This window comes from Oryctolagus cuniculus, chromosome 16 (genome assembly GCF_964237555.1).
Source record: "Oryctolagus cuniculus chromosome 16, mOryCun1.1, whole genome shotgun sequence".
Taxonomy (NCBI): Eukaryota; Metazoa; Chordata; class Mammalia; order Lagomorpha; family Leporidae; genus Oryctolagus; species Oryctolagus cuniculus.
The window spans coordinates 29708186-29830081 of record NC_091447.1 but is presented as its reverse complement, the minus strand read 5'-3'; the positions used below and the strand labels follow the sequence as shown (position 1 = coordinate 29830081).

General features: G+C 42.8%; 1 protein-coding gene and 1 pseudogene across 8 annotated transcripts; one reads left to right on the top strand and one right to left on the bottom strand.

Annotated features, from left to right (window-relative positions):
* Positions 1–18379: 18379 nt before the first annotated feature.
* On the bottom strand, positions 18380–90375 carry RALA (RAS like proto-oncogene A). Of its 8 annotated transcripts, XM_070059758.1 has the most exons (7): positions 89995–90134; positions 64034–64372; positions 53330–53458; positions 42542–42694; positions 40977–41185; positions 33489–33663; positions 18380–20366 (listed from the first exon to the last, which is right to left on the bottom strand). In XM_070059758.1, the coding sequence occupies exons 4-7, from the start codon at positions 42653–42655 to the stop codon at positions 20244–20246; spliced, it is 621 nt and encodes a 206-aa protein (XP_069915859.1). In that variant the 5' UTR covers positions 42656–42694; positions 53330–53458; positions 64034–64372; positions 89995–90134; the 3' UTR covers positions 18380–20243. The 8 variants fall into 8 exon arrangements, with proteins under 8 accessions (XP_069915859.1, XP_069915857.1, XP_069915860.1 ...); XM_070059756.1 differs by lacking the exon at positions 53330–53458 and having other exon boundaries at positions 89995–90245; XM_070059759.1 differs by lacking the exon at positions 53330–53458 and having other exon boundaries at positions 64145–64372.
* An 18913-nt stretch (positions 90376–109288) lies between these two features.
* Positions 109289–111112, top strand: LOC127492615 (S-adenosylmethionine decarboxylase proenzyme-like; annotated as a pseudogene).
* Positions 111113–121896: the final 10784 nt, after the last annotated feature.

Below are 121896 nucleotides of genomic sequence, written 5' to 3'. Positions count from 1 at the left end.
TATCACTAGTTTCTCCAGAAGCTTCTAGACCCCAGGAAGTCACCAACCTGTTTTCTTAGCGTTATCTCATACAAAGTCATACAATGGCTTTCTGAGAGGACAGTGCTTGGAAAAACCAGATGCAGGTCACAAAAGCTCAGGACCCAGCAGGGTGTAAAAAAGAGGAATTCTGTGAGTAGAAACATGCCCTTTTCTCCAACTGTAGTCTTTTACACCATGAAATGTAATTATGCTTCTCATTTGCTCTCTGACTTCATCAAATTGGCGGGTGAAATTATCCCCATAACTAAAGCACTCCCACATTACAAAAGGGGCCCCTGAAGAAGCAGCTTCTCTTGTGTGTGTTTAAAGATTGTTAAGTGCTTAACAGAGGGAGAAACCAAAGCCAAGTGTTCCAAGTCACTGCTTGTTAAATATTCTTTTTTTTCTCTTTAAAGATTTATGTATTTGAAAATCAGAGTTACAGAAAGATCAGATAAGTTACTCTGAAATTATGTTGCAAAAAAAAGTCTTTTCCTGCGTTTATCTTTAAATGATCATGTCCCCAGTGATGTTTTTACTTTATTGGTGAGGAAGCTGAAATGCCAGACGTCCAGCTCCGTACTAGACCCCGGGAGCACCAGAGTGGGACAAGCTAGGTGATGGGCTCTGATTCACAACTAGAAGGATGCAGATCTGGGACGCGAACTCCAGGCCCACACTGCCTCTCAGCTAGGACAGCTTCACGGTCTGCTCATTGCCCCGGATCCCTTCCAGGCAGAACGGTACTCTCCAGTATGGCTTCTGCTAGTCCATCAGATCAGGGGTCCCCAGGGCTTTGACCATGTGATCACAGTGGTGCCTCTTCCTGGTGTAGCCACGGTGAGCCGACAGTTGTCTGAGAGTCCTCCCAGGCCTGGCATGTGCTATCCCCCACGCCAGACTCAGTCCTCACTTGAAGGCTTAAGGGATCTCTGTCCTCTGAATGTGGCTCCCCTTTCTGGAAAATTCTTGCACATGCTGGATTAGCTACTGAATCTCTCTATAAACAAGGCTGCAGGGTCTAGGTTTGTTTTTGGAGACCATCCGTCTGTTTTACGACTCTCTGTTTCACATCACTAGTACCTACTCAACAATAACCTGAGGAGTGACCCAGTTTAGTGGTTCATGTCTTTCAACTTGAGTAGAAAATTTCTGCAATGACTCTTGAAGTGGGAAAACTTCCAACAGCAGCATGCAATTTTGGATTTCTCCAGAATCTATGTTATCTTTGTATCATCATGAAGTGAAAAGCCCATGGGACACGTTACTACACAACTATGATCATTTCTAACGATTGTCTACAAATAAAAGAATTAAAATGTTTTGAAGACATTGAGTTTCTAAACATTACTCATTTCTTTCTTTTGCAATGTATCAGTTAAAGACCTCACTGGAAGAAGCTCAGCAACTGAATATAAAATACCCAGGAATAAACTTAAAAATAACTGCACAGAATTGATATGATGAAGACTATAAAACTTTGCCAAGAATCATAAGACCTTAATAAATAAATATTGAATGACAATTCTTTTAAAAATGAATCTGTGTGTTTTGCACTATGCAAATCAAAATGCTAACATTTTTTCTGAGATGTTTATCTCTATATCCATATGGAAGAATAACCTGCAAAGACAGCCCAAAAATACAAAAAAGAAAAATAATGCAGAGCAGATTTATTACCCCTAAGCATTAAAAGACAGGCACGAGAATGTTCGTAGTGGGGCTGGCGTTGTGATGTAATGGGTCAAGATGTGATGCCGGAATCCAATATGAGTGCCAGTTGGAGTCCCGGCTGCTCCAGCACCTTGCTAATGCACCTGGGAAAGCAGCGGAGGATGGTCCAAGTGCTTGGGCCCTTGCACCCATGTGGGAGACCCAGAAGAAGCTCTTGGCTCCTGGCTATGGCCCTGACATTTGCGGCCATTTGGGGAGGAACCAGTAGATGGAAGCTATCTCTCCCCCCGCCCCTTTCTATCTCTCTCTGTAACTCTGCCTTTCAAATAAATAAATAAACCTTAAAAAAAGAATATTCATATTAACATTGTCAATAGTAGCCAAAACTTGGATAAAATTCAAATGTTTTTCAACAGTAGAATAGATACATAAATTGTTATATGTTCATACTGCAATAAAGGATGAGCATCCAACAACAGGATGGATCAGACATAATGAGGAGTGGGACAAGTCAGGCATCAAAAGCTACCTACCATATGATCCCTTTATATAAAGTTGAAAAGAAGGCAAAACAGATCAAGGGAGATGGAAACCAGAAGGGAGATTACCTTCAGGGGAAGTCATGGTAAGGAAGGGGCACAGGGAGGCTTCTGGAGTTCTGGTTACAAAGTGAGTGTTCACGCTACAGGAATTCAATATTAGAGATTTTCCAGAAATGCAGCAATGAAAACAAATGAGCTACCATTATACTCACAATGTTCGTAAGGTCATAAGGATAACATGGAGTAAACGAAATCAGACATAAAAGCTAAAAACAGTCTAAATGAATCTGTTATGTTAAATGTCAGAAAAGTGGCTCTATCTGGAAAGGTGAGAGCAGTAGAGACAAGGAGGAGACTTCAGAAGGTTGTGGGGTATTGCTATTTTTCCATGTCTTGGTCTGGGTGATATTTACAATGATGTGTTTCTTTTGTAAAATGTGATTAAATTGCCTAATTTATGTGCTTCTTGTACACATATACTTGAAAATAAGTGTCTATTGTATATATTTGAAGTCTACAATGTGATGTTTTGATATACTTATCCTGATATCTATATATAATATATAGTAAAATTATTACTACAGTTAAGAAAATTAACATATCTACCATTTCATCTCTGTCTGTCTTTTCTTTTTTCCTTTCCTTTGTGATAACAATACCTAAAACTACTCTTTATTGGCAAATTATTGATATACAATATACTTAATTATGTTCCTCAGATTGCACATCAGACCTCTAGCCATATTTATACTATATAACTGCAACTGTGTGCCCTTTGACCTACATCTTCCTATTTCCTCCTATCCAGTGGGCCTCCAGCCACTATCAAGACCATTCTACTGCTTACATATTCATTTATTTTTTAGACTTAAAATTCTGTTTAATATGTGCATTCCTTTGACCTTGCAATTCTTTTTTTTAAACTTTCCCTAAGGAAAACAATAACAAAAACTCCCAAATATGTATAAAGATGTGTATGGAAGTACTATTTATCATTTAGAAAATTGGAAACAGCCTCAATGACTAATGATAGTGAAACTGGATAAAAAATTGATGAGACATACATACACTGCAATACTATCCAGCCAACTGCAGATGACATAGATCTGCAGTTAGTAGCCTAGAGACAGGCTCACGGTGATGGTTGAGATGACAAAAGCAGGTAAATGATGTTTCTGAATATAACACCAAAGTGTTTTCTGTAATAACTTGGGGCGAGGGGTTATGTATAATTACTTTTCATTTTGGTAAATATATATTTTCAGCTTTCCAAAAACTCAAAAATTTAAAAAGAGATTTGGTCATTTTATTCACATTAAACTAGCCTAGCTTTTGATACACAGATAAATTGCCTCCCTGAAAAACTTGGATTCTGTAGACATATCCAGAATGGTATTGAGCCACAGCTACCTAATAGTCATTGTGTCAGCATGTTTGTTCATTACTATAATTAAATACGTGATGCAGGTTACTTTATCAAGAACAGAGGTTTGTTTTGGTTTACAGTTTTGGAGCCTGGAAGCCCAAACAGCATGGTACAGGCTCTAGTGAGGGACCCCCCTTGTTGGTATCACGTCCTGGCAGGAGTGCACGTGTGTATGTCTGTGTGTCTGGTCTCTGTCCCTTTTCTTACAGAGTCACTGGGATTCAGTCCTGGAGCTCCACCCTAATGACCTCATCCAAACCTTACCATTTTCCAAGGCCCCACCTCTAAACCCTGCAATCAGATTAAGTCTCTATCCTCATAATATCATCACCATGTCACTTTGGTGATTACTCTGCTGCATGATTTGGGGAAAATGGGAGGCAATGGGGACAAGGCACATTCAATTCATTGCAGCTGTGCTGTTTTGTATGTGTTGCCTCAATTTAAGAGCTTCCTTTTCCAAACTAATAAAAGTGAAGACAGTTGTGTTTGGAGGATTTAAAATGATTTCACATATGCAAAGCATGTGTTATTGGCTAACACAAACAAAAAAGACCCTATAAATGTCATTGCTTTGCTTTTGACTTGTCCAAGAAACTTAATTTCAGAGTTTGGTTGGATTTCAGGTTCACCAAATAATTGAAAAGGATTCCCAGTTTCCCCGAGGATTAAGACTTAGTTTACATTCACTCTTGTTTGGATATAGTACTTTTAGCCTTGTGTCAGTTGCTTTTGATCAAAATTGTTGGTAAATCTTGGACTTTTTGCTTCAAGAGGGCAGAAGAAATGGGATTGTTGGGCTGGGGCGGAAGAATCCTGTTTAATTGAATATCAGGTTGACTAGCTATACTTGTGCTGCAACTCCAACTTCTGAAAGGTTTAGAAGCAGCCAGTCTATTTGTGAAGTTCCACCCTTGCCCTCTGGGCTCTAGTACTGTAATAGCATAGTTCTTGAGGTCCCTAGAGAACAGCAGGTGGGCTATTTGACTACACAGCATTTCTATATTCAGGATAGTTAACCCACTGACTTCAGACACATAGGCCATGCCATACTCAGAAAAACTCCTGGCCTCAAAATTTCTTCCTTGTAAGTGTCTCTCCCTATCCCACCTGTTGCCCAATAAGCCAGATCAGAAGGACAAGTTGCAAGCATAAGCATAGCATCTGGTTGGTAGAGAGAGTTAAGGTCCCTTCCAAACATCATTCCTTGATCCCTCCATGTTAAGAAGCACCTTCCCCAACATACCAAATCCTAGTATAAATCCCAACATGTTGTTGGTGTTCCAAAGAAGGAAACCATTGACAGGGGAGAGATGTGGAAAATCTTCCTATTGTATCCACCAAAACAGTTATCCTATTTCCTTACCTCTCCAAGCACTGACACTAGCTAAGGCTTACACACCACTAAGCAATGCTTCATATACATTATCTCATTTATCGCCCATACCCACATAAGGCAGGTAGAGTTTTAACCTTAATTAACAGAGGAGGAAATTATGATTTTCAATCAATCAGACATGGTGCAACAAGCCTTGGTACTCTACTTTTTTTTTTTTTTTTTTTTTTTTGACAGGCAGAGTTAGTGAGAGAGAGAGACAGAGAGAAAGGTCTTCCTTTTTCCATTGGTTCACCCCCCAAATGGCCAATACGGCCAGCACATTGTGCCGATCCAAAGCCAGGATCCAAGTGCTTCCCCCCCGGTCTTTCATGTGGGTGCAGGGCCCAAGGACCTGGGCCACCCTCTACTGCACTCCCGGGCCACAACAGAGAGCTGGACTGGAAGAGGAGCAACCAGGACAGAATCCAGCACCCCAACCAGGACTAGAACCCGGGGTACTGGTGCTGCAGGTGGAGGATTAGCCTAGTGAGCCGCAGCGCTGGCCAGTATTCTACTTTGTAATCATCCAGCTCTTTCAGTGGCTTTTGTGGTTTGGCTCAAGGTCAGTCTCCCTTGTCCAGGCTTACAAATAATGATATCAGAGCTGCAAGACCTCCGTCCACCCCAGGAGATGGCCTAGGGCTACCATCCCTGAAATTGCTGGCATCACTGCCAGCCAGATTCCAAACCCAGTGGCATATCACTTAAGTGGAGGCTCACTCAGCTGTCCCACAGAGCCTGCTCTCATTTAGTATAAAACTTCTAAATAAGCTATATTCAATTTTCCTGTTACAGAGAACAGAAATAAGCATGCTGTAGTAAACATAGGATATACACGTGCTAGTCATTACCAGAAAGAACACTCACAGATTGAACATTTATGTCTCTCTTTCTTATTTGAAAGGTAGAATGACAGAGACAGAAAGGAGAGGGAGAGAGAGCTTTCATCCTCTGATTCACTTCCCACAGGTGCACAACAGCCGGAGCTAGGCCATTCTGAAGAATGGGGGAATACACTGCTGAGTTCACACCTGAGGAGAGCTCTCAGCTGGCAGCAGAGGCTTAGGGGCTATCTGCAGAGGTGAGACGCCACCTTAGGCCAGGGCCCAGAGGAATGCCAAGACTGAAGTGCCTGGCAGAGGAGGCCCACTACATTTTGGCATTATTTTTTAAATCTCCGTAATTGAGCCTGGTGTGTTGTTTTTCTTGAAGTCAATTATGCTTCCATAGCCAAAACAGAAACACCCTTAATTATGGCTAAGTTCTGGGGAGATAATGAGGCCAGGAGGAATCTAAGAGATAGGGTATCTCTATATATCCTTATCTCTTTCTACAGCAGCTGGGGATACAGACCTCTCTGGAATTGACCAGAAGCCAGCGGGAGTCTCTGGGCATTACTGATGTGGCAGGTGGAGGGGAAGGAGGGTGGGAAGGAGGAGAAAACCAGAGGCAGACAGACTAGCCCCAAGGAGAATATAGAAGGATTTGCACAGGGACCCAACACAGAACGCACATTTAATAAGGACTGTTTCTTTATTAAAAATTGATCAAGGCATTAACGTGGCCATTTATTAAGTACCACGTATTTGGCATCCTCATTCTAAGGCTGCAAGCACTCCTCTGCAAAGCAGCAAGCAGGCTCTGAAGCTCCCCCAGGCTCGCGCTGCTGAAATGCTCTGGACATGACCTGTTCTGACTCAGCCACCTGCTGACTGTGGAACCCGGGGCGCGACGGGCGTGCCGCTTCAGCTTGACGCCTGACAGTTGAGAGATGCCAGGCTGGGTCCCACAGACCTCTGGGGGCGCGAGGCACTGTCTCCCGCGCTGCAGGAACCTGGATTTTGCTTCTCCCCAAGTCCACATAGGAGAGCGTGCCCAAGGCAGGAAAGAGGAAGAGGCCTTGAAGCAGAAAACAAAACTGGAGTACACCGGCCTTGAAGTCCTAACAGAGGCCAGGCGCCCGCTCCCCGCGCAAGCCGTTTGGGCCGGTGCAGCCGCGCGTCGGGAGACTGGGAGGACGCGGGGCTTCCGGTTTCCCGGCTCTGCGGATGCGGCTGCCCTGGCCCTGGGGATCCCTCCTCCGCCATCAGGACTGGGAAGGCCCACGTGGGCGGCTCGGGCGCCGCCACCTGGCAGTCGGCATGGAAACATCCGCCGCCCGGGTCTCCGGGGACCTGTCCACACCGCGAGCCGAGGAAACGGCCGCAGTGAGCTCGCGGGAGTCCCGTGACGTCACGTTAGCTGGGCGGGTTAAGGAGCCTAGGCCGCGCGCTTAGGGCGGCCCGGGGAGCCTTGGACCTGGGCCTGCACGCTGGGTGAGGAGTAACAGCTGGGGTCGCGGTCGCAGGGCTCCTCCCTTCCTGACGCCCCCCCCCCCCCCCGCCCTGGGCTGCTCCTGCGTCTGGCGCAGTTTCAATGCGGACACCACTGGGAGGGGTGGTCCTTGGGTGGGGCAGGTGGAGAGCAGCGGCCATTGTCAGGGATGGCCCCACGGAGCAGGCTGGCCGCTGCCCTTTGACCCCGCATAGGAAGGCGGAGGGCAGTTCAGGCAGCGAGAGGCTGCAAGGGTGGGGAGGGCTTTTCCTGCCTGCGGGGTGTGGGGAAGGGAAATGGCGCACAGCCAGCCGCAGCTGCTGGGGGAGGCGAAGGGACTGGCCAGGGTCCAGCTGCAGAGAGCCTGCCAGCCAGCCTGGGAGTCCCCACCGCGTCCTGCTGCAGATGGCCCGCAGACAGTGGAAAATGCGGGTGTGGGGCTGCGGCGTTCCAGCCGGATGTCCCTATAAGCAGGCATCTAATTAGTGGTATTAGCAGTTTTGTCTGGAGTTCTTTGGGCCCAGAAGACTGGAGTGCTGTTCCCCCAGTGCTGGTCCAACCTGGCTCAGCCCAGCTTGGGGAGGGTCCCAGGAAGGAAGTCATTTCTTTTCCCTGCTTTCTCAGTTGGGTATTAGGGACCAACTAGGAGCCACACCTTGTTCCAAGGACATGGCATACGGTAATAAGATAGGTTCCTGCCCACAAGGAGATTCGTTTGTGCCCAGATGCATAAGAGCCTGAATTCTTTTTTTAAAAAAAATTTATTTATTTACTTGAAAGGCAGAGTTACAGAGAGAGAGATCTCAAATGGCCACAATGGCTGAGGCTGGGCCAGGCTGCCCACGTAGGTGCCGTGGCCCAAGGTCTTGGGCTATCTTCCTCTGCTTTCCTAGGCACATTAGCAGGGAGCTTGATTGGAAGTGGAGCAGCCGGGACTCAAACTGGCACCCATATGGGATGCTGGCACTGCAGGCGGTGGCTTAACCTGCTGCATCACAGATCCGGCCCTAAGAACCTGAATTCTACACCATCACGCCAGCCTTGGCTCTGAAAGTGATCATTAATGCCAAAGGTGGTGAACAGACGATGCCCAGATATGGTCCTAGATGAGGAGTCCTTTCTTGATGGCACCTTGACCGTGTCCTCAAACCTGCTGCTCCCAGTTTTGGGGGTGTCTTTCAAGGTCCCTCTTGGTTGTCTGTTCCACAACACCCTCCCCCCCATCCATTTGGTTTCTCTTGTTTTAGTCTTGGCTGTTAAGAGGCAACTGGGAGGAACCCAGCTGGGTTTAAGGTAGTTCATCAGCCCTCCTCTGAGCTGTGGTCCCAAGGAATGAGCAAGTGGGGCATGGGACAGGGACAGGTATTGGAATTTGAGGCCTTTGGGGACTGATCATGAAAAAGGTAGGACCTTGAGGGGCCAGGACACACAAGTTTATCACAGTGCGTGGACACAGTTGCAGGAGAGGGGAGGCCCTCGTCACATGAGACCATCCAGAGGTTTAAGGTGGAGGCGCCACCATCCACAAGGGGAGCAGGGCAAGGGAACTCCTGGGGGACAGGGCATTCAGAGAAGGGGCTTCCACATCTAGGTGGTGTTCCTCAGCAACATGGGGGCAGGATCTGCCGAAGGCCATTGCACTTGGGGTCTTAGATAAGGCTCTGTCTTTTCTGTGCTGGTATACTGTGGAGTTTGATAGGCCACAGGGTTTCCTACATTTGCAGGGCATACAAAGCAGACAAGCTCTGAATGACTAAAAATAGGCTTGTTTGGGCTACTTTTAAAATAATTGGATTGTACGGCCTGGTGTTGTGGCATTATGGGTTAAGCTGCCACGTGCAACACTGGCATCCCATGTGGGTGGCAATTCAAGTCCCAGCTGCTCCACTTCCAATCCAGCTCTCTGCTTTGGCCTGAGAAAGCAGTAGAAGATGGCCCAAGTTCTTGGTCCCTTGCTACACATGTGGGAGACCTGGATGAAGCTCCTGGCTCCTGGCTTCCATCTGGCCCACCCCTAGCTGTCAGAACACCCTGTTGGCCCACCCCAAATGGTCACAACAATGGATAGAAGATATTCTCTGTTTCTGTCTCTCTCTGTCTCTGTTTCGTCTCTCTGTCTCTCTCTTCCTTCTTCCCTCCCTCCATCCCTCTCCCTCTCTGTAACTCTACCTTTCAAATAAAATAAATTTAAAAACAAAACCTGTTTTAAGAAATAATTGCATTGTAAAAATTTTGAATTTAATGTTGGCAGGCTTTTGAACTAGCAGGTGTCAGCCTGCAATGAAGAAATAACTTAGAGATCGCTACACAGAGACCATCTTTGTCTCGTTTGTGTGGTATATGCACTGAGTGAGAAAGAAAGGTCTGCTGATGGCCTCACCTCTAGGCATGACCTATGTGGGGAGCAATTCGGACTATACTGTTACTGGAATTAAGACTTATTCTATGCATCTGCTCTCCCACAATATGGCGCTGGGAGAGGAGTAAACAGCTTCTACCCAGCTGCCTCTCACCAACTTAATAAGCTGCAGGAGCTGCTCCTGATTGGAGGAGAGCGGCGTGCTTGGCGTGTGGGCAGCCGAGTTAGGATTGGCGGAGGAGGACTATAAAGGAGGAGAGAGACGGCATGCATCAGGAACATCTAAGGGGAACATCTAAGGGGAACCCCTGTGCAGCCCCCGAGAGAGCAGGCCGGCGGTGTGCCGCTCCCCTGCGGAAGTGGGGAATGTGGCCAGGGGGAACTGCCCTTCCACGGAGGTGGAAGGGACAGTAGCCAACCCGGGAAGAACCAGCAGCAAACCCGGGGAGGGCCGAGCAGACGAAAGAACAGCGCAGGGTCCTGTGTCGTTCCTCCACGAAGAGGGGGAGCGACAGACCTAGGCTCAAGGTCTTCGGTAGTGAAAGGTGCACATCTCATTGCGAGTGCTTTCTACCTTTGTCGGACTCCTAACCTACCACTTAAGGTCCTTCATGAGCTGGACCCTACTGACTCCTAGATACGGTGCTAACTGTTGTAATAACATAGTGAGTACGATAGTTTTCTTAGAATACAGCTTTCTTCATTATTTCACTCAAAAACCTTAATATCTCTCTGTTGTCTGCTTAGGCTGACATAGGCCTACCCAGACCCAGTGATCCTTAGGGCCATGTCTACACAGCTCTTTGCCATTAAAGAGCTTACTGCACAGCTCTGCAAGCCAGTGGAGACTTGGTGAGATGTCCTCAAGCCTGCTTGTCTCAGTACCTGTACCAGGACAACTCTGGTTGTCCCTTATTATCTGCTCTTCCTTCTTCCACTGTAATAGCATTTCACATGCTGCCCACAATACTGACTGCGTCTTCTGGTCTCTTCTGCAGCTAGGTCTGGCCAGATGTTTTAGCTTCCTAGGCACTTCCGTCAAAGTGCCATAAATGGAGTGGCCTAAAACTAGAGAAATTTATTGTCTCACAGCTCTGGAGACCAGAAGTCCAAAACCAAGGTGTTAGCAGGGACATGCCCGCTCTGAAGTCAGGAGGGGAGAATCCTTTCTGCCTCTTTTAAATTCTGGTGTTTACCAGCAATCCTGGACTTGCAGATGCATTAATCCAATGATCTCTTTAGCATCTACTGGCCGTCTTTTCCCTGTGTGTCTCTCAATGTTTATGTTTCTTCTCTCTCTCTCTCTCTTTTTAAAAATTTATTTGAAATAGTTACAGAGAGGGATGGAGGAAGGCAAAGAGAAAGAGAGAGATTCCATCTGCTGGCTCACTCCCTAGATGGCCAGAATGGTCAGGGCTGGCCAGGCTAAAGCCAGGAGCAAGAAGCTTCATCCCACATAGGTGGAGGGGCCCAAATACTTGGGCCATCTTCCACTGCTTTTCCCAGGCCATTACAAGGAGCTGGATTGGAAGTGGAGCAGCAGGCACCCAGATGGGATGTCTTCGTTGCACGTGGTAGCTTAACCTGCTGTGACACAACCCCAGCCCCTCTTCTCTTCTTATAAGGACATCAGCCATATAAAATTAGGGCTCATCCTAATTATCTCAGCTTGATTACATCTGTAAAAACCCTTTATTCAAACAAGTTAGCATTCAAAGATATCAGGAGCTAGAACTTCAACTTTGTTCGAGACCCAGCTGCTCCACTTCCGATCCAGCTCTTTGCTATGGCCTGGGAAAGCAGTAGAAGATGGCCCAAGTCTTTGGGCCTCTGCACCCACGTGGGAGACTTGGAAGAAGCTCCTGGCTCCTGGCTTTGGATCGGCACAGCTCCAGCCGTTGCGGCCAGTTGGGGAGTGAACCATTGAATGGAAGACCTCTCTCTCTCTCTCTGCCTCTCCCCTCTCTGTGTAACTCTGATTTGCAAATCAATCTTTAAAAAATTTTTTTTCTCCCTAGAACCACTTACCAACATGAGAGCTCCGTGTTCTAAAATGCATTTCGGGGTAAGTACCTGCAACACACTGAAGGAGCCATGGCACCTGCAAAGCAACACAAGAAGCTGGTACACGTGCTTCCCTCTGGGAATCAGGGTGTGAGGGAGACTTTTTTGCACTGTATTCCTTCTGGGTTTTTTGCTTCTGTTTTACAATGTGCATTTATTAAAGCAGATGAAATAAATTTGGAGGAGCTTAGATAGAGTACAAGGTGGGATATCCAGTTGTCATCATATTAAACTGAATATCCAGAGTGAGAGCTACTGGTGTTACTAAAGGTCACCTTTTTAAAAAAAAAAAAAAGATTTATTTATTTCACTTGAAAGTCAGAGTTACACAGAGAGAGGAGAGGCAGCTGCAGCGGCTGCAACTGTGCCAATCAGGAGCTTCCCCTGGGTCTCCCATGTGGGTGCAAGGACCCAAGGGCTTGGGCCATCTTCTACTGCTTTCCCAGGCCAATAGCAGGGACCTGGATTGGAAGTGGAGCAGCCAGGTCTGAAACCGGCACCCATATGGGATGCCGGCACTGCAGGCAGCGGCTTTACCCACTAGCCACAGCGCTGGCCTCTGAAGCTCATCTTAAGAAATATCCTTAAGCCGGCGCCGTGGCTCAATAGGCTAATCCTCCACCTTGCGGCGCCGGCACACAGGGTTCTAGTCCCGGTTGGGGCGCCGGATTCTGTCCCAGTTGCCCCTCTTCCAGGCCAGCTCTCTGCTATGGCCAGGGAGTGCAGTGGAGGATGGCCCAAGTAGTTGGGCCCTGTACCCGCATGGGAGACCAGGATAAGCACCTGGCTCCTGGCTTCGGATCAGCGCGGTGCGCCGGCTGCAGCGCGGCAGCCATTGTAGGGTGAACCAATGGCAAAGGAAGACCTTTCTTTCTGTCTCTCTCTCTCACTGTCCACTCTGCCTGTCAAAAAAAAAAAAAAAAAAAAAAAAAAAAAAAAAAAAAAAAAGGGAGAGAGAGAGAGAAAGAAAAAGAAAAAGAAATATCTTTAGGGGCCAGCATTGTGGTGTAGCCAGTTAAGCTACCACTTGGACACCAGCATCCCATATGAGTGCCAATTTGGGTCCCGGCTGTTCCACTTCCCACCCAGCTCCCTGCTGATGTGCCTGGCAGTGCAACAGAAAATGGCCCATGTAGGAGACCCAGATGGAATTCCTTGCTGTTGTGGCCGTTTGAGGAGTGAACCAGCAGATGGAAAATCTCTTTCTCTGTCTCTCCCTTTCTGTCACTGTGCCTTCCAAATAAATAAAATAAATCTTCAAAAAACTCTGGTTATTGCACAATGTGAGATGAATGAGATAATTAAATTATGAAAGAATGGGAGGTAGTTGAAATTTTTTAAGCAGAGGGAGGCCATAATCAGACTTTTACTCTGGCTGCTGCATCCAGGATGGATCGGGGCAGGAAGAGATAGAGGAGCAAGAATGGGTATTGTGTGTAGAAAAGAGAGGCTCGGCCAGTAACCCAGGTGAAGTCATTGAGTTTGGATTGGAATGGAGGTACCAATGATGGAGAAGAAAGTCCGTTAGTCACTGATCTTCAAAAAATTAAGTTTGAGGAATGCGTGACGAATGAAACAGTGACTGAATAAACAATCTCATGGAGCAGAAGGAGCTTGCTCCCAAGTGTAGGAGTTTCTAATAAAAAGTGTTCTGTGCCACTCTGCTGAGAAGTGCAGGCCCTGCCAGCCGTAGGCGAGCCTTCTAAGGTTCCCTTGCTGCTTTGCCTGGTAGGATTCACTTCCGTCCTGGAAATGGTTAAAGACCCTTGGATCAGGACAGTGACCCAGCTGCATCCTTCTCCCAGCAGAGAGCACTTCCGCCTCTGTTAGGCAGACACCCAGTGGGACAGGGCAGTAGCTCGGCTGTGACACTGCCTCCCCTTTCTGCAGCCGCAGTAGCTGCTCATTAATTTTGTGTTTCTATTTTTTTTAATCCTGTATTGATCCAAGCTTTTGAATGTTCCTCTGCTTAGAATAAATACAGCTGTGACTTAGGCTTCACAGTTTATTTAGTTGATTTCGTCGCTTTCACTTCCTGTCCCTTTCTGAGAAAGTCTTCTATTCTAGGTTTTCATGAATCTTATATGCTGGGGCAGGACAAGAGAGAAGAAAGATGTGATGTATGTCTGTAGGCCTCTGTGCCCACTTCACTTCCTTTACTCATGCTATTGGCCCACTCAGGAAGGTTGCCTTTTGTGATGCAAGCTGACCTTCAAGGTGAAGGCAGCCCTGGTTTCCTTGGTGGCTTGAGTCAGTGAATGATTTTCTAATTCCCCAAATGCAGCCTCACTCACATGCGATGCAGTGGGATTTGCTAGTCTTGGTGCTGGTATCTTGGGCTGCTCTAGAAAATGTTTTCCAGGCTGAAATTCTTCAGCGCTTAACTCTGTATTGCTTGCAAATCAGGGGTCAAAATTTTGAATGACTGGATCACTCCAGTCTCTCAGGCAACAAGGTCAAGTGTTCTGAAGGCCTCCTCTAGGTCAGAGCTTTCATATCAGGGGCCAAAGAGAAGAATACTCACCCCCTTGACTGTTGGCCCTTCAAGTTGCCTTTCGCCTAATGCTCCAGACCCCCACTGAAGTGAGACAGGAACCAGCAGCCGTGTCTCGGGGTTTGTCTTAGCCTCCATGCTCATCAGTGTCCACACTCGCTGGCAGGAATTGCTGGTTTGATGAGTGGTACTAAGGTAGGGTAGAAAGAACACGAAGGACTCGGCCACTGTGCAGGATGAAGGCCGAGGCTGCCTCTCCAGCTGTGACTGCTCACAGGCCACCTGGTTTCTCCAGATGTCACTTCTCCATCTCTGATTTGCCATCAGAGGGTCTTCTCAGTGCAGATTCACTGAATACAGAGGTGGGGCAACTTGAATCTCCTTCGACTCGAGTCTTAGTCCCTTCTTGGCGGACGTGTCAACGTAAAATATAAGGGCCTATGAGGTATTTTCATGTTCTGCTTAGAGCCAAACAGTGTCACACAGAAATTACATTTATTGAGGACAGGAGGCCAGGTTGATAACTTTCCTCTGCATTAAAAATATATATACATATATATAAAACAAAAATTACTTATTTTTCATGCACTCTACACAATACCCCTAGAGTAAGGCAATGAATGCTGTGCTTCATAAACAAGAACCTGAGGTCCACCTGAGCTCCTCAAAGCCAATGAAAAGGATGGAGGCTGACCTCAAATTTCAGTTCATCAGGCTCTGAGAAACGACACATTGTATTGTGCTGTCTCCATTCAAGGCAGTCAGCCTCCACCCAGAATTTGGAAAGGTAAATGGAAAAACTGGAACAGAAGGTACTTGAATTGTGGTTCTTAGATTATTTGCACAATCTTTTCTAAGTTCCTTCTTTCTCATCAGCTGGCTTCTGAGGTTGATTTTAGGCCAACTTCTAGGGCTCTAGGAAAACTATTTAAATATCTTTCCACTAAATCTGCAATCCTTTACAAAGATCAGGTCATAAACTAATGAACAGGAGTTGGCAGATATGCAGTTCCCAGGGCTACAACCTGAAATTCCACTGTACGTCCTCCACAGCCCGGCACCTGTCGGCAGAGGTCCAGGAGGTTAGCCTGCACACCTGCTCCTTTCCCTTCAAGTTCAACAAGCCTTGTTCCTTCTTTTTTTGGTGGTTTCACTCTGCTTTTGTAAGTACTATCTATGTGCAAGAGACTTGCAAGCACCCAAATGCTTTTGATAAAAGATAGAGCTTCTGATAAAAGCAATCTTGTCCTTCTGTCACATCAGCCATGCAAGTTCTCATGTGTCTCATTGCCCATCCTAAATGATATTGAGTGCTCCTCCCCAAAAATGGTGTCTGGGTATTGACTGAGAAAACCAATAAGCAAACCTCCCTCCTAGCCCTTGGCTGTTTGCTACAGGGGATTGTCTACAACAGCTGTATGCAGAGCTGCTGAAGCAAAGAACTGGGAAATGACTTTGCAGTTACAATAGGGACTGGAAGCTCTGGGTTGCCAAAGGAATGCTGCCTCTTGACTGACGCTATGGAAAGAGCTCAGTAAGCCCTAGTCCATAGCTGAGCTCTGCCCTGGGTTTATTCTATTTGGTTCTTAAACTCTTAGCAACCACGCTGCAATTAGGAGGCTTCTTTTCTGTTCACACATCTTCACATTTTCGGAAGACAATCCCTGAATGAGTGAGTGGCTGAGCCTTGGGACAATTTTGGCATTTCCCACCTTTCTATAGGTTAATAAGTAATTAACTGTAGTCTGGGATCCACTAGGCCTTTCCTACTGTTGGGAGATTTTGGGAGCATGGACTCTGAAGCCAGATTATATGTTTCCGATCTCAGCTGATATTTATTAGCTTTGTGGTGCTGGGCCAGTTAGTCAACTTCTTTATGCCTCATTTTCTGCATTTACAGAATAGGTGTTAATGATGGAACCAACCTCATTGGGTCAAGCATGAAGTATGAGAATACTTCAAAAAAGCATGTGGAAAATGAAATCGAAAGTTTATTTAGAGCCAGTGCCGCGGCTCACTAGGCTAATCCTCCTCCTGCGGCGCCGGCACACGGGGTTCTAGTCCCGGTCGGCGCGCCGGATTCTGTCCCGGTTGCTCCTCTTCCAGTCCAGCTCTCTGCTGTGGCACGGGAAGGCAGTGGAGGATGGCCCAAGTTGCACCCACATGGGAGACCAGAAGAAGCACCTGGCTCCTGGCTTTGAATTGGCGCAGCACGCTGGCTGTAGCGGCCATTTGGGGGGTGAACCAATGGAAGGAAGACCTTTCTGTCTCTCTCTCTAACTCTGCCTGTCAAAAAAATAAATAAATAAAACTTTATTTGGTACCAAAATTTGCTACCAGATTTCAGCATTTTTTTAATCAAAGAAAGCTTATGATTTAATTGGATTTTCTATGAACTTTTTGAAATCCCCTCATATATAGTAGCTTGGATGTAGGATGTGTTGTATGTTTGCTATTATTATATGGGTTGACGATCCTAAGACACTGCAGGCCTAGTCCAGAGCAAAGAGAACTAGACTTAGTATTTTATTTTTTTCATTTGAAATTCAGAGTTGGGAGGAGGGGAGTAGAGAGAGAGAAAAGATCTCCCATCTGCTGATTCCAGCACTGGGCCAAGATAAAGCCATCTGGGTCTCCCCTGTGGGTGGCAGATGCCCAAACACTTAGGCCATCTTCCGCTGCCTTTCCCAGGCCATTAGCAGGGAGCTGGATCAGAAGTAGAGCAGCCGGGACACATACCGGCACCCATGTGGGATGCCAGCACCACAAATGGCAGCTTGTTACCCACTGCGCCGCAGCGCCAGCCCCTAGTGTCTAATCTTTGAAAAATGTTGCTGCTTCTTCCTAGTGCATGCAGTAAGTAGGTACTTTCTGCAGTTGTGAACATCTGCAGTTGCCCCAGCTTAAGGTTGTCTTTCACTGGTAATTCCCTGGCAGTTCCTAAAAGGCGTGAATGAAGACCTCTTTTGACTGTCAATCTTGACTTTCAAAGTATTTGCTAAAGGACATTTTTAACACTATATGAAATAAAAACAGATAACTCTGAAATCTACAAGAATTATAGTAAATGCTTTTTGATAGTTTACCCTTAATGTGCTAGTTAGGGTTGCCAAGTTTTGTTTTCCATCTTTGTGACAAAATTTTGAACCATGACTTTCTGGTTCTGTCTGAGAATTCAATCTATAACCTTTGGTGCATCGTATTCAACATATCCCATACTGGTATAAGGAATGGGTCCACACAGAGGACTTAAATTATGCCAGCTATAGCTTAAATGTGCTCATTCTTGCACTTCTTAGGTAAGAAATGCAAATGAATCAGTTTTGAAAGGTGCTCAACACTGGGCCAGATCAGACCCTGTAATACACAGGTTGATAGTAGATCATTATTTCCCACAGAACATCAAATGTGCCAGAGAATGGACTAATGCCTGGTGAAATGGCAACAGGGTTCCCAAGTGCGTAACTAAACTGTCCCTGGGCGACATTCTGATTACAAAATGAATATGAAGCTTTCACCTATTAATCCCAGAGTCTAGTCCTGTGCACAGTTGCAGTTTTCAGGACAGCATAGTTATCTTCTGGGGCCAGCACTGTGGCACAGGTTAATCCTCCACCTGCGGTGCCGGCATCCCATATGGGCGCCAGTTCTAGTCCCGGCTGCTCCACTTCCAATCCAGCTCTTTGCTATGGCCTGGAAAGCAGCAGAAGATAGCCCAAATCCTTGGGCCCCTGCACTCATGTGGGTGACCAGGAAGAAGCGCCTGGCTCCTGGTTTTGGTTTGGCCCAGCTCTGGCTGTTGTAGCCATTTGGGGAGTGAACCAACGGAAGGAAGACCTTTCTGTCTCTCCCTCTCACTATCTGTAACTCTACCTCTCAAATAAATAAATAAAATCTTTTCTTAAAAAAAGTTATCTTCTTTGTATTTGTGCACATTGGGAGTGTTCCATTTCTGAGCCTGGATTAAACCCGAGCAGTGATAACACTGTTACTTAGGAAACCTGGTATTACACAAAGAAGTTCCCAAACTGAAAACTCAAAGGATTTAGTTGATTGAGAATCTGAACTTTATGTGTCACACTGCAAACATCAAGTAACAGCACAAAGATTTTAAAAAAGGAAGTTTATTGGTCTTTAAATGGCTCAAATTGCAAATAAACGAATTGGGTAGTGGCATCAGCCTAAGACATGTGATGCATCTTTGTCAGTTGGCTTCATAGCACCTCAGTACCCAGGAGAGGAAAGGTCTCAAAGCAAAGTCACAATGTTAGTGGTTAGGACCCCTGGTTAAATAAGACTGCAATGCGTGAGTACACATAGAGACTGCTGGGCCCGCTGGCCAGTATTACATTGGTAACTTTAATTCTGCACATGGCATAACCTATGAAAAATACGAAATGGAAGATGTACATCTCACACCTTTGAGGGACAAATATTTAACATGACAAGCTGGATATAGTATCTAAAGAGCTGAGTTCCTTAAAAGTCTAGTTTTGTTAGCTTACATATACAACCTGTTACCTGGAATGCCTGAACACATCCTTGACTTGTTCAAATTAGGGCTGACTAAAAAGAAAAAAGAAAAAAAAATCTGTTAAAATCAACTGTCCTAATTCCATCCTGAGGAGGAAAAGAAAAGTGACAGTGGTCTGTGTATTTCTCATCAAAATTATGTATCCAAATAGCATGCCGGAACTCTTCCAGTGGCAACATCACACAATAGTGACACCGCCTGACACACTGTAGTCTCTGTGTGCCACACACGTTTTCCGCACTATGCCTGGGTTTGATTGCTTGATGTTATTTTTAGGAAGATATAGCTACACAGTGCTTAATTAGGAACATAAACAGACTACAGATACTCTCAATAATTTCTATAAAGCCAAACTGTAAACCTCAGGAATACAAGTTTAGAAATAAACAGGTGGCAAGCATGCTTATTCTCCCCAAGTGTTCTAATGCCAAATGCATTAGTGCTGCTGACGTTTGTCCTATGCCCTAATTCCAGGAGATTAAAAAGTAACACTTATATGCTCACCACTCGTAGAAAGTGATTTCTAGGGACCAGCATCTCAGGAAAAAAAAAAGAGGCTTCACTCAAACACAAGGGGTACTGAATCTTCAAAGTCTCAAATTATCTTACAAGTAGATGCTGGCCCTTCATTTCATACTACCTTACAATTTATTAAAGCAGTCAAGAAGCTCTGGAACCTTATTTAAGAACCAGAGTATGGCACACAGTTTTCATCTGGACAGACTCCGAGTGGACAGTTATTTCTCAAGAACCTTCTATACAAAAGCTGTACTCCATACCAGGCATACAGTGTCTCACAGAATGATGAAACTGGGTATTTTTCGGTTTCTAAATTAAGGCATATTCCAAAATGTCCGTGTACAAGTTTACACCACTTTTCTAAGTTAATCACCAGTTAATTAATGCAGACTCACAGATGAATTACTCTCAGTTTAACTATATGCAACAACCATGCCAACAACTTTTTCTTCTATATTTTGCATAACAATGGTTAAAAAAAGTGGTACAGTTTAACTATCATGTTCACAATTGTCATTTTTCAAGGCAGTAGAAGACCAAGACATTTTAAAATCATATAAAATTTAAGCTTTATAATAAACACCAGAGGAAGTAGCCTTTCCTCCCATTCCCCACCCCACATCTCACCTCTTTATTTAACAGTTCCAGAAAGACTGCCCGAGAGACACACACGCTACATTCAGGACCGTGATAAATGTAGGCAGTTATGAAATAAGCTGAACTTTGCTTCTTGGAGAAGCCACATTAATTTCTTTTTAAAGTGAATCTGACTTTCAGTGCAGTTCCAATTCATGCTTTTAGTGATACATAACAATTTCCAAAATGTTAAAGTAATTTCAGTCAATTGGGCCTTCAATGGCAATGCTTATAAATTATATTTATTAGTATGGTCAAGGTAAGAAAGGAGTTTGGGCTTTGATTATAAAATGCAGCATCTTTCTCTGATTCTCTTGGCTAAACTTTTCCTCTTCTTTTTCCCATTCTTTTCTTTGCTGTCTTCCATCTTTCTGGCTCGAATTTCCCTCATTAAATCAAAAAATACCTAGAAAGAAGAAAATAGGGTAAATAAATCACACAGATAATATAAATCTAGTATTTCTCCAAATCAAAGCAGTAAACTCGAGAATAACTAAAGAAGAAATAAGAGCTCTTGCTTGGAGGTTACAGGGAAAGGAAAACACAATACTAAAGTCTACTTCTAGTATCTTGAGAAAATGGAAAATTTTCTAAATGTTCATATAACATACCTGATATTCCTATTCCAATTTTCAAGACTAAAATGAAATAAGTGAGTCAATATGGTAAAAAAGGAAGGGAGCTTACTGCTCTAGTCTAAGGGAAGATAGTACAAAAAAAATAAATAAAGTGGAGAGAGCGCAGTCTCAAGTTAGGGTTAGGGAGAAAATGGCAGAGGAAACTCCACACAAATCAGAGGGATACTGTGGACATGCATGGAGGGTGTGGAGGTGCACTACTCAGGACCCCGGCAGCCGACAGCCTCAGCACCAGCTCTGGAGTGAGATGAGAGCAGACTGCAGTACTCAAGCCACTGGCAATAAAGCTGCGGGAAGAGCCTGGCAGGAGTCCAGCTTGGAGTCCTGTAGGGGACAGTGTACCTGCCAACCTAGAGGGAAAAAAAGGGGGGACATGATTCTCTCTCCCCAGCCATCCGGCACCAGCATCCTGTAACCAGCTGAGAGAGGGCAGGTGCCATTTTGGACATAAGCAACAGCTGTGCCAGCTCATATCCGAGCCCAGCAACTGCTGGGAGAATTGACACGGGGCTGGGAGCTTGCGACTGTAGGAGACTGTGTATCAGGACTGTGAAAACACTGTGGCTGGATGGGTGGGCTCAGGGTGTGGCTGGGACCTCGGACAGTGGTGGCTCCACACACTCAGGGTTCCCTGATTCCCTGGAGAGTGTCATTCCTGTGGGATCCATGTATACAATGAGGACTGCACAGATCCTTTGTGTGGTTCTTGTGGCAGCACAGATGAACACTGTACCCACTTGGGCTAGTGTTCATGCACTGGTCTCCTTTGAGGAGGGGAGGTGAGTGTGAGACTATGCCAACAGAGCAGAACAAACCTCCCTTCTGATAAAAAAAAAAAAAAAATTACCATGCCCAACCTGGGTGTCACCTTGGCCACTCCCTTCACCCTGGAGCACTGAACAGAGCTCCCTGGCCACACCTACCATAGCCCTCTGGGTATTCACTGAAAAAACAGACACTGTACTAAGCCACAGAGGCATGCTCCGAAGATAAAAGCCATCACAGGGAAAAAAACTAAAAACAAAACAAAACAAAACAAAACAACTCTACAAATGCCTAATAATAAACACAGCAATTCAAGAAACAAGGAAGACAACATGATGCCCCCAGAAGAACATCAACTTCAATAGCAGAATGTGTAGATGAAGAGCCTGATGGAATGCCAGAAATGGAATTAAAAAACTGATAATGGGATTATTTAGAAGTAATTAGAAGCAAATTCATGAACTAAAGATATCTGTACATAAATGAAAATTTTTCCAATGAAAATTGGGATTTTAAAGAGAAATCAAAATGAAATCCTGGAAGTGAAGAATTCAACAGAACAAATAAAAAGTGTGGTGGAAAGCCTTAACAGATTCTGTGAGGCAAAAGAAAGAATATCCAAGTTAGAAGACAAATCAATCACTTGGGGCCAGTTTGAGACCTGGCTGCTCCACTTCTGATCCAGATCTCTGCTATGGCCTGGGAAAGCAGTGGAAGATGGCCCATGTCCTTGGGCCCTGCACCCATGAGGGAGACCTGGAAGAAGCTCCTGGCTCCTGGCTTTGGACTGGCCCAGTTCTGGCCGTTGCAGCCATCTGGGGAGTGAACCAGTGGATGGAAGACTTTCTCTCTCTCTCTGCCTCTCTGTAACTTTGCCTTTCAAATAAATAAATCTTCCAAAAAAAAAAAAAAAAAAAAAAAAAAAAAAGAAGAAGAAGAAGAAGAAGAAGAAGAAATAAGAAAACTAAAAAACAGTGTTGAAGATTTATGGGGATAGTATCAAATGACCCAACATAGGAGTTTCAGGAGTTCCAGAAAGTGTGCAAAGAGAGAATGGATTAGAAAGCCTTTTTGGCAAAAATAATTACTGAAAACTTCCCTAATTTGTATAAAGAAAGGGACGTACAAGTACAAGAAGCACACAGAACTCCTAATAGACATGACTAGAAAAGACCTTCACTACAACACATTGTAATCAAACTCTCCACAGTAAAACATAAAGAAAAGATTCTAAAATATGTACAAGAGAAACACAGTGTCGAAGAAAGTTTATGGCACCGAGAAAATGGAAAAGCACCAAATAAATGAGCTATCAATGCATTTCAAGGACCTAGAAAAAAGAACAAACCAAACCCAAAGCTAGTAGGAAAAAAGAAATAATTAAAACTAGAGAAGAAATCAACAAAATTTAAATCAATGTAACAATACAAAAGATCAGCAAAATGAATAGTTTTTTGAAAAACCAAGTAAAACTGATACACCACTGACCCAAATAACTAAAAAGAAAGAAGACACAAATCAATAAAATCAGAGATGAAACAGGAAATGTAACAAACACTATAGACATAAAAAGAATTATCAGAAATTACTACAAAGAGCTGTATGCCAACAAACTGGGAAACCTAGAAGATATGGATAGATTCCTGGACATATACAACCTACTTAAACTGAGCCATGAAGACACAGAAAATCTAAACAGACCAATAACCAAGATGGAAACTGAATCAGTAATAAAGACCATCCCAGCAAAGAAAAGCCCAGGACTGGATGGCTTCACTGCTAAATTCTACCAACATTTAAAGAACTAACTCCAATTCTTCTCCAGCTATTCAAAATAACTGAAAGCGAGGGAATCCTCCCAAGCTCCTTCTATGAAGTCAGCATCACCTTAATTCCTAAACCTGAAAAAGATATAATAGAGAAAAAGAACTACAGACCAATTTCCCTAATTAACATAGATGCAAAAATCAACAAAATACTAGCCAAATGAATCCAACAACACATCAGAAAGATCACCCACTGGGACCAAGTGGGATTTATCCCTGGTATGCAGGGATGGCTCAGCATTTGCAAATCAATCAATGTGATACATCACATTAACAAACTGAAGAACAAAAACCATATGATTATCTCATGCACAGAAGCATTTGATAAAATTCAACATCCTTTCATGATGAAAACTTTAAGCAAACTGGGTACAGAAGGAATATTCTTCAACACAATCAAGGCAATTTACGACAAACCTATGGCCAGCTTTTTATTGAATGGGGAAATGCTATAAGCATTCCCACTGGGATCCGCAACTAGAGAAGGATATCCGCTCTAACCACTACTATTCAATACAGTCCTGGAAGTTTTAGCCAGAGCCATTAGGCAAGAAAAAGAAATCAAAAAGATACAAATTGGGAAGGAGGAAGTCAAACTATCCCTATTTGCAGATGACATGATTTTATAAAGAAACTTCACTAAGAAACTAGTGGAATTCATAGAAGAGTTTGCTAAAGTGGTAACACACAAAAAATCAACACCCTTTGCATACACATACAATGCCACAGCTGGGAATGAACCTCTAAGATCAATCCCATTCACAAAAGCTACAAAAAAAAAAAAAAAATCAAATACCTTGGAATACATTTACCCGAGGATGTCAAAGATCTCCACAATGAGAATTACAAAACATTAAAGAAAGAAATAGAAGAAGACACACAAAGAAGAAAAAATCTTCCATGTTCATGGATTGGAAGAATCAATATCAAAATGTCCACACTACCAAAAGCAATTTACAGATTCATTGCAATACCAATCAAAATACCAAGGACATTCTTCTTAGAAATAGAAAAAACAATGCTGAAATTTATATGGAAACAAAGGAGACCCCAAATAGCTAAAGCAATCTTATACAACAAAACCAAAGCCAGAGGCATCACAATACTAGATTTCAAGACATACTACATGGTAATTATAATCAAAACAGCCTGGTATTGGTATAAAAGCAGATGCATAGACCAATGGAACAGAGTAGAAACACCAGAAATCAATCCATGCATCTACAACCAACTTATATTTGACCAAGGAGCAAAAACCAATCCTTGGAGCAAGGACATTCTCTTCAACAAACGGTGCTGGGATTTCCACTTTGCAGAAATATGAAGCAAGACCTCTACCTTACACCTTACACAAAAATACTCTCAAAATGGATTAAAGACCTATGACCTTTTACCTTCAAATTACTAGAGAACATTGGGGAAACCCTGCAAGACATTGGCATAGGCAAAGAGTTCTTGGAAAAGATCCCAGAGGCACATGGAATCAAAGCCAAAATTAACAAATAGGATTACATCAAATTGAGAAGCTTCTGCACTACAAAAGAAAAACTCAGAAAAGTGAAGAGGCAACCAACAGAATGGGAGAAATTATTTGCAAGCTATGCAACAGATGAAGGATTAATAACCAGAATATATAAAGAAATCAAGAAACTCAACAAAACAAACAATGAAGTTAAGAAATGGGCAAAGGACTTAAACAGGCATTTTTCAAAAGAAGAAATCCAAATGGCCAGTAGACACATGAAAAAATGCTCAGGATCACTAGCCACCAGGCAAATGCAAATCAAAACCACAATGAAGTTTTATCTCACCCCAGTAAGAATGGCTTTCATACAGAAATCAAAAAATTCTGGATGTGGGGAAAAGGGTACCCTAATCCACTGTTGGTGGGAATTTGAACTGGTACAGCCACTGTAGAAGGCAGCATGAAGATACCTCAGAAATCTAAATATAAACCTACCATATGTACCAGCCATCCCACTCCTGGAAACTGACCCAAACAAAATGAAATCAGCATATGAAAGGGTTATATGTACCCCCATGTTTATTGCAGCTCAATTCACAATACTAAGATATGCAATCAACCCAAATGCCTTGCAACTGAAGACTGGATAAAGAAATTATGGGATATGTACAGCATAGAATACTACACAGCAGTAAAAACATAAAGAAAGAAATCCTGTTGTTTCCAACAATATGGATAAAACTGGAAAACATCATACTTAGTGAAATAAGCCAGTCCCAAAAGGACAAATACCATATGTTCTCCCTGATCTGTGATAATTAACAGAGTATCTGAAAGGTAATCTATAGAATTGAAATTAACACTTCAAGATACAATGACATTGAACATCTCTTGTCTCAACAGTTGAGGAAGATTTTTTTTTTCCATACAATTTGTTGAAGTCTTTACTCTGTATAGAGTTAATAATATGACTTTATACAAAGTCAATTGAAAATAGATCTTAGTAAAAAATAAGAATGGGAATAGGAGATGGAAGAGGAAGAGGGGTGGGAGTGTGGGTGGGGAGGATATGGTGGGAAGAACTGCAATATTCTTAAAGTTGTATTTGTAAAAAGCATGAAGTCTGTATTCCTTCAATAAAAGGTTTCTAGGGAGAAAAAAATGAAAGAAGTGCTACCAAGTAATGATATCTTTAGTGATAAAACCCACTGATTATTACACTGAAGGATGCTATAATCAATAAATGGATTTTATTAATAGTAATTTGATTAATATAATTCATACTTAATAACAATTATATTCAATAACTTTTCTAAAAATGGAGCTGAGGAAGGAAAGCAGGTACTTTATCATATTGATATAAGATATGAGAAAAGAACTTTGTTAGATCAGATTTGAGAATGTATCAATTTTTGTTTGATGTCTGGGTATTAGCAAATAATAAGAAATATTACCATAGTAACTAAGAAATCATTAGTATAAAAATTCAAAAGTTAAATTTCAGGAGGGCCTGGAAGGATACAGACTCATAGTATACATAGACATTATGAATATGTGAGTAGGATAAATAAATGAATCTTAGGGTCCACACTTTTTTTTTTAAAAGGCATTTTATTTATCTGAAAGAGTTACAGAGAAAGGTAGAGATATGTACAGAAAGAGGTCTTCCATCTGCTGGTCCACTCCCCAAATGGCTCCAGTGGTTGGAGATGAGCCAATCCAAAGCCAGGAGCCAGGAGCTTCTTCTGGGTTTCCCATGTGGGTGCAGAGGCCCAAACTCTTGAACCATCCTCTGCTGCTTTCCCAGGAGTATAAGGAGGGAGTAGGATTGGAAGTGAAGCAGCCAGGACTTGAACTGGCACCCATATGGGATGCCAGTGTTGCAGGCCAGGGCTTTAACTCACTGCACCACAGCACCAGCCTCCCACATTTCTACATTCTGGCTTTCACTACAGTATAAATATAATGCAGTAAGACTAAAAGTGAGATGAGCAAGAAATATAAATAATAAATGTATGTGAATAAATGAATGTATATAAAGAACAATTTGCCTTTCTTAAGATGCCTATAATTCATGAATGGCAACTTTATCTGAAAAAGGCAAGGTGAGCACAGTATACCTGGAAAGTTACCTGTATGTGTGTGTGTGTGTGTGTGTGTGTGTGGTGGGGGACAGGGATATCTGTTAGCCTGCATTTACAAAAAAGAAAAAACGGGGAACAGGGTTGTGACATAGTGGGTTAAGCCATCACCTACAAGGCTGGCATCCCACATCAGAGTGCTGGTTTGAGTACAGGCTGTTCCATTTCCGATCCAGTTCCTTGCTAATGCCCCTGGGAAAGCAGCTGATGATGGCCCAAGTGCTTGAGCCCCCACTGCCCATGTGGGAGATCCAGATGGAGTTTCAGGTTCCTGGCTTCATCCTGATCCAGCTCCTGTCATTTGGAGTGAACTAGCAGGTAGATACCCCCCACTTCTCTCTCTCTCACATCACTTGTCTCTCTGTGTCATTCTGCCTTTCAAACAAACAAAATACATCTTTAAAAGAAAAAGAAACATTGAAATTATAAACCAAACAATAATAACCCCTTTTATTTTCAATTTTAGGAGGAAAGGTAAAGGGTAGAGGGAACAGTGGGACGTCTCTGAACAGACCTTGTCACATAATTTCTACTTTGGAAACAAATATTTTACACATTCAAATGAAATAAAGTAACCAATAAAAATTGAAAATTGAATTAAAGCAAGTAAGACTAACTATATGCCAAGTTGGTGACAAGCTAATGCAGAGGAAAGAATTATTCCAAGGGTTTTTATAACATAGCATATGGAACGGTTACCTCAGAATAGATGCTAAAGATAAAAATAAAAACAAAATTCCAACAAATAAAAAAACAAAAAATCCAAATCTTAAACTTTACTTTATAGCTTATTTGTCAGTGACAGCGATAATGCTCTTTTGGGATTATTTTATATATATTGCAGGATAATGCAAATAAATTGTTTTGTCAACATAGAGGAACCAAGATTTTCAGTGTAAAAGATACACGGAACCAGGGTTCCTCAGGTGAATGGCTGATCCCTGGTCTGGAACAAGAATGTAAAATTTAAATCAGAGACCAGAAAGCCATCAGAGACTACTGGGCTCAAACACACAAAATGGCATGGATGGTTAAAGACAGGAAACACAGCATTAAATAGACACAAAAGAAAGCAACAGATTGAAACACAATGGCATCAAATCCATGCCTGCTGTACCCCTACTTCCACAGATGGATTTTGGGAGGGTTCTGTTCAAGCTTACAGGAGACTAGCTGGTGCAGGACCTCTCTGTGCTAACTTGATGTAATTATTAGAGCACTCCCAAGCAGTGCTTTCTCATGCAGGTAGAGCACTACGAGAAGGATATTATCAGCAGGCTTAATTTCTAATTTTAGGTGAGCCTCTGCAATAAACTTCCAAAATTCTATTAGAAAACAACAAGGTCATTTTAACTAGCAACACAGTGGGAAACTTTGCAAGTCTCCATCAACTCATTTAATGAATTAGAGCTAAAGGAAGTCCTGTTTCAGCTGCCAAGTGGAAGGAAATGAGTAACTAAGGCCAGGAATAAAGAACTGGTTTTGATGAACTCACACAAATGATAATCCCCAAAGCACAGGTTTCTTCCAACATCTTTTAACTCTTCCAAATCACATCTCTCCTCCCTCCCTTTCTGTTTTCTCAATTTAGGGCAATCCAGTATGTTCAAAATTTGGCTTTTCTAATTTTAGGTAAGAGACCTCAGGAAATCCCTCCTCTTCTCACATGAATTAAAATTTAACAAGATAACATGGGGCCAGTGCTGTGGCATGGTAGGAAAAGTGCCTACCCACTGTGCCAGGATCCCATATGGGTGCTGTTTCGAGTCCCAGCTGCTCCACTTCTGGTCCAGCTCCCTGCTAACCGGCCTGGGAAAGCAGTGGAAAGATGGCCCAAGTCCTTGGGCCCCTGCACCCACATGAGAGACTGGATAAAGCTCCTGGTCCAGCCCTGGCCACTGTGGCCATTTGGGGAATGAACCAATGGATACAAGATCCTCCTTCTGTTGCGCGCCCCGCCCCCTTCTCTGTGTAACTCTGCCTTTCAAATAAATAAATAAATCTAAAAAAAAAAAAAAAAAAAAAAGGTGAGAAACAAACCTACAGCCTTATAAGTCTGAGCCTAGAATACTTACAGTTAAAAAAACCCTATATTTTAAAGTAAGTTATCAGAAATGACTAACACCTCTTTAAAAAAGAACAGCCATTATCTCAAATCTAAATTCTTGCCATTACTTAGATTCCTTCATTATGAGTACTTAGCAACTTCTAGTTCATCATATCATATAACCTAACAGGTTTTCAAATGGATTATGATCTACTATAAAAACCAACGTAAGAAGGTAAGATATTATCAGCGGCACTTGGCGTAGTGGGTAAAGCCACCACTTACACTACCGGCATCCCATATGGGATGGTTTGGGTCCTGGCTGCTCTACTTCCGATCCAGCTCTCTGCTACGGCCAGGGAAAGCAGCAGAAAATGGCCCAAGTCCTTGGATCCCTGCACCCATGTGGGAAGCTCCTGGCTTTGGATCAGTGCAGCTCTGGCCATTGTGGGCAACTGGGGAGTGAACCAGTGGATGGAAGACCTTTCTCTCTCTCTCTCTCTGTAACTCTTTCAAATAAATAAATAAATCTTTAAAATAAAAATAAAAAAAAGCAGCAGCTCCTGGCTTCAGACTGGCTCAGTGTCAGCCATTGTGGCCATTTTGGGGGTGAGCCAGATGGAAGACCTCTCTCTCCCCCTATCTGCCTCTGCCTTTGCCTCTAACTCTGCCTTTCAAATAAATAAATATTTTTTTAGAAAAAATATATTACAAGAAATAAAAATAAAGTTATTGGGGGCTGGAGCTGTAGCACAGCAGGTAAAGTTGCCACCTATGACAACAGCATCCCATGTTTGAGTCCCGGCGGCTCCACTTCAAATAGCCTGGGGAAAGCAGCAGAAGATGGCCCAAGCGCTTGGGCCCCTGCCACCACATGGGAGAACTGGATGAAGCTCCTGGCTTTTGCTTGCTCAGCCCTGGCCATTATGGCCATGTGGGTAGTGAATACTGAATTATTTCCTTAGCAAAACAACCCCCACCCCCACTCCCAAATACAACCTGATTCTGGAAATTCTAGAGTCGTTGCAAGGTACTCTAGCCACTGAAGTGCTTTATGGTTTGGCAACTCTGCAGGTTATAGCAATACATGAAACAGTAGTTTTCAGTATGAATTTATAAGTAGCCTTGTTTAATGCAATTAATTCAGTTTTGGGGATATGACCACAAATTGAAGACCCTGTCTTCTAAAACTGGCTACAACAATACTTCCTAGGTGCTTTTCCAGCATCTCTTCAAGCTTTAGCAGGAGGCAGAGTCTATTCCCTCCCTCCTGAATCCATGTGGGACTTTGCGACTGCCTCAGTCAATACCAGGAGGCCAGTCAGAAGAGGAGGGATGGGGGGCCAGCACTGTGGCACAGCAGGCTTAGCCTCTGCCTGTGGCACCAGCATCCCAGATGGGTACCAGTTCATGTCCCGACAGCTTCTCTTTCAATCCAGGTCTCTTCTTGTGGCCTAGGAGAGTGGTGGAGGATGGTCCAAGTGCTTGGGCCCCTGCACCCACGTGGGAGATTTGGAGGGGGTTCCTGGATCCTGGCTTTGGATCGGCTCAGCTCCAGCCATTGTGGCCATCTAGGGAGTGAACCAGCGGATGGAAGACCTTTCTCTGTCTCTCCCTCTCTCTATCTGTAACTCTACCTCCCAAATAAATAAATCTTTCAAAATAAGAAAAAGGAGGATGGTTTCACCAGTTCTTAGTCTCTTGTCACACTTGCCTTTGGAATGCTGCCACTACACTATGAGCAAGCCTAAACTAGCACACGTGGAAAAGCCACATGGAGGAGCCTACATGGAGAGGAACTAAGGCATCCCTGGACAACAGCCAGCATCAACCGGCTGAGCCAGACATGTGTGAACAAGCCTGCAGAACCTAAGTTTAGATACTTCCAAGTGCTCAGGCGTGAAGCCTTTCAGCTGAGGCATCGGACAGTGTGGAGCAGAGACAAGCCCTCTCTCTCCACTGTGTCCTGGCCAAATTCTTGGCGAGGACAAGAATCTGCAAGCAGAATAAATGTCTATTTTTCCCAGAAAGTTGTTCGGATGTATTTTGTTGCAGCCATGGTAACAAAAACAGCCCATACTTTTCCTTCTCTTCTGAAAAAAAAAAAAAAAAAATCAATGCATGCACATGACGAGAAGTTCCAATACAGAAATCCAAAAGACTATTTAAGATCTGCACATTTGCTTTCATCTGCATTTCTTTCTCATGGTTGGGTAGTATTCATTATATGGATGCACCATAGCTTAAACCAGTTCATTACTGAACACTTGCATATTTCTAGTCTTTTGTTTCTACAAATACTGCTTCCATGAGGACCACCAAATTATGCATTTATCTGTATGATTTTTTTCTGTGTAATACATTTTAACAACCTGAACTGTCATGTCCTAATTTTGACAGATCACCAAATTGTCCTCCCACCAGCATATTAGAAGCTCCTGTTTTTCTGTACTTTTGTCAATGGTATATTAACAGCCTCTGCTTTTATCCAATGTGCCAGGTTCAAAAAAAAAGTATGCCATTTCATTTAAAAATTCTATTTCCCTTTTTATGAGACTGAACCTTTTTTCCAATTTAAAAGCCATTTACATCTCCCTCTGTGACGTGCCTGCTCCTATCTGGCAACTGGGTTGCTGGTCTTCTTCCTACTGGCCTGTAAGAGCTCTGGAAATGCACACCAGCATATTCCCCAGGGCCTCTGACACCAGCAGATGACCGGCTTTACTCCTTGGACTGTTAATCTTTGACTCTCTTCTCCATTCATTCCACAATCTGCTCAAGACATCAATTAAGAGGAAACTATAGGCCGGTGCCGTGGCTCACTAGGCTAATCCTCCACCTTGCGGCACCGGCACACCAGGTCCTAGTCCCAGTCGGGGCTCAGGATTCTGTCCTGGTTGCCCCTCTTCCAGGCCAGCTCTCTGCTGTGGCCAGGGAGTGCAGTGGAGGATGGCCCAAGTCCTTGGGCCCTGCACCCCATGGGAGACCAGGAGAAGCACCTGGCTCCTGCCTTCAGATCAGCGCGATGTGCCGGCTGCAGCGTGCCAGTTGCAGCGGCCATTGGAGGGTGAACCAACGGCAAAGGAAGACCTTTCTCTCTGTCTCTCTCTCTCACTGTCCACTCTGCCTGTCAAAAAAAAAAAAAAAAAAAAAGAGGAAACTATATACATGCATTGATAATGTTCAATGTTGCCTTTTAAAACCCCTAACATACTGAATTTTAAAATATATTTTCATTAAAAACTATTTGATCTAACCTTGGAGAAAACTAGTACAGTATACTGAATAGAAATCTTTCAGTACTCATTTTGAGAGCTTGTTTGGAGGTTCCAGTAGGGGAGCGCAGCTATTCGTATACCCTTGACCCAAGACCGGTCCTTTAGTGGGGAAGGTCGTCTTCTTTGACTGAGTGCACAGCTTCAGGAGGGACGCACACGGAGCGGTGAGGGAGGAAGGGGACACCCGCCTAGCCAGCCAGATCAGCCGAATCGACCCTGGTGATCAGCAGGGTGACAGATGTCGCAGTCAGATCGCCCTCACATCCTCAGTACTCACTTTGTACAGACACCTTGGACCAAGAGGAATCTGACCATGTGATTAAAAAATTAATCAGTTATGACACAATGCCTACCTTAGGACCAACAGCAAAAGAACAGGGGAAAAAAAAAAAAAACTTTTGAAAACCAGACACTCCTGGATCAGGGATCTATAGGGACAAGATCAATCCACTAAAACTATGGCCAGCTAGGGCAGTGTGGTCTACTGCTCTACTGTCTGCATCATCTGTGATCTGGCTAGGAATGTAATCTCCGGTCTCATTCCAGACCAAATGAATCAACTCTCAGGGTAAGACTTAAGGACGCGTTCATCAACCTTTACAGGCAGTCTTTTGCACATCGGTGTCTGAGAGGCGGAACTCTAGAGCCACAGTCTGTGGGGTCTGGAGAGGCCCCCGCTGGAGGCCATGATGCCCTTGCGCTGCCTCAGCCGGTGGCCTCTCTCTACTGGAGGCCACTTTGGGCAGCAGCATGACCTGCTCTTGGGAGCTGCCTCAGTGCCCAGTGAGGATGCTCTACAGTGGGAAGGACCACTGAGCAAAGTGGGAAGGCAGGCAGGCAGAGGATTTCCCTTTCCAACCAGAGATATACAAAGACTGAGGGTGCAGAGTGCCGTGGTAATAACAGATTTCAAAATCCTATTGTCTGGGGGCTTCTTTACCTTGGGCGGCACCTTCACTTTTGACAACTTAAACAGGGCTGGGCAGGCATCAGTCAGAGATGAGGACATTCAGTGCTGGCTTCTCAAGGCTTTAGACAATTTTTCCTAAATTACCCAGCCCCATTAGAATGAGAAAAAAAGGCAGAGATTCAGCTCAGGAATGCTGTCAGTGTTTAAAAAAAAAAAAAAAGAAAATTTAGCCGCAGTGTCTCATGTTCTGATGGCTCTTGGGAAACTACAGACAGGGTGAAGTAAGAAATTCCTCACATGCTGTACTTGAGCTTTCTGGGATGATAAAAAGTAACATGTATTAAATGTATTAAATCTCTGCTTGGAAGTCTCAGGGATTCTCCAGACAAAATGGGGCCAAGGTACAGCAAAGCAACCTATTTATAACATGATGTAGTGGTGAAGGGAGTCACATTTACCTTGTCAACATTAGCCCGCGTTTTAGCAGATGTTTCCACGTAGTTAACATTCCACTGGTCCGCTCGGTTCTTTGCCTCTTCTACGGAAACCTGCCTTTTATCTTCTAAATCTGATTTGTTACCAACCAGCAGAAATGGAACATTCTCATCTTCTTTTACTCTTAGGATCTGCTCCCTGGATAAGAAAATAACAAATATTAACATTACCCCTAAATGTTAAAATAACAGTATCTGCAATCAGCATTTATTTATAATTCCATGTTCTTATACAGTAACAACAAGCTCATTATACAGTAGAAAATAATCAGTGCTTATCCCATATTCCAACAACAATCTTTCCTTTTTTAAAGATTCATTTGATTTATTTGAAAGGCAGAGAGAGGGAGAGGAGAGAGAGAGGGATCTTTTCTCTGCTGGTTTACTCCCTAAATGGCCACAATGGCCAGGGCTGTGCCAGGCTGAATCCAGGAGCCTGGAGCTTTTTCTGGGTCTCCTACGTGGGTGCTAGAGGGCCAAATACTTGGGCTGTCATTCTCTACTTTCCCTGGGGCTCTGATAGGGGAACCTGGCATCAGAGGCCATGACTTAATCTGCTGTGCCAAGTGCTGCCCCACCTACCAACAATCATCTGAACTACATATTCAGTTCACTAGTAAAGGAAAAACACACCAAACAGGAGGACATCAACTTGGCAATACAAGCCCAAATTCAAAATGTAAAGTCCTTTTTTTAAACTAAATTTTTATTTTAGGAAGACTTTAGTTATAGAGAAAAGCTGTGAAGACAGTACAGTTTCCATATATCCTATCTCTGGTTTCTCTTACTGTTACCACCTTAAGTTAGTGTGGGACACATATCACAATTAATGAACCAACATGGACATATTAAGGGAAATAAAATCCAAACTTCAGCCAGACATTTGTGCTTATTCCCCAGCATCCTTTTTCTGTCCAGGATCCCACCCAGGACCCCGCATGACATTCTCTTTCTTTTGGATGACTGTGACAGTTTTGAGGAGTGCCAGTCAGGTAATCTGTAGAATGCCTATCAAGTTATACTTATCTGATGTTTTTCTCATCATTAAACTGGGGATCTGAGCTTAGGGCAGATCAGAGGTGGAATGCCAAAAAGCCTCTCACATACAAGAAACCATTGCAAGGCATCTCTAAAGCACAAATTTTCTTTACTGGGAGATAAGTTGTGCACTGTGAAAGGCACCGATTTTAAAGTAGCATGACTCGGCTCTTCCTTGTCATGTGACTCTGAGCAAAGTACTTCTTTGCCTCAGTTTCCTCAGCTATAAAATGTGGCTAACAATAGCCCTTTGGTTAGACAGCTGCCATGAGGATTAAATGCAAAGTACTTGTAACTGTGCATGGCATATTGAGAATATTCAATAAATGTCAGCTGTGCTTGCAATTATCTACTGGAGCAAGATGTTTTCTTACAAAAATCAACAGAGAAAAGGAAATATGGAAGACAAGACTTACTCTCTTGTTACCTTCTCACTCTCGTTATCTGACAGAGGCCTCTCTTGAAATACTGAGATGTTGAAACTATGGAAAACTAAGTATTTTAGGCTAAGAAAATAAGAAAACTACAGGGATTATTACATTTGACTTTTGCAAGAATTTCATAGCGATGTTTGAGGGACTGAGTAACATCTTCATTACAGCTTATTTTCAGGTTATTTTGTGTTTCTAAACACAAATAATCAGTGAATACCACTGATTATTTTCTGAATACCACTACCCCTCCTCCACTATCAGTAACATTTTACCGACTGTTCACCATGTGCCAAGCAATACTAAGTGCTTTATATACATTAACTCATTTACTCCTCACCCAAAACCTATGAAGTTAGTATTACTACTACTAATTACGACTACTACTACTACTACTACTACTACTACTACTACGTATTACTATTCTTCTTTCACAGATGAGGAAACTGCTCAGAGTCACAAGCCAGAAACTGAATCTCAGAAATCTAATTTTTTTTTTTAGAAATCTAATTTGAGAGTACACATTCAACTTCTGCACTGGACACCAAAGGAGCGCCCCATAACCAGATACCTAAAGGAACAAATTCTGGCTGAGGGGGTTTATTTCAACAGTTGTGCATCAGGAGAGCTGCCTAACTCTGATATGGAACTAACACCAAGGTGCCTGGCTTTATGGTGAGTCTCCTGATGTTCTACAACACTTGTCCTTCACGGCAAAGTAACAAACTGGTTGAGGGGAATGTCTTTATTGTATGTGAGAGGGATTTAAACAGTAAAGTATTGATCGTATAAAGTCAGTTTTATCTTTCTGAAAAAATGTTTTAAATCAGTTATTTCAATTGAGGGGTAGAATTGATACTAACAAAATAATGTGTGGCATTAAATACCTTGGCATAGAATAATCAGGATTTTTTTAAACACCCTAAATAAAAATGATTAGTAATTTTTTTAAAAAAGTTACCTATTTGTGAAATAGATAACATAACATAATACATTTATTTCCTTAAAGATTTATTTATTTGAAAGGCAGAATTACAGAGAAGAGCCATGTTTCATTTGCTGGTTCACTCCTGAAATGCCCACAATGGCCAGGACTGAGCCAGGCTGAAGCCAGGAACCAGGAGGTTTTCGGGGTCTCCCATGTGGGAGGCAGGGGCCCAAGCACTTAGGCCATCTTCTGCTGTTTTCCCAAGCACATTAGCAGGAGCAGAAGTGGAGCAACCAGGACTCAAACCAGAGCCCATATGGGATGCTGGCATTGCAGGGTCAGCTTAGCCCACTAAGCCACAATGCTGGCTCTGACATATCCATTTTAAAAAGACGGGCTGTGGGGACCAGCTTTGTAGTAGAGCAGGTTAAGCTGCTGCCATCTCCTATGGATGGTGATTTGTGTCCTGGCTGCTCTACTTCTGATCCAGAAGATGCCACTTGTGTCCTGCCTGGGAAAGCAGAAGATGGCTCAAGTGCTTGGGTACCTGCCACCCACATGGCAGATCCAGATGGAGTTCCTGGCTCCTGACTTTGGCTTGGCCCAGCCCTGGCCATTGTGGCCATTTGGGGAGTGAACCGGTGGATGGAAGGTTTCTCTTGCCTTCTTTCTCTCTCTCTCTCTCTCTTTTTTTTTTTTTTTTTTGACAGGCAGAGTGGACAGTGAGAGAGAGAAAGGTCTTCCTTTTCCGTTGGTTCACCTCCCAATGGCCGCTGCGGCCGGTGTGCTGCACTGATCCGAAGCCAGGAGCCAGGTGCTTCTCCTGGTTCTTTCCTTCTTTCTCTAACTCTGCTTTTCAAATAAATAAATAAATCTTTAAAAAAAAATAGGATGTGGTGTTCATGTGGTTTCATAAAACAATCACCATTAGTTTAACAATATGACAACCAGTGCAATATCACTATTAAATGCAAGAACTCAGTGGTAGATCTCCTGGATTTTAACTCTGCCATTCCTAACTGCACAGTCTGGGGTAAATCAATCCTCCTGTGTTTTAGGATTTATAAATGTAGGTATACTTTTTAAAAAAACATCCAACTTCAAAAAATCAAAAATTGTAAGCATTTTGAGTGCAATATCAAGAAAAACTGCTTCCAGTTATTAACTATAAGATGCCATACCAGTAAGTTAGAGCCCTGATTTTGAGAGATGGTAAAATGTAAAATACAAGAGTGGGCATTTGGTGCTGTGGTTAAGATGCCACTAGGATATCTGGACCTCATATTGGAGTGCCTGGGTTTGCATCCCAAGTTCATGTCCCAGCTTCACCTGATTCCAGTTTCATATCAACACACTGAGAGCCAGCAGGTGATGACTCAAGTAGCTGGGTCCCTGCCACCCACACAGAAGACCTGGACTGAGTTTCCAGCTCTTAGATTCAGAAAGGCCAAGCCCTAGCTGTTGTGGGTATTGGAGGGTGAACTAGTAAATGGGATATCACTCTCTCTCTGCCTTTTAAATAAAAATTGTTTTAAAGTGTAAAATCTGTACATCTTAGAGTCTATGAAACACAGTAATGTCTACCTCATGTGGTTACTTGATACATGAATTTGTGTTAAATTCTTCAAATAGTGTTTGGCACATGGTTAAGTGCTGTATGAGACTAGGTAATAATATTACTATTACTTCAGTCTCCTGGTTTTTAATTTAATAGCAAATATTCTAACAGAATGAATGCCTGAAAGGAAGTTCTCTGGGCCTGAGTTCTGAATTCTTCTAACATGAATGGACTATGAACCACACAGAAAGTTCTCTCTATCCTTGGCTGGTTTGTAGTTAACCATCCTTTTAGAAAGTAAAAGAGTTAAAAAGCATGAAATCTAGGTATTACACACTAAACTGATCAAAACACAATGTTATATTGTTTTCTACCACTCAATGATTTCTTGCAAAAAGGCTGTCAACACTTAACCACTGTTGCTATTTAATTTATGATATATTTGTGATCATGGTGTCTCCCCTGCCAGGTAACTATAATTTATGATGTATTTGTAGAGAGGATTTTGGCCAATCATAATCTTTTTTTCTAGTAACAACAAATTTGCTGTGGCTTTTTTTTTTTTTTTTTTTTTTTTTAGATCTGTTTATTTGAAAGAGCTACAGAGCAGAGGGAGAGACAGAGAACTTCCATTTGGTGGTTCATTCCCCAGGTGGTCACAACAGACAGGGCTGGGCCCTACCAAAGCCAGAGCCAGGAATTTCTGGGTCTCCCATGTGGGTGGCAGGGGCTCAAGCACTTGGGCCATCTTCTGCTGCCATTTTCCCAGGTCATTAGCAGGGAGGTGGATCGGAAGTAGAGCAGCTAGGGCTCAAAGTGGCACCCATATGGAATGCTGGTGTGGTAGGTGGCAGGCAGCTCTACCTGCTATGCTGCAACGCTGGGCCCTGTTATGACTTTCTTAACAAGTTTCCTTCACAACCAACAGCCTGAACTAAGATGTTAAGGACAACTGACTTACCACCCAACCTCACTAACTACCAGGAAGGACAGACTGACTCAAATGTTTGTGACTCTAGCACTTCTGGTTACATACTATTTATTAATTAATTTCTTAATAAGTACCTACTAAGCTACCGAGTCAGGCATTGTAGGAAAAGCAACATTGAAATTACAGTGTGACTGATGCTATCAGAAACATGGCCTTGGAAAACCTGGACTTACCAAGTCAAGAGGTGAGAAGAGCTTTAGACTTAATAGGTTGGTTTTATTAGCTACTTTCCTGGATATAGAGAAAGATAATTCCATGTCTATTATCTGCATACACATTTTGCTTTATGTTATATTCCCTTTAAATACACTGAGAGGCTATTATACAATTTTAGAATAGGAAAGTCCCTTTATAATCTTCATTTTTGACATAAGGAAAGTAAGAGTTTTCAAATTGAATTAGATGTTTACTAAACGTTATTTGCAATTAAATGTTAAATGCTAGCAACTGTGCCAAATATGAGTACTAACAATTCTAAAATGAGTTATAAATGAAATTTTTCACCTTATCAGGAAAAACACCTGAAGATCAAGCTTGAGTGTTAAGTGTGATACTGAAACTGCTGTTAAGTACATCACTTATACAGATGAGGAAGCAATGGATTCTGTCCTGGTGACAGAGAGACCCAGGAAGGCTAAAGGCTGGGGGGTGGGGGAGGCTGGCGTTAATGTTATCCTTGTGGGTATCCATGTGGAGTGTCTACTGTAACCATTCAGACCTTCTCAAAAATCCTGATGAGTCACTAGGGCTATTTTTATTTATGGGAAGGGCAACTCATTGGAGGTACACCAGAATAGTAATGAATCATCCTTACTTTCTCTAACAGCAATAGCCTAAGTCTCTCTTTTGGTGTAAAAATACCTCATTCCCTTGAGATATCACTTTGGCTTTGGTAACTATGGTGACAAAATTTATTCCATTACCTAGGACTGGCCTGCTAAGCAGTCACGTATTTGTTGAATGAATAATAAGGTAATGGCATTTATGTAACTTCCAATACATCTCCCAGGATTCCAAGTTACTAGGAACTGCCACCCTTTGCACTTTATCACATATGGAAGTCCTTCCTTATAGAAACCAGCAGCCTTAATTCATGAATCAATCTATATTTTAAAGTTTCTCATTGACAAAAGAAATTTTTTTTAATTTTCTTAAAAAATTTATTATTTATTTGAAAGTCAGAGTTACAGAGAGCGGGAGAGACACAGAGAGAGAAATCTTTCATTCACTGGTTTACTCCCCAGATGGCCACAATGGCTGAGGTTGGGCCAGGCTAAAGCCAGGAGCCAGGAACTTGATCTGGGTCTCCCATGTGGGTGCAAAGGACCGAGCACTATGGCTATCTTCCACTGCTTTTCCCAGGCACATCAGCAGGGAGCTGGATAGAAAGTGGAGCAGCTGGGACTTGAACTGGTACCCATATGGGCTGCTGGAGTTGCAGGTGGCAGCCTTACCTGTTATGCCACAGCACCGGCTCCATGACATGCCTTTTTGCAAAGAATGTTTGTTCTCTTAGAATCTTTGGAGCTCTTAAGGACTTTCAAGAGTACAAAAAAGGAATGTTCTATATAAGCCCTAGTTTTTTGCTCAACCACTTGAAATGCCTTCTTTCCTCATCTGGGAAACCCTTTTCCTCAGGCTCATCTGTTCATAAAGATCTCCTAGCTCCTTTCCGTTCCTGGATCCTCTGTCATGATCATTGCCCGTGTTTTTTGACTTTGTCACTAACTTGCTCTTGAACACATGCCTTACATATTTGACAAGGTTGTGGCAATTTTGAAAACTGAGACTATATGCCATGCTTCTTTTGTGCCCTCAATAACCAAAGCAGACACTCAACACGGAAATAAAAGTCTGTAAGTAAAGATCATGTTCAGCTGACTATGCATGTAGTATCTGCAAGATCACTCAAGAACTTTATTTGCACTACATTTCTCTTAGATATAGAGCAAACTTCCTTCCCCAAAACCATAACCCCCTCCAAATTGGATGCCAGATTATGATTTAGTAAACAATAAACAAGATATCCTGTGTAACACAACCTAGTGTACCAGTCTACAACATTTTAAAAATGCAGTGCTGTCAGGCAGTGTGCCTGCTGAGCATCACAGGGGTGTTGAAAACTATGACTAACACAGAAAGATTAAAATCAGGGTCAGCTCCATTATGTGATCCAAGTATTAACTATGAAGGCAATAGTAGTATTTTGCTCTAAAAAGAAATATTTCACTAACAAGTAAAAGGGCTTTGGGTGGGTCCTTGAGGCTGTCACAGACTCAGGCTCTAACACAGCCGGCCCTGGAATGGCTGTAAGATTATGCAAACTACCCTAAACATCTGTGTGTATATACATGGTGGTGAGAGACATACGCTGCATCAGTGAAGTAGTAAACACAATTAAGAGACTGAGTAAAAGACCAACCAGCGAGAAACCCTAGGTGTCCACTTGTTCTGGGGAAGAAACTTGTGCAGTATGTCACAGCAGCAACCTAATTCTTAAACACACCTGAAGTCGGCTGTGGCTGCAAAGGATTCCATTTCCGTAATAGAGAAGACACAGAGGAAACCCTCCCCGCTCCGGAAGTAGTTGTCTCGGATGGCAGCATAGTCCTCCTGCCCCGCTGTATCTAAGATGTCGATCTGTACTTCCTCCCCATCCAGCACTACTTTCTTGCGATAGCTGTCTGCTTTGGTGGGCTCATAGTCCTCCACAAACTACAAAAGAGGAAAAACACATCCATTTTCAACTCCTTTTTACTTCCTCAAACTCCTTATTTTGAAATAATTGGATTTATAAGCTGACCAAATAGCACAAAGAGGTCCCATTTACACTTTACCCAGTTTCCCCAGTGGTTAATGTGACATTACTGGGAAGGCGGGTATGGTGGGAAGAATTACTATGTTCCTAAAGTTGTATTTACGAAATGCATGCAAATAAATAAATAAATAAATCTTAAAAAAAGATATAATTTAAAAAGCGCACATAGAAATGAAAATTAAAAATTAATAAAAAACATTGCTTTTCATTTTAGGCAATTTTAATGGCTTCTTCATCTACAAAGACAGGGGCTAAGTTAAATTCCCTCACTGACCAAACCTTTTGTCAGTCACCAACAAGCAGGACAACTGAATGACTTAAAGGATTTTGAGTATGTGTGAAAGAAATGCTGATGTGCAGGCAATAAAAAGATATGTAGTGGGGAAAATCTGCAGGATTATTTTTGTCAGAAGACAGGTTTGGCATTGGAGATCATTTTTAGGCCAAGATAGGCAATCTCTCTGAGGTTCTGCTTTCTCATCTGTAAAGTGGTAAGACCATGCAGGAGTGTTATGAGGAATAAAGGAGTGCTCTATAACCACAAAGTCTGGCCTTCTACTGGGAGGAGGAAGAATTAAGGATAAATGTGTACATTATATTACCAATACCTAAATCATTAAGCCTTGTTAACAGTCCTCTAGGGAAAAATACATTGCTATATACAGGATATAGTATATATATCCTATATGTATATGTGTGTGTGTGTATGTATATAAATATATATACATTCACACACAATATATACAAATACAGGCTGAGACTTTAACAAGTCTGATCAAAGACTTGCACACAAACCTGTAATCTACAAATTAAAAGTTTTAGCAACACAACTATTACTTATTTAATGGTGAATACAGAGCCACGCCAAATACACAATAACTGAAATTTTCATTTAGATCATTAAAGAATGCTTTATATATGTTAATCTCAAGTTTCAATTAGATACTATATGCACCTATTCTAGAAATTCAAGGTGAGAATATTCAAACAAAAAAAATTTTAAAAGCTCAAGTTAGATCACTCAAAAACTAGACACTGTTTTCAGTTTTGTTTTAAAAGCATAGGTTTTCAAGGGTCTTGAGTTCTTGATTTGTTAAATAAAGTTATATACAGATGTTGGCTCTGAATTTAAAAATGGAAAACATTAGTAGTTTTCAAGGACTCAAGGAATCCATCCAAAATAGTACCAAAATTAAGCTAGAAAAATACTGATAAGTCCAAATTTTGATATCCATTAGGAGACAAGCACTTACCTCATCATACATGAACTGCAGAGTCAGAGCAGACTTGCCCACGCCACCACTCCCCACCATGATGACTTTGTGTAAGGCCAAAGAATTCTGACCCTTGGGCTTATTTGCAGCCATCTTGTGTTGCAGAGTTTCCACCAAAGGACTAAGAAGAATCTAAGGAGGATGAAAGAAGAAATTACACTTAGAACATTCTTCTAGAAAAGACAAATGATGTCCTTAGGGTTCAAGATATCAGGTTTCATTCTGCAGTGATTTTAAGCAGATGGCAAATGAAGTATGCTCACTTTGGGAAAGAACCACTTATCAGAAAATACCATAGCAATAAAACAAGCATAGGACTCAAGAGCAATTCTCTTGTAACAGTTGGTTTTCAGTAATGAGCTGTGACGAAAAAGGAAAATTTCTCAGGGCAACCACAGGCTGACTACAATGGGGTATCAGCTGCACTGGAATATATTCACACAGATTATGAAAACAGGCTGATGGGTCACAATACTCCAAGAGCTGCCCCTGCCAAATTCAGTTAGAACAGCTGATTAAAACAAGACTGCTATGCTGTGGTTAAAGATTTCATTAAAAGGCTTACTTACCATTTACTGTCTTCTAATAAAAGAAGAAATCTTATCCCAGCAACTTGGTAATAGAATTATAAACAGGATTCAACACTGTTTACCCCAACTACCTTCTTACTGGAAATCAGTGTTTCTTGAGGTGGATGGTCACTCTAACCCAAATACTGAGTCTACTGTACCCTTTCCTCAGAATACGCCTTTGTTTAATACACTTACGTGTTCAGCATGGAAAAGATCAGGGTTGTACAGGGCTTGTAGTAATGACTGGCAGTTGCTTCTGGCTAAGGTGCTAGGCCTTGGGAAAAAAAAATCTGTGGGGTCACAGCAACCGCTGATTGTGTGTGGGGTGTGAGCAGAAACTGTCATTAGAAGACCAGGTGGGGCCGGCGCCGCAGCTCACCAGGCTAATCCTCCGCCTTGCGGCACAGGCACACCGGGTTCTAGTCCCGGTCGGGGCGCCGGATTCTGTCCCGGTTGCCCCTCTTCCAGGCCAGCTCTCTGCTATGGCCAGGGAGTGCAGTGGAGGGTGGCCCAAGTCTTTGGGCCCCTACACCCGCATGGGAGACCAGGAGAAGCACCTGGCTCCTGGCTTCAGATCAGCGCGATGCGCCGGCTGTAGCGTGCCGGCCGCGGTGGCCATTGGAGGGTGAACCAACGGCAAAGGAAGACCTTTCTCTCTGTCTCTGTCTACTCTGCCTGTCAAAAAAAAAAAAAAAAAAAAAAAAGACCAGGTGGGTTGCCCCTTTCCTCCTGGGTATCTTTGGCCTGTTTTGGTCTCACAGTTCACACCTCCTCACCTGTCTTGGAAGCACCTCTCTCCGCTTGGCTGCATGGGGCCCAAACTGGTCTCTCTGTGGTCTTTAATCATTCTGCTATGCCTCTTGGCCTTTGTTATATAGTTCCCTGTGCTGGGCATATTCTTATTCTATCTGGCTAATTCCCCTTAATTTGGGGGATAACAACATAAATGAGGTTCTCCCCTGCCCTGTGCTTTCAGCATCTGATACCTTCCCTAAATAACCCTTAAAACAATTTAAAATCGCCTCAGCATGTACTTGTTTAATATGGATCTTCTCTAGAATCCCAAGAGCAACCTGGGTGCAGAGGCCATGTACACACGGTTATCTTATCCTCAACATGACTATCACTGCTAGGCATAATCAGCCGTTTAGTGTACGTGTGCTTAGTGAATGAATAAACAAATATTTGCAGCCTGACTAAACCTTGGAAGTGTGTCAGAAAAAATTAATGTGAAGTAGCTATTCTTGCTACAGTCAATCTCAAGTAGGGGAAAGCAGTTTGCTATGGGTCTTGGAGGTAGGTACTACTTCAGACTCCACATGTGTATTTGCCCAATACAGAAAAGCAGTAAGCAAAAAATCCTGCCGATCCCACTATCCATTTAATATATCACTATAAGTCCTTTGAGACTGTTTTCACTCTCCATTTAGCTCCTCTTTTGAGTACCAAGCACATGATCAGTAGATTCTGACTGCCTACCACTGCCCAAACACCGAAAATTATCATAGTCTATGGATAACAAATTAAAAGTCTAAAGGATGCCAAGTCTAAGCCACTCTGTGGAGTGCGTTGTTGCTGGTGATCCTAAATAAATCATGAAATAACATTTCTCACTATTAGGGTCTTTGTTTACTGGTATTACTTCACAGCTACGTAACTACTATTTAATTTTTAACAAAAAGAACCACATAAGCTCCAGTTGTTACCATAGCAATTAATATTCTAAAAGGTGTACATGTGTCTTAAGGCAAAATATTTAACAGTTACAACAACCTGGTTAAAACACTTTTCCTTTCAGAACAAATTAAAATACAGTCTATGACTCAGAAACAGAAAAGCAGACATTCCCAAAGACATTTTTCTAAGGTACAGAAACTTCCTAACCACCATGCGCTGCACATTCCACACTTAAAAGGCTACCTGGGAAATCAAGTTCCCACCCAGGAAATACTGCTCAGTGCCATTTAACAAATTTGCCACTGTAAACTCAACTCCCAAGCCCTGATCTGGTTACTTTTAATGTTAAATATGCCAAAGTCCCTGCTTCCTTGGGACGAAAAGACAAACAGATATAAAAATAAGAAAAAAAAATCCAGTAGTACCAAGTGCAATAAAAAAAAATAAGGGAGAAATGGGATTAAGAGGGGGAGCAGGACCACTTTCACCAGATGGTCAAGGATGACACCTCTGAAGTAGTATCATGTCAAAAAATTCTATTTATTTGAAAGGCAGATATCTAGACATAGACAGACATCTCCCACCCTCTGGTTCTCTCTCCAAATGCCTGTAACAGCTGAAGCTGAGCCAGGCTGAAGACAAAAGCCCAGAATTCAATCAGGACCTCCCACATGAGTTGTAGCGATCCAATTACTTGGGTCATCACTGCTGCCTCCCAGGGTGGGCATTAGCAGAAAACTGGAATTGCGAATGGAGTCAAGACTCAATCCCAGACATCCTGACATGGGATTTGGGCAACCCAAGCAGCACGTTAACCACTACACCAAATGCTCACTCCGAAGAGTCAACATCTGAGCTGAGACCTGAATGTTAGGAAGGAACTAGACGCCTCTGAGGGCACGACATTTGACATAGGGAAGAGGTGCAAAGACCCTAAAAGGGGTGAGGGCTGGCAAGTTCTAGGGACCAGAAGGCCAGAGTGGAAGATGGCCCATAAGCAACAGGAAGTGGCACTAAGAGGCAGGTAGAGGACAAACCACAAAAAGCCTTGGAGGCCACAGCAAGGTGTCTGGATTTTATTGCACTTGAGAAGCATCCTGAGAGTTTTTAAGTCGTGACATAATTTTGATGTATTTTTTAAAAGAAATTTTCCTGGCTAGTATGGCAAATGGATTTTTTTTTTTTAATTTGACAGAGTTAGACAATGAGAGAGAGAGACAGAGAGAAAGGTCTTCCCTCTGCTGGTTTACCCCCGAAATGGCCACCACCGCTGCGCTGATCAGAAGCCAGAAGCCAGAAGCCAGAAGCCAGGAGCCAGGAGCCAGGAGCCAGGAGCCTCCCCCCCACCCCCAGTCTCCCACACGGGTGCAGGGGCCCAAGCACTTGGGCCATCCTCCACCGCATTCCCGGACCACAGCAGAGAGCTGGACTGGAAAAGGAGCAACTGGGACTAGAACCCGGTGCCCACCATGGGATGCCGGCGCCGCAGGCGGAGGATTAGCCAACTGAGCCATGGCACTGGCCCTGCAAATGGACTTTAAATGCAAGAGTTCAAAGTATAGGAGGCCCTCCCAGTAGCCCATGCAAGAGAGGAGGGGCTCAGGGCCCAGCAGGAGCAGCAGGGACAGCAGTTTCACAACTGAACTGGCATGATTTCCACTGCTGACTGTACTGAGGACAATGGAAACATACATTCACTGACCACTCCCTAAGTGCTAGGCATTGTTTTGAGCACATTACATACACTAACTACGTTGTCACCACTTCTATTATATTAACAATAGTACAAGGCATGTACTTTTTAAACTTCAGTTAGGAATCTGGGTCATAGAAGCTGACTTGTCAAGTCCTGGTTTTGAATCAGCCCAGTGGTCCACTTGGGGAGTAAACCAGAAGATGGAAGCTCTTTCTCTCTGTAAACTTTGCCTTTCAACTAATAAATAAATCTTAAAACAAACAAAAAATGTACTTGGTGATGGGGCAGCAGCAAGTTTTCAGCCTCACTGTTTTTCTCTGCTTCATTCAGAAACCAAGTGTGTATATCATGCTCCAAATGTTATTTATGAGCTCCCTGATTCTTTCTTTTTTTGTTTCCTTCCTCTTTCCTTCTATAGAAACACTGAGAGCCTACCTTATTATGTAAGACACTGTTCTAAGTTCTGGGGGTATGTAGTTGAACCCCAAAGTCCTAACATGTTTTGTTAACAGGTACACACAATGTATTCGTTTTCATCAAAATGTAGTGGCTTGTAATCAAAGAAATTGATTCTCTCACAATCTGGGATGCCAGAAGTCTAAATAGAGTCTTAAGTTAGGGACAAAGTGGAAGTGTTAGCAGCAGGGCTGGCTCCCTTGGAGGCTCCAGCATGCTTTGGTTCCTGGCTGCATCATTACACTCCTTAGGGCCATGATGTCGTCTCTTCTACCGAAGTCAAACTTCCCCCACTTCCCTGTGACATGAACACTGTGACATATTTAGGGCCCACCCAGATAACAAAATCTCTCCATAGGAAAATCCTTAATTTAAACAAACCTGCAAATCCTTTTTTCCTACAGTCTCTAGAAGGGAAAGAGCCATGAGCAGATTCTCTCCTACAGCCTCCAGGGGAGCCAGCCCTGCTAACACTTCTACTTTGTCCCTAACTTAAGACTGTTTAGACTTCCGGCATCCCAGATTGTAAGAGAATAAATTTCTTTGATGATAAGCCACTAAATTTTGATAAAAACATTCAGAGATTCTGGTGATTAGGACATGGAAATGTTGTGAGCGATTTTGCAGCCTATCATATCCAAGCTAAACTCTAACCTCTCTATTTTAAACTTTAGGAACTTTTCTAACAAATCACCAGTCTAGTCTTCCAACAGTTTCTAAGGAATATCCTATCAACTTAAGAGACCACAGAGGCTGGCATGCTGGCACGGTGCGTTAAGATACCGCCTGTGATGCCGGCATCCACATGGGTGCCTGTTCAAGTCCCAGCTGTTCCACTTCCATTCCAACTCCCTGTTAATGCACCTGGGAAAACAGTGGAGGATGGCTTGAATGCTTGGACCCCTGCCACCCACAGAGGGAACCTGGATGGAGCTCTAAGTTCCTGGCTTTGGTCTGGCCCAGCCCCCACTGCTACGGCCATTTGGGGAATGAACTAGAAGATGGAACGTCTGTCTCACTCTCTAACTCTGACTTTCAAGTAAATGAATAAATCTTAAAAAAAAAAAAATACCAAATACTCCCTTGTCTAGCAAAACAAAAACCACAATATTTTATTTCTAGAGTTCATAATTATCATTTTTAGACTTCCATAAAAAACAAACTCGTTATTAGGCCTTAGCTCATTATGTAGGCTAATAGAATACTGCCTGGTCAAAGATGTAAGAGAATCCTTATTAATAAAGATATTAAATAAAGCAGTTGCTTTTCCTCCAACATGAATAGTACATTAAAAGCTTATGGTTGGGGCTGGTGCTGTGGCACAATGGGTAAAGCTGCCACCTGCAGTGCAGGCATCCCATATGGGCACCAGTTCGAGTCCAGGCTGCTCCTCTTCTGATCCAGCTCTCTGCTATGGCCTGGGAAAGCAGTAGAAGATGGCCCAAGTCCTTGGGTCCCTGCACCCACGTGGGAGATCTGGAAGAAGCTCCTGGCTCCTGGCTTTGGATCAGCGCAGCTCCAGCCATTGCTGGCCAATTGAGGAGTGAATCAGTGGATGGAAGATCTCTCTCTCTCTCTCTGCCTCTTCTCTCTCTGTGTAACTCTTTCAAATAAATAAATAAATCTTAAAAAAAAATTAACTGAAAATGTATCTCTGTAAAAAATAAGAATGGGAAAGGAAAAGGAAGGAAGAAGAAAGGGGGGAGTATGGGTGGGAAGGAGGCAGGGTGGGAAGAAGCATCATGTTCCCAAATCTGTATATATTAAATGCATGAAGTTGTATTCCTTAAACAAAATATCTAAGGTTCTAGAATGATATTTGATAAAATTTAGTCTAATGCTCACAAAAGCCCTTTAATAAAATAGAAATTGATTGGTATTCACTTATTACAGCAAGAAATTGGCTATCTTAAAATTAAAGCCACAAAAACATTACATTTAATGACTTAAATCATGTCCATGAAGTCAGGAATTAGCTAAGAATGTCTATTATCATACTCTTATGCAACATTGTTCTGAAAGTGCTATCTTATGATATTAGAAAGAGAAATAAGGAGGTCTTCATTGTGGTGCAGTGAGTTAAGTTGCTTCTTGTGCCAGCAGTCTCATATGAGAGTGCTGGTTTGAGTACTGGCTGCTCCACTTCCAATCCAGTTATCTGCAAATGTGCCTGAGAAAGTAATGGAAGATGGTCCAAGTAAATACCTGGGCCCTTGCAACTCACATGGGAGACCTGAATGGAGTTCCAGGCTCCTTGATTCTGCCTGGACCAGCCCTGGCTGTTGTGGCCATTTGGGGAGTGAACAAGTGGATGTAGGATCTCTCCATCTCTGTCTCTTTTTCTGTTTCTCCCTCTCTTTATCATTCTGCCTTTCAAATTAATAATAAATACATTTTTAACAAAAAAAGGGAAGAGAAGTAAGGATGCAAGTGATCATTAATCAATAATATGATTTTATACCTACAAAAGCCAAAGGAATCAACTGAAAAACTGCTACAAAAGATTTCAAAATGTAAATGGTTCTTTAATCAATATAAAATTAAATCTTTAAGTAACCAATTAGAATATATAATGAAAGAAAAGCACCATTTTGTAATACAAAATCCACAAAGAATATCCAATAATAAAATTAACACAATCTGTATAGTGTATATATAGGTATATAATAATTATACTTAGATAACATAAAGGGTAACATGAATAATGAAGACAGATTGTATTCTTGGGAAGAGAAGGATCTTTGTTGATGAAGGCACAAAACTCTGATAATAAGAAATGCAATTAATTTTGACACATGAAAATTAAACATTTCTTCATGATACACAGAGAATACCATTAACTCAAAAAACAAAGGACCTGGGTGGGTCTTCAGCCTAGTGGTTAAGACACCTGCATCATCCTACACCAGAAGTATCTGGGTTCAATACTCAGTTCAGGATTCAAATTCCAGCTTCTTGCGAAGGCAGACCCGGCAGGGCAGTGATAGCTCAAGTAGCTGGGTCCTTGTACTTCATACACACAGTGTCTGGACTGAGTTCTCAGCTCCTGCTTTGGCCTTGACCCAGCCCCAGAAGATGCACGCATTTGGAGAGTGAAGTTTTCTGGAAATGTATTTCCAAAATTTACATGCAACCAAGATTGTTGCCATGTTTCTATGAGTTGGGTTTGTTGGGTTAGGATTATCCAGCTGGCTTTTCAGATATACTCCTTTAATTAATATCATGTCCTATCATAACTTCTGCCCTCTATCCTACTGACTCATTCTTAAGTCTCTTCGGGACTCTTTGGGAAAGAACAGACTTCGTTTGCAGCCCTCCCTATGGGTATGCTGGGCTGGGGCCTCTTCTACCCTGCTTCATCCATTAGCACCATCTGTTTTCTATCTTCTAGAACCTGGAAAGTCTCTGCTTTGCTGATGGTCACTCCATCTGTTCCCATTCTCTGTGCTATTACAGATTCACACATTTCTGTCTGTAAATTCCTCTCCTTGTCATTTCACAGGGAGTTGGACACAAGAGGAGACAGACACGTGAATTTAAGCCTAAAGTTTTTTTACTATAAACCTGTTAACATCCTGAATTGACTAGAATTGGAACACCCAAATATTTCAAATTTAGAAACCATGAAAAATCTCAAAGATATGTAATTAAAACTGCCCTGGGTTTTAAAGAATATTATTATTCCATCCTAACTTCAAGAATAAACCAGTTTCGTCACATGGATGGCCAAAGAATCATAAATAAAGACAACAATAATAGCTTAATATTAAGAATGTTATAAAGGGGCTGGCGGTGTGGCACAGCAGGTTAAGTTGCCATCTGCAGCAACGACATCCCATATGGGCATAGGATTGGGTTCCGGCTGCTCCACTTCCCATTGAGCCCTCTGCTAATGTTCCTGGGAAAGTAGCAGAGGATGGTCCAAGTGCTTGGGTCCCTGTACCCACATCAGAGACCTGGTTGAAGCTGCTGGTACCTGGCTTCGGTCTGGCTCAGTCCTGGCCACTGTGGCCATCTGGGCAGTGAATCAGTGAATGGAAGGTCTCTCTCTCTTTCTCTCTCTCTCCCAGTAATTTTGACTTTCAAATAAATAAATCTTAAAAAAAGAGAGAGAGAATGCTATAAAAATTCAATGCCATGAATAGGCTCAATGAGAAAATTCACAGAATCAATGCAAGAGAAAAGACATTAAATAAAATTCAATATTCCTTTGTGAGAAAAATTCTTGAGTTAAACATCAGAGTACACCCTTGTAAGTGTACTTGTATCCATGTGTGTATGCATTTCTAATGAAATGCTTCACACATTTGAAAGTCATTTTTATACAGAAGCCACACTAAACTTCTGTGTTTTAAAAAGTTAATGAGGCACTAAAGCAGGGCCAGAAGCCAGGTGATTAACTCAAACCAGGTCTCCCATATGGGTGGCAGGGACCCAACTACTTGAGCCAAGTTGAGTATCAGCAGGAGGCTACAATCAGAAGCAGAGTTGTGTGTCAAACCCAGGCACTCCAATGTGGGATCCAGATGTCCCAAGTGGTATCTGAACACTACACCAACTGCTCATTTTTAAAGAATGCAAATTATAACATGACAGTAAGAGGTAGAAAAAAACTCAGAACTCTCTTTTCTGTTGTTTTTTCTATATTTGCTAATGAAGTAAGAAAAAATTTTGCTCATAATTTTGGTCTTATTTGGAGCCTGCTTACTCAGAAAACACTGGTTAATAAGCATATGACATGCAAATTACATCTCAGAGGTTAACTCCCTCTGTTTTCTCTTGACTGCATTAAAATTATGAATGACGTAAGTAAGCTGCAAGGTGAGTCATTAAGGTAAGTTAATAATGAACTGTGGCCTCCTTTTTCATGAAAAGGCAAAAGTATATTTGGATAGTGCAAAATCCTGTTTAAGTTTTATGAAAGAATGAAGTTACAAAGTATGAAAACAAAAAAGACTCAGAAATCATGAAAACATCTATATAAAAACATATAGGTCTATATAAGAACGGCTACATCAGGAAAATAACCTGAAGGGAAGATGGTCTCACAGGTGCTTTTAGCCAGAAGTATGAAATAAGAATCATCTGGGCAGGGTTTTTTTTTTTTTTTTCCAAAACATATTTACCCCAAGACCTATCCAGAAAAATCCCGATTCACTGAAGTGTGTGCCACCTAGATAATTCTAATTCACATCTCTGGTTAAGGATCAGCACTGCAAATATCCATAATGTTAAACCATATGAAACTAATGAGATTTTTTTCACCTAAAGAAATAACAATTTTTCATGGTTTATCTAATAGAAAGTAACCAAGAATAAAAACAACTAATATTTTACTGAGCATACTACTTTGTAACAGGTACTTAATTAAGTTGTCAAAAGTTCTAACAATACCAGGAAAGAAGAGGTAGGCAAAAATATATCTAAATTTTGTATGGGGAGGTGAGGGTGATGGAGACTGCTGAAAAAGAAGAGCACCCGTCACAGATGCCACAGTGCAAATCACTGGATTTGGGAGGAAGTCACTGGGGTTAAAAATGGATTGAGGTGGTGACAGAAGACAGCACAGAACATTAAGACAAGCTCTGCATTTAGCAATTGTCTATGTGGTTTAGGAAGAAATAACCCTCTTCAGTCTTTTCTAACAAATTAAACATTAACAATAAAAGAAGAGGTTTCAAAAAGTTTGTGGAAAACACACATTATTCTTTGATTCCACTTTTTCAAACTTTTTGAAGGCTCGGTGTATGGAACTAGAATGCATGCCATATTACTCTTAAATCAGAGAGAGACCAGGAGGGAAGGAGTACCCTTCTCTGTAATGGGTGTGTACTGAATACAATCCTGGCTCATCAAGAATGGTCTGGTAGGACATAGGATGGGCAGCAGGCACACATATAAGGAAACCTCTCATCTTTTAAAATTTTACCACTAAAAGCCAATCATATATTTAAAATTCAAATTAATGGTCAAAAGCAATGCTGTAGCATTTAATTGTGATTTAAGGCTTGCAGGCTTCAACAAAACAGAGGACAGTTTGAGAGTCACAGGTAACATTTGGAAGACCAAGCCCCACAGAAAGCGGGAGTTTCCTGGAGATATCCTCCAATACAGCACCCTTCAGTGTGATCTATTTTTCCTGATTCTATCATACCACATGATTTTAACAAACTGCTTTCATTTTTACCTACAAATTTCATCATAAGATTTTTTAAAGTATGCATAAAATGAGACTGAAGACTCACAGAAGGAAGCCTTAAAATAATCCAATTCCTCCATTTTTCATGAAGGAAAAAGGGCTTGAGAAGAAATTAGTCCTTGCAAGAAACTCCAGAGAGTTCGAGCAGAGTAAAAACTGGGACTTACCCAAGATAGGATCCAGGAGGTCTTGTGTGTCTTATGCCATGGCAGGCAGACAGATGTGGAAACGCTGTAAACTTGGAAAAGACTTCTGAAGCAATCTGTTACCTTTGGTCGTTCACTCTAAACCAAAAGCTAGGGACGAGCAGAGTGTTTGTTTTACTTAGTAAGGAGGACCCATGTATGGGCTTCCACATTCACCAATCTGTCATACTAGAGCACTGAGTTTACCCAACTGAGCCTGAGTTTAACTAACTTCCTGCAGGACTGACCCCCTGGTGACCCTGTAGTTTCATGTTATGCCAGGTGTTCAAAAACATGGCTCTGGTTGCATGGTGACAGGTGCTGCATGAAAGACAGAGATCTGTTACAATAGACTCTTTAACAACAAAGCACTCTGGTTGCTATATAATTGGCTGCAGCTTGTAAGTCACCTTTTATTTTTTACTTTCTGGGTTCTTGCTGTTGTCATTAATCAGTAGTGGCCTTATAACTAATCTCAAATCAGTGAGCCTTGAACCAAAGAAAAATAAAAGATCAAAAAGCTCTTACATGTTATTTTATAAGACTGCAAACTGAGAAATAGCAAGCATGAATAAATGAGGCCTGTATGTAGACTGAATTCGTAGGCCTAAATATAGCTGTCATTCTCATAAATCTAAGAAACACTCTGCAGTAAGAACATGCACTAATTCTGAAATTTGAACTGCTGGTTATATTTCAGTTGACAGAATGGAACTATAATGTACAAAGCAAAGCATAGGAATGCATTTAAGATAGCAAACTAGGAGTTCTGACCTGCCACTCTACAGAACTAAGTACTAAAATATTATTGTCATGGATAACAAGCTCCTTATATTAACAGTGGCTGCCTTTTTATGTAAACTCAACCTGTCACTATAACAAGTGAAATTAGTTTGACAGAGGTTGCTTAAAATTCTTCAAGGACTCCATACAGTTCGTAAGTTAAAATCTAAATCCCTTGATACTGTCTTCCCATACGATCTGCCCCTGCTCATTTCCTTTTTCACTCCTTACCCCTTAAGCCTTACCTTAATCCTGGTACAATGTGAAATTTCTACTAATGAAATATTGTGGGCAATTTGAGGAACTTTAGGTTAAATGCTAACAAGCAAAGTGGATTTATAGATAACTAAACAATGATACCAAGGAAAGTTAACAGGTTTGGTAGGGAATGGCATGACATGACTTGAATAAACAAAGAAAAGGTGTACTTGAAGAGAGTTTACGATGATCACAATCTTTTCCAAATACTATGTTGAGATATGGATACACCATTTTTAATAGCAATAATAAACTGGAGTTTTAGTACAAAGACCAAGGAATCAGGGGAAAAACCATGTTTATCAAAAAGGTTATCAAAATATTATTATTCTATATAAATTTTATTGTAACTGCATTATTGAGGTAAAACATAAAATAAACTTCATATTTCAGTTTGTCCCACTGTAATTCCTCACTTCCCTTGTCCCCTTCGCCTCCATACACTGATTTGCTTTCTGTAACCATATATTAGTTAGCAATTTCTAGAGTTTCATATAAATGGCACTAAGCAATATGTACTATTTCATCAAGCTTCTTTTGCCCAGCATATTGTTGTGATTCATCCCTATGGCTTGTATTAACATTCTATATATTTTTTATTGCTGAGTAGTATTTGATGGTATGGATACAGTAATTCATTTCTCTACCTACTGATGGACATTTGGGCTGTTTACAGTTTGCAGTATCTGTTGACAAAGGTGCATAAGACAATGCAGTAAGAGAATCTTTTCAGCAATGCTGGAACAGATACTCATACATGAAAAAATGAACTTAGATCCATTTCTTCTTATACCACAATTAACTCAAAATGGACCATTCCTAAGTATAAAATCTAAAATCACAAAACTTCTTGATGAAAGCATGTGACCTTGGATTAGGCAATGATTTTTAAAAAAGATTTATTTACTTATTTGAAAAGCAGAGTTACAGAGAGGCAGAGGCAGAGAGACAGAGAAGTTTTTCCAACCACTGGTTCACACCACAAATAGCTGCAACAGCCGGACATGAACCAACCTGAAGCCAGGAATCAGGAGCCTTCTCTGGGTTTCCCACATGGGTGCAGCGACCCAAGGACTTAGACCATCTTCCACTGCTTTTCCAGGCCATAGCACAGAGCCAGATCAGAAGTGGAGCAGCGGGGACACGAACCGGTGCCCACATGGGATGCTGGCACCACTGTGCCAGCCCCTAGGCAATGATTTTCTTTTTTTTAAAGATTTTATTTATTTGAGAGAGAGTTACTGACAGTCAGAAGGAGAGACAGAGAAAAAGGTCTTCCATCCGCTGGTTCACTCCCCAAACAGCAGCAATAGCTGGAGCTGGGCCGATCTGAAGCCAGGAGCCAGGTGCTTCTTCCAGTCTCCCACACGGGTGCAGGGGCCCAAGGATTTGAGCCATCTTCTATTGCCATCCCAAGCCATAGCAGAGAGCTGGGTTGGAAGAGGAGCAGCAGGGACTAGAACCAGCGGATGGAAGACCTCTTTCTGCCTCTCAAGTAAAATAAATAAATCTTAAAAAAAGAATTCTTGATTGCAGGGAAGGATACGGCAGGGCAGTCAGCAAAGCAGATGAGTGAGACATGAGACTGCTCCCACATCCGCTAATGCTATGCTGTGTGGCCTAGAATGTTCCATGCACTGAGGACAAGCTACACACGGGTCTCAGAAGTTAAATCAGCTTTTATGAAACTAATATTCAATAAAGTCTATGAAAAACATGAAATAGAAAATTGTCAGAGGGAGGTCTGCTGAGTTGAGCTGATATTTCATGCAATTTTTAAAATAAATTAATACAACTTTATCAATTTTGACTACAAAGGAATTCAATCTGCTGATAACATAGCCATTTATGAAAGTCATTCACGGCCGGCACCGTGGCTCAATAGGCTAATCCTCCGCCTTGCGGCGCCGGCACACCAGGTTCTAGTCCCGGTCGGGGAGCCAGTTTCTGTCCCGGTTGCCCCTCTTCCAGGCCAGCTCTCTGCTGTGGCCCGGGAGTGCAGTGGAGGATGGCCCAAGTGCTTGGGCCCTGCACTCGCATGGGAGACCAGGAGAAGCACCTGGCTCCTGGCTTCGGATCAGCGCGGTATGCCGGCCGCAGCAACCATTAGAGGGTGAACCAATGGTAAAGGAAGCCCTTTCTCTCTGTCTCTCTCTCTCTGTCTACTCTGCCTGTAAAAAAAAAAAAAAAAAAAAAAAAAAAAAAAAAAAAAAAGGCATTCACTACACAACAAGCTATAAAGCTCTACAAAAACTTTTTTGCTTCTTACCTTACACAGACATCATGAGGTTTCAGAGTTAGAGGAACATCAGAATTGCAATAAGTTTATATCCAGCAAAACAGGCTTATGGAACAGATTTTTGCAGTAACTGAACTAATTTTTCAAAAACATTTATTTATTTTGAAAGGCAGAGTTACAGAGAGGCAAAGGCAGAGAAAGGGAGGTCTTCCATCCACTGGTTCACTCCCTGAATGGCTGCAATGGTTGGAGGTGTGCAGATCCAAAGCCAGGAGCCAGGAGCTACTTCTGGGTCTCCCACGTGGGTGCAGGGGCCCAAGGACTTGGGCCATCCTCCACTGCTTTCCCAGGCCATAGCAGAGGGCTGGATTGGAAGTGGAGCAGGCAGGACTCAAACCAGCGCCAACATGGGATGCTGGCACGGCAGGCAGAGGCTTTACCCACTACACCACAGTGCCAGTCCCTGAACTATTTTTGCAAATTAACTGAGAATATGAATATTCCAGCACTCTTTGAAAGTCCAATAAAAACCAACAGACTCTCAACTCAGAAGAAGCTCTACTGTGGTCCTATTTCAAAAGGAATACAAATGTTTCAAAACTTATCCAGTTAATTGCCTTTGCTGAACTTAATATGAGAATTTAATAATAATTTAATATGAGAATTTAATAACAGGATTATGGATAGCCATACAGTGGAATCATAAGTCATTAAAATGATTGAGTAATGAATGACAATGAAAAATATCTTCAGTATTTATGTATGAACTTTATTTTTAACAGCTATGACTAAGCACAGAAAAATTAAGATAACAAAGTAAAATTTCAGTAAGTAATCTGAATAAGAGAAAATTTAAAAATGTATTATTTCTCAGGGCTTTTTGTTTATCTGTATTTGAATTTTCTACCATGAATGTAACTTTTGGTAATCAGGAAAAAAAAAAGCTAAGTAAAAAAGAAAAAAATATTTTAAAGTGTGGTTGGGCTCTAATATAATCAAACTCACAGATAGCTACTCTGGGCAGTTATGGAAACACTGCTCACATAGTCAAGTTGGAAGTACATAGCGCAATACAGTTTTTGCACACACTCTAGATAGTGTAGTAGTCAGCCTCAAGTCAGCTCCCAGTGATCCTCACCTATGGTTTTCACAGCCTTATGTAGGCTTTGCCTATGCTGTGCAGGGTTTCTCCATGTGACTAGTATGAGACAGCAGAAGTGAAGGCATGTCACTTGCAGGATAAGGTTAAAAAATACTGAGGCCTTTGTCCTGGTCATTCTCTGTCATTACAGGCAAAACCTTGCTGTGAACGCTCTTATGGAGAGACCCATGTGGCAAGGAACTGGAGCCTCGTGCCAACAGCCATGTGAGTGAGCTAGCAGCAGACTCTCCAGCCCCGTCTCGTGTGACTGCTGCCCGGGCTGACAACCTGACTGCAGCCTCATGAGAGACTCTGGATAAGAACTTACAGCTAAGAGGCTTCCAGTTTCCCAACTTTCAGAAACAGTGGGATCATTCATGTCAATTGTTTAAAGCAACTGAGATCGGCATAATTTACAACACAGCAACTGATAACCATACAGTTAGTTTACAATTTTGGAGGCCAAGGCCTTTTCCAAACACCCACCTGAGGAAAAAGCACCTAAGCTGCAAGTCATACTGCTCTACATTCATAGTTCTGATCTAGTTTGACCACGACCAGAAAAAGGCCTTGGCCTCCAAAATTGTAAACTAACTGTATGGTTATCAATTGCTGTCTTGTAAATTATGCCGATCTCAGTTGCTTTAAAGTTTGAACACTTTCTTTAAAATGTTTGGTTCCCTACATTGGTCTTCTACTTCCCACACCCACTCGTTTCATCCTGTCTTCCCTTTAGTAGCAGTAAGTGTAGGGTCAACAAACTGTTTCTAGTTATTTTAGGTGTTTCTGCAGCATCTACTCAATTCTGCTACTGTAGGTTGAAAACAATCTCAGACAACTAAATCAATGAGTAGGGCTGTGTTCCAATAAAACTTTATTTTAAAAACAGGCAGCAGATTGGGTCTGGCTCAATAGTTAGTTTACAAACTTGTGTCATAAAAGGGAATTCACTTAAGTGCCCTTGTTAAGTCCATTCATGCAAGAGATTCCGTTCCCTCTAGCTAACCCAATAGACACTGCTCCCTAAATTCTCTCCTTTTTCAAGCATCAATTTGTCCCTCTCTATGGGATCCAAACATGTTTTTTCATCAATTCTAAAAACTAAAAAACTCTTGGGGCCAGCAAGGGGCATAGCGAGTAAAAGCCACAGCTTGCAGTGCCAACATCCCATATGGGCACCAGTTCGATACCTGGCTGCTCCACTTCTGATACAGCTCTCTGCTACAGCCTGGCAAAGGAGTGGATGATGGCCCAAGTCCTTGGGCCCCTGCACCAGCATGGGAGACCCGGAAAAACCTCCTGGCTCTTGGTTTCGGATCAGCCCAGCTCTGGTGGTTATGGCCATGTAGGATGTGAAGCAGCAGATTGAAGACTTCTCTTTTTCTGCCTCTGCCTTCAATTAAATAAATCAATCTTAAAACACACACACACACACACACACACACGCAAAACTCTCAACTTTACTTCCACTTCTCAAGCTCTCCCATTTTGCTCCTCTTATGTCCTCCCGATCCTAGGCCTAAGGTCACCAATGACCTCTCCATTGCTAAAGTCAATGGCCAATTTTCAACCTTCGTGGCACATCACTTATCAGTAGCAGCTGACCCAGATGATCACTCCCTCTTTCTTTTAAAACACTTTTTTATTTTTTATTTTTATTTTTTTGACAGGCAGAGTGGACAGTGAAAGAGAGAAAGACAGAGAGAAAGGTCTTCCTTTGCCGTTGGTTCACCCTCCAATGGCCGCCACGGCTGGCGCGCTGCGGCCAGCACACCACGCTGATCCGATGGCAAGAGCCAGGTACTTATCATGGTCTTCCATGAGGTGCAGGGCCCAAGGACTTGGGCCATCCTCCACTGCACTCCTTGGCCACAGCAGAGAGCTGGCCTGGAAGAGGGGCAACCGGGACAGAATCCGGTGGCCCAAGCGGGACTAGAACCTGGTGTGCCGGCGCCGCAAGGCGGAGGATTAGCCTAGTGAGCCGCAGCGCCGGCCTAAAACACTTTCATTTCCAGGATACCACAATCATCTGGTTCTTCACAAATTTCTATGGGTGCTCCTTTTCTATATACCTCACTCTGAATGTTGGTAGATCTCACAGGTTAGCTTACACCTCTTTTCTTTCCACACTCAGTCCCTTCATGACCTCAGTGTCTAAGGCCATTTGTGTTGGTATAACAAAATACCTGACTAGGCATACTACATAAAACAAAATTTCTCACAGTTCTGGGAATTAGAAGCCCAAGATCAAGGTGCCACAGGTTTGGGGGTGAATGTCATGGCCTCACATGACAGAAGAGCAAAGGAGTCTAGCTAGTTCCCTCCAGCCCTTTAATAGTTGTTCTGACCTCATCATGTAATGACCTCATAAGCACCCCCATCTCTTGTTAGTGTTGCACAGGGGACCAATTTTCAACACCAATTTTGGAGGAGACACAAACATTCAAATCACAGCACTTACATATCATCCATATGGGAATGACACTCAAATTTATACCTCCAGATTTCATTTCTCTATGAACACCAGACTCTTACTCAACTGCTTACTTAACATCTAGAACTAGTATCTAATAGGAATCTTTTTTTTTTGGACAGGCAGAGTGGACAGTGAAAGAGAGAGAGAAAGGTCTTCCTCTGCTGTTGGTTCACCCCCCAGTGCCCACTCCGGCGGCGTGCTGCGTCGATCCGAAGCCAGGAGCCAGGTGCTTCTCCTGGTCTCCCATGCGGGTGCAGGGCCCAAGGACTTGGCCCATCCTCACTGCACTCCCAGGCCATAGCAGAGAGCTGGCCTGGAAGAGGGGCAACCGGGACAGAATCCGGCGCCCTGACTGGGACTAGAACCCGGTGTGCTGGTGCCGCAAGGCGGAGGATTAGCTTATTGAGCCACGGCGCCGGCTCTAATAGGAATCTTTAAGTAAACTGTCTAAACTTCAAACTGTCTAAAACTCAACTTTTAATTTCATCTACCCAACCTGCTTCTCTTTGCTTCTCCTCTATCAGTAAATGGCAAACCCATCCTTTAAGATGTTGCTTAAGCCAAAGCCCATAGTCAAAACCTACATCTGATCTGCTGGCAAATTTGTTGGTTCTATCCTCAAAATACATCTACCCCGGAGAAACTTTCCATATTATTTAGAATAAAAGTCTCGGGGCCAGTGCTGTGGCATAGCAGGTAAAGCCACTGCCTGCATCCCATATGGCTACTAGTTCAAGTCCTGGCTGCTCCACTCTCAATTCAGCTCTCTGCTACAGCCTGGGAAGCAGTAGAAGACAGCTAAAGTCCTTGGGCCCTTGCACCCACATGGCAGACCTGGAAGAAGCTCCTGGCTCCTGAGTGACACAGCTCTGGCCATTGTAGCCATTTGGGGAGTGAACCAGTGGATGGAAGACCTCTATCTGTCTGTCTCTCTCTCTCTGCCTCTGCCTCTCTGTGACTCTGCCTTTCAAATAAATACATAAATCTTTAAAAAAAAAAAAAGCCTCATAATGGTCCATAAGGTCCTAAATTTTATTATTCCTTCTACTAGCATATACATAGATAACTCACTCCATCATGTCTTTTAGGTCTCCCCTCTAAAGAACATAAGATCCATGAGGGCAAGGATTTTGTCTGGTTTGTTTACTGCTCTATCTCCATTAATCTGTATAAAGCCTGACACATAGAAGGCCTTTAAAAAAATATTTGTTGAATGAAGAGCTGACTGTGAAAAAAGACAAAAGTTTCTTTCTTGGTTGATGGGAAAGTTATTAGCAAAACAAAGTGTATGTATCACTCTGGCCTCAGAATCAGCCTTAAAGGCACTCGGATCTGGCTGAAAAGCCCATGAGAGTATTTCAGGCATGGAAAGCCAAGACACTCTGGCAAAAAGATCTCTGTGAGTGAGATCCCAGTGGAAAGAACAGGTCTTCAAAGAGGGAGGTGCCTTTCTCTGAAGGGAGGAGAGAACCTCCACTTTGACTATGACCGTGTCTAAACAAGATAAGAGTCAGAGAACTCAAGGGGCTTCCATAGACTTGGAAACTCATGACTGGTGCATAGGGAGATTACTGATGCCATAAACAGGAGTGTCAATTTGTAAAGTCAACAACAGGAGTCACTGTGCACTTACTCCTCATGTAGGATCTCTGTCCTTAATGTGCTGTACACTGAGGCTTAATGCTATAATGAGTACTCAAACAGTATATTTCACTTTGTGTTTCTATGGGGGTGCAAACGATTGAAATCTTTACTTAATGTACACTAAACTGATCTTCTGTAAAAAAAAAAAAAAAAGAAAAAAGAAATTATCAATTCCCAACTTGACTCTCACTGGGATTAAACATGACAATAGGTCTGATCTGATTTCATCATCATTTAAAAAAAATCATCTATTATTTTTCACTTTATGTTTCTGTGTGGGAGCAAACTGTTGAAATCCTTACTTAAGGTATACTAAGCTGATCTTCTGTATATTAAGATAATCGAAAATGAATCTTGATGTGAATGGAAGGGGAGAGGGAGTGGGAAAGGGGAGGGTTGTGGGTGGGAGGGACGGTATGGGGGGGGAAGCCATTGTAACCCATGAGTCGTACTTTGGAAATTTATATTCATTAAATAAAAGATAAAAAAAATCATCTTATAAAAAAAAAAGTGTATGTATCAACTCATTTCTCACTTTCACAGTATTTTTAAGCATAAGCAAAGCCCCTGGTTACATACTTTATCAGAAAGGAGACTTGAATATGAGTCAATAGATTTAGGTTCTACTACTTACTATCCTCTAAAGATTTTAGTTTTCTGCCATGTATTAACCTGTAAAGACCATGGTTTTCAAATCTGTAAAAATAAAAGGACTGAGCCCAGGATCAGATCCCTTTAATATATACAAAATTCCAAATTCTGCATAGGACTCCAGAGTTTTGATAATGACAGCCTCTATTTATAAAGCTGTGTTGATAGGGAAGTGTAAGTCTGACTTCCTGGAAAAAATGTCTGCTGTATAGAAGTGCCACACTAGCTGGTAAGTGGGTGAAACAGAAGTGAAACAAATACCTATTTAAGGATTTAAAATATTCAGGGATTTCGGTTAGATACTTAAAAAAATTATCTTTTAGACTTCAACAATAACATCAGAAAGCAGACAGGAATTTTCATTCTTTCTCTGTATTTTTGTAAGAGACCATGCATTTTGTAAGAGACCCCAATTTATGTAACTGATTGACTTAGTCCATTTCGGCCGCTATAACAAAACAACACAGACTGGGTAATTTATAAACAACACACATTTATTTCTCACAGCTCTGGAGGTTGGGAAGTCTAAGATCAAGGCAGCAGATTTAGTGTCTGGTTAGGGTTTGCTTCTTCACCCCAACCTCACATGGTGGAAACAGCAGAGATCTCCCTCGGGTCTGTTTTCCAAGAGTACTAATTCCATTCACGAGGGCTCTGCCCTCATGACCTAATCCCTGACAATGGTTCCATCTAATACGACCACCACCTTGGGGGACATAATTCTGACATGAAATTTAGTGGGCCACAGACATTCAACCTACTGTATACACATCTTAGGGTACACAGATAATAAATGAGCTGGAATTCAAATACAGAGCTATGAAACTGCAAACCTACATTATTCCCAACATACCATAACATCGCACGCATTAGTGACAGGACACACAATATACCTAGAACAGCTACAGATACCCAAGGAACCCTTTGGTCAGAGAAAACCAGTGGAATCATAGGTCACTGCAAGAATAGTCCCAGAATTAACTTGGTAAGTCCTTATGAGGGCAGAAGCTGTGTAGATTTCCTACTGAAAACAATCTGCTCATAAGCTAATCCTTATACTCAGTAGTCATATTTCTTTGAAAAGGAAAGGAAGCTAAGATTTGTGGTTAAATACCTACTGTGTTCTAATACTTTATCATATTTATTAAAATGACATGTAAGGCACCTCAGAAGATGAGAAAAAACAAGACTCAGAAGACTGCACAAGGAGTTATGCATCTTGCCCAAAAATTCAGTATTACCAGTCAGCTGACTGGAGATGGGAATAGATCCCATCTGTTCCAACTGCTACTGCTCATATCTGCTTGGATATTCAGACAACTCAAACTCAAAATGGTTAAAACCACCTGCTCTTTATCCTATATTCCCCATTTCAGTGAACAGTGCCACCATTCACTCAGGCTCAGACGCTCACCCCAGAAAATTCAGAGCTACCTGTGATGATCCCTCTCTAACTTTTCATGTACAAGTAACCCAAAATCCTATATAGCTTACCTCCTTAGTATTTCAAATCCAGCTGCTTATCTCAAGCCCCCTGACTCAGTTCAAGATACCATCACATTATGTGGGTTATTCAAAAAGTCATATTATCCCAGGAGTGCCTACTTCCAAGATGTCTCACTCATGCTGCTGTTGGCAGGACATCTCAGTTCCTTATCGGCTGGGCCTCTCCACTGGGCTGCTAGAATGTCCTCATAAGTTGACAGCTGGCTTCCTCCAGACTGAGTGATCTCAGCAAAGCAGAAGCTGCAACGTCTTTTATAAACTAGGCTTGGAAGTCACACAATGTCACTTTCTCAATATCCTTACGGTTCCATAAATCAGCTTTATTCACTGTAAAAGGAACAATACAAGGGTAGGAAGACTAAGTGGTGAAGATGTTTGACAAGCATTTCAGAGAATGGCTACCACAAAGAACAGAACACTTTAAAACATCAATGTTAAATGTTAAAGACGACCCAAATAATGCTTTAGATCATATTTATACATTGGACACTCATTATCATAAACTGTCAATCATTACCAAATTAATCTACAGATTTAATGCAATTCCACTAAGAATCTTAGCAGAGCTTTTTTTTTTGTGAAAATTGATAAGGTAATCTTAATTTTAAACACAAAAACCAAGAACTTCCAAGACAATCTTGAAGAACAGCATCAAGGTATGCAGGGGTTGACAAAATAATCCTCTCCATTGTCCATGGCTGCTTTCTAGGTAGAGCAGCTGAATCTGACAGTTATTATGACAGACTATATGGTCTGCAAAGTCTAAATCATGTACTGCTTGGCCTTTAAAGAAAATGTTTGCTGCCCCTGCTCTGCTATCAGGATTCATTAAAAAGCTACAATAATTAAGACAGTGTGCTATCAATGTATGTATAGTCCAGGAGTTGGCAAGCTTTTCCTGCTGTAAATGTAAATCTATAACATGTATCCCTTTTTAAAGGTAATCTTACCTGAACACCAACTTGAAAGTTGATTTCTAACCTGCTTAAAATCTAAAGTCTTGTCGGGTATTGAACAAAATTATTAAAAATATGAAACATGGGCTAGTGTTGTGCCACAGTGGATTAAGTCACCACCTGCAATGCTGGTATCCCATAGGAATGCCAGTTTGAGTCCTGGCTGCTCCATGTCTGATCTAGTTCCCTGCTAATCCACCTGGGAAGATGGTTCAAGTGGTCGGGTCCCTGCCACCCATGTGGGAGACCCAGATGAAGTTCCAGGCTCCTGGCTTCAGCCTGGCCCAACCCCAGCCATTGCGGCCATTTGAGGTGTGAACCAGCAGATGAAAGATGCATTTCTTTCTCTCTCTCTCCCCAGCGATGCCCTTCAAATAAATGAATGTTTAAAACATAACAAAAAAAAAAAAAAAAAGAAAAAGAAAAAGCCCCATTTTGATGAATTTTTAAGAAGTGTCATCAGGGAAAATGAAAGCTAAATTTCATTAAAAATCTGTCATTAATTGTTCAATGAAATTGAAAACCAAGGATTATTATCAAGGAAACTCAGCCAACAAAATAATTCTTCCATTTTGATTTACATATCTTTATGTGGCACCTATTGCAATTATGACAGCCATTAAAAGAAATATAAAGGGAATCTAAAACCAGGCCTTTGGGTCATACCACAAAGCTTTAACCACCATTAGAATGAAAAGTCTGTGGAAACAGAGGTTTTTCTGTATTTTATGCTGTTTTGTATTTCTCATACATGGAAGAAACCCCAGATAATTATCTGTTGTATGAATGTACCAAACTTTCAAAGGTCATAATAAAATACATTCAACTACATGTTCTCTCAATATTTTAGTGCCAACAGTGATTTCATAATTTTTTTCCCAAAGAAACCTTTTATTTACAGAATACAAACTTTATGCATTTCTTAAGTACAACTTTAGGAATATAGTGATTTTCTTACCGTACCCGCCCTCCCACCCGCCCTCCCACCCCTCCTCCTTCTCCTTCTCCCATTCCCAGTCCCATCCTCCACTAAGATCCATTTTCAATTAACTTTATACACAAAAGACCAACTCTATGCTAAGTAAAGAGTTCAACAATATGAATGAACAAAGCAAAACAAAATTATTCTTCAATAGTGGGGACAAGGGCCGTTCCAAGTCATTGCATCTTGAAGTTAATTTTATTTTTTTTATAAACTTAACTAAGTTTAAAGAAGCATCCAAGAATGATACATCTTTTGCCAGCACTTAAGACATAATTATAATACAACTCTTTGAAGACAGAGGTCCTGCATGAGAAGTTAGTGCACAGTGACACTGTTATTAATTTAACAATCAGCACTCTTATGTATGACATCAGTGATCACCTGAGGCTCTTGACATGAGCTGCTTAGGCTATGGAAGCCTTTTGAATCCACAAGCTCCATCAGTATTTAGACAAGGCCATAAACAAAGCAGATGTTGTCTCCTCCCTTCAGAGAAAAGTACTTCCTTCTTTCCACTGGGGCCTCAACCACGGAGGTCCTTCATGTAGGACATTTTTTGCCATAGTGCCTTGCCTTTTCATTTTCCTGAAATGCTCTCGTGGGCTTTTCAGTCAGACCAGAATGCCTTAAGGGCTGATTCTGAGGTTGGAGTACTACTTAAAGTGATTGTCATTCTGTAAGTCTGCTGTGTAGACTGTTTCCCATGTTGGAGCATTCACTCTTTTTTAATTCTATCTATTATTATTGCCAGACACTTAATCCTATCCATATGATCACTTTAACAATTCAGATGGTATTTTTACCACCCAGCTAAGGGGGTTGGGGTATTTCATAATATTAAAAATAAAATTTAAATTGGGGCTGGCACTGTGGCCCCAATTTTTATTTATTTATTTATTTTTATTTTTGACAGGCAGAGTGGACAGTGAGAGAGAGAGACAGAGAGAAAGGTCTTCTTTTGCCGTTGGTTCACCCTTCAATGGCTGCCGCGGCTGGCGTGCTGCGGCCGGCGCACCATGCTGATCCAATGGCAGGAGCCAGGTACTTCTCCTGGTCTCCCATGGGGTGCAGGGCCCAAGCACTTGGGCCATCCTCCACTGCACTCCCTGGCCACAGCAGAGAGCTGGCCTGGAAGAGGGGCAACCGGGACAGAATCCGGTGCCCGACCGGGACTAGAACCTGGTGTGCTAGCGCTGCAAGGCAGAAGATTAGCCTAGTGAGCCGCGGCGTTGGCCCGTGGCCCCAATTTTTTAAGATTTATTTATTTGAAAAGCAGTTACAGAGGCAAAGGCAGACAGAGAGAGAGAGAGAAAGTTTTCCATCCATAGGTTCACGCCCCAACTGGTTGCAACGGCCAGAGCTGGGACAATCTGAAGCCAGAAGCCAGGAGTTTGTCTGGGTCACCCATGCACGTACAGCGGCCCAAGGACTTGGGCCATCTTCCACTGCTTTCCCAGGCCATAGCAGAAAGCTGGATCAGAAGTGGAGCAACCAGGACCTGAACCACCAACATGGCCAATATTTTATGGTTTATATTGGACATGATACAACTGCACAATATATAGGTATGACATAAAAGTAAATACACATGGGAGGTTCTAGAGTTACATACTATCAGCATCCATTGTTAAAAATAAGTCAGTCTACAGAGCACAGGTACTCAAAGTGAATTAGTTCATGACTAGGAGAGAACAAGTTTGAGAGTACACAATTAAAAGTTTTTTAAAAAAATTATTTAGAGGCTGGCATTTTGGCTTGGCAGGTTAAGCAGCTGCCTATGTTGTATCTCATATGGGCACTGGTTTGAGTCCCAGATGCTCCACTTCCAGTCTAGCTCATTGCTAATGCACTCGGGATGCAGTAGAGGATGGCCCAGGTACTTGAGTTCCTGCGCCCATGTGGGAGACCCGGAACAAGCTCCTGGCTCAGGATCAGTCCAGCTCTGGCTATTGGGGCCATTTCAGGAGTGAATTAGCAGATGGAAGACCCCTCCTTCTCTCTCTCTCCTTGCAAGGCAGAGCTACACACACAGAGAGAGAGGAAGTGAGTGAAAGAGAGAGAAAGAAGAGAGATCTTCCATCTACTGGTTCACTCCTCCCCAAATGGCTGCAACATGCTGAGGCTAGGCTAGGCAGAAGCCTGGAGCCAGGAACTCCATCCAGTGTCCTACATGATTGCAGGAGCACATGTACTCGAGCCACTATCCACTACTTTCCCAGGCACATTAGCAGGGCGCTGGATTGGAAGTGGAACAGCTGGGACTCGAACCAGCACCTGTATGGTGTGCTAGCACTGTAGGCGAAGGCTTAACTCACTATGCCGCAATGCCAACCCCCACACTTGAAAACTTTTACAGAAGAACCCAACAGAATAATTTTATGTCTGCTTAATTAAAAGGTGGACTTGTTTTCTTTTTAACATTTCATTTTTCTAGTAATTCATTGTTGTATTTTACAAAACTGTCAGTCTGCCACATACTGCAAATTAAAAAAAAAAAAAAATCCCTCACCAGAGATAATTTCAGAAACTCTGTCTTAAAACTCAAAGTCTAAAAAAAAAAAAAAAAAACTCAAAGTCTGTCTAAAGGCAAACCTGGTCATAATGCTTCTTAAATTTTTTTCAGTAGTTCCTCGACAGCCCAAGACAAACTGTTTTATAATCCGCCTACCAACTCTCTCCTATCTGGTTCTTTGTTCCCTTCCCCCTCCACCACCACTTAAGAATACACACTCACTCTAAACTGACACATGAATTTACTCCCTAGTCCTGAACACTCAACGTCCAACTCAACCTACCACATCTCTATCAAACTCCTACAAAGTGTTTGCCCATCTTATGTATCTAGAACAGTGGTTGGCACACAGTAGGTGTTTATTCATTCAACAAACATTTTACTATACAAGACCTGTGCTCATGTTGTGACATCATACTGTTGCTGTCAAAAGGTTCTACTTTCTACTCCAAAGTTTACACTCAAATCACAACAGACACCTACCAGTTTCAAAAATTAAAGACAGGGCCAACACTGTGACACAGTAGGCCAAGCCTCTGCCTGTAGTGCTGGAATCTCACATGGGCATCGGTTTGAGTCCTGGCTGCTCCTCTTCCGATCCAGCTCTCTGCTATGGCCTGGGAAAGCAGTAGAAGATGGCCCAAGTGCTTGGGACCTGGCCCTGTGTGGGAGACCTGGAAGAAGCTACTGGCTCCTGGCTTCGGATCTTCCCAGCTCTGGGCAAATAGAAGACCTTTCTCTCTGGCTCTGCCTTTCTCTGTCTGTATAACTGTACCTCTCAAATAAATGAATAAAATCTTTAAAAATTTAAAGAAAAAACAAACCATAACTTCTACTAAGTTGGTACACACCTCCCACTCCGTGACTCACAGAGAACAGGTTTATTGACTACTATAATAAAAAAGCTACAATAAGGAAATCACCTGTCATTTACCCTTGGCCCTCTCATTTCAATCTAAGTAATATATTTTCTACTGACACTAAATTCAAAGAAAGAGTTCCAAATTTACATGTTACAATTGTGATCCCACTATTTTAAACTAAAGGGTACTTTACACTTTTTGTTTTTAAACACACAACACACACACACACACACACACACACACATAGAGACAGAGAGAGACATTTTTTATTTGGTGGTTGATTCATTCCTCCCCAAATGGCTGCAATGGCTGGGACTGGGTCAGGCTAAAGCCAGAGCTTGAAACTTCACCCAGGTCTCCTACCTTCTTCTACTTTCTGAGGCACATTAGCAGGGAGCTGGAGTTTAACCTGCTGCGCCACAACGCCAGTCCCACTTGACACTTTAAAGATCTAGGGGGGCCAGCACTGTGGCATTGCAGGTAAAGCTACTGCCCGCAATACCAGCATCCCATATGGGCACCGGTTCATATCCCGGCTGCTCCACTTCCGATCCAGCTCTCTGCTATGACCTGGGAGAGCAGTAGAAGATGGTCCAAGCAGAAGATGGTCCTTGGGGCCCTGCACCTGTGTGGGAGAACTGGAGGGGGCTCCTGGCGCCTGGCTTTGGATCAGCGCAGCTCCAGCTGTTGCGGCCAACTGGGCAGTGAACCAGCAGATGGAAGACACCTCTCTGCCTCTCCTTCTCTCTCTGTGTAACTCTTTCAAATAAATAAATAAATCTTAAAAAAAAATCTAGGAAAATCATCAAAAAGTCTGGTTGCATCACACCTCTTACTCCACCAATGTAAAGAAACAGCAAAAGTTAAGCAGATTTTGAGTTATCTACATTTTGAGCAAATCTGTCATGTTTTGCCATGTATTCTTTACTGTACAACAAAACTATTTAACATGGAGTTATTAAAATTTTACTGAAAGCATAGATATGCTTACTAATTTACAGTCTCAGTGGGAGTGATGTTCTGACAAGAATTAATTCTAGGTTTTGGGGTCAGCGCTATGGCGTAGCAGGTTAAAGCCCCGGCCTGCAGTGCTGGCATCCCATATGGGCAATGATTCAAGTCCCGGCTGCTCCTATTCCAATCCAGCTCTCTGCTATGGCCTGGGAAAGCAGTAGAAGATGACCCAAGTCCTTGGGCCCTGCACCTGCATGGGAGACCAGGAAGAAGCACCTGGCTCCTGGCTTCGGATCAGCGCAGTGCGCTGGCTGTAGCAGCCATTTGGGGGGTGAACCAATGGAAGGAAGACCTTTCTCTCTGTCTCTCTCTCTCTCACTGTCTAACTCTGCCTGTCAAATAAATAAATAAACCACCATAAATACTCTAAACTACTTCAGCTACCTTTTTTATTGAATTGTCAATATTTGTATTAAAGATTTAAAGATGTAATAGAATTAGATACAGTTTAACAATAAAAGACAGTACTCTATTTGACTAATTATGGCAAAACAGCACTCAGATGAATAGCTGGGGTTTGGAGGAAAATGAGATGAATAAAGAAACAAAGTATTTCTGGACCAATCCAATCTTATTATTTTACTTCCTAATCAAAAAGAAAGCAATCAGATACCATATATGGTATCACATACTTTTTTTTTTTTGACAGGCAGAGTTAGACAGTGAGAAAGAGAGACAGAGAGAAAGGTCTTCCTTCTGTTGGTTCACCTCCCAAATGGCCACCATGGCTGGAGCGCTGCGCTGATCCAAAGCCAGGAGCCAGGTGCCTCCTCCTGGTCTCCCATGCAGGTGCAGGGCCCAAGAACTTGGGCCATCCTCTACTGCCTTCCTGGGCCACAGCAGAGAGCTGGACTGGAAGAGGAGCAACCGGGACAGAACCGGAGCCACAACTGGGACTAGAACCCGGGGTGCCGGCGCCGCAGGCGGAGGATTAGCCAAGTGAGCCGTGGCGCCAGCCAATATCACATACATTTTTACATGAAAACTAAACTATGTTTCACTTAGGCTATTAACAGTATTCTCTAAATACTTTATAACAACTGATAGCAGGGGAAGTGGACCAGAATGTGCTATGACACTAGGGGAAGTCAGGCTGTGATAATCCTTAACATATCCAACATGAGAAAATTTTGGTAAATCAACCAAGATTTGAAAAATCTATAAATCCTAACTATATAGATTACCTCCCAAAATAATCATCAAGGAGTTAATACCTACTATTTACTAAGTACCTTATACCTTTTTTGAAATGAATTCTATTTATTTGAAAGATAGAGTTAATGAGAGGGAGGGAGGGAGGGGGAAAGAGGGGGGGAGAGAAAGAGAGAGAGATCTTCCATCTACTGGCTCACTCCCCAAATGTCTGCAATGACCAGGGCTGCCAGGGCTGGGCCAGGTGGAAGCCAGGAGCTTCATATAGGTCTCCCGCATGGGTAGCAAGGGCCTAGGTACTCAGGCCATCTTCTGCTTCCTTCCTAGGTGCACTAGAAGGGAGCTGGATTGGAAGAGGAGCAGTTGGGATTTGAATCAGCACTCATATGGGATGCTGGCATTGCAACACTAGCCCCCTACTCCTAACTCTCAACACATGTCAAAAATATAAATTCATGGAAATTTCCTGACAATAATCAATCAGAAACAATTCAGCTACCAGAAGTAGTCTTTAGGTAGGACATCATTTTAATATTTGAGTTGTATTCAACAAAACTTTAGAGTTCAGAATTTTACCTGTCTCACAAATTCATCAACTGAACTGAATAACTGTTTTAAAAATTTCCTGAATGACACATAATCACTATGATCAACCATAATTCTATTATGCTATTATAAATTCAGGACAGGCTTTGTTTCTTAACTGACTTTTTAATCTTTACTTTCTAATTTTTAGTGGTACAGTCTTAAGTTTCTTCATCCTCTACCTTATAGGGTTGTGCTTAGATGATTAAATGGAAATACTGAACCTGAAATTATTTAGTTCAGGACCTGGCCACAGAAGGAAAATACAGATTATAGTAACTTTCACTACCTTCATATACCTATACATATTTCAAATGGAAAACTTAGGTTTCCGGGGCTCAGTGTTGTGGCGTAGTGGGTTAAGTCACCACCTGCGACACCAGCATCCCATATGGGCACAGTTCTTGTCATGGCTGCTCCACTTCTGATTCAACTCCCTGCTAATGCACTGGGAAACCAGTGGAAGATGGTCCAAGTGCTTGGCCCCTGCACCCACATGGGAAACCCAGATGAAGCTTCTGGTTTTAGCCTGGCCCAGCCCTGGTCATTGAGGCCATTTGGGCAATGAGCCAGCAGATGGAACATCTTTCTGTCTCTCCCTCCAACGTGGGCTTCCAAGTGAATAAAATAAATCTTATAAAAAACAAACAAACAAACAAACAAAAAACAAAAAAACTTGGGATCCAAATAAGTAAATATGTTACTGCTTTATTTTAAAGACTTATTTACTTGAAAGGCAGAGAGAAAGAAAAAAAAGAGAGAAATGGAGAGAGAGAGAAACAGAGGGAGGGAGGGGGGCGAAGAGAGAAAAAGAGAGAGAGAGAGAATTTTCTTTCTTTTTTTTATTTGATAGAGTTAGACAGTGAGAGACAAGAGACAGAGAGAAAGATCTTCCTTCCATTGAGTCACTCCCCAAATGGTCGCCACAGCCGGCACTGTGCTGATCTGAAGGCAGGAACCAGGTGCCTCCCCCTGGTCTCCCATGCGGGTGCAGGGGCCCAAGCACTTAGGCCATCCTCCACTGCCCTCTTGGGCCATAGCAGAGAGCTGGAATGGAAGAGGAGCAATGGAGACCAGAACCTGGTGCCCATATGGAATGGTGGCACTGCAGGTGGAGGATTAACCAAGTGAGCCACAGCGGCGGCCCAAGAGAAAATTTTCTATCAGCTGGTTCATTCCCTAAATGCCCACAATAGCCAGTGTTGGGCTAGGCTGAAGCCTAAAGCCAGAAGCCAGGAACCCCATCTGTGTCTCCTAAGTGGCAGGACCCCTGTTGTCCCAGGCACACAAGCAGGGAGCTGAACTGGCATCCAGGACTTGAGCTGACACTCTGATATGGGATACCAGTGTTGCAAATTGCAGCTTAACCAGCTGCACCACAATGCCAGCCCCAACTGTAGTATTTTAGAAGTCTGTCATCAGGGTAGTTAAAAATTAACTGAGGAAATTAAAGATGTGTTAATGGAAGCAATGAAGGATGCGTGTGATCTAAACAGGCAGAACACTGGGAAAGCAATAAGAGTTTTATGACCACCAGCTTGAAATTTTTGAAAAAGGCATATGTAAAATAACTACTCTTAATTCTGTCATAAGATGTACTGTTTAACAAGTACTTAAAAATGTTTGTATATAACTGCTGTTGCAGATCAGAAAACGAGGAACAAAGAGAAGTCATGAAATCACAGACTTCAGTTCAAAACAAGGGCAGATCTTTAAATGTAAACATTCCCATGGGGCTGGAGCTGTGGCTCACTTGGTTAATCCTCCGCCTGAGGCGCCGGCATCCCATATGGGCGCCAGTTCTAGTCCCAGTTGCTCCTCTTCCAGTCCAGCTCTCTGCTGTGGCCTAGGAAAGCAGTAGAAGATGGCCCAAGTCCTTGGGCCCCTGCACCTGCATGGGATACCAGGAAGAAGCTCCTGGCTCCTGGCACCAGATGGGTGCAGCTCCAGTCATTGCGGCCTTTTGGGGAGTGAACCAGCAGACAGAAGACCTTTCTCTCTGTCTCTCCGTCTCACTGTCTGTAGATCTACCTCTCAAATAAATAAATAAAATCTTTAAAAAAATGTAAACATTCCCAAATGAAGCAGATTCTACAGTACCACCCTGAGAGTTTAAGAATGGCTATTGGCTGGATAGTTTGGAGGGGATCTTTGAAAAAGTTGTGAAAAATAGAACATACCACCCCAAAATATATCTCTTTGACATAAAAATTCTTTGGGGGAGAGACGGCAATTTAGAAGCGGCAAACTGATCAGAAGCTCTCTCTATCCTCCCTCTTTTCTGCCTAAAAACAGGATTAACTCTTTTGTTGGAGACAACTCTAGACTCCACCAAAGGAATCTGTGAACAAATCTAACACTCTCACTTTCCCCTGATGTATTATCTTCCCACAGTTTCCTGCCTTTCGAAGCCTTTCCTGTCATTTCTTCACAAATTCATTTCTTCAGAGCTCTGAGTTACTGTTTTGAGTTCCTTTTCATTGATGTTGCTCCTGCATGATGTGTGATACAAGTGTTAATAAATTTATTTTTCTCATGCTAATCTGTCTTTTGTTAGAGCAGTCCGTCCTAAGAACTAAGATGGGTAGGGATGATCTCTAGTTTCTCCTACAGATGCAGTACATACTATGACCTTCTAAGGTCTGCTAACTCTGACAGATGATACATTCTATACAGAGAATCCAAAACCAAAAGTTTTCATTTTAAAATGTAATTTTTACACTGAAAATAAACCCTGAAGGGTATTGCACAGAAAAACTGCAAGATTCACACAGTAACCAGTTAAGTGTTCAACTATAGAAACAAATACCACTTACATCTATTGATTAAGAGTTTAGATAAGAAGCACTTCAAGTGAAAAATTATTTCCCTTTCTGAGCAGGAAAAACACACCTGAATCAACAGCACCATCACCATCCCCCATCAAAACCCAGTGTCAGGAAAAGGAACCAGGAACTATCCTGACTTAAAAAGAGCCATTTCAAAGATGAAACATATAACATATGGACACTCACAGAGCTTCAGAATCCAAATAAACACATTTGAAGGGGAAGCAAACTCCTAATAGAAAATTGATGTCAGCAATCTGTAGCAATGTAGGAACTCAAGACAGCTGGATATAACACTTAGCTAAAGAAAGCTACATAACACAATAACCATGAGAAGCCGGGAAGGAGTGGTGTCCAGCCACAGGTATCTTTTACTGTTAATGTAGACCTCCTCATCTCTTTGAGAATGTCTTAGCTTAAACCAAATATCACAGGCATTTGCTTTGAAAAGAAAATGAGAAGAGTTTGTTTAGATAAGAAAAGCCCCTAATAAATCCTGACCTAGAGTTAATCATATAAATATGATTTAAAAGAAACACTCCAGATATGCATGTTCTATTCATTACTTTTGGCTTAATCTCTTAGAAGAAGGCACATAGTACAACACTCCAATAGCACCCCAAAGAGGTAGACGGATGAGCTGTCTGCCCTGCATTCCCTTCTCTGGAAGGAGCCACCCTCTCCTGACTCCATCTTAACAGGACTAAACCATGATACTCCACTTCCCTCAAAAGCAACCTAAGAGATCCAGGCTGGCCAAGGTACCCCATTCCTTAGGTTTTACTAAGAGGCCTAGTAAAGAAGACTGGCTCTTTCCGCTGAGCTGGGAGAACTCCATCTGGAGATGAAGGCCATCTTCTCGACCACATGAACAGTCTGTCAGGAAAATGAGGGAGGAAGCAGAGGAGAGATGAAGGGGACAGCCCCATTTTTAATCAATTACTCTCCTTCCACACTACATAGATGTGAGGGAGAATTAAGAACAGAAGGATGCCTGGGGTTGAGTTCCAGCTCCACTACTGAGTCCAGTGTCCTACTAATGCACACCTTGGGAGGGGGCAGATGATGGTTCAAGTACATGGGAGACTGGGATTGAGTTGTGAGTTCCTAGCTTTGAGTTAGCTCAGTCCTGGCTGTAGTGGGTATTTGAGGTTTGAATTAGCAGATGAAAGATCTGTCTCTCTCAAATAAAAGTAACTTTTTAAATAAACAAATAGGAGGAAAAGATTTGACTAGACATTTCAACAAAGAAGACATGTGAATGTATGTCTAATAAGCACATGAAGAGATGCTGAACATCATTAGTCATTACAGAAATGCAAATTAAAACCACAATGAGATGTCATTTCTCACCCACTATCATGTTATAATATAAAACAAGAACCAAACTATAACAACTACCAGTAGAGATGGCAGAACAATGGGAGTCCTCAATACTGCCAGTGAATAGAAAATAATAATAATTTCTTAAAGGTGAAACAAATGTACCAAACAACCTAGCAATTACATTCCTAGGTATATATTCATGAGAAATGAAAATATATGTTCACTGGGGTCAGCATTATGGCACAGCAGGTTAAGCTGCCACCTGCAATATCTGCATCACATATGGATGCCATTTTGAGTCTAGCTGCTTCACCTCTGATCTAGCTCCCACTAATGCGCCTGGGAAAGCAGCAGTGGATGGCCCAAGTGCTTGGGCCCCTGCACCCATGTGGGAGACCTGGCTGAAACTGCTGGCTTCTGGCTTAGGCCTGGCCCAAACCTGGCTGTTGAGGACATTTGGGGAGTGAGCCACAGTATGGAAGATCTCTCTCTCTCCCTCTCTATTTAATTCTGCCTTTCACATAAATAAATCTTTAAAAAAAAATATGTGTTCACAAAGTGACTCATACACAAAAGTTCATAGCAGGATTATCACAATAACCCAAAAGTGGAAATAATCCAAACTGTCCATCAATTGATGAACAGGTAAGGAAACTGTGACATATTCATAGAATGGAATACTATTCAGCAATAAAAAGGAATGGTGGTAAAAAGGCATGCAGGCATTCCCTGTATATGCTGAACTTTTCTGTAGATTTTGAAGTAAGAAGTTGGGAGAAAACAGCCTCATTTTATACTATATCCAAATGTAAAAGGAATCACCACTGTAGAAACAGGCATGCAGCTGATGCATAAATATCATCTCTTTGGTCTATGCTCTCTTAACCTACAGAAACCAAGAGGGAATGAATGGGAACTAAAAGTATTAAATAATTATGCAGAGAATGCACAAGCTTTATGAAAATGCTGAACTTACAAAATACTTTTGAAGTATCATTTAAGTCAAAGCAACACAGTTATTTATTGGTGCTGAAATCTTTAAATGATAGGTGTATCCAAGAAAACACTGGTAAACTGAGGTCAATGAATGTTCCCGCTGGGATAAACTCTCATCCCACCTATGTATCTTGGCTGACACAGAGATCAAGTGAGAACATGTATACACAAGTGATAAATTTCCACTAAAAAAATTTGGTCACACTTTATGTCTTCCATAGCAACAGGGACATAAACACAGCATTAAACCTAGCATCAATCACTTAAAGACACTGTCAGTGTTCATTATGAATAATCCCACTTCATTATTCTAATTTACACATTTTGTCTTAATACTTGCTATGCCATTATTTGTAACAATATGCTTTTAACATTTAAAGTTTTAACATCTTGCATTGCACTACTGTAAAACAGAAAAACTTTTTAATAAATCAAAAGGAAAGCTAATCTGGAAGTTCAAACAAAAATTCTCATTTATAGTTTTTATAATGAAGGAAAGCATTCTTGGACCTCAAACTAAGATATCTAGAAAGAAAATGACATGCTAAAAGTGCAGATTGTTTCACAGATTTTGTAAGAGAACTGAGACAAAGTACTCCAGTAGATGAAAGAAAGAAATTATAGCCACTAGAATGGCTATAATAAAAAATATGAACAAGTGTTGAAGATGTGGAGAAACTGGGAACTCTCACAGACTGCTAGTGGGAATGTAAAATGGTGCAACCACTTTAGAAAACAGTTTGGCAAAGCCTCAAAATACAAACATAGGAGTTAACATATGACCCAGCAATTCCACTCTTAGGTAAACACATAAGAGAAATGAAAATACGTGTCCATGCAAAAACATACGTATTGACGATGTTCACAGCAGTATCATACAATATAAGCCCCAAAATGCAAACACCCAAATGTCCATCAGTGATGGATAAACAAAAGTGACATATTCATACAATAGGGTATTAATCAACTATAAAAAATGAAGACTCGATGCATGCTAGAACATGGGTGAACTTTGCAATGTTATGTTATATAAAAGCAGCCACAAACAAAAGACCATATATTATATGACTCTACTTATAACATGTAAAAATGCCTGAATAAGTAAATAAGTTGAGACAGCAAGTAAATTAGTAGCTGCCAGGAGCTGACAGGTGGAGTGAGAGCTAATGAGCCAGGGCTTTTTTGGGGGGAATAATGAAAATGTTCTGGAATTAGGTAGCAGTGACTGTGGCACAACTTTGTGACTAAACTAACAACCACTAAAGAGGCAGGCTTTTGGCATAGAATTTTATACCTGTGGGCATCTGAAGAGTGAACCAGTAGATGAGAGATCTTTATCTGTTTCTGCCTCTCTGCCTTTCAAATAAATAAAAATTATTTAAAAAGAAAAATGACATTATCATAGAATTTTAAAAGGGTGAAACTTATATATGTTAATAAAGGAGATTCAGCTTCTCACTCAAAAAAAATAAAAAAGCAAAGGTCATAAAAAGACTATTCACAGAATAAGAAATCCAAATAAACAGTGAATATATAAAGAGCAACAGTTGTAGCTACATATAAACTTTAACAAAACAAAACAAGATAGAATGGGTTTTATGAACTCAGCCAAAGCACAAAAAAGAAAGAGATAAGGAGAGAAAGTGATCAGGTTTTATTTTCAGACACCAATAAAGCTACTGAAAATCACAAAGAGCAAATAAGAATAAATGAAGTAACAAGCATAGAAAATTATCTTATTTATAGTGTGTAGACATAAGAAATAGAAATTGGAGACTAATAGGGTAGTGGCAAAGTTACCAATTACCTAGACATTAAGTGACTAGGGCCAGTGTCCCAGAAACCTAAGACCTCAAGGGATGGGAATTTTCTGTCACAGACTAAACATCTTCCGCAGAGAGGTAAAGGGAGACATTATTTTCCTCACATTGGAAAGGAGGGAGTCAGCGGCGGCCATTGGAGAGGGAACCAACGGCAAAGGAAGACCTTTCTGCCTATCTCTCTCTCTCTCACTGTCCACTCTGCCTGTCAAAAACAACAACAACAACAACAAAAAAAAGAAAAAAAGAAAAAGAAAGAAAGAAAAGAGGGAACAGAAAAGGTCACCTGCCTGCCCACGCCGTGCCATCAGGGTAGCAGCCATGTATGGGGATGAGACCTGAGGATCTTCAAGGCAGGCAGGGAGTCCCCCAAACAAAACTATCCGCCTCTTGCTGCCAAGCCTGAATTCCTGCCAGTAAGGCAAGGTCCAAAGAGAAAAAGGCTGCATGGGTCACAGTGGGGACAGACAGCTGGTCACTGACAAAAAGTAGTCACAAAGTAATGAGAGCTCCTTAACTTATGGACAAGACTTTTTTTTCTTTACATGCAGAGTGCACAGTGAGAGAGAGAGAGAGAGAAAGGTCTTCCTTTGCCGTTGGTTCACCTTCCAATGGCCACCACGGCCGGCGCACTGCGCTGATCCGATGGCAGGAGCCAGGTGCTTCTCCTGGTCTCCCATGCGGGTGCAGGGCCCAAGCACTTGGGCCATCCTCCACTGCACTCCCGGGCCACAGCAGAGAGCTGGCCTGGAAGAGGGGCAACTGGGACAGAATCCGGTGCCCCGACCGGGACTAGAACCCGGTGTGCCAGTGTTGCTAGGCGGAGGATTAGCCTAGTGAGCCACGGCGCCGGCTGGCAAGACTATTAAACACCCTACCTACCAGCACTCCTGGGACAGCAAAGATGGACAAAAGGACATGGACTGATGTTTGCTGGGAGCTCTAGGGAGGTGCTCCTTGACATTAGGGACAAGAAATTAACAGATACCCTATCACCCAGCACTCCTTGGAGAGGAAATATTTAGAATGAGAGATGAACAACAGGATGTGAACTTAAGTGTTCATACTCAGGGGCTGGCGCTGTGGTGCAGCAGGTTAAAGCCACAGCCTGCAACACCAGTATCTCACGTGTATGCCAGTTCGGGTCTTGTTTGCTCCACTTCTGATCCAGTTCTCTACTGTGGCCTGGGAAAGCAACAGAGGATGGCCCAGGTCCTTGGGCCCCTGTACCCATGTGGGAGATCTGGAGGCTCCTGACTCCGGATGGGCTCAGCTCCAGCCAATGCAGCCAACTGGGGAGTGGGCCAGCAGATGGAAGATCTCTCTCTGCCTCTGCTTCTGCCTCTCTCTGTAACTCTTTCAAATAAATAAAATAAATCTTAAAAAAAAAAAAGAGCTCATACCTGGATCTAGGTAATCTTGAAATTTTAAGCTTCTATAAAATGTATGCTACTTGAACTTTCTGGGTGAATTAGATGGCAGTGAAATGAAAACACTCCCCAGACTTAGGAAACTGGTGTGTGTTCACCACTGTCATATGGATACAAGTTGTGCAGGCTGGCGGGACAACACGTTATTCTATACCAACATTTCGCTCCAGCCAGAGGCCTGGGTCTGCATAAACAAATTCTGGAGACAGAACTGCCTCTGAAAGCCAGATGATCCAGGCCCTAAATATCTGTCTAGAACCAACCCACAGCTGTGTACTTTAAGCTACTCCTAAGAATAAACTCCTCTAATTACAAACCTGACTTGCAGTATCACCTTGGACCTAAGGGCCCAAGACAGCACCATATCAATCCAAAGTCAGCCTATTTCATCTGAAAGCACAGAAACACTTAAAACTGTAAAAGCCTAGAGAGGAACTCCTAGATTTTCATAAACCTGTGGTAGGTTCAGTTTAAAAGGGAAACACAAGGTCACCCCACACCATCCTTGATTGGCTGGGCGAAGACCACAGTGACATCAAGAAGAACTGTGTGGAGAAGCGTGAAGCGAAGTCAGGACTGGTTATGTGACTGGGAAACACTGAGCAGTGGCCACCGAGCTTATCACTGTATTCTGCCACTTCCCACTAGAAAGGTCAACCTTTCTTGCATCTCACCACATCACGTCCACTAAGTCTGGAGACACTGAAGGACTACAATCTTGGAATCCCTACTCATGGGTAAATTAATATCCAAGTACAAATGCATGCATTTGTGTAGCCACAAAGACAACACGTGAAACAATAAAGACACTGTTGCACTGCTATTCAACCACTGTACTGGAGATATTAGTCAATGCACTTCGGTAAGGCTAACAGACCTAACAATGAAAAAGATGGGAAAAAAATCCCTATTTCAACAGATGACAAGATAGTATACCTGGAAAACGTAAGAGAACTTAAAAACTGAAGTAACTTAAGCAATAAAAGTTCAGGGGCTGGTGCTGTGGTGTACCAGGTTAAGCCTCCACCTGTGGCACCAGCCTGCCTACACAGTCACCGGCTCAAGTCTCAGATCCCCTACTTCCAATCCGGCTCCCTGCTGACGGCCTGGGGAAGCAGTGGAAGATAGTCTAAGTGCTTGGGCCCCTGCACCCACTAAGGAGACCTAGAAGCTCCTGGCTCCTGGTTTCAGATCGGCCCAGCTCCAGCCGTTGTGGCCATTTGGGGAGTGAACCAACGGATGGAAGACCTTTTTCTCTCTCTCTCTCCCTCTCTCTGATATAACTCTGACTCTTAAATAAATAAACCTTTAAAAAAAAATTCAGCAAGGTAGTAGGAAAACAAAAACATGCATGAACACAATATAAAATGAAGATATTCATGAAAATATACATGAATAATAATGGAAGGTAAGAAAACTATAATAGCGGCAAAAAGTTAAAGCATCTAGGGATGAACTTAATAAGAAATGTTCAAAACATTTATGAAGAAAACTATAAGCCACTTCTCAAAGATAAAAGCAGGCCTATGAAAATAGATAAAACTTATTCTAGGTGAAGATGTCTCACCACCATCAAGGTATCAGTTCTCTTCAAGTCTTAAGTTTAATGTGATCGCAATAAAGTTTTTTGCCAGTGCCGCGGCTCACTAGGCTAATCCTCTGCCTGCGGCGCCGGCACACCGGGTTCTAGTCCTGGTCGGGGCGCCGGTTCTGTCCCGGCTGCTCCTCTTCCAGTCCAGCTCTCCGCTGTGGCCCAGGAGTGCAGTGGAGGATGGCCCAAGTGCTTGGGCCCTGCACCCGCATGGGAGACCAGGAGGAAGCACCTGGCTCCTGGCTTCGGATTGGCGCAGCGCACCAGCAGTAGGGGCCATTTGGGGGGGTGAACCAACGGAAGGAAGACCTTTCTCTCTGTCTCTCTTTCTCACTAACTCTGTCAAAAAATAAATAAATAAAGTTTTTTAAGATTTTATTTATTTGAAAGATACAGTTATCTATAGTCAGAGAGAAAGAGACAAAGAGAAAGGTCTTCCATCCACTGGTTTACTCCCCAACTGGCTGCAATGGCCATATGGGATGCCAGCGCCACAGGTGTAGGCTTAGTCTATAATGCCAAAGCACCAGCCCTTCAATAGTTTTTTAATGGAGTTAAGACAAATGATACTGAAGTACATATGGAAAATAAAATACATAAAAACACTGAAGAAGAGTTATCCCTATCAGATAACACACCACAGCATACTAAGCCTGTCTATGCACAGCATATGAAAGTCTCTTGATTTGAGGTGCACTGTGACATAGCAGGTTAAGCCGCTGCCTATAACCAGTTCGAGTCCCCGTTGCTCCATTTCCAATCCAGCTCCTTGCTAATATGCATGCAAAAACAATGGAAGATGGCCCAGGTGCTTGGAACCCTGCACCCATGTGGGAGACCCGGAAGAAGCTCCTGGCTTCGGCCTGGCCCAGCTCTTGCTATTGTGGTCATTTGGAGAGTGAACCAGTGGATGGAAGAATTCTCTCGCTCTCTTGCTCTCTAACTCCGCCTTTCAAATAAAAAAATAATAAATAAATCTTAAGTTAGAAGATGGCCCAAGTCCTTGGGCCCCTACACCCATATGGGAGTCCAGGAAGAAGCTCCTGGCTTCAGATCAGCCCAACTCCTACTGTTGGGGTCATTTGGGAAGTGAACCAGCGGATGGAAGACCTCTCTCTCTCTTCCACTTTGCCTCTGCCTCTCTGTAACTCTGTCTTTCAAATAAAAAGCTAAAGAGAAGGGCCGGCGCTGTGGCGTAGCAGGTAAAGCCACCATCTGCAGTGTTGGCATCTCATATGGGTGCCGCTTCTAGTCCTGGCCTTTCTGCTCCGATCCAGCCCTTTGCTGTGGCCTGGAAAAGCAGTAGAAGATGGCTCAAGTCCTTAGGTCCCTGTATCTGCATGGGAGACCTGGAAGAAGCTCCTGGCTTCTGGCTCCTGGCTCCTGAGCAGATTGGCTCAGCTCCAGCCACTGTGGTTATTTGGGGAGTGAACCAGTGGATGCAAGACCTCCCTCTCTCCCTCTCCCTCTCCCTCTCTCTGCCTCTGCCTTTCAAATAAATAAATCTTTTTTAAATAAAAAAAAAAGCTAAGAAAAAAAAATCACCAAAAATTGTATAGAAATTTGGCAAATAACACAAATAATATAAAGGAATATTAAAATGACTCTTAAGCATATGGGGGAAAAAGTCCAATTCACTGGTAGTAAGAGAAATATACATGAAAATCACAATGAGGTGCCACTTCTTAACCACCAGATTGGAGAAATTCGAACTCTGTGCAGCTGCTGGTGAAGCTGTGAGGCAATAGGTATTCTCCTACACTGCTGTGGAGTGTTAAACAGCACAACCACATAGCTAGAAGAATTTGCATTTATCCTGAAGACACACTTCAGACAATACAAAGATAAATGCATGCAAAACTTTTCATTGTGCCGGCGCCGTGGCTCACTAGGCTAATCCTCCGCCTAGCGGCGCTGGCACACCGGGTTCTAGTCCCGGTAGGGGCGCCGGATTCTGTCCCGGTTGCCCCTCTCCCAGGCCAGCTCTCTGCTGTGGCCAGGGAGTGCAGTGGAGGATGGCCCAAGTCCTTGGGCCCTGCACCCCATGGGAGACCAGCATAAGTACCTGGCTCCTGCCATCGGATCAGCGCGGCGCGCCGGCCGTGGCGGCCATTGGAGGGTGAACCAACGGCAAAGGAAGACCTTTCTCTCTGTCTCTCTCTCTCACTGTCCACTCTGCCTGGCAAAAAAAAAAAAAAAACTTTTCATTGTAACACCATCTGTAATCATAAAGTAATCTTTTTTTATTTATTTTTTTTTTTGGACAGGCAGAGTTAGTGAGAGAGAGAGAGACAGAGAGAGAGAGACAGAGACAGAGAGAAAGGTCTTCCTTCCATTGGTTCACCCCCCAAAATGGCCATTACGATCCAAAGCCAGGAGCCAGACGCTTCCTCCTGGTCTCCCATGCAGGTGCAGGGCCCAAGCACTTGGCCCATCTCCACAGCAGAGAGCTGGACTAGAAGAGAAGCAACCGGGACAGAACGGCGCCCCAACTGGGACTAGAACCTGGGGTGCCAGCGCCACAGGTGGAGGATGAACAGCGGTGCCGGCATAAAAGTAATCTTAAAAGTTACTTAAATGCTGGCCGCGGCTCAATAGGCTAATCCTCCACCTAGCGGCACCAGCACACCAGGTTCTAGTCCCGTTCACCCAGTCGGGGCGCCGGATTCTGTCCCGGTTGTCCCTCTTCCAGGACAGCTCTCTGCTGTGGCCTGGGAAGGCAGTGGAGGATGGCCCAAGTCCTTGGGCCCTGCACCCCATGAGAGACCAGGAAAAGCACCTGGCTCCTGCCATCGGATCAGCGAGGTGCGCCGGCCGCAGCCCGCCAGCCGTGGCGGCCATTGGAGGGTGAACCAACGGCAAAAGGAAGACCTTTCTCTCTCTCTCTCTCTCTCTCTCACTATCCACTCTGCCTGTGGGAAAAAAAGAAAAAGAAAAAAAAAGTTACTTAAATGCAAGAGACTGGCTGAAAAAAAAATTACTGCACATGCAATAAGAGTACTATGCAGTTAAGAATGAGTTATTTTAGTTTCTGTGTATTATTTTTTCAAATAGCCACAAAGTTGTTAAGAGATGAAACTTATTAAGTTGTTTGGCCTAACTATTTAAGGATTAACTTATTAAGTGTTTCTTTTAACCTAGGGATACTGTGAAAAAATTACTAATAAAATAGGGGTACCATAAACTAAGTTTGGGAACTCCTTTTTTAAAAAAAATTTATTTTATTTATTTGAATGGCATAAATACAGATAAAGAAGGAGAGAGAGAAGTCTTTCATTCACTGGTTCATTTTCTAATGACCGCTACCCAGATGGCCCGGGGCTGGGCCAGGCCGAAGCCAGGAGTCAAGAGCTTCTTCTGGGTCTCCCTTCTGGGTGGAGGGGTCCTCCACTGCTTTCTCAGACAGACTAGTGGAGAGCTGGATCAGAAGTAGAGCAGCCAGGACTCGAACTGGTACCCTTATGGGACTCCAGCAATGCAGACAGAGGCTCAACCTCTACCACAACACGGGGCCCAATTTGGGAACTTCTGATAAAGGCCTCTGTGTGTGTGTGTGTGTGTGTGTGTGTGTGTTTATGAGGTTTCTATGGACAGCAATCAACAACATTTACAACAGGCTAATGAACGCACTCTCTACAGTATAGTAAGTGCTGCAACAGAGGTCATGGCAGCACATCAGAGAAATATCTATCTATCTATCTATCTATCTATCTATTTTAGGAATGGGGTCCACAGCAACAGCCTAATCAAGGTATAATTTTTGGAGAGGCATAACCTAAATTGAGTTCTGAGGAGCAGTAGGGGTACACTAGATTGGAGGAAGGAGGAGTGGCTAGAATTCCAGGAAGAGGAAATGGAAAAGTAAACACTAGCATTCCTGGAGCTGGGGACTGCTGGAACTGAATATCACGGAAGAGGTGAGGCTAGCCCGGCAAAGGATATACCTTGAGGGTTTTGTAAATGAAATCAAGGTTAAAGGAGTCTGAATTTTATTAATGGGCAAAAGGAATACACATGAGAGGATTTTAAGCTGGGGAGGATCATGATTTTCCTAACCATGTGTGGGGAAAAGATTAGCGGAGGGCCAACCAGAGGCTAGAAGGCTACTGAAGTCATTCACAGAGTAGATCTCAACAGCGCAGCTGAACTAAAGCACTTGCAATTCAGTGTGGCAACTTCCACTTTCAATGGAGGACTGTACTAGCTACTCAACTGCACATGAAACCCTGAGATACTATGGCTTAGATGGCCACAATCACAATCTTTGTGGAAAATGGGGATCTTTGCCCCACCTTCACAATGCATCTCGGAGTAGAAGTCATTTCACAATCTTGCTGTGTTCTAGTGTTCAAAATGACACTGTCAGATCCTGATACTTAGTTTTAAAAGTGAATTCAGCAATGAAATTGGATCCCAGACTGTAAAATTACTTGTGTCAAGTGATTTGTCTACTACATTTAATACAGGACTCTAGCTGTGAAGGCCTTAACAGCATCATAATATTTTATGGAAGCTTTCTTTTTTTGGTTTGTACTTTCCTCTTGACTTTGAAGAAATAAGTCTTCATCTTCAGGCATAATTAAATCAAGGATACAAATTCTCTTCTGAAATTTACACATCTTCTAAGCTTACATGGTTTTAATTTCTTTTTTCTCTATATGGTAATAAAATCTTTATGAATGCAATAAAGTAGTAAGACAGGTATCTAAGAATTACCGAAAAACCAAAGAATAGCTGTTACTTATGGAGGGTACAGAATGAGTTTTTTGCTTAGAGCTATACAAATACTTTTTTTAAAAACCTAGGAAGAGAACATAACCTTCAAATTAAGCCCAGTTAAAAGTGTATTTTTAAAAAGTGCAAAGGCTTGGAAAGAGCGAAGAGAATTCTACTAGCAATGAATAGCAATCAGAACCTACAAGAGTTCTGGCACCTTAAAGCCTCCATACTAATACAAAGAGAAAATGATTTATGGTCTCCAGTGGTAAAAACACACCCAGCATTGTGCTTCTAAAACCATTCTTACTACCATCCCATAATCTCTTCCCCCTGTTAGTGAAGAAAGAACTAAAAATGGTTGAGTTCAAGAAAATGTCACACCAAGTAGGTTTATGGTACTCCTGTCAAACAGAGACTTGCAGTAAAAAAGCAGAAATCAGACACCAAGGCTGCACTAATCCTCTACCAGGACAACTCAGAACAATGCCAGTCATTTTTTTCATCATGGGACACACAGGCTGTGTGTGAGGCACAGTTACACTGTATGTGCAGACACATTGGGATAGAGGAAAGTAGCCAATGCTTGAGGCCACCTGGCCAGCAGGGTCACTGGCAACTCAAGTCACACCTGATGGCCAAGAGTGCTGAGAAGATCAGCATCTTTACTTTCCTGAAACTCAGCTCAATTAGAATTGCCTTTTGGTCAGCCTTTTAGGATTAACTGCAACATTCAGTCCTGTCAGAAACTGTTACTGTACTTTCAAATCCAAGCACTACTACACACTAACTAGCTACGTGCCTAGCCTCTGGGAAATCACTTCATTTGGCCTTGGTAAAATATAGGAAAACTACCTATCTTGCAGAGGTATGGCAGAGATTAGAACTAATAAAAGTAAAGCTGTTATCACAATGCTTGTTAGGCAATCAATATATGATAACTTATTATCAAGAAGGTTATTAGATTAAAGAAGGGAAATCTAATCTCCGTACAGTGGAAATGTCACTGAAATAAGAAATTGCAGGCTCCCCTCTCTTTAATGTCTAAGAATTAAAACATTTATGAAACAATGAAAATCATAAATTGTCTCCTTCAAAATCATAGTTTTTCCTCATTATCATTCACAGAGGTGATTGTCCTTGCTACCCCTTTATTAAAGAATACAAGTATGTATTACACTGATATACACATATACAAAAAGTGATGCCAGTACAGTTAATTATGTTCTGTAGAAGCCATCCTTGGAAAAATCAGTACAAGGCTACCACCAGCTACTTGGGAGAGGAAAGAAGACATCAGCACTTTTTTTTTTAACTTGGCCCTCCCTAAAGTGAAAGTAATCTAACTATCTATAGACAAAAATCTTCTTCACAAATGGCAGACAAAATTCTTTCCTATAATTGGCTCTTTTTTTCTGAAAGCCCTACACTGAAAGTGTTGTAATGAATTACTGCTTCAAAATAAATGATACAGATGACTGCACACTCAGCAGGCACACCAGGGAACAGCATCTGGATCTCAGAAACATGAAAGATCATAGCTGGAAGTCAGAGGATTTCATGTATCCATGGGAAAATCAGCCATTGCAAGCAAATCGGTGATGCACCGTTTCCCAAACACTGGTGACTCCCAACTTCCTCTTTTTGATTAACACAAGCTATGGTTATCAACTCTGAACATAAACTTTCTGCCTATCAATAGAACATCTCTCCCTGCTAACCCTGGACATGACCAACAATGGGATACAATTGATTATAATCTCCAATCACAGTCCCCCAAATTATTTTAACCTTTCAGGGGGACAGAGTTTTTTAAGGTAATGAATTCTTGAGTTGTTCTGTGACCCTGCTGAAGAACATGTGCCTAGAACCTGACATAAACACACACACACACACACACACAAAACAAGCAAACGTGGAAGGCAAATATGAGATCATCTAGACGTTTATTCAATCAGTGAAGAAATGTATGAAAAGCTTTTATGTTCTAGACATGGAAACACAATGATGAGTAAGACATGGCTCCTGCCCTGAAGAAACCAAAGGCTTAAAAACAACGATTTAAGTCACAAGAGTCATTTTATGATAATAATGTATTAACAGACAAAAACATACGTTAATAAGATAAATTTAAATTCACTAGTATACATAAGCTAAAAGGAATTCCTTCTGCGGTAAGCTTTTTAAAAATTTTGTATTCAATTTTTGGAACATGATTAAAGCTGTAATTTCTCCCAGGAAAAGAATGCACTTAGGACACGCCTTTATAAACCGTGCGCCCACCCCCAACCACCACCACCACCATCAACGATTTGTAAATCAAGGTGCTTTTCAGCTTGACACCTAGGGCGTGGCACTGGAGTTCTCGCACTACCCCTACGACACCTGGGTGAGCGCTCACGGTTCTGGACATTCAGGTTTCCAAGCAAAGCCCAGTTTACTCCCTAAATCTCTCTAAACCTTAAACGGCACTGCCCATCCCCGAGCGCCGGCACCTCCGCCGACTTACACACGGCTGCTCGGACTGAAGCACACAAATCACATCTTCCACTTCTGGAAATCTTTCAGGAACGAATCACAGAGCAAACAACCACCCGCCCACCCCAAACATCCACGCTGCCTTCCTCTTCCTAGAGGCTGATTACCTGAACGTGGGCTAAATCTGTGCTACAGCCCAGGGCCAGCTGTTCAGTTCGGTGTGGAGCGTCTAATGACTCCGGTCTGAAAAAGCCATCCCTGTAACTGGCACAAAACCCTGGCGGAGACGCTTAAAAGGCAACTGCTCCGATACAGGCAAGGAGTGGAAAGAAAGGGAAGGAGGAGAGGGGCGCAGTGAGGCGCGGGGACTGCGGCGGCAGAGGGTCCCCCCAGGTCTCCGGCACCGCCCGGGCGGGGACCTCGGTGCGGCGTGCCAGAGATGCGAGGTGACCTTCGCGCGAGGCCAACTCGGGGGACTTCGCCGCTCGCTCCCAGGGGGTGCACTCGCCCGCACGGCGGCGAACCCATGGCCCCCAGGATTCCAGCCCAGGCTCGTACCGCAGCTCTAACCCGGAATGTGCAATCTCGGCAGCCGGACGCTGCGCCTGGGCCTGGGCCCGCCGCCACCCGGACACACCCCCGCCGCCGCTCCGGTCCCCCAGGCCCTCCCGGGGTGGCCCGGGCAGGCATCGCTCACCTGCACCTCGAGCCGGTCCGCAGCCCCGCGGGCTTCTGAAGCCGCGGCCGCGCTGGCTCCGGCCGGAGGGGGCTCGGCCCTTGTCTGGGAGGCTCCGCGCCGGGAGCGGCAGGAGGAGTCCGACGGGCGGCGGCGGAGCCTGGGCGGCAGGAGGAGGAGGAGGCGGAGGAGGAGGGGAAAGCGGACGACTCTGCCACTCCGCTCTGGGGAGATCCACCCTCCTCCTGGCCGCTCTGCAGCAGCCGCCGCAGATCACTTCCGGGGCGCTGGGGAGCGGGGTGGGGCCGGCTGGAGAGTGACTTCCTGTCCGCGGGCGGAGAGGAGGGCGATCGCCGTCCTGGGCTGAAGAACAATGGCTTGGGAGGCGCGGGCTGGCTGGCCTCCGCCCCTTGCCGCGTAGGGCGGAGTGCCCTGCCTTTCGAGCGATCCTCCACCGGGCTTTCAGCGCCCAGCGAGGCGAAGTCACCTCCCGGGGACCCGGGAGTGGCCGCGGGCCTCGGCGGAGGTGCCCGGATCTCGGCGTCGCGCCGCGACGTCCTTGTCTCTTTTCTGGGGACTAGGAGGGGGTTCCCGGGGAGAAAGGGGAGAGCGGAGGCCGCCATCTTGGTTTTAATGGGGGCAGCCCTCTTCTTCCCCGGCGACTTAGGGTACTGGGAGGCTGCGCGGGTCGCTGGCTGGGGTTTTCCAGTGGAACCAGCGACGTGGCTCGTTGTGGGCCGAATCCCAGGAGGGTGGTCAGGCGCCTGCCCTGGCTGGAGGGTCTCCGCGGGCTGGCCTGAGCCTCCTAGCTCACTGTTGACCCCTGCAAAATTCGCCTCTGCGGATGGTCTGCGGGCCCTGTCTGAGGGGTCTCAGGCCCCCTTGCGCCTCTGTAAGTTCATGTAGCTTTGAGGTCATCCTGCAGCCCTTTTGGTGCTGTGATTTGATAGCTTAAGTGAAAAGTTGACTAAATCGGTTGTTTCATTTAAATTTCTCCGTATGTTTGAATCCGTTTGCCTAACATCCGGGTTGCAGCTGCAGATTCTTATCTCCCCACAAACCATTTTAGTACCAAATAGGAGCTTTTCTTACCCATTCGAGAAAGGCCCATTCTAGAAGGCAGTTGTGAAAGCAAGTACTTGTGTTTGGAAGTATGTTTTATCGAGGAATGTAGAGGAAAGAGTAGGATGCTTTTGTGAACTCTGGGAGTTTAGAAGATAGGTAGCATTTCCAAGCACAAAATCAGGGGTCGGATGACAAATCGGGATCCAGGCAGAATGCACTGTAGCACCAGGACAAATAGCGTGTGTTGAAAAGACTTAAGTAGTAATTACAGGTCTTAAAGTTCAAGGCTGCGTTGCTGAAAAAGATGAGGTTGAAGAAGCATACAGGAGTCAAATGGAGCATGACTGTTCCATTCTCTGGTGAGGCAATGTAGAGGAAGGACCCTGGACAGAATTTCAACCTAAACTGTTCTGTTGGTGGAGAACGGATTTTTTGAGGGGAGGAGCAGGACGAGGAGAGAACTTGAGACAAAGGGCCACCGCAGAAGAAGAGAAAATCTAAGGACTCACCTGAGAGGCAGCGACTTGAATATGTATTTCTGGAGGAAGCTGTTGGGTAAGAGAAGGGAAGTGGCAATAAAGGGACCTTACTTTGTTTTAGGGGAGGAGTAGGATTAAGGTATGCTATACCGGATGAAATAAGGGCGAGCTAGGGACTCTGGAACTTCTTTTTGCAGAAAGGGAGCTTGATTTTGGCCCTGGAAGTTTGAAGTGCCAGTGGTGCTACCTAGTGGCAGTTGCTGTATGCGTCTAGAGGTGTAAGGGGCAGCTGGGCTGAAGTTAGAAACACCATGGGCTTACAGTACCATGTCCAAGCAGACCGCTGCACTTCATGGAGAATCGTTTGAAAACAACTTCTTTCTCCATGCTTTTACTTGGGAAGATTACTAAAATACGACATTTTTTATAGACCCCATGTGATGATACATGTCCATCCACAGGTCAGTATTCTGACATCTACTTTCCTACTTAGCATGTATTTGTGCAACCTACTAACCTCTGGCTCTATGGCCAGTGGAGCTAGCTATTTGCAGTGATAAAGTTTAAAATAGGAGAAATCCATTCATTTACAATTTAGTTCTTAGATTATTTAAATACATATTACCCTCAATTTTTCTAGAATAGATGTATATTTAGATGTATTAACAGCCATACAATGGATAATGGAATAAAATGGAAATGAGAACAGTATGGTCTTTATTTTTCTTGCATGCACAAATAGGAACAGGATTTACTTATTTATTTTTAAAGATTGATTTGAAAGGAGGAATTAACAGAAGAAAAGACAGAGATGGACAGATCTTCCATCTGCTGGTTCATTCCCCAGATGGCCAGAACAACCACGGCTGGGCCAGGCCAAAGCCAGGTGCTTCTTTGGGGTTTTCATGTGGGTGCAGGGGCCCAGGCACTTGGGCCATCCTCTGCTGCTTTCCCAGGCACATTAGGAGGGAGCTGAATCAGAAGTGGAGGAATCCGGACTTGAACCAGTGCCCAAATGGGTTGCAGGTGGTGGCTTTACCTACTATGCCACATTGCTGACCCCAGAACAGTATTTATTTAGCAGGGAATAAGTGCAGGTGTGGGACACCCCACGCAAAGAAATACCCGTCCTGAATGATCCAGAGGGTTGCTTGTGAAGGAAAATGAGAGCCATACCTCTAAGCCTGTTCTGTAGCAAAAAGAGCTTAATGGTCTTATAAGGACCATGGGGTTAGAAACTGAATGTGACAACGGTAACTAGCATAGCTTCATAACTTTATGAAATAAAATATTACACATTTAGTAACTTTTAAACCTTGTCATGGACAGTAGCTTAGTTAAACTGACCACAGACAAAGCATCGAAGATAGTAAGTTGCACAAACCTGCTGAGTGGAAAACTGAATGGAAGGTGACTTCCAGAACAGTGAGCAATAGGAAGAGGATGAAAGACAACCGCACATTCATTACTCAGCCTGTCTCATCTGCTTCTTGGTTGTTCACAGCTATGCTAACCAAGCATAAAGCTGTCAGAAATAGTTCATTTTGAGCACAGGCTTCAGAAAGCCACAAATAACTAAAGCCCTGTAAATAATAGCTACAGCAGCAAATCAAAGACTAATTACTAGTTTTTACTCTGTATTCCTGTATAGCAGCATTTTTGAGCACACAAAAAATGAAAAACCCTTTCACTTACTTTTTAGCTTGTAGATTATTTAAATATATAATATCCTTAATGTTCCTAGAATAGAAATGTATTTAGATATATAAACAGCCATACAATGGATGATGAAATGAACCGGAAATGAGAACAGTTAACCTGAGTTCCATTTTTATTGTTCATCATTTGACCCTAGTGAAGTCACTTAACCTCTCTATGCCCTAGTTCCTTTGACTGTAAAATAGATAATAATATCTTTCTACCAGTCACCTCTCAGAGGTATTACAAGAAATAACAAATTAATGCTATAAAACCTCTTTGAGGTAGTTAGATGAAAGGACATAATTGTAAGTACATATTATTAATAATTCTAATAGCCAGTAGAACGCATGAGCATTCCTAAATTTGCTGACCAGGCAACTCAAATGACGTGAAGGATAAAGGATGTTGGTTTAAAATACAATTTGATTTCTTTTTTTAAAGATTATTTATTTGAAAGAGTGACAGAGAGGGAGAGACAGAGAAGGAGATCTTCCATTCCCTGGTTCACCCCAAAATGACTACAACAGCCAGGGCTGGGCCAGGCTCAGGTGATTAACCAGAAACTTCATCCAAGTCTCCCCCATGGAAGGCAGGGCCCAAGTACGTGAGCCATCTTCCACTGCTTTCCCAGGCATATTAGCAGGGAGCTTGATCGCAAAGCAGGTAGAGGCTTAACCAGCTGCAATGCAATGCCAGGGACTCTCTTGACTTCTGAATTTGTTTACTGTTACTTGTGATCAAACTTTTGGTATTAACTAGGGTATTTGAAAAAGTTGGTGGAAAATTGAAAGCTGTTCGTTTTGATACACAAAGTTTTTTAAACCCATGCATACAAAGGAGGCTTCAAAAAGTTTATAAAAATGCATATTATGAAAAAACAGTGCATGGATTTAAAAATTTTTTCACCAAAATAAGCATGTTTTATTTCCATTTTCCCACAAACTTTATGAACTTTGTATAGTATGTTAGTAAAAAGTGAAAGGAAAATTTTAATGACAATTCTTATCTTCACTACTAACTCATAGCTAATAAATGCTTTTAGGGAAAATACAAGGTGAGTTTGGCTTTGTTGGAATCATTTTTTTTTTTTATTTGACAGAGTTAGATAGTGAGGGAGAGAGACAGAGAGACAGAGAGAAAGGTCTTCCTTCCATTGGTTCACCCCCCAAATGTTGGAATCATATTTTAAAATTAGTGATTAGTCTACTGCAGGCATTTAACTGATATTTTATATTTTAAACAATATCCATATTCCTAGATAATAATAATAATTTACATTCAGTTGCATGCCTGTCTGAAATGTTAAGGTGGGGCCTTCCTCAGAAACTTCTGTCATCTTCATCATTGTTTAATCAGAAACGCACAGTGAAATATATATAGTACTGTGAGGTTTTGTCTGATGTCTAGTCCTCAAGTAGATGAAAAATTTTCTACTAAATTATAGCTTCAGTATTTTTCTCTTTTGAAGGTATATGCTATATAAATATGTAAATATATTTGTGGCAATTTCATATACATATTTTATACCCAGGCTTATTGTAAACCAGTTTATAAAGTATGATATAAATGTACATTAACTGTACATCTAGTACAAGAAAAACGTCTGCTAGGTATATTTGGGACCAGATAAGAAAAAAGTTTATTATGTGCAGTTAGTCACCGTGGGTGGGAAAACAACACACAGTACATGTTTTGTTGTTGTTAGAGTTATGAGCGTTAATCTGTAAGGCCCATGATTCCTTAACATTTGTATTTTTTCATTTTGTTTTCATGTTAACTTTGTGAGGTAGGCATTGTTCAAAGAAATAGGCTCAGAGGGCTAAAAGACTTGATACTGAGGTGGGTATTTAGCCTAGCAGTGAAGGTGCCTGCATGCCGCCCAGGAGTGCCTGCGTTTGATGCCCAGCTCCATCTCCTGACTCCAACTTCCTGCAAGTGCAGACCCTGAGAAGCAATGATGATGGCTTAAGTAATTGGGTCCCTGCCACCCACCTGGGTTGAGTTATAGGCTTCTGGCTTTGATGCTGCTCAGACCTAGACATTGCAGGGATCTGAAGACTCAGCCAGCAATTGGGAGCTCTCTATCTCTATCTGTCTGTCTGTCTGTCTCTCTCTCTCCCCCTCCCTTCCCCTCTTTCTCTCTCCTTCTCAAATATATAAACATTTAAAAAAAATACTTGCTATAATTAGCAAGTTGCAGAGTCGAATACAAATGCTCCTCTTGACATTCTGAGGTACACTGTCCTTCTAGTACTTTATACCATGGTCTCCAGCTTGGTGTGACAATTATGCAAGAATATAATAAGGGCATTTCTGGCCCACTATTGATTACCTGGAAAATCCCTATAAGCCACACCTTTTGAAAATGTACCAGTATCCTTATGTTTATGATTGTGTATCCTTCATGGTGCTAGGCACAAGTACTTAAAAAACATTTTAGGGATGAATAAAAAAGTATATTGACCAGACTGCCATAATGGTACAGTGGGTTAAGCTGCCACCTGCAACACTGGCATCCTGTATGAGACTGGTTCAAGTGCCAGCTGCTTCACTTCTGATCCAGCTCCCTGCTAATGCACCTAGGAAAGCAGAAGATGGCCCAAGTGCTTAGGCCCCTGTCACTTACGTGGGAGCCCTGGATGGAATTCTAGGCTCCTGGCTTTGGCATGGCCCAGCCCTGGCCATTGTGGCCATTTGGAGAGTGAATCAGTGGTTGGAAGATCCTCTCCCTCTCTCTCCCTCTCTCTCCCTCTCTTTCTCTCTCTCTCTCTCTCTCTCCCAGCCCTGGCCATTGTAGCCATTTGGAGAGTGAACCAGTGGTTGGAAGATCTCTCTCTCTCTCTCTGTGTGTGTGTGTGTGTGTGTGTGTGTGTGTGTGTGGCTGATTGTTCCTCTCTTCCAAATAAATAAATAAATCTTTTTTAAAAAAGTATATTATCGGGGCCGGCCCCATGGCTCACTTGGTTAATCCTTCGCCTGCGGTGCCGGCATCCCATATGGGTGCCGGGTTTTACTCCCGGCTGCTCCTCTTCCAGTCCCGCTCTCTGCTGTGGCCCGGGAAGGCAGTGGAGGATGGCCCAAGTGCTTGGGCCCCTACACCCACATGGGAGACTAGGAGGAAGCACCTGGCTCCTGGCTTCGGATCGGCGTAGCTCCAGCCGTAGCGGCCATTTGAGGAGTGAACCAAAGGAAGGAAGACCTTTCTCTGTCTCTCGATCTATAACTCTACCTGTCAAATAAAAAAAAAGTATATTGTCCTATTTAGTTGAATAAGAAAAAAACCCTATTTAGTCACCTCCAGAGGCTTTTAGAAATGCATGCCTGTAGGAGAGGTGTGAATTTTTGCACTTTCAGGTAAGGATTAGGTTTCTTTAAAGTTGCAAGAACCATTGCCTCACTTTCCAGCTTATCTTTTATTGACATCATGCCTGGGGCAGCGGTGTTTGTTTAAATAGGTGCTGTAGATACCAATCACCTGTATGACCTCATGCTGAATTTCTCTGTTTGGCCCTAGATACTCTAACCCTTTTATTGTGGCTGTGCTAGTGGGAAGGCATAAAAGGTGGGATTACAACAATTGAGGTCTTTATTTTCCTTCTATTCATATCTACTATTGTGGGCCACATATTTCCACTTTTTTATTCTTTTGGTCAGATGGGCAGAAGATAATATTATTGTATCAGTGGCTCCCAATGTGGCTGCTCATCAGAATTAGCAGCATAGCTTTAAAGACAATTCAGCTTTTCAAGCCCTACTCTGAGCATAATCATTTAGAAGGTCTTGGGTGAAGCTCCAGACATCTGTAACTATGAAAACACCCTTCCTCGAGTTCTGAGGATGGGTCAGGTTTGGAAAGCTCTTGTTTTAATAACTTGTCCAAAGTCATGCAGAAGCCTAAATACAAGGAGACGTAACAAAGTTCGTGGAAAACAGAATTAAAAAGTGAAAAGAAAAAAAATAATAAAATCTGCTTCACAGGGCTGGTGCTGTGGCATAGTGAGTTAAAGCCGTGGCCTGAAGCACCGGCATTCCATATGGGTGCAAGTTCTAGTCCCAGCTGCTACTCTTCCGATCCAGCTCTCTGCTATGGCCTGGGAAAGCAGTGGAAGATGGCCCAAGTGCTTGCACCCATGTGGGAGATCCGGAGGAAGCTTCTGGCTCCTGGCTCCTGGCTCCTGGCTCCTGGCTTCAGATCAGCACAGCTCCGGCCGTTGCAGCCATCTGGGGGGTGAACCAGCGGATGGAAGACCTTTCTCTCTGTCTCTATCTCTCTATATATAACTCTGTCTTTCAAATAAATAATATAAATCTTAAAAAAAAAAAAAAACACCTTTACTTCCCCACATAAGCTCCATCAAGTTCAAGAACACTTCTGTATATGATGGTAACAACCATTGCTAAAGAATTGAGGGTTCTGAGAATTTAACCATGGCAGTGCAGTCTTTTTTACATTATTAATAGAAGAAAAATGGGTGACCTTTAAAGATTCCTTAGGAAACAAAAGATGTTAGAGCCAACTCAGGACGCTAAAGTGGAGGCCCAATGATTGCAGAATTGCTTATTTGATAGGAGAAATAAGCAGGAGCAACATCTTAAAGGATTCTGTGGTAAGCTTCTTGTATGTTTTCTGCTCAAACTCAACACCCTTTTAATAAGATGTTATCATTTGTTGGTCTTCCAGAAAGTCAACAAGCAAAATGCCTTGAGCATACCAAAAAAAAAAAAAAAAAAAAAAAAAAAAAAAATCCTATGACCTTTGCTCTTGACTGGTCTACTTTTGTTTTTACTGGGCCACTTTCACCTATTGGTAGCCATTTCTTTCATTTTGCTGCTGCTTCAAGCTCCTACTGATAAAGCCATGTTTCATTGCCTGTTCCAGTTCTTCGAAGACATGCTTCAGGATCTTGATCTCACTTGTTGAAAATTTCCTTCAATACTTCCATAAGTCTTAGGGTAGTCTGGAATAGCTTGTTGTCATTTTTACTCACCAGGAAAGACAAGAACTCTATTTGCTTTGTGGACAGTTATTACCTATTGTATTACATCAATATTGATTTTTTAAGATGAATGAATCAGAGGAAAATATGAAGGTAAATGGCCTCTGTGTTACTCAGGGTAGGTTATACTTCAGTAACACAAAACTTCAAAAACCTCAAGAGTCAGGCCGGCGCCGCGGCTCACTAGGCTAATCCTCCGCCTTACGGCGCTGGCACACCGGGTTCTAGTCCCGGTCAGGGCGCCGGATTCTGTCCCGGTTGCCCCTCTTCCAGGACAGCTCTCTGCTGTGGCCAGGGAGTGCAGTGGAGGATGGCCCAAGTCCTTGGGCCCTGCACCCCATGGGAGACCAGGAGAAGCACCTGGCTCCTGCCATCGGATCAGCACGGTGCGCCGGCCGCAGCGTGCCAGCTGCAGTGGCCATTGGAGGGTGAACCAACGGCAAAGGAAGACCTTTCTCTCTGTCTCTCTCTCTCACTATCCACTCTGCCTGCCAAAAAAAAAAAAAAAAAAAAAAAAAAAATCTCAAGACTCTTAACTTCACAAAAACTTATGATTTGCTTATACTACCTATATAGTTTGCTGGATTTTCTGCACATTGTTACTCAGGAACCCAACAGTTAGAGAAACCAAGTGACGTGTTCCCACAATCACTGAAGTTGCCAAGAACCTGGTAAGTTTTGGCACTTTTTTTTTTTTTTTAAAGATTTATTTGTTTATTTAAAAGGCAAATTGACAGAGTGAAAGAGGTTTTCCATCTGTTGGTTTAATTCCCAAATGGCCACAATGGGTGGGACAAGGCCAAAGCCAGGAGTCCAGAACTCCATCTAGGTCTCTCAGATGGGTGGCAGGGGCTCAACTACTTGGGCCATGATTCCTGCTTTTCCAGTCACATTAGCAGGAAGGCAGATAGGAAATAGAGCAGCCAGCACTCAGACTGGTACTCCCATGTGGGATGCCAACATTGCAAGTGTGGCTTAACTTGCACTACAATGCCAACCCCTTGGCACAGTTTTTTAGGTGACATACATGCATTTATCATCATTTATTGACAAAGCAATGTCGTGTTTATTAAAAGTAACTAATCCAATTGCATGCATGAACATTTGTATACACCCTAGTTATTTCACACCCTTAGTCAAGACTCTTTTGTTTGCATATGTCATAATTCAGCTTGATTTACCTTAAGGAATGATAAGAGAAATCTCCCTTAATTTACAAAGGTATTGATTAGAGTAGATCATAAAATTGAAAAAATTAAGCCACTGACAGTGTAGGTGTGTATCTGGGCCTTATTGATAATTGGAGCTAGGACTCCCCGTCCCATCTGATCTTAACTCTATTTCTTCTTGTAGGTTTACTTCAGTCTTTCCCCTTACAGAAAGATGAACTCTTCATACAGCAGCTGTTATCTTCCCAGACTCATACCTCATGCTTCCCACCATGCTAGAGAGAGCTAAATGTTTTTTGTTTTCTTTTTCCAGTTTCCTTAGTAAATCCTGGATCAGGACTGAATGGTTTGGTGGGAGTCAGGTGTTTGCTTCTGGGCCAGCCATCTGTGAACAAGGAAACAGAGTGGCAGAGCACACACGATGCCACTGGGGACTGTGGTGGTTAATTTTATGTGTCAACCTGACAAGGCTTTAGCAACCAGTCATTTAATCAAACTCAAATCTAATTGTTGCTGTGAAGGCATCTTGTTGATGTGTGTAACACCTACAATCAGCTGACTTTTAAGTAAAGGAGGTTACTCTTAGTAGTGCGAGTAAGCCTTATCCAATGAAGTTTCTTAGAGAAGAAATTTTGCCTTGAGATTGTAGTGTTAGCTCCTGCTGAGTTTCCAGCCTGCCCTATGGGTCTAGGGATATTGTACTTGTCAATTCCCAGAATTATGTGAATTGATTCATTAAGAGAAATGTAAGGCAGCTGGGGTTGTAGTGCAATGAATTAAGTCATCACTTACGATGCCAGCATCCCATATTTGGATGCGGGTTCAAATCCCGATTGCTCTGTCTCTGATCCAGCTTCTGGCTAATGCCTCAGGGGAAGGCAGCAGAGGATGGCCCATATGTTGGAGTCCCTGTCACTCATGTGGGAGACCTGAGTGGAGTTCCTGGCTTGTGACTTAAGCCTGGCCCAGTCCTGACTGTTGTAGCCATTTGGAGAGTGAACAGCAGATGGAAGATGTATCTGTATCTCTTTCTGTCTCTCTTTCTGATGCTCTTTCAAATAAATACATAGATCTTAAAAAAAAAAAAAAGGTGTATAATTCTAGATATATAATTTGTGTCTTCCTGGAGAACCCTGACTGATACAGGCAGGGATCAATCTAGAACATGATGGAATCACTACACTGGGAACCAGGTATCAGTGAGAAAGAGAAAAGATAGAGGAATGGGAGAAGGGAATAATGACAAGTACATGTAACAAATAAGATTGGAATGTAGCTAATAATCCACTTATGTAGCACTAGCATTTAAATTATATAATCTCTTTTTTTTCCTAAGATTTATTTATTTGAAAGAGTTACACAAAGAGAGGAGAGGCAGAAAGAGAGAGAGGGAGGTCTTCCATCTGATGGTTCACTCCCCCAACTGGCCGCAATGGCTGGAGCTGTGCTGATCCGAAGCCAGGAGCCAGGAGCTTCTTCTGGGTCTCCACATGGGTGCAGGGGCCCAAGGATTTGGGCCATCTTCTGCTGCTTTCTCAGGCCATAGTAGAGAGCTGGATTAGAAGTGGAGCAGCTGCGCCGGCCCTATATAATCTTGTCCTAATGCATAATTACATAACCACAAAAGTACCCATATATTAAAATTGTCATCCTTTTCTATTCAGATTAGTTTTTTCCTTAATTTTGAGTTACTTTGTCAGCAGATAGTAAGTTTTCTATGAAAATTTGTTTCGTAGCATTTTATATTTTCTTGTTTAACATTCTTGTTTTCTACATAAATGTATTCATTTCTTATTGCTGCTGTAACAAAACAAATTTAGTGGCTGAAAACAAATATTTATATGAATATTTTACAGCTTTGGAGGTCTGGAGACTGAAATGGACTGGCAGGACTGTGTTCCTGCTGGAGGCTCAAAGTCAGAGTCTTCTTGTTTGCCTCTTCCTGCTTCTAGAGGCTGCTTACGTCCCTTGTATGCCTCCCTTCTGTCTTCAAAGCCAATAATCTCATCCCTCTGCTCTCTGCTCTGTCATTTGTCTCTGACTCTGACCCTCTCACCGTCCTCCAATAAGGGTGATCCAGGAGAATTTCACCATCTCAAGAACCTTAACTTAGTCGGACCTGCCAAAGCCTTTTACCTGAGACATAACATACCCACAGGTTCTGGGTATTGGGACAGGAACATCTTTGGGGGGGGGGGCATTATCCAACCTCCTGTGATAAATAATTATCAAACTGTTACTCATAGAGAAGAAAATCAGATAATACTGAACATATGTCATAATGCAAGTATTTTTTTTTAATTTTTTATATCTGTTTTTTCCAGTATTTATCTTCATTTTCTCAAATACGAGCATATATTGTCATTTCTTATTTTATAAATTTTAGGCATTATTTGTTGACTTTCTGTTTTTACAAAAAATCAGATAGTCAAAATCTTGGCCTGTTATAATCCTCCTCCCCAACCCCCTTTCCCCATTCTCCCAATTTGGTAGCATCATTATTTTTAAATAAACCAATAATTAGTGTTCATAGCATTGATGATGTAAATATTTACTTCAAAGGCAAATGGAAAAGTGTGATTGCATTTCCTTTTCTAAAGACTTTTGTTTGTCTTTGCATATTTGCTGTGTTGCTTCACTTACATAATTTCCAATCCAGATGTTCTTAATGCTTTCCAAATATTTCATTATATTTTCCATCAGGTCTTTATCCTGAGCTCTTCCTCCAGGGGCCATCAGTCCTGATATCTGCCCTGATTATTCTCTGGGTCTGCAGCAGACTTCTCATCCTGTGGTTTCTCCTCATTGCATTCTTGGATGGTTTAAATTTTTTTAAACTTTTATTTAATAAATATAAATTTTAAAAGTTCAACTTTTGGATTATAGCAGCTTTTCCCTCCATAAACTCCCTCCCACCCGCAACCATCCCATCTCCCACTCCCTCTCCCATCCCATTCTTCATCACGATTCATTTTCAATTATCTTTATATACAGAAAATCAACTTAGTATATACTAAGTAAAGATTTCAACAGACTGCACCCACAAAGACACACAAAATATAGAGTACTGTTTGGGTAGTAGTTTTACTGTTAATTTGCATAGTACAACACATTAAGGACATAGGTCCTACATGGGGAGTAGGTGCACAGTGACTCCCAATGTTGATTTAACAATTGACACTCTTATTTAGATGTCAGTAATCACCCAAGGTTCTTGTTATGAGCTGCCAAGGCTATGGAAGCCTCTTGAGTTCCAAACTCCAAGGCCATAATCAAAGTGGAAGTTCTCTCCTCCCTTCAGAGAAAGGTACCTCCTTCTTTGATGGCCTGTTCTTTCCACTGGGATCTCACTCACAGAGATCTTTCATTTAGGTTTTTTGTTTTGTTTTGTTTTTTGTTTGTTTGTTTTGCCACAGTGTCTTGGCTTTCCATGCCTGAAATACTCTCATGGGCTTTTTAGCTGGATCTCAATGCCTTAAGGGCTGATTCTGAGGTTAGAGTGCTGTTTAGGGCATGTGCCATTCTACTAGTCTGCTATGTATCCCACTTCCCACATTAGATTATTCTGTCCTTTTTAATTCTGTCAGTTATTATTAACAGACACTAGTCTTGTTTATGTGATCCCTTTGACACTTAATCCTATCATTATTATCAATTATGAACTGAAACTGATCACTTTGACTAGTAAGATGGCATTGGTACATGTCACCTTGATGGGATTGATTTGGAATCCTCTGGCACGTTTCTAGCTCTACCATTGGGAGTAGGTCTGAGTGAGCATTACCAGACTGTACATCTCCTCCCTCTCTTATTCCCACTCTTATTTTTAACAGGGATCACTTTTCAGTTAAATTTAAACGCCTAAGAATAATTGTGTGTTAATTAAAGAGTTCAACCAATGGTATTAAGTAGAACAAAAAAAAAAAATACCAAAGGGAATAAAATAGTAAGTTGTTCCTCGACAGTCAGGACAAGGGCTGATCAAGTCATTGTTTCTCATAGTGTCCATTTCACTTCTACAGATTTCCTTTTAGGTGCTCAGTTGTCACCGATCAGGGAGAACATATGATATTTGTCCCTTTGGGACTGGCTTATTTCACCTAGTATGATGTTTTCCATATTCCTCCATTTTGTTACAAATGACCGGATTTCATTTTTTTTACTGCTATATAGTATTCTATAGAGTACATATCCCATAATTTATCCAGCTACTGCTGATGGGCATTTAGGTTGATCCCATGTTTTAGCTATTGTGAATAGAGCTGCAATAAACATTGAAGTGCAAACAGCTCTTTTATTTGGATAGCTTAAATTTTTAAAGGGGGAGGGGAGTAGGCATTTGGCACAGTGGCTAAGACACACTTGTGATGCCTGCATCCCATATTGGAGTCCCTGGTTCAAGTTCTGGCTATTCCACTTCGAATCCAACTTTCCAAGGCAGCAGGTAATGACTCCAGTAGCTGGGTCCTTGCCACTCAAATGGGAGACCTAAATTGAATTTCAGGCTCCTGGGTTCAACATGGCCCAGATCTGGCTGTTGAGGCATGTTGGGGAGTGAACTAGCAGATGGAAGAGATCCGTCTGCCTGTCTTAATTTTTCTCTCTGCCTTTCAAGTACATAAGTAAATAAGGAAGTAAATGAAAAGGGGGAGGAAGTGTGAAGAAAACTCTGAAAGTTAGATTTCTGCCATTTTAGATTCTCTACGTTATCTACAGTGATAGGAAGAATTTTTAAAATTTGACAACCATTAGGCTCATAAGACGAACTTGATTTTGCTGTGAAGTGAATCCTGACTCAGTATTTCTAGCAATGAAGTAATACTCAGAATGAATAATGCTTGTTTTAAATTAGTTATATAATAATTTCTTCGGTTACAGAGCCTAAAGTCTTTCATATGCTAATAAAAGAATTGTTGAAAGCATTTGTTTGCCCTCCAAATCTGAATGCTTCCTAAAGACTTGGTAGATCTCTTATCAGTGGTTACTGAGATTTGGCACATAATTAATAAAATTCTGAGTATCAGAATACAATTCCAGAAAACACAAGATTGTAATTTGATCATAATTGTGTCTAAGACATTGGTTAATTAGCATTATCCATTTTCCTGGCTTTCCACTGAGAAGAAATCACAGTTCCTCAAGTTAAATATGTTCTACAAATATTTACTGAGTGTTTCTGATGGTCAGGACACCAAGTCTCCAGAGATTTCTTATCTTTTCTCCACTCCATTTTCTCTGTTTTTTTTTTAAAAAGATTTATTTATTTATTTGAAAGGCAGAGTTACAGAGAGAAAGAGAAAGGTCTTCCATCCACTGGTTCACTCCCCAAGTGGCCACAACAGCCAGAGCTGCGCCAATCCAAAGCCAGGAGCCAGGAGCTTCTTCCAGATCTCCCATGTGAGTGCAGGGGCCCAAGGACTTGGGCTATCTTCTACTGATTTTCTAGGCCATAGCAGAGAGCTGGATCAGAAGTGCAGCAGCTGGGACTCGAATCAGTGCCGAAATAGGATGCTGGCACTGCAGGCGGCAGCTTTACCTGCTACACCACAACACTGGCCTCTAAACTTTTTATTCTTGCCACTCCAGCTGCATCTTACTTCCTGTCTCTCAATTCCTAGCTCTTTTCTTGTCAGTGATCACTTGCTCGACTTAGATGCCCTCTATGCCTTCCCAAGGGCTATGCCATTTTTGTCATCCCAATTTTTCATTTCTGTAGGGTACTGTGCTGATTATTTTAGAGTCATTCAAGAAATGATTGGCTACTGAGAGATCTTCGAAGTATGAGCAAATGATATTTCCCTTATATCTTTTTTTCTAAGCCAATTTTTTTTTTTAAAAAAGTACATGCCATTATATCCTTCTAACAGTGCACCATTGTTGATTTCAGGGTTATTCAGAAGTTTTCTTAATTAAATTGATTGTGCTGACAGGAATAAAGGAATCAAGGGAGGGTGAATATATACTGGGATTGTTGGATTTGAGCTGAAGGTTATCAAGGATTTCAATTGAAATGGAATCAGTGCATAAGAAAAGCTAAAAATAAAACAAAATGAATGCATTAGGTTTCTGTTGATGCTGTGATCAGTCCCCACAAACCTAATGGGTTAAAATAAGAAAAATTTATTATCTTACAGTTCTTTTGATTTGAAATATCAAGTATATTATGGATCTTCCTAGGTGAAGGTGGACATGTTGGCAGAGTATTCTTTGGAGACTCTCTGGCTTCCATAACTCATGGCCCTTTCCTTCACCTTTAAAACCAGCAACTCTAGGTCAGGTCTTTCTCACACTGCTATTTCTCCAGTTCTATTTCCGATCCCCTCTTCCACTGTCAAAGATTCTTGTGATTACATTGAACACCATCTGTATAATCCCAGGTGACTTCCCTATTTAAAAGTTTTCATGCATTAATTAATTTGTACTTATTTGGAACAGAGAGGAAGACGGAGAGGGTAGGAGAGATCCTCCATCTGCTGATTCACTCCCCAGATGCCCACAACAGCTATGGCTGGGCCAGGCTAAAGCTAGGAGCCCTGAGCTCAATCCAATTCCTGCATGGGTAGCAGGGACCCCCCAAGGACAGACATCCCTTTTTATTTTATTTTATTTTATTTTATTTTATTTTATTTTATTTTATTTTATTTTATTTCTTAAAGATTTATTTATTATTTGAAAGGCAGAATTACAGAGAGGCCGAGGCAGGGAGAGAACAGGAGAGGTTGAGAGGTCTTCCATCTGCCAGTTCGTCTCCAAATGACCACAGCTGCTGGGACTAAGCCAATCCAAAGCCAGGAGCCCATAGAGGTACAGGGTCCCAAGCACTTGGGCCATCTTCCGCTGCTTTCTCAGGCCATAGCAGAGAGCTGGATGAGAAGTGGAACAACCAGGATTGGAACTGGCATCCATATGGGATGCCAGCACTACAAGCAGCTGCTTTACCCACTATGCCACAGTGCCGGCCCTAACCCCCCTATTTTAAGGTCAGCTGATTGTCAATCTTTTTTGAAAAAAAAAATTATTTATTTATTTGAAACAGTTACACAGAGAGAAGGAGAGGCAGAGAGAGAGAGAGGTCTTCCACCCTTGGTTCACTCCCCAGTTGGCCGCAACGGCCGGAGCTGTGCCCATCCAAAGCCAGGAGCCAGGAGCTTCTTCCGGGTCTCCCTTGTGGGTGCAGGGGTCCAAGGACTTGGGCCATCTTGTACTGTTTTCCCAGGCCATAGCAGAGAGCTGGACTGGAAGTGTAGCAGCCGGGACTCAATCCAGCACCCATACGAGATGGCGGCACTGTAGACAGCGGCTTTACCCACCACGCCACAGCACCGGCCCCTGATTGTCAATCTTAATTCTGTCTGCAACCTCAGTTTCCATTTGCTATGTAATCCAACATATTCAGAGATTCTAGGGACCAGCACCTAGACATCTACCACAATGAACAAAGGAGAAGATTAAAACACTCCCAAAGGAGGGATACATTATAACATTAAATACACACACCATATTCTGGAGGAGTAGATTTTGACAATGAGGACTAATGGCAGCATAGTCCATGATGCTGGAATATGTCATATTTTCACAGAATTATAAGGCTGAGAAGAAGTTGGGTATGTTGTACTGTTGTTGACAGAAAGTAATAATTAAAGTCATTTTTGTGAGTAAAATAACCAACCTTTCAGAGAAGAATAAAAATTGTACAGCTTAGCACTTGAAAGATTCAAACTTACAGTAGGCAACTTTGTACAAATTACCCTGAAGAAAGAAAGCATACATATTTTTTAAAGATTTCATAGATTTATTTGGTAGATAGTTACATATGGAGAGAAAGGTCTTCTATCCACTGGTTCACTCCCCAAATGGCTGCAATGGCCAGAGCTGTGCCCATCCAAAGCCAGGAGCCAGGAGCTTCTGAGTTTCCCACACAGGTACAGGGGCCCAAGCACTTGGGCCATCTTCCACTGCTTTCCCAGGCTACAGCAGAGAGCTGGATGGGAAGAGGAGCAGCCAGCATATGCACCAGAGCCCATTTTGTGAAACCAGAATTCTAGTCATCCTAAAAACCCAGCAGTAAGTAAAAAAGACAATATACAGAACATGCATCTGTCACCTATAAGGACTGAAGAAAGGATGTCTTGCTTTGGGAGTTCTCCAGGGAAACAGAGCCATGAGAGAGAGAGAGAGAGAGAGAGAGAGAGAGAGAGAGACTGAGACCATTGAAGGTTTCAGTAAGGATATAGAGGCTACATTACTCTAGTAAATATCCGAAAATGGATTATTAGTTGTTGTTTTTTTTTTTTTTCCAATAGCCTTAGCAATTCTGTCTGTTGGGATTTTTCACTGGTCACCTTCCATAGTCAGCAGTCTGGTTTCATTCTTGGCACTAATTGTTTCAGGTAGAAGAACTTCATCATAATTCCTACACCTTGTTCTCCAATGAGTTCCACTTTCCACCTCCTTACTGTTGCATATCAAAAGTCATTACATGCTCTACTAAAGTAAGGGCCTTTTACTTTGGGTCTTACTTTTCTGGGGCATAAAAAAATCAGCAGAAACAGAAATTTCATTTTTTTAAAGATTTATTTTATTTGAAAGGCAGAGTTACAAAGGGAGAGAGAGAGAGAGAGAGACATCTTCAATCTGCTGGTCACTCCCCAGATGGCCACAATGGCCAGAGCTGGGCCAATCTGAAGCCAAGAGCCAGGGGCTTCTTCCAGGTCTCCCATGTGGATACAGGGACCCAAGCACTTAATCCATCTTCTACTGCTTTCACAGGCACAATAGCAGGGAGCTGGATTAGAAGTGAAGCATCTGGGACTCCAACCAGCTCACATATGGGATGCTGCAGCAGCTTAACCCTCTATGCCACAGCATAAGCCCCCAATTCTCTCTTTTCTGCTTACCAGCCCCTGCAAATGGAAGGAAGCAACATAGAGAGATTGTCCCACTGATATGATGAGTTCTGCCACACCACCTTAGGGGAAAGAAGTAGCCATATTTTTTAAAAAAGATGTATTTATTTGAAAGTCAGAGTTACACAGAGAGAGGAGAGGCAGAGAGAGAGAGAGAGAAAAGAGAGGTCTTCCATCCGATGGTTCACTCCCCAATTGGTCGCAATGGCCAGAGCTGTGCCGATCTGTAGCCAGGAGACTGGAGCTTCTTCCGGGTCTCCCCCGCAGGTGCAGGTGCCCAAGGACTTGGGCCATCTTCCACTGCTTTCCCAGGCCATAGCAGAGAGCTGGATTGGAAGAGGAGCGGCTGGGACTAGAACCGGTGCCCATATGGGATGACGGCACTTCAGGCCAGGGCATTAACCTACTGCACCACAGCGCTGGCCCCTATTTTGGGTTTTAAATAACGTTTTTCCCCCTGTGATACAAAGAAATCTAATATAATGAGTAATGTGCTAGAATATTTGCAAAGTGAATCATCTCCAAAATTTTTGAAATTTTTGCTGGTGCTCCAAGACTTTATAGCATGAAATCCTTCATGTTAAGAGTTTTTTTTAAAAAAATGGATTTGTTTATTTATTTAAAAGAGTGACAAAGGGAGAGGGAGGGAGGAGGAGTAGAGAGAGAGAGATTCCATTCTCTAGTTCAAACCCAAATCCCTTCAACAGCCAAGTCTGGGCACGGCTGAAGCAGGAAATCCATCCTAGTGTCCCACATGAGTGGCAGAGACCTAAGCACTTAGGTCATCTTCTGCTTCCTTCTCAGGTGCTTTATTGGGAAGCCAGATCAGAAACAGTGTGGGCTTATATAGTAAGGCTATGGCCAGCGACATTAGCACTCGCTCAGCTCTCTAACAGGGAAGCAGCAGTCTACACGAGACTGAACTGTATCTGCCTCTTTTTCCAACCTACTCACGTTCAACTTTTGCTCAAAATAAATAAATAAACAAACAAATCTGAACTTTAGTAACACAGTTGGGAACAATCCACAGAGGCAGTAGCAGCAGCAGGAGAAGAGATTTAATTTAGTTGATTTTCTGTGGTTGTTGGTTATTTGCTAGTCTCACGGGGATGGAAGCTGCACATTTTCTCAAAGGGACTAAGAAGCTGTTGGAGGTTTGGTTCTCCCCACAGCAACCCAGCGCAATCCAAGGATCTGGGGACCTTTCTACTATCCCAAGACCTGAGCAGGACATACTTCTGAAGGACGTAAAATGTTCAATCATAAGTGTGATAAAAACTGACAAGCAGGAAGCTTATGTACTCAGTGAGAGTACATGTCTGTCTCCAGGAGACGTTTCATTTTGAAAACATGTGGTGCCACCCTCTTGCTGAAAGCACTGGTTCCCCTGTTGGAGCTTGCTAGGGACTACAGTGGGTTTGACTCAGTTCAAAGCTTCTTTTATTCTCGTAAGAATTTCATGACACCTCTCACCAAGGGTACCCACGCTGGAACTTCCAGGAAGAAATAGAGTTTCTTAATACAGTTCTTCCAAATGGAATAGCATATTGTTTGACATGTAAGAACTCTGACTGTTGGTACTCGAATTTTCTGAATTTCCCAGAGAGTTGGGTAATCAGCCATCCGGATCAAACCTTGCTGATTCTGATGAGTATACCTGCCCCAGCAGTCATGGGCCAGTTCTACGTGAAAGTTGGTATTACTGTAAAGGATGTCATTTGTGAGAGTGGAATTTGTGACCTGATACTTGGTTCTGTCATTCATGCCACACTGTTCAATCCTTGTAGGTATTCAATGAATGGAATAAAATCATATAGAATTTATTGGACTATTCACATCACAGCAGAACCAGAATTTTCTTATGTTAGCTTTGAAACAAACTTAAGTCCGACCTGCTCTGATGACCTGATCAGGAAAGTTGTGCAAGTTTTTAAAACAGGAAAGTGTGTGACCACCTTATTTTTTTAAAAACTTTTAAAAATTTATTTGACAGAGTTAGACAGTGAGAGAGAGAGAGAGACAGAGAAAAAGGTCTTCCTTCCCTTGGTTCACCCCCCAAATGGCCGCTACGGCTGGAGCTACACCAATCCGAAGCCAGGAGCCAGGTGCTTCCTCCTGGTCTCCCACACAGGTGCAGGGACCCAAGCACTTGGGCCACCTTCCACTGCTGGACTGGAAGAGGAGCAACTGGGACTAGAACCCGGTGCTCATGTGGGATGCCAGTGCCGCAGGCGGAGGATTAACCAAGTGAGCCACAGTGCCGGCCCCAACCACCTTATTTTTTCATCAGAGTGTTAAATGTTACACAGTGCTTTCTTCACTCCTGAAGATTGAAGGCTTTATTTTATTTTATTTTATTTTATTTTATTTTATTTTATTTTATTTTATTTTTTTACAGGCAGAGTAGACAGGGAGAGAGAGAGACAGAGAGAAAGGTCTTCCTTTGCCGTTGGTTCACCCTTCAATGGCTGCCGTGGCCGACGCGCTGCGGCCGGCGCACCACGCTGATCCGAAGGCAGGAGCCAGGTGCTTTTCCTGGTCTCCCATGGGGTGCAGGGCCCAAGCACTTGGGCCAACCTCCACTGCACTCCCTGGCCACAGCAGAGAGCTGGCCTGGAAGAGGGGCAACCGGGACAGAATCCGGCGCCCCGACTGTACTAGAACCCGGTGTGCCGGCACCGCAAGGTGGAGGATTAGCCTAGTGAGCCGCAGCGCCGGCCAAGATAAAACGTTTTAAACACCTTGATTGCCAGAGTGTAATGTTCAATTATCACAATTTTATTTTCACCAGTTTTGCTAAGCAGCAGCAATAGCAGAGTTGATTAAGAAAATGAAGAAAAAAATGCAAAAAGAGAACACACAAAGATTTGCTCATTTATTTGAAAGTCAGAGTTACACACAGAGAGAAGGAGAGGCAGAGAGAGAGAAAGAGAGAGAGAGAGAGAGAGAGGTCTTCTATCCGCTGGTTAACTCCCCAAGTGGCCACAACAGCCGGAGCTACACTGATGCAAAGCCAGGAGCCAGGAGCTTCTTCTGGTTCTCCCATGTGGGAGCAGGGGCCCAAGGACCTGGGCCATCTTCTACTGCTTTCCCAGGCCACAGCAGAGAGCTGGATTGGAAGTGGAACAGCCGGGACTCAAACCAGTGACCATATGGGATGCCGGCACTGCAGGCTGTGGCTTTACCCACTACGCCAAAGCGCAGGCGGCCCTGTATGCATTATTATAGTAAGGAGTTAGATACCTTGCATGAAAGCTGTGTCCTGTGTTTAGGTATTCTATGCCACTCTTGCTTTGAAAAAAACTTTTACTACATGAAACTTTACAACACTTGCAAGTTTATGAAATTTTACAACACTTGAAAGAACAACTCAATTTGGCTTATGCACTAGTGTAATATTTCTACAGGTATCGTCCAAAATTCCCCACAGACAAGGTTTTCATGGTGTTGGCCTCAGCCTAACCATATGGGACTGTTGTATTCTATTGCTGCCAGGATTTTTACATCCAATTTCCTCCACTTTCTAGAATGTTTTCTCTACTAATGTTAGGAAATGAATTTCTATTTCATGCAGATGGTTTTTGCAACAGCAATTAAAGTTTTTCTTCACACACACAAAAATAAACAATAAAAAAGGAGAAGAAAAATGAAGCCGAGTGACTAGGACTCAAATCGGCCCTCCCATATGGGATGCTAGCATCAGAGGCAATGGCTTAACCCACTGCGGCATAATGCCAGCCCCCATAGTAACACTTAAAAAAAAAACCTGAGAAACACATTGTCTAGGGCAGGTGTTGTGGTGCAGCAGGTTAGCTTCTGCTTAGGACACTGATATCGCATACTGAAGTGGCTGAGATCCAACTTCTTGCTAATACACACCTTTGCAGGCAGCAGATGATGGCTCAAGTGCTTGTGTCCCTTCCACCCCCCCACCCCCCCACCCCCCCATTTGTAAAGTACTACACACTGTGTGGAATAAACAACAGAAGCTTCTCGTCTCACAGACCTGGAGGCTGGAAGTCCGAGACCAAAATGTCAACAGTGCTATTCCTCTTGAGGTCTGTGAGGAAGAATTTATTCCGTGTGTCTGCCTCGCGCCTGGTGCTTTGCTGTTCATCGCTGGCATGCTTCGGCTTGCTGCTGCATCACCCCTTATCTACCGCCATTGTCACATGACATTCTCCTTGGTGTGTCTGTCTCCAGATCCTTCTAATAAGGACTCCAGTCACATTGGATTCGGAGCCCCCTCCTCCAGTGTGACCTTATCTTAATTATATCAATTGGCTATTTTCAAATAAGGTCATTTTCTGAAGCACTGGGGGTTAGGGCTGCAATATGAATTTTGGAGGGTGTAATTTGACCTATAACCCTTGTAATTAAGATTATATTTTGGCCGGTGCCGCGGCTCACTAGGCTAATCCTCCGCCTAGCGGCGCCGGCACACCGGGTTCTAGTCCCGGTCGGGGCGCCGGATTCTGTCCCGGTTGCCCCTCTTCCAGGCCAGCCCTCTGCTGTGGCCAGGGAGTGCAGTGGAGGATGGCCCAGGTGCTTGGGCCCTGCACCCCATGGGAGGCCAGGAAAAGCACCTGGCTCCTGGCTCCTGCCATCGGATCAGCATGGTGCGCCGGCCGCAGCGCGCTGGCCGCGGCGGCCATTGGAGGGTGAACCAACGGCAAAAGGAAGACCTTTCTCTCTGTCTCTCTCTCTCTCTCTCACTGTCCACTCTGCCTGTCAAAAAAAAAAAAGATTATATTTTATAATAATGGTTCTTCCCTTTCTTCAACTGTCTGTGTGCCAGGCATTTGTTAGGTACTGGGAATACAATAGTAAACAAGATCAGTCCTTACTTTCGAGAAAGTTCACTTCACAATGGGTGCCTCTTCATTTGTAGCCTTTTCAGTGCCACAGAAGTGAAATAAAAAGGGGACTACAGATGATTAAAGATGATGTAGCAGGATAGCTAAGAACAACAATAGCCAATATTTATTGAAAACCATGCAAACATTGTCATGTAAATTATCTCAATCTTCAAACAACACTACAAGGTAGGAACTATTATTAGCACCCCTGTCTACAGGTGTAGGAACTTAGGCTCTGAGGCACTAGCAGGTGGCAGACTGAGGATTTAAACCTGAGATGGTCTGCCACCTACCTAGAATGACTGTTATATAATCCCTACATCTTCTACTGATAGGAAGAATTGGAAAAATATCTTTCCTCTATCATTAAACAGTGATGTAGGGCAATACCCACCATGTAATTTCTTCTCTTTATTTTATATTTGCAGACATCCAAAGAAACACTTGTTTCTTCCAGCAACATTTCTTACTGAAGAAAAACTCATGTCCCTTTTCCTCCCCCTTTCCTTAGAGAGCTTCCCTTTCTACCTAGAAACTGAGTTTGCCCCACAGAACTTGCTGGTCATTCAGGCTTTCTGCTGGGAAACTGACTACCAAGTGGTTGGCCTACTATTCCAGGATAAAGAACAGAAAGCATCTCACCTTTCAGAGGTAAACCAAATTTTGGGAGCTGGAGGGATGGGGTTAAGTTTTCTCCAGGAAGGAAAGCCATCAATTTTCAGGCTTGCTCTCTAGCTCCCATCCCTTCCCCTACTGGCGGAAACATGGGCTCTTGGTGCTGCTGCTGCGAGTGGCTTCAGGTGGTGACAGTAGATAAGGGTGTGCTGGGTGATCAGAGGTTTATTTTGTTCCAGTCTAAAGCAAAAGCATAACTCAGCAATGTTTTTGCTTATGGCCTAAAGCAAAACATAACTCAATAATGTCACCTTAATGAGGAAAAAAGAGATGTAATAAATCGGGCTCAGCTAGTTCTTAGAGCTGATAAGTCTCCCTGTTCACCTCATAGTAAATGGAACCGCTTCCCAAACATTCCAACCTGTCCTTTAAATACGTTAGATGACTGAGAAACTAGCATGCTTATGTAGTACAATGTGAGTAATTATAGAAAGGGCATCTAGAGTGAATGTCTTCTCTTGCACTTCTAGGGACTTCAGTAGGATCCTTTTTTACTGTGAAGAACCCACAATTCAAAAATGATTCCATTTTAGGGACTTTTTAAAAAAAAGATTTATTTATTTATTTGAAAGTCAGAGTTACACAGAGAGTGGACAGGCAGAGAGAGAGAAGTCTTCCATCCAATGGTTCACCCCCCCACCTCACCCCCACCCCACCCCCCGCAGTTGGCCACAATGGCTGGAACTGAGCCTATCTGAAGCCAGGAGCCAGGAGCTTCTTCCTGGTCTCCCATGCTTCAGGCCAGGGCGTTAACCCGCTGAGCCACAGCCCAGCCCCTAGGGATATTTTCAACCTGTTAAATGATGGCAATTACCAGTTACCCTGATTTGTTACAGAAATATCTTTTAAAAGTCTAGGTACATGGGGCCAGCACTGTAGCATAGCGGGTAAAGCCGTTGTCTACAGTGCCGGCATCCCATATGGGCGCCAGTTTGAGTCCCGGCTTCCCCACTTCCAATCTAGCTCTCTGCTATGGCCTGGGAAAGCAGTAAAAGATGGCCCAAGTCCTTGGGCCCCTGCATCCATGTGGGAGACCTGGAAGAAGCTCCTGGCTCCTGGCTTTGGATCAGTGCAGCTCCGGCCGTTGCAGCCATCTGGGAGTGAACCAGCGGATGGAAGACCTCTCTCTCTGCCTCTCCTACTTTCTCTGTGTTACTCCGACTTTCAAGTAAATAAAGTTTTTTAAAAGTCTAGGTACAAGGGTGAGCATTGTGGCATAGCAGGTTAAACTGCCACCTGAGATGTCAGTATCCCATATTGGAATCCTCGGGATCGAGTCCTTCCTCCACTTCTGACCCAGTTTCCTGCTAAGGTGCCTGGGAGGCAACAAGTGATGGCCTAAGTACTTGTGTTCCTGCCACCCACGTGGGAGATCCAGATGAAGTTCCTGGTTTCTGGATTTGGCCTAACCCAGCATGAGCTGTTGTGGCCACTGGGAGAGTGAACCAGCAGATGGAAGATCTCTGTCTCTTCCTCTGACTCTGCCTCTCTCTGACTCTGCCTTTCAAACAAATGTATAAACCTTAAAACAAAGTCTAGGTAAAACTTCTCAATGGAAGGACAAATTGAAAAAGAAAGTGAGGGGCCAGCATTGAGGTGTAGCAGGTAAAGTCACCACCTGTGACACTGGCATCCCATATGGCACCAGTTCATGTACCCAGCTGCTCTACTTCTGATCCAGCTCCTTGCTAATGTGCCTGGGAAACCAGTGGAAGATGAGCCAAGTACTTGGGTTCCTGCCACTAATTTGGGAAACTTGAATACTGGGTTCTTGGCTTCAGCCTCACTCAGCCCTGGCTGTTACAGGCATTTAGGGAGTGAGCCAGCAGATGGACAATTGATCCATGTGTTTGTCTCTCTCTCTCTTTCACACACACACACACACACACACACACACACATTTTCCCCCTCTCTCTCACTCTGCTTTTCAAATAAATAAACATGGTAAATAAAGATGAAAAGAATAGAATAGGAACTCAGCTCTCAAAGAACTCATTTTGAAAATGTCTTTCATCAAGCCTTCTTCTTTTTTTTTTTTTTTTTTTTTTTTTTTTTTTTTTTTGACAGGCAGAGTGGACAGTGAGAGAGACAGAGAGAAAGGTCTTCCTTTTATGTTGGTTCATCCCCCAGTGGCCGCTCTGGCGGCGCGCTGCGCCGATCGGAAGCCAGGAGCCAGGTGCTTCTCCTGGTCTCCCATGCAGGCGCAGGGTCCAAGGACTTGGGCCGTCTTCCACTGCCTTCCTGGGCCACAGCAGAGAGCTGGCCTGGAAGAGGGGCAAGCGGGACAGAATCTGGCGCCCCGACCAGGACTAGAACCTGGTGTGCCGGCGCTGCAGGCGGAGGATTAGCCTAGTGAGCCATGGTGCGGGCTTTTTTTTTTTTTTTTTACAGGTAGAATTATAGACTGAGAGAAAGACAGAGAGAAAGGTCTTCCTTCCATTGGTTCACTCCCCAAATGGCCATGACAGCCAGCGCACTGCACCGATCCAAAGACAGGAACCTGGTGCTTCTTCCTGGTCTCCCATGCGGGTGCAGGGCCCAAGCACTTGGGCCATCCTCCACTGCACACCCGGGCCACAGCAGAGAGCTGGACTGGAAGAGGAGCAACCGGGACTAGAACCGGCGCCCATATGGGATGGCGGAGCCGTAGGTGGAGAATTAACCAAGTGAGCCACGGCGCCGGCCCCTAAGCCTTCTTCTTTTTTTTTAAATTTATTTTCTAATTCCATTTTTTTGTGATCTTTCTTTTTTTTAAAGATGTATTTATTTATTTGAAAGTCAGAGTTACACAAAGAGAAAAGGAGAGGCAGAGAGAGGCCTTCCATCCACTGGTTCACTTCCCAGTTGGCCAAAATGGCCGGAGCTGTGCCGATCTGAAGCCAGGAGCCAGGAGCTTCTTCCAGGTCTCCCACATGGGTGCAGGGCCCAAGGACTTGGGCCATCTTCTACTGCTTTCTCAGGCCATAGCAGAGAGCCAGATCGGAATTGGAGCAGCTGGGACTGGAACCAGCACCCATATGGGATGCCAGCAGTGCAGGCGGCGGCTTTACCTGCTACGCCACAGCACTGGCCCCATCATTAAGCCTTCTTAAGATGAAAAGGAATCATACCTTATTGTTTGTTTTGGATCAAGTCTACATGCAGCGTATTTCTTTCTTAATCAGTGCCCATTTGGTATGGGATGTTGGCATTTTAGGTGGTGGTGCAACCCATTGTGCCACAACTCTGGTCCCTCTTTTCATCTGTAAACTTGATCATTCCAGTCTTCGGTGTCATCCTGTAACTATTTCTTGCCATTGTAAACAGCTTTGAATAGGCATAAGTGTGTCTCCAATCATTGTAGTTGGGAGTTGGAGATGAGGGCACTTCATCTTTCTCATCTTTGGACAGGAGCATCATTTCCATCTTTAGTAACCACAGAGTTGTTACTGAGGATGTTGTTTAGGAAGTCTTCATTCAATCATTCATTCATTCTGCATTGCATTCTTTAGAATGTCATAGTAGGATATGGAAATTCTATCTTAATAAAGGTGTTTTTCAAATGCTATTTATAGTAAACTCCAGTGTTTTTTCCCCAAGGCCAGCATAGTTTGGCTCACAAAGGCTTTTTGAACTGAGTTGACTATGTGACCTGGTTGAGTCCCTCTGAGGGACTTTCTCTGGCACCTGTCCCAGGTGATAAACCTTTCTCCTTTTGGGTGATGACACTGGATGTGAACTTAAATTCCCTCTATTCAGACACTGACTGTGCAAACCTCCAGAAAAACATGGTGTAAAATCCCCATCAATAAAAAAGAGAATAATTGAATGGAATGCTTGGAAACATTCCCAGAAATGTCTTCAACCTTGGGGAAAAAACTCCCGTCAATTATGTTTACTCACTCAGCCACAGGAATAGAATTGAAGGGGAAGTTAGGACAAGTAAAGATGCTATTTGAATGGAGATTCTTCAGAAAAGGTAGTTGGGCTGTTTCTCTACACACAGGTGGTGGGGAGATGCAGTCCTCTTTTGAGAAGTGTTAAAAGGTAGAGAAACTCAAAACATGTTTTGATAGGGAGCATCAGGATTGACCTAAATGAATAAATATGACTCAGGTATCAAGATATGGAGCAGATTTTTCTTAGTAAAAGAAAAGTTTCCATTTCTGTTCATGGTGGAGTAGCATGCCTCTGAAAAGTGACTAAAGCACCAAGAATATGAAGGGGCATCAAGAGTTGGAGGAAACACCAAATGCTGAGTGAGCTTTTCATTTTTTCTCACTTTTTACTTGAAGCACACTCTAGTCGGTGTCATTTGGGGTAGCTAAAACTCAGGAACTTGTAATCTTACAAATTAAGTGTTCAGAGTTTGGAGCAACCATCCCTGGAATATGAAGGAGAATATTCCAGAAGGGAGAGAACACAATACAGAGTTCAGTGTTTCTAACGTATCATTCATTTGTATGTCTAAGATACCATCAGAAATTACTAAACGTAAGAAATAGGTGGCTGGCATTGTCGCATAGCAGGTTAAGCTGCTGCTTGCCATGCTGTCATCCCATTTTTGAGCCCCAGCTGCTCCACTTATGATACAGCACCCTGTTAGGACACTTGGGAAAATAGAAGAAATGGCCCAAGTACTTAGGTCCCTGCCACCCACATGGGAGACCTGAAAGAAGCTCTTGGCTCCTGGCTTCAGCCTGTCCCAGCCCTGGCCATTGAGGCGATTTGGGGAGTGAACTAGCGGGTGGAAGATAACTCTTTCTGTATTTCTCTGTCTCTCTCTCTGTAACTGCCTTTCAAATAAACAAAATAAATTTTTTTAAAAGCCTGTACTTATGAAAGGCATTCAAAAAGTTCATGGAAAATGCATATTATGACAAAACTATGCATGATTTTCAAGTTTATCATGCTAAAATAATATTTTTATTCTATTTTTCCTCAAACTTTTTGAAGCATGATCTTACCTGCAGAGATATAAAAATTCATACAGTGAGATACTGCTACATACCTGTTAAAATGGCCAAAATCCAGAACACTGACAGACAACACCTAATGCTGGTGAGAATTAAGAACGGCAAATATTTCCACTCATTGATAGTGGTAATACAAAATGACACAGTGACTTTGGAAGACAATGTGGCAATTTTTATAAAAAATTAAAGAAACATTATATGATCTGTGATCTAATATTTACACTTCTTCTTCTTTTTTTTTTTTTTTTTTTTTTTTTTTTTGACAGGCAGAGTGGACAGTGAGAGAGAGAGACAGAAGGAAAGGTCTTCCTTTGCCGTTGGTTCACCCTCCAATGGCCGCCACGGCCGGCGCGCTGCTGCGGCCGGCACACCGCGCTGATCCGATGGTAGGAGCCAGGTATTTCTCCTAGTCTCCCATGGGGTGCAGGGCCCAAGCACTTGGGCCATCCTCCACTGCACTCCCTGGCCACAGCAGAGAGCTGGCGTGGAAGAGGGGCAACCGGGACAGAATCCGGCACCCCGACCGGGACTAGAACCCAGTGTGCCGGTGCCACAAGGCAGAGGATTAGCCTAGTGAGCCGCGGCACCGGCACATTTACACTTCTTGATATTTACACAAGACAGTTAAAAACTTATGTCCACACAAAAATATGCGCACCTTTGTTTACAGCAGCTTTTTTCATAATTACCCAAAACTGGAGGAAATCAAGGTGTCCTTTATTACATGAGTGGACAAAATGATTGTGGTTAACTAACAATTGAATATTACTCAGTCCTAAAGAAAAGAAATGAGCTATATAGCAATGAAAAGACATAGAGGAGGGTGAGTGAGTGGTGCAGCAGTTAAGACACTGGGATGGCCACTTCCCACATCAGAGTGTCTGGGTTCAAATCCCAGCTCTATTCCCAATTCAGCTTCTTGCTAACACACACCTTGGGAGACAGCAGGTGATGTCTGAAATGCTTGGGTCCCTGCCCCTACATGAGAGACCCAGATTGAGTTCCTGTCTCCTGGCTTCAATGTAGTCATGTTCTGGCTGTTGTGGGCATTCAAGGAGTGCACCAGCAGATGAAAGATTTCTCTCTCTCTCTGCCTTTCAAATAAATATAAAAGATAAATAAAAATTTTCCAAAAAGGAAAAGATATGGAGGAAACCTACATGCATCTATTAAGTGAAAGACCCAAAGTAAAAGCCTACATCCAAATATGACATTCTGGTAAATATAAAACAATGGTTACAGGAAAATGATCAGTGGTTGCCAGGAGTTAGAAAAGTGAATAGGCTGAGCATGGAGGATTTTTAGGGGGTGGAAATCCTCTGTATAACATAATGGTGATACCTGTCATTATACATTGGTCCAATCCCATAGAATGTACAACATCAAGAGTGAACTCTGATGTCAACCATGGGCTCTGGTAGTGATGAAGAGTCAGTATGTATAAGTTCATCAGCTGTAATATACACACCAAATCTGGTGGGAGATGTTGACACATGTGTGGCAACATGGAATATATGGAAACTATATCTTCCTTTCAATATTGCCGTAAATCTCAACTGCTCTAAAAAATAAAATCTCTTTTGAAAAGCCTTTAAATAGGAAAGTGAAATAAAGGCATAAGAGAAATTAAAGCTGGGGCCAGCACCGTGGCTCACTTGGTTAATTCCTCCGCATGCGGTGCCGGCATCCCATATGAGCGCCAGGTTCTAGTCCCGGTTACTCCTCTTCCAGTCCAGCTCTCTGCTGTGGCCCAGAATGGCAGTGGAGGATGGCCCAAGTGCTTGGGCGCCAGCACCCGTGTGGGAGACCAGGAAGAAGCACCGGGCTCCTGGGTTCAGATCGGCATAGCTCCGGCCGTGGCAGCCATTTGGGGTGTGAACCAATGGAAGGAAGACCTTTCTCTCTGTCTCTCTCTCTCTCTCACTGTCTAACTCTATCTGTCAAATAAATAAAAAATAAATTAATTAATTAAAGCTAATAGGCTACCACTACACAAGGATCTTTCTTAGTACTATGTGTCCAACAGTATTCTCTGTGTTTTCAGTCTTAATTTGTGTTTCCCAAAGCCAACTCTGAAATAATTTCAAGTGAAGTTGTTTATTTGGGAGGGGCCATGGCTGAATTGTGTTCTCCCTTTATCAAATTTATATTTGAAATCTTCACCCTCAGTACGTCAGAATGTGACCATTTTTGGAGAGAGAATCTTTTAAAAATGTTTTTCAAGATTTATTGATTATATTTTATTTGAAAGTCAGAGTTACAAAAAAAGAGGGAGGGACAGAAAGAGATCTTTCATCTACTGATTCAGTCCCCAGATGACCCACAAGGGCCAAGGCTTGACCAGGCCAAATCCAGGAGCCAAGAGCTTCATTCTGGTTTCCCACATGGATGGCAGGGACCCTGCACTGGGCCATATTCCATTTTTTTAAAGCTTTTTATTTAATGAATGCAAATTTCATAGGCACAACTTTAGGAATATAGTGGATTTTCCCCCATACCCACCCTCCCACCCCCACTCCCCTGCCACCTGCTACTCCCTCTGAGGCCATTAGCAGGGAGCTGGATTGGAAGTGGAGCAACTGTGACACAAACCAGTGCCCATACAGGTTGCCAGAATTGCAGGCAGCAGTTTTACCTACTAAACCACATGCTGGCCTCCCCCAAAGTTTTTAATATGGTATTAGGCAGAAAGGGAGAGAGAAAAAGACACACACACACACACACACACACACACTCACACACACACAGATTGAGAGAGAGAGAACAAAAGTTCCAATTCACTGATTCACTCCCAAAATGCCTACAACCTCCAGGGCTGGCTGGGCCTAGCCAAAGCCAGGAGCTGGGAACTCAATCTAAGCTACCCACATGGGTGGCAGGAACCCAATGAACCTGAGCCATTACCACTGCTTCCCAGGGTCTGCGTTAGCAAGAAGCTGGAGTCAAGAGCTGCAGCTGGGCATTGAGCCCAGGTATTCTGATATGGGATGTGTGCATATAACCAGCATCTTAACCACTAGAATAATGCCCACCTTGATAAGGTCTTTAAAGTGGTTAAGTTAAAATTCGGTCTTTAGGATGGGCCTTAATTCAACCTGATTGGCGTCCTTGTGAGAA

Excerpts from the sequence above, each read along its gene's own strand:
- RALA (XM_017344442.3), bottom strand. The coding sequence starts at position 42,655 with ATGGCTGCAAATAAGCCCAAGGGTCAGAATTCTTTGGCCTTACACAAA. Across the intron at positions 41,186-42,541 it reads TGCAGTTCATGTATGATGAG|TTTGTGGAGGACTATGAGCC; the intron begins GTAAGTGCTTGT and ends CCTCTTTTGTAG. Across the intron at positions 30,936-33,488 it reads CGCGGGCTAATGTTGACAAG|AAGAGAAGGAAAAGTATGGG; the intron begins GTAAATGTGACT and ends TTTTTTTTTCAG.